At 40.7% G+C, this 118,337-nt stretch overlaps 5 protein-coding genes, 1 non-coding gene and 1 pseudogene across 6 annotated transcripts; 4 read left to right on the top strand and 3 right to left on the bottom strand.

Moving 5' to 3' along the window:
- Positions 1-2,557: 2,557 nt before the first annotated feature.
- LOC145876234 (uncharacterized) lies at positions 2,558-14,775 on the top strand. Its single transcript, XM_082972022.1, has 2 exons — positions 2,558-2,564; positions 12,022-14,775. The coding sequence occupies exons 1-2, from the start codon at positions 2,558-2,560 to the stop codon at positions 13,575-13,577; spliced, it is 1,563 nt and encodes a 520-aa protein (XP_082828148.1). The 3' UTR covers positions 13,578-14,775.
- Positions 14,776-34,750: 19,975 nt separating this feature from the next.
- LOC145876233 (uncharacterized) lies at positions 34,751-37,701 on the bottom strand. The gene is made up of 2 exons (XM_082972021.1): positions 37,689-37,701; positions 34,751-36,666 (listed from the first exon to the last, which is right to left on the bottom strand). The coding sequence occupies exons 1-2, from the start codon at positions 37,699-37,701 to the stop codon at positions 35,621-35,623; spliced, it is 1,059 nt and encodes a 352-aa protein (XP_082828147.1). The 3' UTR covers positions 34,751-35,620.
- Positions 37,702-54,587: 16,886 nt separating this feature from the next.
- LOC145876232 (uncharacterized) lies at positions 54,588-56,693 on the top strand. Its single transcript, XM_082972020.1, has 2 exons — positions 54,588-54,597; positions 55,789-56,693. Exons 1-2 carry the CDS (start codon positions 54,588-54,590, stop codon positions 56,505-56,507), a joined length of 729 nt encoding a protein of 242 aa, XP_082828146.1. The 3' UTR covers positions 56,508-56,693.
- Positions 56,694-65,781: 9,088 nt separating this feature from the next.
- On the top strand, positions 65,782-68,186 carry LOC145876231 (uncharacterized; annotated as a pseudogene).
- Positions 67,969-68,041, bottom strand: trnaa-ugc (transfer RNA alanine (anticodon UGC)). Its single transcript has one exon. It is a non-coding gene; the product is annotated as a tRNA-Phe (tRNA).
- Positions 68,187-78,167: 9,981 nt separating the features above from the next.
- LOC145876214 (uncharacterized) lies at positions 78,168-83,456 on the bottom strand. Its single transcript, XM_082972007.1, has 2 exons — positions 82,819-83,456; positions 78,168-79,763 (listed from the first exon to the last, which is right to left on the bottom strand). The coding sequence occupies exons 1-2, from the start codon at positions 82,919-82,921 to the stop codon at positions 78,625-78,627; spliced, it is 1,242 nt and encodes a 413-aa protein (XP_082828133.1). The 5' UTR covers positions 82,922-83,456; the 3' UTR covers positions 78,168-78,624.
- A 2,432-nt stretch (positions 83,457-85,888) lies between these two features.
- On the top strand, positions 85,889-116,317 carry LOC145876208 (uncharacterized). Its single transcript, XM_082971996.1, has 2 exons — positions 85,889-86,289; positions 114,487-116,317. Exons 1-2 carry the CDS (start codon positions 85,992-85,994, stop codon positions 116,043-116,045), a joined length of 1,857 nt encoding a protein of 618 aa, XP_082828122.1. The 5' UTR covers positions 85,889-85,991; the 3' UTR covers positions 116,046-116,317.
- Positions 116,318-118,337: the final 2,020 nt, after the last annotated feature.

Raw genomic sequence — 118,337 nt, 5'->3', positions numbered from 1 at the left:
TTATAGAGAACATAACAATACATGACATCTACAGTGGTGATGTTTCATTATAGAGAACATGACATGACAATACATGACATCTACAGTGGTGATGTTTCATTATAGAGAACATAACATAACAATACATGACATCTACAGTGGTGATGTTTCATTATAGAGAACATGACATAACAATACATGACATCTACAGTGGTTATGTTTCATTATAGAGAACATAACAATACATGACATCTACAGTGGTGATGTTTCATTATAGAGAACATAACATAACAATACATGACATCTACAGTGGTGATGTTTCATTATAGAGAACATAACAATACATGACATCTACAGTGGTGATGTTTCATTATAGAGAACATAACATGACAATACATGACATCTACAGTGGTGATGTTTCATTATAGAGAACATAACAATACATGACATCTACAGTGGTGATGTTTCATTATAGAGAACATAACATGACAATACATGACATCTACAGTGGTGATGTTTCATTATAGAGAACATAACAATACATGACATCTACAGTGGTGATGTTTCATTATAGAGAACATAACATGACAATACATGACATCTACAGTGGTGATGTTTCATTATAGAGAACATGACAATACATGACATCTACAGTGGTGATGTTTCATTATAGAGAACATAACATGACAATACATGACATCTACAGTGGTGATGTTTCATTATAGAGAACATGACAATACATGACATCTACAGTGGTGATGTTTCATTATAGAGAACATGACAATATATGACATCTACAGTGGTGATGTTTCATTATAGAGAACATGACATAACAATACATGACATCTACAGTGGTGATGTTTCATTATAGAGAACATGACAATACATGACATCTACAGTGGTGATGTTTCATTATAGAGAACATAACAATACATGACATCTACAGTGGTGATGTTTCATTATAGAGAACATAACAATACATGACATCTACAGTGGTGATGTTTCATTATAGAGAACATAACAATACATGACATCTACAGTGGTGATGTTTCATTATAGAGAACATAACATAACAATACATGACATCTACAGTGGTGATGTTTCATTATAGAGAACATGACAATACATGACATCTACAGTGGTGATGTGTCATTATAGAGAACATGACATGACAATACATGACATCTACAGTGGTGATGTTTCATTATAGAGAACATAACATAACAATACATGACATCTACAGTGGTGATGTTTCATTATAGAGAACATGACATAACAATACATGACATCTACAGTGGTGATGTTTCATTATAGAGAACATGACATAACAATACATGACATCTACAGTGGTGATGTTTCATTATAGAGAACATGACAATACATGACATCTACAGTGGTGATGTTTCATTATAGAGAACATAACATAACAATACATGACATCTACAGTGGTGATGTTTCATTATAGAGAACATAACATGACAATACATGACATCTACAGTGGTGATGTTTCATTATAGAGAACATAACAATACATGACATCTACAGTGGTGATGTTTCATTATAGAGAACATAACATAACAATACATGACATCTACAGTGGTGATGTTTCATTATAGAGAACATGACAATACATGACATCTACAGTGGTGATGTTTCATTATAGAGAACATAACATGACAATACATGACATCTACAGTGGTGATGTTTCATTATAGAGAACATGACAATACATGACATCTAAGTAGCTGAATATGATTATGGACTAACACTTTGAAGGACACAACTCGTGTTGTTCTGGTTAAACAGTGGGGATTTTTTTTACAATTAGGAAATAATATGTCATGTTTTACTCGTACCTCAGCCAGCATTGTGAATGGTTAGGAAATAATATGTCATGTTTTACTAGTACCTCAGCCAGCATTGTGAATGGTTAGGAAATAATATGTCATGTTTTACTCGTACCTCAGCCAGCATTGTGAATGGTTAGGAAATAATATGTCATGTTTTACTCGTACCTCAGCCAGCATTGTGAATGGTTAGGAAATAATATGTCATGTTTTACTCGTACCTCAGCCAGCATTGTGAATGGTTAGGAAATAATATGTCATGTTTTACTCGTACCTCAGCCAGCATTGTGAATGGTTAGGAAATAATATGTCATGTTTTACTCGTACCTCAGCCAGCATTGTGAATGGTTAGGAAATAATATGTCATGTTTTACTCGTACCTCAGCCAGCATTGTGAATGGTTAGGAAATAATATGTCATGTTTTACTCGTACCTCAGCCAGCATTGTGAATGGTTAGGAAATAATATGTCATGTTTTACTAGTACCTCAGCCAGCATTGTGAATGGTTAGGAAATAATATGTCATGTTTTACTCGTACCTCAGCCAGCATTGTGAATGGTTAGGAAATAATATGTCATGTTTTACTCGTACCTCAGCCAGCATTGTGAATGGTTAGGAAATAATATGTCATGTTTTACTAGTACCTCAGCTAGTATTGTGAATGGTGTCTGATGCAGTGACATACTAGACCATGGCAGTAAATATAATACTTTGGTGTTTTTAGTCAGGCATGAAAGGTCTGGGGTGGTTCTGTGGTTATAAGTTACTGACCTTGGAATACATTTCTGGCCATGCTGGCAGGGTCGGAATCAAACCCAATGTCCACCTGGTACACTGGCAGGGTCTGAATCAAACCCAATGTCCACCTGGTACACTGGCAGGGTCTGAATCAACCCAATGTCCACCTGGCACACTGGCAGGGTCTGAATCAAACCCAATGTCCACCTGGTACACTGACAGCGTCTGAATCAAACCCATTGTCCACCTGGTACATTGACAGGGTCAGCGCATGTGACAATTTGATTGCAGTTTTGTTTGTTCCAGTGCTCCAGTTGTCTTGATACATGTGGAGAGTCAACACCTTTAGTTGCTCCACCTTTTTGGTTTACTTCCTGTCTTTAAGTTTGGTGTGGGATTTTCTTTTGTTTGTCTCTTCTTGGGCAGATTTAGTGGGTCTCATGGTGGGTGTCTTTTAGGTCCCAGTTGTTGTTACTAGTCAACTTTCAGTGGACACCCCCATAGTGTCTTTCAGAGCCCCTCCTAAAAAACAAGTTATATTGTGGGTTGGATGTTGCATCATATTGTTGATATTTTAATCAATGGCATTTCCTTACAATGCTCATTAGTCTTTCAGTTGTTATTGTTTTTTATCCTCATATTTGTGTACTAAATATTTCTGATTATTTTCATAGTTTTTTCCTGTGAAGCCATTGTGTTGCATCCATGTCTGACATGTGCTGTATAAATAAAGCTTGATTTGATTTGAACATATTGTAAAACAAATTAACCCAATGACCGACCAATCAACAGACTCTTGGTCCACCTTAGTATCCCCCTTGTCCCTTTCCCAATGTCATGAACTAGACCAGGTACTGTTACAGCTGCTCTCTCCTCCTCAATGTCATGAACTAGACCAGGTACTGTTACAGCTGCTCTCTCCTCCTCAATGTCATGAACTAGACCAGGTACTGTGTTACAGCTGCTCTCTCCTCCTCAATGCCATGAACTAGACCAGGTACTGTTACAGCTGCTCTCTCCTCCTCAATGTCATGAACTAGACCAGGTACTGTTACAGCTGCTCTCTCCTCCTCAATGTCATGAACTAGACCAGGTACTGTTACAGCTGCTCTCTCCTCCTCAATGTCATGAACTAGACCAGGTACTGTTACAGCTGCTCTCTCCTCCTCAATGCCATGAACTAGACCAGGTACTGTGTTACAGCTGCTCTCTCCTCCTCAATGCCATGAACTAGACCAGGTACTGTTACAGCTGCTCTCTCCTTCTCAATGCCATGAACTAGACCATGTACTGTGTTACAGCTGCTCTCTCCTCCTCAATGTCATGAACTAGACCAGGTACTGTTACAGCTGCTCTCTCCTCCTCAATGTCATGAACTAGACCAGGTACTGTTACAGCTGCTCTCTCCTCCTCAATGCCATGAACTAGACCAGGTACTGTGTTACAGCTGCTCTCTCCTCCTCAATGCCATGAACTAGACCAGGTACTGTGTTACAGCTGCTCTCTCCTCCTCAATGCCATGAACTAGACCAGGTACTGTTACAGCTGCTCTCTCCTCCTCAATGTCATGAACTAGACCAGGTACTGTTACAGCTGCTCTCTCCTCCTCAATGTCATGAACTAGACCAGGTACTGTTACAGCTGCTCTCTCCTCCTCAATGTCATGAACTAGACCAGGTACTGTTACAGCTGCTCTCTCCTCCTCAATGCCATGAACTAGACCAGGTACTGTGTTACAGCTGCTCTCTCCTCCTCAATGTCATGAACTAGACCAGGTACTGTGTTACAGCTGCTCTCTCCTCCTCAATGCCATGAACTAGACCAGGTACTGTGTTACAGCTGCTCTCTCCTCCAAAGTGAAGGGGTCTGAATACTTAACGAATGCATTGTAAACCGCTGGCAGAGTTTTCTACCATTGGCAGTTTTGTACACAGTCATGTGATACGTGGTATAGAAAAGTCCAATCTTAGGAGAGTACATGGGAGGCACTATACAGTGTGTCTGCAGGCGGCTATCTGGTCAAAACAACTGATCCAGGTGCCCCTCTACCCTCTGGTGGGATGGATCATGTCTACAGAGAAACCTAGATTCAAATACTTAGATGTTTGTTTATTGGGTATATGTTGTGATATTGTTAGATATTACTTGTTAGATATTACTGCACCGTCTGAGATAGAAACACAAGCATTTCACTACACCCGCAATAATATCTGCTAAACATGTGTATGTGACCAATAAAATGTGATTTTGATTTGAAATAAACGTCCTATTTATCAAAGATGCTTTTGGCTGGAGTCAAAATGACTCCAAAGGATTTGAATTTGTTAAAAGTCCATATTGATACAGAAACACTAAACCATGATATAGATTTCTTAAGAACAAGTTGATTTACAAAGTCATGAAAATTTGGAAGAATTGAATAAACCACATTTTGGCTATGATAAAAGATATGCTGTTGGCGGGGCTCCCTGCCTGTGCCATTAAACCCCTACAACTCATCCAGAACGCCGCAGCCCGTCTGGTGTTCAACCTTCCCAAGTTCTCTCACGTCACCCCGCTCCTCCGCTCTCTCCACTGGCTTCCAGTTGAAGCTCGCATCCGCTACAAGACCATGGTGCTTGCCTACGGAGCTGTGAAGGGAACGACACCTCCATACCTTCAGGCTCTGATCAGGCCCTACACCCAAACAAGGGCACTGCGTTCATCCACCTCTGGCCTGCTCGCCTCCCTACCTCTGAGGAAGCACAGTTCCCGCTCAGCCCAGTCAAAACTGTTCGCTGCTCTGGCACCCCAATGGTGGAACAAGCTCCCTCACAACGCCAGGACAGCGGAGTCAATCACCACCTTCCGGAGACACCTGAAACCCCACCTCTTTAAGGAATACCTAGGATAGGATAAAGTAATCCTTCTAACCCCCCCCCCTTAAAAGATTTAGATGCACTATTGTAAAGTGGTTGTTCTACTGGATATTATAGGTGAATGCACCAATTTGTAAGTCGCTCTGGATAAGAGCGTCTGCTAAATGACTTAAATGTAAATGTAAATGTAATATGCCTCTGGGGTCAAAATGATCCATGTCAGAAGTATGGTTCAACGCAAATATGTAGTGGGTGTAAAGTTTGTTTTAAAATCTCACTCATTAAAAACGAATCAATCAACACATGCGTCTCTTTGAACGACTTAATATAATATTAAACTTTTATGAAATAAATGAAAAATAAACGTTTGGTTCCTCAACTGCGTTGCCCAGTCCAGTCAGCAGATGGCGATGTGCGTCTTTTAGGTTCAGGCGATGCTGCCAGTGTGACGTAGAATCTAGTGGACGGGACGCTCCTTCAACAACAACAGCTAGTCAGACACCTCGGTAGCTTTCTAGCAAACATAGCTACAACATTCACGCTCTTTACACTGGTTTGGTGTATATTTGTCGCTGTGTATTAAACACACTTCTGTCGTATGTACGTGTTGGCCCATTTAATTATATATTTACGTTGTTTGTCAGCTAGCTGGTTTGCTAAGTTAGCTTAGAACGAGGCTAGTCGCTAATGCTAACTAACTAACATCTCGACCATGAGTTCTCTAAGCTACTCTCCTGCTAAAGAAGAGGAGGTCTGCTGGGCGGAGAAAGAAACTCTCGTCAAAGAGGAGGAGGAAGAGAAAGATGTTACAATACAAAAACAAGAAGTAGAGGGTGAGGCTGTTAGCGTGAAAGAAGAAGAGAAAGACGTTTCAGTGAAAGAAGAAGAAGACGCGTTCAGAGTGAAAGACGAGGAGGATGTTACAGTAAAAGAAGGGGAGGAAGAGAAAGAGGAGGCAGTTTTTGGAGTGAAAGAGGAGGAGGGGGAGATGACTGTCACATTGGAGGAAGAAGAGGAGGTTGGAGATGTGTTTAACACCAGTAAGTACCGTCTCTGCAGTCGTTGAATCAATATGCAGTAAAGGGGTTCTACACTTTAATGTTGTTCTGTAGGAATGGCTGAAGCTACACTGTAACGTGTAGAACATCAAGAGTGTACCATCAACAAAACGTTAACAATTGATCAAATGCATCCAATGACGATGCCTGAAATACTGTAGTCCTCAATATCTCCTATTAGATTAGCCCAAGATGTTCTCTTAAAGGGGCAATCAGCAGTTGTTACATCCATTTGGGGACTTATACATTAATGATATGTACCCATCTGTTTCTTGAAGAATTCACTTATAAATGCCTCATGAGCTTAGTTCAACTGTCGAACCCCATCAGAACCCAAAATATAAGCTTTTTTTACTCCAATGTTTGTCAGTAAATATAAACAAACACTGTATATCCTCAAAACATGGTTAAAACTATAATGTTGATATCATGGATGGTTATATTTCTCCAGCCCCATCCCTCAGCTTTTTACCGAAACGGGCAGGGAGTACGCTTTGTTATTGTTTCTACTGCTGATTGCTGCCCCCGTTACTCCTCAAGGTCCAAGGACTGTATGTTATTTTCAGAGGTAGACTGGCTCTGGCAGCTAAAATAGTCAAATATTCCATCTAAATGTGAATCGATTCTCAATTGCGATACGTTTCTAGAAACAAATGGCTGTACTTTCATATCAATTCAGAATAATTTCACACAATACTTAAATATCACATCAAAATTATTTCACACAATACTTTCATATCACATCAAAATAGGTAACCAGTCGCGATGCCCCAAACAGTGAATGCATATAACATTTTCCTGGATTTTTTTGTTGTTATTCTGTCTCTCACTGTTCAAATAAACCTACCATTAAAATTATAGACTGATCATTTCTTTGTCAGTGGGCAAATGTACAAAATCAGCAGGGGATCAAATACTTTTTCCCCCCACTGTAACTCCCAATCACGGCCAGTTGTGACACAGCCTGGACTCGAACCAGGGTGTCTGTAGTGACGCCTCAAGCACTGAGATGCAGTGTCCGCTGCGCCACTCGGGAGCCCCAACATCATGTTCTAGTGCTGTCCCCAACTAAAATACATCTTGGTCAACCAAGAGTCATCTGTTCTTTCTACCAATCGATTGGTTGAAATGTTATGTATATTTTTCCATATATAGACACAACCCATGTGTTTTAATAAAATCAACTATATGTACTGAACTGGTCTGATGCTTTAAGCACACTGTTTGACCAAATAATTAAGACACACAAATGACTCGAGGGATGACTCGAACCTTTTCCATTTCGAGTGGCAATTTATCTGACCATTTCTACTGATCTGGTGCCAGTTAGGATTTTCATATGCACATTTTCATGGAAGATTTTAAAATCATTGTCTGTGATTAATCTACATTCTATCTAAATCTAAAAGAAAATTATACAAATCTAAAAGTAACTTTTATTGCCATTGCCAACTATGTAAAAATAGCCTACATAAAACCAACAAATAAAAACATTGCAGCCTGCAGGTAGAAAATATCCTGATTAAAAATAAATATCCTATAAATCACATTTGCTGCACATGGCCTGTCTACAATGAACTTAAAACATATCAACTATCAACTGGGTCCTCCTAAACTTGTGATAGCAAGCTTGCAACATTGTATAAAATATTCTGGGCCTTATTCCCTGCCAGTGAGTTCTGGACAGACACAGCTGTAGGCTATTTGTGCAAAGGATAAGAAGTAATCAGGTATTTTATGACATTTCCACTGGATCAGAGCATTACATTTTTCCCTTTTATGCTGAGTGGTTATCGAAAGGGTGAGAGCTGGAAATATATTTTTTAAATACTTTGAGGAACTATTCTCATTTGCAATTGATTTTGATTAGACTTTGTTTACTTGCTTTTTGATGTGAAGAAAAAAATACTTTGAGAAGCTCCAACTCATTAGTGGTGGTGCGTTAAGACAATCAGAAATACTATCAGACATTCCCAAATGGGCACATTTATAGACCTACATTTGCACACAGGCCAGGTAGACTAGTCCTACTTCTATATGGGTAACCAGGTAGACTAGTCCTACTTCTATATGTGTAACCAGGTAGACTAATCCTACTTCTATATGTGTAACCAGGTAGACTAGTCCTACTTCTATATGGGTAACCAGGTAGACTAGTCCTACTTCTATATGTGTAACCAGGTAGACTAGTCCTACTTCTATATGTGTAACCAGGTAGACTAGTCCTACTTCTATATGGGTAACCAGGTAGACTAGTCCTACTTCTATATGGGTAACCAGGTAGACTAGTCCTACTTCTCTATGTGTAACCAGGTAGACTAGTCCTACTTCTATATGTGTAACCAGGTAGACTATTCCTACTTCTATATGTGTAACCAGGTAGACTAGTCCTACTTCTATATGTGTAACCAGGTAGACTAGTCCTACTTCTATATGGGTAACCAGGTAGACTAGTCCTACTTCTATATGGGTAACCAGGTAGACTAGTCCTACTTCTATATGGGTAACCAGGTAGACTAGTCCTACTTCTATATGTGTAACCAGGTAGACTAGCCCTACTTCTATATGTGTAACCAGGTAGACTAGTCCTACTTCTATATGGGTAACCAGGTAGACTAGTCCTACTTCTATATGTGTAACCAGGTAGACTAGTCCTACTTCTATATGGGTAACCAGGTAGACTAGTCCTACTTCTATATGTGTAACCAGGTAGACTAGTCCTACTTCTAGATGGGTAACCAGGTAGACTAGTCCTACTTCTATATGTGTAACCAGGTAGACTAGTCCTACTTCTATATGTGTAACCAGGTAGACTAGTCCTACTTCTATATGGGTAACCAGGTAGACTAGTCCTACTTCTATATGTGTAACCAGGTAGACTAGTCCTACTTCTATATGTGTAACCAGGTAGACTAGTCCTACTTCTATATGTGTAACCAGGTAGACTAGTCCTACTTCTATATGTGTAACCAGGTAGACTAGTCCTACTTCTATATGGGTAATTAGGTAGACTAGTCCTACTTCTATATGTGTAACCAGGTAGACTAGTCCTACTTCTATATGGGTAATTAGGTAGACTAGTCCTACCTCTATATGTGTAACCAGGTAGACTAGTCCTACTTCTATATGAGAACCAGGTAGACTAGTCCTACTTCTATATGTGTAATTAGGTAGACTAGTCCTACTTCTATATGTGTAACCAGGTAGACTAGTCCTACTTCTATATGGGTAACCAGGTAGACTAGTCCTACTTCTATATGTGTAACCAGGTAGACTAGTCCTACTTCTATATGTGTAATTAGGTAGACTAGTCCTACTTCTATATGTGTAACCAGGTAGACTAGTCCTACTTCTATATGTGTAACCAGGTAGACTAGTCCTACTTCTATATGGGTAACCAGGTAGACTAGTCCTACTTCTATATGGGTAACCAGGTAGACTAGTCCTACTTCTATATGGGTAACCAGGTAGACTAGTCCTACTTCTATATGTGTAACCAGGTAGACTAGTCCTACTTCTATATGGGTAACCAGGTAGACTAGTCCTACTTCTATATGTGTAACCAGGTAGACTAGTCCTACTTCTAGATGGGTAACCAGGTAGACTAGTCCTACTTCTATATGTGTAACCAGGTAGACTAGTCCTACTTCTATATGTGTAACCAGGTAGACTAGTCCTACTTCTATATGGGTAACCAGGTAGACTAGTCCTACTTCTATATGTGTAACCAGGTAGACTAGTCCTACTTCTATATGTGTAACCAGGTAGACTAGTCCTACCTCTATATGTGTAACCAGGTAGACTAGTCCTACTTCTATATGAGAACCAGGTAGACTAGTCCTACTTCTATATGTGTAATTAGGTAGACTAGTCCTACTTCTATATGTGTAACCAGGTAGACTAGTCCTACTTCTATATGTGTAACCAGGTAGACTAGTCCTACTTCTATATGTGTAACCAGGTAGACTAGTCCTACTTCTATATGGGTAATTAGGTGTGCGTCCTTACTCAACATTGACAGGAGTGTTTCAAACAAAAGCCAATTAATAAATTGACAACAATCTTGCGGGGTCAGGTCTGGGTGGTCTGCCAGGGGCCGTTTCATTTAGTATCCGTTTGGGTCAGTTGAGGAATGATTGTATTTCCCCATAGTATGTTGTACCGAAGTTGACCGACTGAAAGGGAGTGTAACTTTATGACTATAATTACTGTTCCCTGAAGGAAAATAAATAAATCCTAAATCATTTCAGTTTGCTAAATCCAGTGGTTCTAACCAAGAGTCACCCAAATGGTCATTAATGTGGTTCTTCAATAATTACACATAATACTGTAGCTGTTTAGTTACAGTCACATGTTCAACTATCATCAGCTGATCCAGGAAATCATTTTCTGAATGACAAACATCATGACATGCAACAACAACCAAAGTGCTTCTTCATTCATTACTCTGGTAAAGACAGTTATGCCGTGCTCCACGTTGGATCCAACATCCCTAACAAATTGATGTTTATAATGTGTTATTGTCTGCTTGATTTACTGTAGGGTCTCGTTAGTCCGTTTGGAAACGGAGATACTTAGCTCATAATGTGTAGAGACCTGTTCCTTGATGGATAGGCTATTGTTCAACACACAGAGCTATTTTCCTTTATTCAGGACATTTAGAATGACAACACATTACAGAGTAGCCTAGTGGGATTATTCACAAAATTATCTGGTGATCAGGTTATGAAATGTCATGACAAATACATTTTAGTTTCCATGTTTCACCTGAAATATTAAATGATTTATAGTCCTAGGTCTATGTTATTGTTAGGGGAAGTTATGGGTCCTACAGTAGGTCTATGTTGTTGTTAGGTGAAGTTATGGGTCCTACAGTAGGTCTATGTTGTTGTTAGGTGAAGTTATGGGTCCTACAGTAGGTCTATGTTGTTGTTAGGTGAAGTTATGGGTCCTACAGTAGGTCTATGTTGTTGTTAGGTGAAGTTATAGGTCCTACAGTAGGTCTATGTTATTGTTAGGTGAAGTTATGGGTCCTACAGTAGGTCTATGTTGTTGTTAGGTGAAGTTATGGGCCAATTTGGCAAACAGTGTACAAACCCTCATTGTCAGGCTGATGGAAAAGCCAAAGAGCATTTTACTGGTTGAAGTGTTTTTTAAGTACAAAGCGAATGATTTGCGATGACGACACAAACATTATATTAAGCAGGAGATTCAAGCGAGCCTGACAATTATAATCCAAAGTAGTGTGAAATGAACTCATTAGCAACCTGGTAATGGAGGTTACTCCCCTGAGCAAACATCTTTTCTCACCAGCAAACATAAAAAAGGGCCTCCAATCTTAGATGTTACTACTAATGTGAAAACAAGACAAAATATGACTATTGTTGCTCATTTTAAGACAAATGTCAAGTAATCATTACATTCATTACAGATGTCAATTGTTGTTCAACATCATGGCTACGCTGTTGGCATCACCTTTTACAGTGGATTTCTGCTGTTGTGGGCCTTTAACCATCTGTATGACTTTGTCATTCACACAGGAGAGAGACGTGACTATCGTGGATCCTCTGGGGAGCCTCAACAACCTCATGATGCTGACGAGGCAGAGAAGAGTCTCTCCATATCAGAACTCCTCAAGAAACACCAGCAGAGACCCACAGGGAAGATAATTAACCTCTCTGACTGTGGGAAGAGATTCACCTCATCAAGCATTAAAATTCATCGGAGAAGCCACACAGTAGAGAAAGCTTATTGCTGTACTCAATGTGGGAAGAGTTTTGATACATCTAGCCATCTTATTGTACACCAAAGAACACACACAGGAGAGAAATCTTATAGCTGTGATGAATGTGGGAAGAGTTTTACTCATCGAAGCAGCCTGATATCACACCAGAGAATACACACAGGAGAGAAACTTTCTAGCTGTGATGAATGTGGGAAGAGTTTTACTCATCGAAGCAGCCTGATATCACACCAGAGAATACACACAGGAGAGAAACTTTCTAGCTGTGATGAATGTGGGAAGAGTTTTACTCGTTCAACCAGCCTGAAATTACACCAGAGAACACACACAGGAGAGAAATCTTTTAGCTGTGATCAATGTGGGAAGAGTTTTACTCAGCTAGGCAACCTGATAACACACCAGAGAACACACACAGGAGAGAAACCATACAGCTGTGATGAATGTGGGAAGAGTTTTACTCAATCAACCAGCCTGAAATTCCACCAGAGAACATGCACAGGAGAGAAACCTTTTAGCTGTGATCAATGTGGGAAGAGTTTTACTCATCGAAGCAGCCTGATATCACACCAGAGAATACACACAGGAGAGAAACCGTATATCTGTGATGAGTGTGGGAAGAGTTTTACTTGCTTGCGCAATCTGACTCTTCACCAGAGAACACACACAGGAGAGAAACCCTATAGCTGTAATCGATGTGGGAAGTTTTTTTTAAAATCTAACCATCTGACGATACACCAAAGAAGACACACAGGAGAGAAACCCTATAGCTGTACTCGATGTGGGAAGTTTTTTTTTAAATCTAACCATCTGACGATACACCAAAGAAGACACACAGGAGAGAAACCCTATAGCTGTACTCAATGTGGGAAGAGTTTTGTTCAATCTGGAGAACTGAAGATGCACCAGAGAAGACACACAGGAGAGAAACCTTATAGCTGTACTCGTTGTGGCAAGAGTTTTGTTCAATCTGGAGAACTGAAGATGCACCAGAGAAGACACACAGGAGAGAAACCTTATAGCTGTACTCGATGTGGCAAGAGTTTTGTTCAATCTGGCGAACTGAAGATACACCAGAGAACACACACAGGAGAGAAACCTTATAGCTGTGATCAATGTGGGAAGCGTTTTGGTCAATCTGGCCAGCTGACATCACACCAGAGAACACACACAGGAGAGAAATCTTATAGCTGTGATCAATGTGGGACAAGATTTGCTTGGCTAACCAGCCTAGTTTCACACCAAAGAACACACACGGGAGAAAAACCTTATAGCTGTGATCAATGTAACAAGAGATACTCCGATAAAAGACATCTGATCAAACATCAGAAAATACATGAAGGAGTTGTTTCATGATATCAATGAATTAATGTCACAATGTAGAATGTTTTAACATTGTAGAAGGAGTATTTTAATGATGTCACAATGTAGAACCCTAAACGTTTGTCCCCTGTTCTATTGATTTCAACATGATATGGATATTAGCCTCAGGGGGAAAATCCAGGCTCTGAAATGGAAGAGTTACTATTTATGTGATTTAACAAAAAGTGACTAACAAAAAAAGAGTTGTGTTACACTTACCACGTTGGTGACGCACTTCAATCAAAATGTATCTGGCTGTTTTCTACAAATTGTCCTCTAACCAGGGATGTACACATTATTCCCAGATTCTGTGTGGTTTTTGAGCTGTTAGTTTTAACAGGACGTGCAACCTCATCACCCTCCTCTCGCACAAATGATTTCAACATGATATCGATGAGTTATGACAAATAAGTGTTGTGTTCCTTTGTTTAGCGACCCCTAAATTTAAATGCATCACTCCAAAATGTAGCTGACTGTCTTCTGCAGGTTGTCCTCTAACCAGTGAGGTAAAATATATCTCCATTTCCATGTGTTTTTTGTTTTGTTGTGTTAGTTTCAAGAGCAGATTCAACCTGATTTCCCCCCAAATGGATATAAGATTTGTGTTTTGCGTTTAGGCAGTGCGTTGCCATGGATCAGAATTTATTTTGACTGCACGTTTTTCCGTATTGGAGATGAGTTTTGTTTGGGCTCGTTCCAAGGGGACGAGAGTTCTAGAAGCTAGTGAGTTTTAGGAAGAGGAGAGTTCTAGAAGCTAGTGAGTTTTAGGAAGAGGAGAGTTCTAGAAGCTAGTGGGATTTAGGAAGACGAGAGTTCTAGAAGCTAGTGAGTTTTAGGAAGACGAGAGTTCTAGAAGCTAGTGGGATTTAGGAAGACGAGAGTTCTAGAAGCTAGTGGGATTTAGGATTCTATAGAAAGAAAAAGGAGAAACAAATAATCCTATTGTATATTATTATTTAGAAATAAGTGTTTTTTTCTTGTTTTTAATTGTTGACATCCTGTAGACACCATGTTTATATTGGTGAAGGTGAAGCATTGTAGTTGATTATAATGTGAAATGGAAGTTGTTTTCTGTTGGTGGTGAGCAAACTTTTCCAACAAAAATATAGGATATATTTGTTGTCTTAAGGTGTTACAGGCTTTGGTTTTTCCATTTATGTTTTGAGGTTGGACTTTAGTACGTCTAGCTCGTTAGCCCGTATAGCTCGTTAGCACGTCTAGCTCGTTAGCCCGTCTAGCTCGTTAGCACGTAGGACGCACTGATTGGTGTCACCTCGTTAGTCAGTATGTGTTACACCTGTGCTGGCTTGTCCATCTCGTTAGTGGGAAGGTGTTTCACCTGAGCTGGTCCAGGTTCTATTTAAGAGTGTCTGGCCCAGTGCTCCAGTTGTCTTGATACATGTGGAGAGTCAACACCTTTAGTTGTTCCACCTTTTTGGTTTGCTTCCTGTCTTTAAGTTCGATGTGGATATGTCTTTTGTTTGCCTCTTCTTGGGCAGATTTAGTGGGTCTCATGGTGGGTGTCTTTTAGGTCCCAGTTGTTGTTACTAGTCAACTTTTAGTGGACACCCCCATAGTGTCTTTCAGAGCCCCTCCTAAAAAACAAGCTTATATTTTGGGTTGGATGTTGCATCCAATTAATATTTTAATCAATGGATTTTCCTTAGAATGCTAATCTGTCTTTCAGTTGTTAATCTTATGTTTGTTGTGGTAAATATTTCTGTTTATTTTCATTGTTTAATTTTTTTTCCTGTGAAGCATCCATGTCTGAAATGTGCTGTATAAATAAAGCTTGATTTGATTTGAACATATTGCAAAACTAATGAACCCAATGACTGACCAATCAACAAACTATTGGTCCACCTTAGTATTAAAAACTGTATCAATCCCACTTTTCCAGCCTGCTGAAGGCGTGGTGGAGTGGTAAACACCACCCCCGGCTCTACCAGGGGCTTGAGGTGGTCTCCCACAGCTCTGCTTATGTCATGTTCTGTGGCCTTGCTGTTCCATTTCTGACTGCCCCTGCAACACAGAAACACATTTAGTCATATTATATAAAACACTCAAAGTAATGGATATGGAGCATCTATGGCCTCAGTTACACCTGGCACCTACATGTGACTTCTGTCATCTGATCACTCCAAGCTGCATTAGGTTCAGATCTACCAGGATGGGCCTTTGACAAAGTCAGGCCACTGAATATGCATCAGCAATGTAAAGAGATGGGGTGAATGAGTGGGGAAAGGTACATTCTACACAAATGATCTTCATAATATCAAAGAACAAATGTGTGTCTGAGGGGAAATTAACTTCATACAGCCAAAAGGGGTGAGAAATTACACCAATATCAGTTAACAATTTGCACTAATGTAAATAAACATGGATGATGGAACATATTCCCTTTTGCTGACGTGATGAACCGCTGAGGGGACATAAATATTTACCATCTAAACCATGTGTGACCTCTCACCTCTCTGGCTGTAGAAGTGTTCTTCCTAACCAGTCCCTCAACAGCTCTCTGACTGAGCTCCACCCTCACTGGGTCTTCAGAGGAGAGGAAGGCTGAGGAGGGATGGAAGGATGAATGGATCAGTCAGTCAATAAAGTGTAGAGCTGCTGTCTGACAAAATCACTATTTTAGTAGTTCATTAAAGTAAATAAGGCTTTATGACTGCTGAATACCAACTATCAATCACTTAGATCATGTATTTTCAGGTAGAGATACATCCTTGGGACGTCCCTAGCCCGTTGAAGTTGACATTTAAAATGGTTAAGGTAGGGGTTAAGGTTAGGGTTTAGGGTAGGGATGTCCCAAGGATCCCAGATAGCATTGACCATCGTGCATTATTCTGTCTCTTTTACATAGCAGGTGTAAAATAAACACAGACAAGACAAGTAGGCACGCAGTGCATTATGGTCATTGTAGTTTAAAAATAGCATCTAATTATGTAGGGTGACCATACGTCCTCTTTTTCCCGGACATGTCCTCTTTTTGGACCTAAAAAAATGCGTCCGGCCGGGATTTCTAAATCGCCTAAAATGTCCGGGATTCGGCTTTTGCTTCCTACAGTCTCCATTCATTGTGTGCGTTTTGGGGGTTTTGCATTGCTTTGACCTTTTTCAAGTGCTCGTACTAAGACCGAAACAATTGTTAACGCTGTGATAGCACCACATTCTGTCGACATAGCTCAGAAAGCACTAGAAGACATACCTTACTGTGGTGTTTCTACTGATGGGAGCAATCACGGTGCTGTGGAAATATTCCCTCTGCTTATTCAGTATTTTGATTGGAAGAATGGTGGCGTGCAAAGTAAATTAGTCGAAGTTAAAAACACTCCAAATGAGACAGCTGATACGATCGCGCAATACATCAAAGAAACACTGGAAAATAATGGGATTTTTTCCAAATATATTGCATTTACAGTAGGGTGACCATACGTCCTCTTTTTCCCGGACATGTCCTCTTTTTGGAAAACTAAAATTTGGTCACCCTAAATTATGCCAATCTGTATGTGGGGTTGTTAGAGAAGAATGTGATTGTCAGCCCTAACAATCCAATCTAGCACCTAACCAGGCTCTGAAAAAGGCTTCATTGATGACGTGATCCATCTATTCCAGGGGACAGCAGAGGAACTTCATCGATTCCACTCCTTCATCAATACAAGCAGTAAACATCTGAAATTCACCCTCACCTTTGATGCGCATGGAACAAGTTACCCGATGGTTGGACAATACTTTTCTCGTTAATCATCTTAAATACTTAAACTGGAAATCAACCAATCCTCCATTGTTAACGCAGTGGAAAGGTCAAATGCTTTATTATCTACACATGTAAAGTGGGTGAGACGGAGAGAAATAAAATGGTTAGGTTATGGTAAAGTTTATAAAAGATCAAATAAAATATTTTTCCCAAAAATTGTTTTAAGTCCCAATGCAAAGTTACACCTCACTGTTCTATTTTTGGAGTTATTACATAAAACCAATAAGAATTCAGAAGAATGCCAAAAGCAGGTGTGATGTAATATGGAAGACCGGTCTATTCCCTGTGATGTAAACAACAACTGACAGAACTTCAAATGTACAACTTCAAATTAAACCAATCGTTTAAACCAACGTTTTGGAAATACATAACGCTATCTAACCAAATATCAAAGAATGTTAGCTATATGCAGTTATCTTAGCCAGCCAGCTAACATTAGCTATTTAGCCAACTAGTTATGGTCAGCGAGCTGGAGCCCAACTACAAGAGACCAGTTAGAACCCGATTAACAAAACCCAACTAAAACATAACTGCAGATCAAAAGAGCAGAGACATACAGAATGATGGCTGGGAAAATCCTCAACATCCAAAATAGATAGATTCCAGAAGTCAGTCAGCTAGTGCGCTAGCAGTAAGCCAAGGTGGAAAAAGTGACAAAACTCCCGTAGTCGACTTCACAGAGAACATGCTGAAAAGTAGTGATGGGGAAACAAAGCTTCCTGAAGCATTGACGCTTTTCAGCCTGTTGTGTCAACAAAAAAAACAAAAAAACGAGCAAGCAGGTTGATATCCCACGGCAAGAGGCACCAGAGCTACTGTGCTAACGGGTTCCCTCTAGATAACACAACCACACAGTTCATGAAAAGCATGAGGTGTGACTAACGTTTGCAAGCTTGAGCTAGATATCAACCTAGTGTGACCTTCCTGGTCCCTCAAGTCAGGGAGTCAACACAGGAAGGAGCAATGGATGGACAGTTCATTTATTTCCAAAGCTGAAATGATGGGACACACACAGTATGGATGAATGATCAGTAGTGATGGGATATAAATAGCACTCCCACAGCAATTCTCCATAAATCTGCCCTATAATATACTAACAAAAAACAATCAAGATGTCTGTCAAAGTTATTATGATCATATAGTGGATTTAACAGTTCCTAATAATTCCTAATTTACTATAATAAAATAAATACATAGTTTCCATGTGTAATCTCATATTCACAACATCAGAATAAACTGTCATCCATTTTAGTATCAAAATATATCAAATTAACCTGAAATATTACTCAACGTCCCCCTCTGGTGGTGAAGAAGTATAATCCACCTAAACTAACAGAACCGGGCTGATAAACTGGCTGGTGTTCATGAGTTTATAAAACACATACTTTATACATGTCATAAATTACCTGCATTGATGAGACACACAGTGTGGATGAATGATCAGTAGTCGACAGGATATAAATAGCACTCCTAAAGAAGATGCAGTGTGGATGAATGATCAGAATATAAATAGCACTCCTATAGAAGATGCAGTGTGGATGAATGATCAGGATATAAATAGCACTCCTAAAGAAGATGCAGTGTGGATGAATGATCAGTAGTCGACAGGATATAAATAGCACTCCTAAAGAAGATGCAGTGAGGATGAATGATCAGGATATAAATAGCACTCCTAAAGAAGATGCAGTGTGGATGAATGATCAGGATATAAATAGCACTCCTAAAGAAGATGCAGTGTGGATGAATGATCAGTAGTCGACAGGATATAAATAGCACTCCTAAAGAAGATGCAGTGTGGATGAATGATCAGGATATAAATAGCACTCCTAAAGAAGATGCAGTGTGGATGAATGATCAGGATATAAATAGCACTCCTATAGAAGATGCAGTGTGGATGAATGATCAGGATATAAATAGCACTCCTAAAGAAGATGCAGTGTGGATGAATGATCAGGATATAAATAGCACTCCTAAAGAAGATGCAGTGAGGATGAATGATCAGGATATAAATAGCACTCCTAAAGAAGATGCAGTGTGGATGAATGATCAGGATATAAATAGCACTCCTAAAGAAGATGTAGTGTGGATGAATGATCAGGATATAAATAGCACTCCTAAAGAAGATGCAGTGTGGATGAATGATCAGTAGTCGACAGGATATAAATAGCACTCCTAAAGAAGATGCAGTGTGGATGAATGATCAGGATATAAATAGCACTCCTAAAGAAGATGCATTTTCCAGTTTGCTACCAACTTGATAGAGGGAACTTTAGCATAAAACCCACATGGAAAACTGAGATTCGGCAAATAACATATAAAGAGAGGCCAAACCAACAACAGAAGTTACTAAAACATAAATTGCTAATTTATGATTTAAAAAGTGGATGGTTTATGATCTAATGTCAACTTCATACATTTCTATCCCAGGACCACTCAATTTTCAAATTCTCCATAAATCTGCTTTGGATTACCCAGAATCCCATACCTTTATCACTGACTGTAATGTAAAGACACAAGCAGCAGTCTAAGGTCCTGCATCTCAGTGCTAGAGGCATCACTACAGACCCTGGTTCAAAACTAGGCTGTATCATAACAGGCCGTGACAGGGAGTCCCATAGGGCAACGCACAGTGGCCCAGCATCGTCTGGGTTAGGGTTTGGCAGGGGTTTGGCAGGGGTAGGTCGGTCATTGTAAATAAGAATTTGTTCTTAGCTGGCTTGCCTGGTTAAATAATGGTTAAATACATTTTTTAAATGTAACTTCATTACACCGTTACACTGGCATACAAACTCGGTAGCATAGAGTTGATAATACATATGACGTTGGGAAATAGTGCATTGTGGGTAGTTTAGAAGATTTCCCGAAATAAGTTAATACATTTGTAATAATGCAAAAACATAGCTGTTTGTACTTATAGGTAACCATATCGTGACTACAACTAGCTTACTAGGTCTTTAACCACACTGTGTTGTTACGCTGGTGAGTAAAAACTCATGCTTCCTACACTTTAACTTTTTGTCTGACAATAAAATAAACATTTTACTCAACTGCGTTACCCACTCCAGTCAGCAGATGGCGGTCTGGGAATTTAAGGTAATGCTGTTGGTGTGACGTATAATCTAGTGGACGGAAAGCTTCTTTCAACAGTAGCAACAGTTAGTCAGACACCACGGTAGCTCGCTAGACAAAATAGCTTTAGTGTATATTAGCCACTGCGTTTTAAACCCACTTCTGTCGTCTAGTTAGTTATCCGATTTAATTTCATATTTACGGTGTTTTTGTTATTGGTCAGCTAGCGGGCTGGTTAAGTTAGCATTAGCCTAGCTAGCTAACATCTCCGACCATGCGGTCACTAAGCTACTCTCCTCCTGCTAAAGAAGAGGTCTGCTGGACGGAGAAAGAAGCTCTCGTCAAAGAGGAGGAGGAAGAGGAGGCTGTTTCAATACAAAAACAAGTAGAGGGTGAGGCTGTTACCGTGAAAGAAGAAGAGAAAGACGTTTCAGTAAAAGAAGAGGAAGACGCCTTCAGAGTGATGGAGGAGGATGTTACAGTAAAAGAAGAGGAGGATGCAGTTTTTGGAGTGAAAGAGGAGGAGGGGGAGATGACTGTCACATCGAAAAAGGAAGAAGAGGAGGAAACTGTATATCTGGGCCCGGTTTCCCAAAGGCATGTTAAGGCATCCAATGGTTCTAACGATGAACGGGCCCTGATTAACACTAGTAAGTACTGTCTTAAATACAGAGGCACAAACTCTGCAGTTGTTTAACTGATGTGTGGTGTTAAAGGGGAAATCTGCAATTGTTACATCCATATTGTGACTTTTTAATGATTTTTTTATAGCCATGTATTCTTGAAGAATATAACACGTCTCATGAGCTTAGTTCAACTGTTGTACCCCATCAGAACCCCAAATAAGCTTTTTTTACTCCAATGTCTAGAAACAATGTAAATCAACACTGTATAGCCTCAACATGGTTAAAACTATAATGTTGATATCATGGATGGTCAGTCCTTGCATCCATAGGTCTGTCTGTAGTTACATTTCTCCAACCCCATCATCATCTTATTACCAAAACAGTGGTGGAATTACAGATTTGTTATTGTTTGAACTGCAGATTGCTGGGTTGTGTGGGTTTTTAAACAGCAACAAAATGGCTGCCCAGAGGCTTGGTTTGGTAAACAGCTGAGGGATGGGGGAAGGAGAAGTGTAACCACTCTCAAATTCATAGAGAAAGCTATTGTAGCAACCGTAACCCAACACCTAGCGACCTCGTCAAGAAGTTCAGACATCTTGGCGTAACAGTTATAAGGTGTTGTCTTGACAGTCGCTGGATCCAGGATTGAGTTCAGCTCAGGACTACTCCCTGAATGGACTACACTATAAATACAAAGACTGGCCATCCATGATGTCATAATGATAGTTTAACCAGGTTTCTAGGCTATATAGTATATTCTAGAATTCATCCATGAGGTCATAATGATAGTTTAACCAGGTTTCTAGGCTATATAGTATATTCTAGAATTCATCCATGATGTCATAATGATAGTTTAACCAGGTTTCTAGGATATATAGTATATTCTAGAATTCATCCATGATGTCATAATGATAGTTTAACCAGGTTTCTAGGCTATATAGTATATTCTAGAATTCATCCATGATGTCATAATGATAGTTTAACCAGGTTTCTAGGCTATATAGTATATTCTAGAATTCATCCATGATGTCATAATGATAGTTTAACCAGGTTTCTAGGCTATATAGTATATTCTAGAATTCATCCATGATGTCATAATGATAGTTTAACCATTACATTTACATTACATTTAAGTCATTTAGCAGACGCTCTTATCCAGAGCGACTTACAAAATGGTGCATTCACCTTATGATATCCAGTGGAACAACCACTTTACAATAGTGCATCTAAATCTTTTAAGGGGGGGGGGGGGTTAGAAGGATTACTTTATCCTATCCTAGGTATTCCTTAAAGAGGTGGGGTTTCAGGTGTCTCCGGAAGGTGGTGATTGACTCCGCTGTCCTGGCGTCGTGAGGGAGCTTGTTCCACCATTGGGGTGCCAGAGAAGCGAACAGTTTTGACTGGGCTGAGCGGGAACTGTGCTTCCTCAGAGGTAGGGGGGCCAGCAGGCCAGTGGTGGATGAACGCAGTGCCCTTGTTTGGGTGTAGGGCCTGATCAGAGCCTGAAGGTATGGAGGTGCCGTTCCCTTCACAGCTCCGTAGGCAATCACCATGGTCTTGTAGCGGATGCGAGCTTCAACTGGAAGCCAGTGGAGAGAGCGGAGGAGCGGGGTGACGTGAGAGAACTTGGGAAGGTTGAACACCAGACGGGCTGCGGCGTTCTGGATGAGTTGTAGGGGTTTAATGGCACAGGCAGGGAGCCCAGCCAACAGCGAGTTGCAGTAATCCAGACGGGAGATGACAAGTGCCTGGATTAGGACCTGCGCCGCTTCCTGTGTGAGGCAGGGTCGTACTCTGCGAATGTTGTAGAGCATGAACCTACAGGATCGGGTCACCGCCTTGATGTTAGTGGAGAACGACAGGGTGTTGTCCAGGATCACGCCAAGGTTCTTAGCACTCTGGGAGGAGGACACAAGGGAGTTGTCAACCGTGATGGCGAGATCATGGAACGGGCAGTCCTTCCCCGGGAGGAAGAGCAGCTCCGTCTTGCCGAGGTTCAGCTTGAGCTGGTGATCCGTCATCCACACTGATATGTCTGACAGACATGCAGAGATGCGATTCGCCGCCTGGTTATCAGAAGGGGGAAAGGAGAAGATTAATTGTGTGTCGTCTGCATAGCAATGATAGGAGAGACCATGTGAGGATATGACAGAGCCAAGTGACTTGGTGTATAGCGAGAATAGGAGAGGGCCTAGAACAGAGCCCTGGGGGACACCAGTGGTGAGAGCGCATGGTGCGGAGACAGATTCTCGCCACGCCACCTGGTAGGAGCGACCTGTCAGGTAGGACGCAATCCAAGCGTGGGCCGCGCCGGAGATGCCCAACTCGGAGAGGGTGGAGAGGAGGATCTGATGGTTCACAGTATCAAAGGCAGCAGATAGGTCTAGAAGGATGAGAGCAGAGGAGAGAGAGTTAGCTTTAGCAGTGCGGAGAGCCTCCGTGACACAGAGAAGAGCAGTCTCAGTTGAATGCCTAGTCTTGAAACCTGACTGATTAGGATCAAGAAGGTCATTCTGAGAGAGATAGCAGGAGAGCTGGCCAAGGACGGCACGTTCAAGAGTTTTGGAGAGAAAAGAAAGAAGGGATACTGGTCTGTAGTTGTTGACATCGGAGGGATCGAGTGTAGGTTTTTTCAGAAGGGGTGCAACTCTCGCTCTCTTGAAGACGGAAGGGACGTAGCCAGCGGTCAAGGATGAGTTGATGAGCGAGGTGAGGAAGGGGAGAAGGTCTCCGGAAATGGTCTGGAGAAGAGAGGAGGGGATAGGGTCAAGTGGGCAGGTTGTTGGGCGGCCGGCCGTCACAAGACGCGAGATTTCATCTGGAGAGAGAGGGGAGAAAGAGGTCAAAGCACAGGGTAGGGCAGTGTGAGCAGGACCAGCGGTGTCGTTTGACTTAGCAAACGAGGATCGGATATCGTCAACCTTCTTTTCAAAATGGTTGACGAAGTCATCCGCAGAGAGGGAGGAGGGGGGGGGAGGGGGAGGAGGATTCAGGAGGGAGGAGAAGGTAGCAAAGAGCTTCCTAGGGTTAGAGGCAGATGCTTGGAATTTAGAGTGGTAGAAAGTGGCTTTAGCAGCAGAGACAGAAGAGGAGAATGTAGAGAGGAGTGAGTGAAAGGATGCCAGGTCCGCAGGGAGGCGAGTTTTCCTCCATTTCCGCTCGGCTGCCCGGAGCCTTGTTCTGTGAGCTCGTAGTGAGTCGTCGAGCCACGGAGCAGGAGGGGAGGACCGAGCCGGCCTGGAGGATAGGGGACAGAGGAAATCAAAGGATGCAGAGAGGGAGGAGAGGAGGGTTGAGGAGGCAGAATCAGGAGATAGGTTGGAGAAGGTTTGAGCAGAGGGAAGAGATGATAGGATGGAAGAGGAGAGAGTAGCGGGAGAGAGAGAGCGAAGGTTGGGACGGCGCAATACCATCCGAGTAGGGGCAGAGTGAGAAGTGTTGGATGAGAGCAAGAGGGAAAAGGATACAAGGTAGTGGTCGGAGATTTGGAGGGGAGTTGCAATGAGATTAGTGGAAGAACAGCATCTAGTAAAGATGAGGTCAAGCGTATTGCCTGCCTTGTGAGTAGGGGGGGAGGTGAGAGGGTGAGGTCAAAAGAGGAGAGGAGTGGAAAGAAGGAGGCAGAGAGGAATGAGTCAAAGGTAGACGTGGGGAGGTTAAAGTCACCCAGAACTGTGAGAGGTGAGCCATCCTCAGGAAAGGAACTTATCAAGGCGTAACCAGGTTTCTAGGCTATATAGTATATTCTAGAATTCATCCATGATGTCATAATGATAGTTTAACCAGGTTTCTAGAATATATAGTATATTCTAGAATTCATCCATTATGTCATAATGATTGTTTAACCAGGTTTCTAGGCTATATAGTATATTCTAGAATTCATCCATGATGTCATAATGATAGTTTAACCAGGTTACTAGGCTATATAGTATATTCTAGAATTCATCCATGATGTCATAATGATTGTTTAACCAGGTTTCTAGGCTATATAGTATATTCTAGAATTCATCCATGATGTCATATTGATAGTTTAACCAGGTTTCTAGGCTATATAGTATATTATAGAATTACCACTGTAGATTTCCTGTGCGGGTCAAATTATTACAGCTGTTGATAAGTCATTGTATAATATTCAGCCAATTTTTTTCATGTCATTACATTAAAGGCGAAACATACCTAGATTCAATAACATTCATGCATTGGTTTGAAACCTTTGTTTTAAACCCTTCTCAAATTTAGAGCCTTGGCGGGTTTGTAAAAAAACGGTTTGTCAAAAAACACTTATTTATTTAAATGTAACCTTTATTTAACTAGGCAAGTCAGTTAAGAACAAATTCTTATTTCCAATGATGGCCTACCCCGGACGACGCTGGGCCAATTGTGCACCACCCTATGGGACTCCCAATCACGGCCGGTTGTGATACAGCCTGTAGTGACGCCTCTAGCACTGAGATGCAGTGTCTTAGACCGCTGTGCCACTCGGGAGCCCCAAAATCATGTTCTAGTGCTGTCCTCACCTAAAATACATCTTGGTCAACCAAGAGTCATCTGTTCTTTCTACCAATCGCTCCATGTGTTTTAATAAAATCAACTATATGTACGTAACTTGTCTGATGCTTTAAATAAGCCCCTTTCAAAAAATGTAGAACTAAGAACAGATATAGCCCTTGGTTCACTCCATACCTGACTGCCCTCGACCAGCACAAAAACATCCTGTGGCGTACTGCACTAGCATTGAATACTGCCCGCGATATGCAACTTTTCAGGGAAGTCAGGAACCAATTCACAGTCAGTTAGGAAAGCAAAGGCTAGCTTTTTCAAACAGACATTTTTATCCTGTCGCTCTAACTCCAAAAAGTTTTGGGACACTGTAAGGTCCATGGAGAATAAGAGCACCTCCTCCCAGCTGCCCACTGCACTGAGGCTAGGAAACACTCACCACCGATAACTCCACAATAATTGAGAATTTCAATTAGCATTTCCCGACGGCTGGCCATGCTTTCCTCCTGGCTACCACAACCCCGGCCAACAGCTCCCCACCCCCCGCAGCTACTTGCCCAAGCCTCCCCATCTTCTCCTTCACCCAAATCCAGATAGCTGATGTTCTGAAAGAGCTGCAAAACCTGGACCCCTACAAATCAGCTGGGCTTGACAACCTGGACCCCTACAAATCAGCTGGGCTAGACAACCTGGACCCCTACAAATCAGCTGGTCTAGACAACCTGGACCCTCTCTTTCTAAAATTATCCGCTGCCATTGTGGCAACCCCTATTACTAGTCTGTTCAACCTCACTTTCGTATCGTCCGAGATTCCTAAAGATTGGAACACTTCCGCGGTCATCCCCCTCTTCAAAGGGGGTGACACTCTAGACCCAAACTGTTACAGACCTATATCCATCATGCCCTGCCTTTCTAAAGTCATCAACATCCAAGTTAACAAACAGATCACTGACCATTTCGAATCTCACCGTACCTTCTCCGCTGTGCAATCCGGTTTCCGAGCTGGACACGGGTGCACCTCAGCCACACTCAAGGTACTAAACGATATCATAACCGCCATCGATAAAAGACAGTACTGTACTGCCCTCTTCTCCGACCTGGCCAAGGCTTTCGACTCTGTCAATCACTGTATTCTTATCGGCAGACTCAACAGCCTTGGTTTCTCAAATGACTGACTCGCCTGGTTCACCAACTACTTCTTAGATAGAATTCAATGTGTCAAATCGGAGGGCCTGTTGTCCGGACCTCTGGCAGTCTCTGTGGGGGTACCACAGGGTTCAATTCTCGGACCGGCTCTTTTCTCTGTATACATCAACGATGTTGCTCTTGCTGCGGGTGATTCCTTGATCCACCTCTACTCAGATGACACCATTCTGTATACATCTGGCCCTTCTTTGGACACTGTGTTAACCTCTCTAGGGTAGGGGGCAGTATTTTCATGGCCAGATAAAAAACGTACCCGATTTAAACTGGTTACTACTCTTTTCCAGAAACGAGAATATGCATATAATTGGTAGATTTGGATAGAAAACACTCTAAAGTTTATAAAACTGTTTGAATGGTGTCTGTGAGTATAACAGAACTCATATGGCAGGCCAAAACATGAGAAGATTTCATACAGGAAGTGCCCTCTCTGACCATTTCTTGTGTTTCTGTGGCATCTCTGTCGAAAATACAGGATCTCTGCTGTAATGTGACAATTTCTAAGGCTCCCATAGGCTCTCTGAAGGTGCCAGAAAGTGGAATGAGATCTCTGCTGTCTCTGGGCTAGGTACAGGAGCGCTGTTTGTGAGGGGTCAGGCTGGTGGCTCAGAGAAGGGAGATGCGCGGCCCCGAGATGTGGCCATGTTTTTCTTTCAGCCTTTGACCGAAAACAACGACGCCCGGTTGGAATATTATCGCTATTTTACGAGAAAAATAGCATAAAAATTGATTTTAAACAGCGTTTGACATGCTTCGAAGTACAGTAATGGAATATTTTGAATTTTTTTTGTCACGACATACATCATATGAATCACATAAAGTCATATGTTTGAGAAATTGAAGTATTAGCATTTTTAAGGTTTTTCGTATTTCGCGCCACTCGATTCCACTGGCTGTTGACTAGGTGGGACGATTCGTCCCACATACCCGAGAGAGGTTAACCTGTCTAGGCGAGGTCAACAGCCAGTGGAATCGCGTGGCGATACTTACATTTCTCAAACATATGACTATTTTACACCATTTTAAAGACAAGGCTCGTTAATCTAACCACATTGTCCGATTTCAAAAAGGCTTTACAGCGAAAGCAAAACATTAGATTGTCAGGAGAGTACCGAGCCAGAAATAAATCAGACACCCATTTTTCAAGCTAGCATATAATGTCACAAAAACCAAAACCACAGCTAAATGCAGCACTAACCTTTGATGATCTTCATCAGATGACACTCCTAGGACATTATGTTATACAATACATGCATGTTTTGTTCAATCAAGTTCATATTTATATCAAAAACCAGCTTTTTACATTAGCATGTGACTTTCAGAACTAGCATACCCACCGAAAACTACCGGTGAATTTACTAAATTACTCACGATAAACGTTCACAAAAAACATAACAATTATTTAAAGATTTATAGATACAGAACTCCTTTATGCAATCGCGGTGTCCGCTTTTCGGTGAAAGCACATTTTGCAATATTCTGAGTAGATAGCCCGGCCATCACAGGCTAGCTATTTTGACACCTACCAATTTTGGCACTCACCAAACTGAGATTTACTATAAGAAAAATTGGATTACCTTTGCTGTTCTTCGTCAGAATGCACTCCCAGGACTTGTACTTTACACCCAATGTTGTTTTGGTTCCAAATAATCCATAGTTATATCCAAATAGCGGCGTTTTGTTCTTGAGATCAAGACACTATCCGAAGGGTGATGCGCTGGCGCGTATCGTGACAAAAGATTTCAAAATATTCCATTACCGCACTTCGAAGCATGTCAAACACTGTTTAAAATCAATTTTTATGCGATTTTTCTCGTAAAATAGCGATAATATTCCGACCGGGAGACATTGTTTTCGTTCAAAGACTGACAGAAGAAATGGTGTCTTCATGTGCACGCGAACACCCGTGTCATTGTTCTCAGATCGACCACTATCCAAATGCGCTACTGTTTTTAGCCCAGGGACTACAGAGTCATCATTCAACATTCTGGCGCCTTCTGAGAGCCTATGGGAGCCTTAGAAAATGTCACGTTACAGCAGAGATCCTCTGTTTTCGATAAAGAGGCTATAGAAGGCCAAGAAATGGTCAGAGGGCACTTCCTGTATCGAATCTTCTCAGGTTTTGGCCTGCCATATGAGTTCTGTTATACTCTCAGACACCATTCAAACAGTTTTAGAAACTTTAGGGTGTTTTCTATCCAAAGCTAACAATTATATGCATATTCTAGTTTCTGGGCAGGAGTAATAACCAGATTAAATCGGGTAACATTTTTATCCGGCCGTGAAAATACTGCCCCCTATCCATAACAGATTAACAAACCTCCAAATGAGCTTCAATGCCATTCAATGCAATACCAAACTCCTTCTGTGGCCACCAACTGCTCTTAATTGCTAGTAAAATTAAATGCATGCTCTTCAACCAATCTTCTCTGCACCTGCCGCCTGACTAGCATCACTACTCTGGACGATTCTGACTTAGGTATTTGTTGTTGTCCACATATTCTAAGTGTCTGGTAAACTCTCCTTCCAGACTCATATTAAGCATCTCCAATCCAAAATTAAATCTAGAATTGGCTTCCTATTTCGCAAACAAAGCCTCCTTCACTCACACTGCCAAACATACCCTCGTAAAACTGACTATCTTATAAATCCTTGACTTCGGCGATGTCATTTTCAAAATAGCCTCCAACACTCTACTCAGCAAACTGGATGCAGTCTATCACAGTGCCATCCGTTTTGTCACCAATCCCCATATAGCACCCACCACTGCGAACTGTATGCTCTCGTCGGCTGGCCCTCGCTACATATTCGTCGCCAAACCCACTGGCTCCAGGTCATCTACAAGTCTTTGCTAGGCCGCCTTAACTCAGCTCACTGGTCACCATAGCAACACCCACCCATAGCACGCGCTCCAGGAGGTATATCTCACTGGTCATCCCCAAAGCCAACACCTACTTTGGCCGCATTTCCTTCCAGTTCTCTGCTGCCAATGACTGGAACGAATTGCAAAAATCGCTGAAGTTGGAGACATATATCTCCCTCACTAACTTTAAGCATCAGCTATCTGAGCAGCTTACCGATCGCTGCAGCTGTACACAGCCCATCTGTAAATAGCCCATCCAACTGCCTACCTCATCCCCATGTTTTTATTTACTTTTTTGCTCTTTTGCACACCAGTATTTCTACTTGCACATCATCATCTGCACATCTATCTCTCCAGTGTTAATTTGCTAAATTGTAATTATTTCGCTACTATGGCCTATTTATTGCCTTACCTCCGTACTCCATTTGCACACATTCTATGTAGATTTTTCTATTGTGTTATTGACTGTACGTTTGTTTTCCCCACGTGTAACTCTGTTGTTTTTTTGTCGCACTGCTTTGCTTTATCTTGGCCAGGTCACAGTTGTAAATGAGAACTTGTTCTCAACTGGCCTACCTGGTTAAATAAATAAATAAAATCTTAACTTTATTGACAACACCCAAATGGATACTGTCATTAACGCAGTTCTTCAATAATTACACATAATTCTTAATGCTTTAGCAAGCATTATATTAAACAGGACATTCAAATATCCTTACAATTATAATCCAAAGTAGTGTGAAATGAACTCATCATCAACCTGGAAATGGAGGTTACTCCCCTGAATTTCCCCCATTCACATTCAGAATACATTGTGAAAAACTAAAATCTTTGCTCACCATTTTTGCTCCAGGCGGATATAGTACATCCATAACTATCGGTTTCCTCATTAGCAGGGAGGAGTTTCTGCAATCAAATTGCCCTCGTGCCGCAATTTTAGCAAACACAGAAAGGGGCCTATATTGGAGACCAAAAGTCGTCTGGCACACTGCTTAGAGTTTCAACAACATGAATAACTTATTTCTAGCCTACAATCATCGATGTTACTACTAATGTGAAAATAAGACAAAATATGAATGTTCTTGCTCATTTTAAGACAATTGTTAAATCATGTTAACATTCATTACAGATATCAATTGTTGTATAACATCATGGCTACACTGTTGGCATCACCTTTTACAGTGGATTTCTGCTGTTGTGGGCCTTTAAATCATCTGTCTGACTTTGTTGTTCACACAGGAGAGATACCTCACTATCTTGGATCCTCTGGGGAGTCTCAACAACCTCATGATGCTGACGAGGCAGAGAAGAGTCTCTCCAGATCAGAACACCTCAAGAAACACCTGCAGAGATCCACAGGGAAGAGAACTCACTGCTGCTCTGACTGTGGGAAGAGATTCACCTCATCAGGCATTAAAATTCATCAGATAATTCACACAGGGGAGAAACCTTATAGCTGTACTCAATGTGGGAAGAGTTTTGTTCAATCTGGCCAGCTGACATTACACCAAAGAACACACACAGGAGAGAAATCTTATATCTGTGATCAGTGTGGGAAGCGTTTTGGTCGATCTGGAGGTTTGACAGTGCACCAGAGAACACACACAGGAGAGAAACCTTATAGCTGTGATCAATGTGGGAAGAGTTTTAGTAGGTCTGGCTCTCTGACAGTGCACCAGAGAATACACACAGGAGAGAAACCTTTTAGCTGTAATCAATGTGGGAAGAGTTTTGGTCGATCTGGAGAGCTGACAGTACACAAGAGAACACAGACAGGAGAGAAATCTTATAGCTGTGACCAGAGATAATCTGATAAAAGACCTCTGATCAAATATCAGAAAATACATGAAGGAGTTGTTAAATGATATCAATATATTTTAATGATGTCACAATGTAGAACCCTAAACGTTTGTCCCCTGTTCTATTGATTTCAACATGATATGGATATTAGCCTCAGGGGGAAAATCCAGGCTCCGAATTGGAGGATTACTATTTATGTGATTTAACAAAAAGTGACTAACAAAAAAAGAGCTGTGTTACATTTACAGCATTGGTGACCCACTTGAATCAAAATGTAGCTAGCTGTTTTCTACAAATTGTCCTCTAACCAGGGATGTACACATTATTCCCAGATTCCGTGTGGTTTTGGAGCTGTTAGTTTTAACAGGACGTGCAACTTCATCTCCCTCCTCTCGCGCAATTGATTTCAACATGATATCGATGAGTTATGACATCGATGAGTTATGACAAGTAAGTGTTCCTTTGTTTAGCGACCCCTAAATTTAAATGTATCATTCCAAAATGTAGCTGACTGTCTTCTGCAGGTTGTCCTCTAACCAGTGAGGTAAAAGATATCTCCCATTTCCATGTGTTTTTTTAGTTGTGTTAGTTTCAACATCACGTACAACCTGATTTCCCCCCTAATGGATATCAGTGATTTATTGCTACTTGTCAAAACAACAGCGTTTCTGGTGCTTGTGCAGTTTATAAGGTGCTTGTTTAAAAAAATTACAAGTAATATGATTATTGTGGCAGATGTTTGTGTATATAGCACATGTTATGTTTAGGTTTTCAATTCATCCCAAACTGTTTCTGCATATTGGTTATTGATTTGGACACGTTAAAACTGTGTTTTGACATTGGGGCTATTTCATATTTACATTTCATGTAACATTTAGTAATCATAATTATTTGTGCAACCAACTGACAATTTTTTGGTACAATTATATTGACATTGTTGCCCTGCTTTTAGAATATCAGGGTTCATTCTCAGATGTGCCAACCCAAATGTACTGGAGCATGACATTGGGGACTGGGCCCCGATCCAACAACATGCCTATCTAGTGAACCCTGAGAAGAGAGAGAAGCTCTGCAGTGAGGTGGAAAGTTACTACGGATATTGCAGGAGTTTCCTCTTGAAATCAGACATGTCCGTGGTGAGGACAACTTGGTTGCTGATTGTCTCAAGGGTGGGCAGTCAAAAAGATTTGTGTTTTGCGTTTAGCCAGTGTGTTACCATGGATCACATATTATTTTGACACGTTTTTCCGTGTTGGAGATGAGTTTTATCTCTTATTCTTTTCTGTATGTTTTTGAAACTGCACTGTTGGTTAGGGGCTCGTAAGTCAGCATTTCACTGTTAGGTCTGTTGTATTCGGCGCAGTACAATTTGATTTGAGTTTTGTGATGATTTTTGTTTGGGCTCGTTCCAAGGGGACGAGAGTTCTAGAAGCTAGTGAGTTTTAGGAAGACGAGAGTTCTAGGAAGACGAGAGTTCTAGAAGCTAGTGAGTTTTAGGAAGACGAGTGTTCTAGAAGCTAGTGAGTTTTAGGAAGACGAGTGTTCTAGAAGCTAGTGAGTTTTAGGAAGACGAGAGTTCTAGAAGCTAGTGAGTTTTAGGATTCTATAGACAGAAAAAGGAGAAAAAAATAGTACTATTGTATATTATTATTTAGAAATACGTGTTTTTTTCTTGTTTTTAATTGTTGAAAGCCAGTAGACACCATGTTTATATTGGTGAAGGTGAAGCATTGTAGTTGATTATGTGAAATGGAAGTTGTTTTCTTTTGGTGGTGAGCAAACTTTTCTCAGATACTGTTGCCCTCTTACATTCTGCATAGAAATTATCCCCAGCATCCTATCTGAATGTTTGGCTGTTCCTTTTCAGTTGAAAGATGGTGCAACAACAATAGAAACCAGAAAACGTATGTTTGTTTCCTTGTATTTTCTTCTACCAGATCTATTGTGTTATATTCTCCTACATTCAATTCACATTTCCACAAACTTCAGAGTGTTTCCTCTCAAATGAAACCAAGAAAATGCATATCCTTGCTACTGGGACTGAGCTACAGACAGTTAGATTTGGGTATGTCTTTAGGCGGAAATTAAGAGAAGTGGGGGGGTAGCCCTAACGGGTTTAAGACTCATTTCCACAGTCACACAATGCTATTCCCAAACATACCTAATCAATTAGTTGTTTTTCAACAATATTTTAACCTGCAGGAATATTTCCACATTTCTATCTAATGGTTAGTTCCTAGGATAATGCAACTCATACATTTACATCTTTCAATACTTCTAAAATGGTGTCCAGGTTTAAAAAAATTACAGGTGCACCATACTATACCATAAATGGTCTTAACTAGTAAACACAGATTCTAGTTTTCATCCAGTTCATAGATAGCTGACAGCCTCAGAGCCTACTGACTGGGCCCTGTTTACACCTCCACACAGGAATACACACTCTTTTCTAAAAACTCCACTTTGCCTGTTTCGCTCACCTCTTTCTTAAAACTACATTTGAGATGTGGTATCCACTCGGCTGGCTGCCTCTCAGAACAAAGGTGGGTCCATTTGCCCCGTTCCCGCAGTGTGGTCTCCCTGAGATCCCTCGTGCATCATTTACCCAGGTCACCAGGAGCGGTCACCAAGTCAAGATTCACATCCCCAAATGTGGTTGTTATTTTCTTTAATATCAATTGAGGAGAGACAAACTTATCACAAGTCAGAGTTATTCTTAAACTAAATCTTTATTCACTTATAAGGGAGCAGGTCAATATAACGTACACATATAAAGTGAATCAATTGAGTGCCCTACAATAATGATGGCTGGTGGACCCAGGGGACAAAAGTACAAAGGTCTTTTATAGCCCTTTCAACCTACATGACCAACAACAGATGTATAGAACGGGTCACAAGGTTAAGATTTGTATGAAAGATACTTATAATTCTCAGCAGACAGTATCTGCTGTAAAAACAGTACTCTTTGTGTAGAGACCAGGGTCTGGCCCTGAGGTCATCTCTCCCTGGTACCATATAGAACAGAAACATTAACTCATGCTCTGGAATGCAGTCTCTAGGTTTTATCACCCAAAAGACATTGTAAATCTCCTGTCAGTGTTTTCTCCCAGAGGCCCATCCTCAGTAGAACACAGACACAATAGTTATAAGAACCCTCTATTCTGTTGCATAAAACAACCATTTGATGCAATAAAAGTATTATAACATAATCATGTAGTTTTGCTCACAGTGTCCACTGGAAGTTGACTAGTAACAAGAACTGGGACCTAAAAGACACCCACCATGAGACCCACTAAATCTGCCCAAGAAGAGACAAACAAAAGAAAAACCCACAAGGTGGAGCAACTAAAGGTGTTGACTGGAGCACTCAATTTATTAGGATTGTTAATAAAACGTATTATAGACGTCCATGTGTATAAGCTGCAAGTACATTGAAATTAAATAGTTTTCTTTTCAACTAAAAACAAACTTATATTGTACGTCGGGCATAGTCTTAGTTTCAATTACATTTTGCTAGGTGGGATATCCCCAATGTCACAGTTTTAACGTGTCCAAATCAATAGTCCAAATGCAGAAACAGTTTGTGATAAATTGAAAACGATATCGATGAGTGATGACAAATAAGTGTTGTGTTCCTTTGTTTTTTAGTTATGTTAGTTTCAACATCACGTACAACCTGATTTCCCCCCTAATCGTTATCATTGATTTATTGCTACTTGTCAAAACAACAGCGTTTTTGGCACAACTAAAAAAAACACATGGAAATGGGAGATATATTTTTCCTCACTGATTAGAGGACAACCTGCAGAAGACAGTCAGCTACATTTTGGAGTGATGCATTTAAATGTAGGGGTCACTAAACAAAGGAACACAACACTTATTTGTCATAACTCATCGATATCATGCTAAAATCATCAACCTGGTAAAATGAACAGCTCAAAAAGCACACGGAATCTGGGAATAATGTGTACATCCCAGGTTAGAGGACAATTTGTAGAAAACAGCTAGCTACATTTTGAAGTGATGCATTTTGATTCAAGTGGGTCACCAACATGGTAAGTACTCTTTCAATTCAGAGCCTGGATTTTTCCCAAGGCTAATATCCATATCACGCTGAAATCAATTGAATGGGGCAAACGTTTAGGGTTCTAAATTGTGAAATTCCAAAAAATACTCCTACTACAATGTTAAAAACATTGACATTTTTTCATTGATATCATGAAACAATTCCTTCATGTATTTTCTGATGTTTGATCAGAGATCTTTTATCAGAGTATCTCTTCCAACATAGATCACAGCTATAAAGTTTCTCTCCTGTGTGTGTTCTCTGGTGTCGAGTCAGAGAGCCAGATGTAGTAAAACTCTTCCCACATTGATTACAGCAAGGTTTCTCTCCTGTGTGTGTTCTCTGGTGTATTGATAGATAGCCAGATGTAGAAAAACTCTTCCCACATTGATTACAGCAAGGTTTCTCTCCTGTGTGTGTTCTCTGGTGTATTGATAGATAGCCAGATGTAGAAAAACTCTTCCCACATTGATTACAGCAAGGTTTCTCTCCTGTGTGTGTTCTCTGGTGTATTGATAGATAGCTAGATGTAGTAAAACTCTTCCCACATTGATTACAGCAAGGATTCTCTCCTGTGTGTGTTCTCTGGTGTTCAGTCAGAGAGCCAGATGTAGTAAAACTCTTACCACATTGACCACAGATAAAAGGTTTCTCTCCAGTGTGTGTTCTCTGGTGTGATATCAGGTTGCTTGACTGAGTAAAACTCTTCCCACATTGACCACAGCTATAAGGTTTCTCTCCTGTGTGTGTTCTCTGGTGTGATATCAGGTTGCTTGACTGAGTAAAACTCTTCCCACATTGACCACAGCTATAAGATTTCTCTCCTGTGTGTGTTCTTTGGTGTACAATAAGATTGCTAGATGAATTATAACTCTTCCCACATTGATCACAGCTATAAGATTTCTCTCCTGTGTGTGTTCTTTGGTGTACAATAAGATGGCTAGATTTACCAAAACTCTTCCCACATTGATCACAGCCGTAAGGTTTCTCTCCTGTGTGTGTTCTCTGATGAATTTGAATGCCTGTTGATGAGGTGAATCTCTTCCCACAGTCAGAGTAGCGGTGAGTTCTCTTCCCTGTGGGTCTCTGCAGGTGTTTCTTGAGGTGTTCTGATCTGGAGAGACTCTTCTCTGCCTCTTCAGCATCAAGAGGTTGTTGAGGCTCCCCAGAGGATCCACGATAGTCACGTCTCTCTCCTGTGTGAACAACAAAGTCAGACAGATGATTAAAGGCCCACAACAGCAGAAATCCACTGTAAAAGGTGATGCCAACAGCGTTGCCATGATGTTGTACAACAATTGACGTCTGTAATGAATGTTAAAATTACTTGACAATTGTCTTAAAATGAGCAAGAACAGTCATATTTGTCTTGTTTTCACATTAGTAGTAACATCGATGATTGTAGGCTAGAGATAAGTTATTCATGTTGTTGAAACTCTTAAGCAGTGTGCCAGATGACTAATTGGTCTCCAATGTAGGGCCCTTTCTGTGTTTCCTAAAATTGTGGCATGAGGGCGATGCACATGCAATTTGATTGTAGAAACTCCTCCCTGCTAATGAGGAAACCGATAGTTATGGATGTACTATATCTGATTAGAGCAAAGATTTTAGTTTTTCACAATGTATTCTGAATGTGAATGGGGGAGACTCAGGGGAGTAACCTCCATTTCCAGGTTGCTAATGAGTTCATTTCACACTACTTTGGATTAGAATTGTAAGGCTCGCTTGAATGTCCTGCTTAATATAATGTTTGCTACAGTATTAAGAACAGCGTTATCCATTTGGGTGTTGTTAACCTGTTGGGGATAGGGGGCAGTATTTGCACGGCCGGATAAAAAACGTACCCAATTTAATCTGATTATTACTCCTGCCCAGAAACTAGAACATGCATATAATTATTAGCTTTGGATAGAAAACACTCCAAAGTTTCTAAAACTGTTTGAATGGTGTCTGTGAGTATAACAGAACTCATTTGGCAGGCCAAAACCTGAGAAGATTTCAAACAGGAAGCGCTCTCTCTGACCATTTCATGGCCTTCTTTGATCATCTCTAACCAAAACAGGGGATCTCTGGCATGACGTGACATTTTCTAACGCTCCCATAGGCTCTCAGAAGGCGCCAGAAATTTGAATCTTGGCTTTGGAGCCCCAGGCTGAAACACATTAGCGCCTTCAGTAAGTGGTCGATCTGAGAACAATGAGAATGGAGGGGCGTGCACGGGCCAACTCCATTTTTACTTTCTCTCTCTTTGAGCGTATACAGGGTTTCCCGGTCAGAATATTATCGCTTTTTTACGAGAAAAATCGCATAAAAATTGATTTTAAACAGCGGTTGACATGCTTCGAAGTACGGTAATGGAATATTTAGAATTTTTTTGTCACGAAACGCGTCGGGCGCGTGACCCTTATTTACCTTTCAGATAGTGTCTTGAACGCACGAACAAAACGCCGCTATTTGGATATAACTATGGATTATTTTGAACCAAACCAACATTTGTTATTGAAGAAGAAGTCCTGGGAGTGCATTCTGACGAAGAACAGCAAAGGTAATAACATTTTTCTTATAGTAAATCTGACTTTGGTGAGTGCTAAACTTGCTGGGTGTCAAAATAGCTAGCCTGTGATGGCCGGGCTATGTACTCAGAATATTGCAAAATGTGCTTTCACCGAAAAGCTATTTTAAAATCGGACATAGCGAGTGCATAGAGGAGTTCTGTATCTATAATTATTAAAATAATTATGTTTTTTGTGAACGTTTATCGTGAGTAATTTAGTAAATTCACCGGAAGTTTGCGGGGGTTATGCTAGTTCTGAACGTCACATGCTAATGTAAAAAGCTGGTTTTTGATATATAAATATGAACTTGATTGAACAAAACATGCATGTATTGTATAACATAATGTCCTAGGGGTGTCATCTGATGAAGATCATCAAAGGTTAGTGCTGCATTTAGCTGTGGTTTGGGTTTATGTGACATTATATGCTAGCTTGAAAAATGGGTGTCTGATTATTTCTGGCTGGGTACTCTGCTGACATAATCTAATGTTAGTCCATAGAGGTTAACTGACTTGTATAGTTAAATAAAGGTTACATTTAAATACATTTAAAAAATAGAGTTTCATGACAAACCATTTTTTACAAATCCGGCAAGGCACCAATTTTGAGAAGGGTTTAAAACAAAGGTTTCAAACCAATTCATGAATGTAATTGAATCTAGGTATGTCTTGCCTTTAATGTAATGACATGAAAAACGATTGGCTGAATATTATACAAACGACTTATCAACAGCTCTAATAATTTGCCTCCAAAGGAAATCTACACTGGCAGTTATATAATATACTATATAGCCTAGAAACCTGGTTAAACTATCATTATGACATCATGGATGAATTCCAGAATATACTATATAGCCTAGAAACCTGGTTAAACTATCATTATGACCTCATGGATGAATTCTAGAATATACTATATAGCCTAGAAACCTGGTTAAACTATCATTATGACATCATGGATGAATTCTAGAATATACTATATAGCCTAGAAACCTGGTTAAACTATCATTGTGACATCATGGATGAATTCTAGAATATACTATATAGCCTAGAAACCTGGTTAAACTATCATTATGACATCATGGATGAATTCCAGAATATACTATATAGCCTAGAAACCTGGTTAAACTATCATTATGACATCATGGATGAATTCTAGAATATACTATATATCCTAGAAACCTGGTTAAACTATCATTATGACATCCTGGATGAATAAATTTGAGTGGTTACACTCCTCCTTCCCCCATCCCTCAGCTGTTTACCAAACCAAGCCTCTGGGCAGCCATTTTGTTACTGTTGAAATAACTCACACAACCCTGCAATTTGCAGTTCATACAACAACAAATCTGTCATTCCACCACTGTTTTGGTTATAAGATGATTATGGGGTTGGAGAAATGTAACTACTTTCAAATTCATAGACTGACCTATGGATGCAAGGACTGACCATCCATGATATCAACATTATAGTTTTAACTATGTTGAGGCTATACAGTGTTGGTTTACATTTCTAAACATTGGAGTAAAAAAAGTTTCTTTGGGGGTTCTGATGGGGTACAACAGTTGAACTAAGCTCATGAGGCATGTGTTATATTCTTCAACAATCAATGGCTATAAATTAATAATTTAAAAGTCACAATATGGATGTAGCTATTGCATATTTCCGCTTTAACACCACACATCAGTTCAACAACTGCAGAGTTTGTGCCTCTGTTTTTAAGACAGTACTTACTAGTGTTAATCAGGGAACGGTTTCTCAAAACCATCTTATGGCTAAGTTCACCGTTAGAACCATTGGACGCCTTAAGATGCGTTTGGGAAACCGGGCCCAGATGTCCAGTTTCCTCCTCTATCGATGTAACAGTCATCTCCCCCTCTTCCTCTTTCACTCCATAAACTGCATCCTCCTCTTCTTTTACTGTAACATCCTCCTCCTCTTTCACTCTGAATGCGTCTTTTTCTTCTTTCACAGTAACGGCCTCACCCTCTACTTCTTGTTTTACTGTGATATTCTCTTCTTTAGCAGGAGAGTAGCTCAGTGACCGCATGGTCGGAGATGTTAGCTAGCTAGGCTAATGCTAACTTAACCAGCCCGCTAGCTGAATAATAACAACAACACCGTAAATATGAAATTAAATCGGATAACTAACTAGACCACAGAAGTGGGTTTTTAAACACAGTGGCTAATATACACTAACGGTCTAAAGATCTTTATCGGTTCGGCTATTTTGTCTAGCAAGCTACCGTGGAGTCTGACGAACTGTTGCTTCTGTTGAAAGAAGAGTTCCGTCCACTAGATTATACGTCACACCAACAGCATTACCTTAAATTCCCAGACCGCCATCTGCTGACTGGAGTGGGTAACGCAGTTGAGTAAAATGTTTATTTTGTCAGACAAAAAGTTAAAGGGTAGGAATAAGGAACATCGCTGGTCCTAAAATATTCATTAGCCCCCCCCCCCCCCCTAAATAAATCAATATTAGTCAATATATTTTTTCTGTGACTTTTTTTTTTTTCGTCAACCGTTCCATCGCATCTTAAACTTCTAGTCCCTGGGCAGGTTATTAAAAACAATTACAACATAGACAATCATTGAACAGTGAGCACACACAGAGCAACATAGGACAAGCAAGACATAGCATAAAGACAGAGCAACATAGGACAAGCAAGATGTAGCATACAGACAGAGCAACATAGGACAAGCAAGATGTAGCATACACAGAGCAACATAGGACAAGCAAGATGTAGCATACAGACAGAGTAACATAGATGTAGCATACAGACAGAGCAACATAGAACAAAAAGCAACAAGACAAAATCTATAAAAGCAACAAAGTGTTTCCACACCTCACAAGCTCCAGACAACATGGAAAGTGGTAATACACAGCTAGGGATTATGTTCACAAGTCTGATTGACCTTTAGCCATGTCTTCATGCAATTTGTGAAAGTGTGATATGTGGTGCAGTTATGTGTGTCTGATGGCAGTGTATTCCAGACATGGGACGCTCTCACAGAGAAAGCAGATTTACTAAAGGTGCTTTTCCTTAAGGGAACTATACAGTCACCTCTCATGGCAGACCTTGTGGATCTGCTGCCATATGTTTGGGTTTTCTGTTTAACAAAAATACTGAGTGGAGGGGGAGCCAGGCCATTTAAGATCTTGAATACAAGACATGCGTCGGTGTATTGCACAAGATCTTCCCAACTCAGGAGCTCATGCTTTCTGAGGATGTAACAGGTATGATTTCATCCATCTCAAGGCATCGGGGGAAAAGTTGAACTTGGACAATTTTGTGATGAGAATCTCATGGTTAACAGTATCGAAAGCCTTCCTTAGGTCCAGAAACACAGCCCCGACAACGCCCCCTTTGTCCATCTTGGACTTGACATTTTCCAGAAGCAAGCAGTTAAAGCAGAAGAAAGCAGTTATGTTATAAATACAAGTTCAATCTGTACTTCAATGCACATCTGTTGTGCATTATAAAAACAGAGGAAGAAAGAGGAGGTGGTGAGAGAGGTGTAAAAGACAGAAAGGGAAAGAGGTAAGCACATAGGAGCAGGGAAGGCAGCACATGATTAATGAATCACAGTGCTACATAAATATTCTCTCAGTTCATCACAATTACATAATAGTGTCTCTAGTCGACCCAAAGGTTCTTAAAAGCAGGTGAGGTGGTGATGATGGGACTGGGGGTTGGCATCCTCTCACATCAAAACATACCTACAGACGAGAGAGAGAGCATGTTTAAACCTTGTGTTTTTATATTTTATTCTAACATTGTTAGTCATCAATCAGGAGGTGAAATGTAAAACTGACCTTGGATCATTAACTCTGGGACTACTGCATCTCTATCTGTATTTCAATGTAAAGCATCTCTTTAATAATACTTCCTGTATAATATAAACTGACCTGGGATCATTAACTCTGGGACTACTGCATCTATCTGTATTTCAATGTAAAGCATCTCTTTAATAATACTTCCTGTATAATATAAACTGACCTGGGATCATTAACTCTGGGACTACTGCATCTCTATCTGTAATTCAATGTAAAGCATCTCTTTAATAATACTTCCTGTATAATATAAACTGACCTGGGATCATTAACTCTGGGACTACTGCATCTCTGTCCGTATTTCAATGTAAAGCATCTCTTTAATAATACTTCCTGTTGACCTGACCAAGTGACCTCTCACCTCTGATCATGCTGTGCCCTCTATGTAGCCAGTTCAGATGCAGGAGGAGTTCACCGACACAGCTGATATAACCTAGAGGATTTAGGGAGAAGAGGAGAGAGGGATGAAGTGAAGGAGAGAGACTGTTATTGAGAAAATAAGGTAGTTAAAGCGACAGTGTTCAACAGGAATCTGTGTGTGGCCTCACCTGGTGTCCACACCACACTAAGTGGTTGCAGAGTACTTTATGCTGAAAAACATGAATGGACACATGAGGACAAACAATATAGTGTAGTTATAGAAATAATGAAGTGTCTTACTATTCTCCATGGTTGGCCCTCTTGCCTATTCTTTGAAGGTGGAAGGAGCCACAGTTTTACACCTGAACCTGCTTACTGCACAACACAATCCATCAATCAGATTGATACATGTGTGTGTAGGTGTGGGTTATAGGGTGTCTAATTGTTCTACATTTTTTCAATATGGGTGATTTAAAATAGCCTGTTTTGTTTTTGCACAGACATCACACCCTTACCTAAACAGCACCCTCGCCTGAGAAGTAGAAATCAAAGGGAGAGAAACTGTGAATTGAATAACTGCAGTTGACATAGCTCAGTAAATGGAAGAATACTCTTATTGCAATGTGAATGGCTCTTAAAAGAGCCTTTGGTTGTGCATAGTGACGTCTATGGTGTTGTCAGGGAACAGCACCCTCTTTGAAGAAGTAGGAGGTGAAGATCTCCTGCACACGGATTGCCTCTCTTGCTGCGTTGTTGGACCCCATCCTTGAAACATCCTGCAGAGCAGCAGAGTCCTCCTCTGGCACACGGCGGCGAGCTGCAGATCCCCTCCTGGTCCTTGGTCACCCAACCTTGCAGTGTCCTACACGTTAACTGTAGGCAATCATTTTGAAGGAATCTCCAGTTACAAGGTATCTGTAGGAATATGGAAGACAATGTAATTACTAGACTGTTACATCACCAGGTCATTGTGGATTACTAAAGTATAATATCCCTGATAACAAATCATGATAACATTGGATTGATAAATGCATGAGCACACATATGTACATGTGTAGCATGTGACAATAACAGGATCATATCAAGGACAGCATCACAAATGAATACATAAATACCACTTGAAGCTTGATGATGAGTTGATCATTTGAATCAGCTGTGCAGTGTGAAGTCAAAAACCAAAATGTGCCCCTCTTTGAGTCCCCAGGACTGAGAACCACTGCTCTTCATTGGGACCTCTTCATATGTAGACTGGCTTTCATAGAGCTCTTTATCTGAGGACAGAAAACCTCACAAGAAACAGACTTCATTATAGTCAGATTACACCACACTGAATATTTTGTTACTATTATCTCCGTCCTCACTTCTAGGGACAGGAACTACACAAAAGTACCTGCCCTATCCAGAATAGCCTCCTCTCTCACTGACAGTTGGGGCTGCTATCCTTTCACCCTCCTCCATGGCTGTTCTACATTTGGAGTTTGTTTTTTACAGTGATAAATAGATAGCTGGTCAGATGTGAAGGAGGAGGTTGATCATCAGGAGTCAGATGTGAAGGAGGAGGTTGATCATCACGAGACAGATGTGAAGGAGGAGGTTGATCATCAGGAGTCAGATGTGAAGGAGGAGGTTGATCATCAGGAATCAGATGTGAAGGAGGAGGTTGATCATCAGGACTCAGATGTGAAGGAGGAGGTTGATCATCAGGAGTCAGATGTGAAGGAGGAGGTTGATCATCAGGACTCAGATGTGAAGGAGGAGGTTGATCATCAGGAGTCAGATGTGAAGGAGGAGGTTGATCATCAGGAGTCAGATGTGAAGGAGGAGGTTGATCATCAGGACTCAGATGTGAAGGAGGAGGTTGATCATCAGGAGTCAGATGTGAAAGGGGAGGTTGATCATCAGGAGTCAGATGTGAAGGAGGAGGTTGATCATCAGGAGTCAGATGTGAAGGAGGAGGTTGATCATCAGGAGTCAGATGTGAAGGAGGAGGTTGATCATCAGGAGTCAGATGTGAAGGAGGAGGTTGATCATCAGGAGTCAGATGTGAAGGAGGAGGTTGATCATCAGGAGTCAGATGTGAAGGAGGAGGTTGATCATCAGGACTCAGATGTGAAGGAGGAGGTTGATCATCAGGAGTCTGATGTGAAGGAGGAGGTTGATCATCAGGACTCAGATGTGAAGGAGGAGGTTGATCATCAGGAGTCAGATGTGAAGGAGGAGGTTGATCATCAGGACTCAGATGTGAAGGAGGAGGTTGATCATCAGGAGTCTGATGTGAAGGGGGAGGTTGATCATCAGGAGTCAGATGTGAAGGAGGAGGTTGATCATCAGGACTCAGATGTGAAGGAGGAGGTTGATCATCAGGACTCAGATGTGAAGGAGGAGGTTGATCATCAGGAGTCAGATGTGAAGGAGGAGGTTGATCATCAGGAGTCAGATGTGAAGGAGGAGGTTGATCATCAGGAGTCAGATGTGAAGGAGGAGGTTGATCATCAGTGAACCTCTAGGATTGTGGCTGGGCTGGTGTTTACACTTCCAGCTTGGTCATATATTTTGATACATTGAATGTTGATATTGTGAAACTATGTTATATATTTGTACGTCCGGTTTCAGGAAGTGATGTCACTAAGTACTGCCCCTATATATACAGTGCATTCAGAAAGTATTCAGACCCCTTCACTTTTTACACATTTTGTTACGTTATTCTAAAATAGATTAAATCAATATTTTCCCTTCAATCTACACACAATACCCCAGAATGACATCACAATACCCCATAATGACAAAGCAAAAACAGTTTTTTATAAATGTTTCAAATGTAACAAAAACAACAACTGAAATATCACATTTACATACAGTACCATTCAAGGGTTTGGACACACCTACTCATTCAAGGGTTTTTATTTTTACTATTCTGTACATTGTAGAGTATTAGTGAAGACATCAAAACTATGAAGTAACACATATGGAATCATGTAGTAACCAAAAAAGGGTTAATCAAATCAAAATATATTTTATATTTGAGATTCTTCAAAGCAGTCACCCTTTGCCTTGATGACAGCTTTGCACACTCTTGACATTCTCTCAACCAGCTTCATGAGGTGGTCACCTGGAATTCATTTCAATTAACAGGTGTGCCTTGTTAAATGTTAATTGTGGAATTTCTTTCCATCTTAATGCATTTGAGCCAATCAGTTGTGTTGTGACAAGGTATGGGTTGCTCTCATGAGGACCGCCACAGGAAAGGAAGACCCAGAGTTCCCTCTGCTGCAGAAGATACGTTCATTAGAGTTAACTGCACCTCAGATTGCAGCCCAAATAAATGCTTCACAGAGTTCAAGTAACAGACACATCTCAACATCAACTGTTCAGAGACTTCATGAATAAGGCCTTCATGGTTGAATTGCTGCATGCAACAAACACTGTTTACAAAAGCTTTGTTATTAAAGAACAAGAAAGCCAGCACACTGTTTACAAAACAAAAAAAATCTTTCAAAAACAAGGACATTTCTAAGTGACCCCAAACTTTTGAACGGTAGTATACATCTACATGATGTATTGTTACACCATGTAGGAGCAGTATAGACCTAGTCTGTTCATTATATACATCTACATGATGTATTGTTACACCATGTAGGAGCAGTATAGACCTAGTCTGTTCATTATATACATCTACATGATGTATTGTTACACCACGTAGGAGCAGTATAGACCTAGTCTGTTCATTATATACATCTACATGATGTATTGTTACACCATGTAGGAGCAGTATAGACCTAGTCTGTTCATTATATACATCTACATGATGTATTGTTACACCACGTAGGAGCAGTATAGACCTAGTCTGTTCATTATATACATCTACATGATGTATTGTTACACCATGTAGGAGCAGTATAGACCTAGTCTGTTCATTATATACATCTACATGATGTATTGTTACACCATGTAGGAGCAGTATAGACCTAGTCTGTTCATTATATACATCTACATGATGTATTGTTACACCATGTAGGAGCAGTATAGACCTAGTCTGTTCATTATATACATCTACATGATGTATTGTTACACCATGTAGGAGCAGTATAGACCTAGTCTGTTCATTATATACATCTACATGATGTATTGTTACACCACGTAGGAGCAGTATAGACCTAGTCTGTTCATTATATACATCTACATGATGTATTGTTACACCATGTAGGAGCAGTATAGACCTAGTCTGTTCATTATATACATCTACATGATGTATTGTTACACCATGTAGGAGCAGTATAGACCTAGTCTGTTCATTATATACATCTACATGATGTATTGTTCCACCATGTAGGAGCAGTATAGACCTAGTCTGTTCATTATATACATCTACATGATGTATTGTTACACCGTGTAGGAGCAGTATAGACCTAGTCTGTTCATTATATACATCTACATGATGTATTGTTACACCATGTAGGAGCAGTATAGACCTCGTCTGTTCATTGTATACATCTACATGATGTATTGTTACACCATGTAGGAGCAGTATAGACCTAGTCTGTTCATTATATACATCTACATGATGTATTGTTACACCATGTAGGAGCAGTATAGACCTAGTCTGTTCATTATATACATCTACATGATGTATTGTTACACCATGTAGCAGCAGTATAGACCTAGTCTGTTCATTATATACATCTACATGATGTATTGTTACACCATGTAGGAGCAGTATAGACCTAGTCTGTTCATTATATACATCTACATGATGTATTGTTACACCATGTAGGAGCAGTATAGACCTAGTCTGTTCATTATATACATCTACATGATGTATTGTTACACCATGTAGGAGCAGTATAGACCTAGTCTGTTCATTATATACATCTACATGATGTATTGTTACACCATGTAGGAGCAGTATAGACCTAGTCTGTTCATTATATACATCTACATGATGTATTGTTACACCATGTAGCAGCAGTATAGACCTAGTCTGTTCATTATATACATCTACATGATGTATTGTTACACCATGTAGGAGCAGTATAGACCTAGTCTGTTCATTATATACATCTACATGATGTATTGTTACACCATGTAGGATCAGTATAGACCTAGTCTGTTCATTATATACATCTACATGATGTATTGTTACACCATGTAGCAGCAGTATAGACCTAGTCTGTTCATTATATACATCTACATGATGTATTGTTACACCATGTAGGAGCAGTATAGACCTAGTCTGTTCATTATATACATCTACATGATGTATTGTTACACCATGTAGCAGCAGTATAGACCTAGTCTGTTCATTATATACATCTACATGATGTATTGTTACACCACGTAGGAGCAGTATAGACCTAGTCTGTTCATTATATACATCTACATGATGTATTGTTACACCATATAGGAGCAGTATAGACCTAGTCTGTTCATTATATACAGCTACATGATGTATTGTTACACCATGTAGGAGCAGTATAGACCTAGTCTGTTCATTATATACATCTACATGATGTATTGTTACACCATGTAGGAGCAGTATAGACCTAGTCTGTTCATTATATACATCTACATGATGTATTGTTAGTCCATGTAGGAGCAGTATAGACCTAGTCTGTTCATTATATATATCTACATGATGTATTGTTAGTCCATGTAGGAGCAGTATAGACCTAGTCTGTTCATTATATACATCTACATGATGTATTGTTACACCATGTAGGAGCAGTATAGACCTAGTCTGTTCATTATATACATCTACATGATGTATTGTTACACCATGTAGCAGCAGTATAGACCTAGTCTGTTCATTATATACATCTACATGATGTATTGTTACACCATGTAGGAGCAGTATAGACCTAGTCTGTTCATTATATACATCTACATGATGTATTGTTACACCACGTAGGAGCAGTATAGACCTAGTCTGTTCATTATATACATCTACATGATGTATTGTTACACCATGTAGGAGCAGTATAGACCTAGTCTGTTCATTATATACATCTACATGATGTATTGTTACACCATGTAGGAGCAGTATAGACCTAGTCTGTTCATTATATACATCTACATGATGTATTGTTACACCATGTAGGAGCAGTATAGACCTAGTCTGTTCATTATATACATCTACATGATGTATTGTTAGTCCATGTAGGAGCAGTATAGACCTAGTCTGTTCATTATATACATCTACATGATGTATTGTTACACCATGTAGGAGCAGTATAGACCTAGTCTGTTCATTATATACATCTACATGATGTATTGTTACACCATGTAGGAGCAGTATAGACCTAGTCTGTTCATTATATACATCTACATGATGTATTGTTACACCATGTAGGAGCAGTATAGACCTAGTCTGTTCATTATATACATCTACATGATGTATTGTTACACCATGTATAGACCTAGTCTGTTCATTATATACATCTACATGATGTATTGTTACACCATGTATAGACCTAGTCTGTTCATTATATACATCTACATGATGTATTGTTACACCATGTAGGAGCAGTATAGACCTAGTCTGTTCATTATATACATCTACATGATGTATTGTTACACCATGTAGGAGCAGTATAGACCTAGTCTGTTCATTATATACATCTACATGATGTATTGTTACACCATGTAGGAGCAGTATAGACCTAGTCTGTTCATTATATACATCTACATGATGTATTGTTAGTCCATGTAGGAGCAGTATAGACCTAGTCTGTTCATTATATACATCTACATGATGTATTGTTACACCATGTAGGAGCAGTATAGACCTAGTCTGTTCATTATATACATCTACATGATGTATTGTTACACCATGTAGGAGCAGTATAGACCTAGTCTGTTCATTATATACATCTACATGATGTATTGTTACACCATGTAGGAGCAGTATAGACCTAGTCTGTTCATTATATACATCTACATGATGTATTGTTACACCATGTATAGACCTAGTCTGTTCATTATATACATCTACATGATGTATTGTTACACCATGTATAGACCTAGTCTGTTCATTATATACATCTACATGATGTATTGTTACACCATATAGGAGCAGTATAGACCTAGTCTGTTCATTATATACATCTACATGATGTATTGTTACACCATGTAGGAGCAGTATAGACCTAGTCGGTTCATTATATATATCTACATGATGTATTGTTACACCATGTAGGAGCAGTATAGACCTAGTCTGTTCATTATATACATCTACATGATGTATTGTTACACCATGTAGGAGCAGTATAGACCTAGTCTGTTCATTATATACATCTACATGATGTATTGTTACACCATGTAGCAGCAGTATAGACCTAGTCTGTTCATTATATACATCTACATGATGTATTGTTACACCATGTAGCAGCAGTATAGACCTAGTCTGTTCATTATATACATCTACATGATGATGTATTGTTACACCATGTAGCAGCAGTATAGACCTAGTCTGTTCATTATATACATCTACATGATGTATTGTTACACCATGTATAGACCTAGTCTGTTCATTATATACATCTACATGATGTATTGTTACACCATATAGGAGCAGTATAGACCTAGTCTGTTCATTATATACATCTACATGATGTATTGTTACACCATGTAGGAGCAGTATAGACCTAGTCGGTTCATTATATATATCTACATGATGTATTGTTACACCATGTAGGAGCAGTATAGACCTAGTCTGTTCATTATATACATCTACATGATGTATTGTTACACCATGTAGGAGCAGTATAGACCTAGTCTGTTCATTATATACATCTACATGATGTATTGTTACACCATGTAGCAGCAGTATAGACCTAGTCTGTTCATTATATACATCTACATGATGTATTGTTACACCATGTAGCAGCAGTATAGACCTAGTCTGTTCATTATATACATCTACATGATGATGTATTGTTACACCATGTAGCAGCAGTATAGACCTAGTCTGTTCATTATATACATCTACATGATGTATTGTTACACCATGTAGGAGCAGTATAGACCTAGTCTGTTCATTATATACATCTACATGATGTATTGTTACACCATGTAGGAGCAGTATAGACCTAGTCTGTTCATTATATACATCTACATGATGTATTGTTAGTCCATGTAGGAGCAGTATAGACCTAGTCTGTTCATTATATACATCTACATGATGTATTGTTACACCATGTAGCAGCAGTATAGACCTAGTCTGTTCATTATATACATCTACATGATGTATTGTTACACCATGTAGGAGCAGTATAGACCTAGTCTGTTCATTATATACATCTACATGATGTATTGTTACACCACGTAGGAGCAGTATAGACCTAGTCTGTTCATTATATACATCTACATGATGTATTGTTACACCATGTAGGAGCAGTATAGACCTAGTCTGTTCATTATATACATCTACATGATGTATTGTTACACCATGTAGCAGCAGTATAGACCTAGTCTGTTCATTATATACATCTACATGATGTATTGTTACACCATGTAGGAGCAGTATAGACCTAGTCTGTTCATTATATACATCTAGATTATGTATTGTTACACCATGTAGGAGCAGTATAGACCTAGTCTGTTCATTATATACATCTACATGATGTATTGTTACACCATGTAGGAGCAGTATAGACCTAGTCTGTTCATTATATATATCTACATGATGTATTGTTACACCATGTAGGAGCAGTATAGACCTAGTCTGTTCATTATATACATCTACATGATGTATTGTTACACCATGTAGGAGCAGTATAGACCTAGTCTGTTCATTATATACATCTACATGATGTATTGTTACACCATGTAGGAGCAGTATAGACCTAGTCTGTTCATTATATACATCTACATGATGTATTGTTACACCATGTAGCAGCAGTATAGACCTAGTCTGTTCATTATATACATCTACATGATGTATTGTTCCACCATGTAGGAGCAGTATAGACCTAGTCTGTTCATTATATACATCTACATGATGTATTGTTAGTCCATGTAGGAGCAGTATAGACCTAGTCTGTTCATTATATACATCTACATGATGTATTGTTACACCATGTAGGAGCAGTATAGACCTAGTCTGTTCATTATATACATCTACATGATGTATTGTTACACCATGTAGCAGCAGTATAGACCTAGTCTGTTCATTATATACATCTACATGATGTATTGTTACACCACGTAGGAGCAGTATAGACCTAGTCTGTTCATTATATACATCTACATGATGTATTGTTACACCATGTAGGAGTAGTATAGACCTAGTCTGTTCATTATATACATCTACATGATGTATTGTTACACCATGTAGGAGCAGTATAGACCTAGTCTGTTCATTATATACATCTACATGATGTATTGTTACACCATGTAGGAGCAGTATAGACCTAGTCTGTTCATTATATACATCTACATGATGTATTGTTACACCATGTAGGAGCAGTATAGACCTAGTCTGTTCATTATATACATCTACATGATGTATTGTTACACCATGTAGGAGCAGTATAGACCTAGGTCTGTTCATTATATATATCTACATGATGTATTGTTACACCACGTAGGAGCAGTATAGACCTAGTCTGTTCATTATATATATCTACATGATGTATTGTTACACCATGTAGGAGCAGTATAGACCTAGTCTGTTCATTATATACATCTGCATGATGTATTGTTACACCTTGTAGGAGCAGTATAGACCTAGAATGTTAATTATATACATCTACATGATGTATTGTTACACCAAAAAATAAAGGGAAATTATATTATTTTATACTAATACAATTGCTCAGAGAAAGAGATTTAGTTTAACATGTAATTCTCAAAATGTAGGGGTCTGAATTATTGCCACCCATGTTTTCAATACTCCAGCACCCTCCCCTTGGGAGGATAACGACACTGAAATGTTTTATGAGATTAGAGAACACATTGGGTGGGACCTTAGACCATTCCTCCATACAGAATCTCTCCATGTCCTTGATTTATTTAGTCTGTCTTATGGACTGCCCTGTTCAATTCAAACCACAGGTTTTCAATGGAGTTCAAGTCCGAAGACTGAGATGGCCATTAAAAATGTTGATTTTGTGCCCAATTAACCATTTCTTTGTGGATGTTGATGTGTCTTGCTGGAAGATCCTCTTATGGCCAAGTTTCAGCCTCCTAGCAGAGAGGTAACCAGGTTTTGGGCTAAAATATCCTAGTAGTGGGTAAAGTTAATTTATTTATTTCATACAGTAATTTTAGCTCATCTTTATCAAGGGTATCAATAACTAGGTGCTTATTTTGATATCTAGTTATTTGACTGAATCAGAAATACAGATGTGGAGTAGATGTAGAGTTTGTTTTAAATTCTCATAAAAAAATCTGAACTAATCAAACAACACTTGTTGCTCTTTGTACGTGTTGATATAATATTCATATTTAATGGAGAGAACAAAACGTTTCCCTAAACTGCTTTATAATATTATAATTCAATGAAGAATAAAAATAGTTTTCCCTCCTCAACTGCGTTTCCTCCCTCCAGACAGCAGATGGCGATATGTGTCTTTCAGGCGATGTTTCTAGTGTGACGTATAATCTAGTGGACGGAACGCTTCTTCAACAACTGCAGCCACCTCGGTAGCTCGCTAGGCGACAAAGTCTGAACATTCAAGCTGTTTGGACAATTTCGTGGTTTAATTGCCACTGTGATTTAAACATACTTATGTGTAAACAACTAGCTACCCCATTTAATTTAATATTTACGTTGTAAGTCAACTCTCTGGCTGGTTAAGTTAGCATTAGCCTAGCTAGCTAACATCCCCGACCATGCGCTCACTAAGTTACTCTCCTCCTGCTAAAGAAGAGGTCTGTTGGACGGAGAAAGAAGCTCTGGGGCTGAACGTTGTCGTGAAAGAGGAAGAGGAGGATGTCACATTACAAAGACAAGTAGAAAGACAAGTAGAAGGTGAGGCTGTTACCGTGAAAGAAGAAGAGAAAGACGCTTTCAGAGTGAAAGACGAGGATGCCGTTTTTGGAGTGGAGGATGAAGTGAAAGAAGATGAAGACGTTTTTGGAATGAAGGATGAAGAGGGGGAGATTACTGTCACATTAGAGGAGGACGAAGAAGAGAAGACTGGAGATCTGATTAACACCAGTAAATACAATGAGTACTATCTAATAAAACAGGGACACAAACTCTACAGATGTTGAACTAATGTTTGATTTTTAAAAGGGCATTCTACACTCAAATATGTTTTTGTACTGTATGAATTGTTCACTTTTCCTGTCGAAAAGTGATATACAGTAAAGTATAAACACACTAATGGGAAACAAATAAATGTTTTGAGCAAAATAGTGTTTTTTTAACAACTGCAAACTAGAAGGAGTGAGTGATGTCATAGTAAGGCCTTCAAGGAGTTGGCTTTATGGGAAGTCGTGATGTCATCCAATAGGAGACTGATCTTCATGTGAATATTCATTATTCTTTTTAAAATCCTTCCTGTTCTGTCAAGTTGGTTGTTGATCATTGCTAGAAAGCCGTTTTCAAGTCTTGCATTGACTTTCAAGATGATTTAAGTCCAAACTGTAACTAGGCCACTCAGGAACATTCAATGTCATCTTGGTAAGCTCCTCCAGTGTAGATTTGGCCTTGTGGTTTAGGTTATTGTCCTGTTAGGACGTTTTTTTTGTATTCAGATCTCTGAAATGCTCTCTACCTACGTAACATTTAGTGTCTCCTTATGTTACGCTGGCAAAACAGTTTTTATGGGCACAGAAATCCTAAATCATTTCAGTTTACTAAATCCAATGGTTCTAACCGAGAGTCACCTTAACTTTATTGACAACACCCAAATAGATACTGTCATTAATGTCGTTCTTCAATAATTACACATAATACTTAATACTGTAGCTGTTTAGTTACAGTCACATGTTCAACTATCATCAGCTGATCCAGGAAATCATTTTCTGAATGACAGTCACATGACAAACATCAGGACATGCAACAACAACCAAAGTGCTTCTTCATTCATTACTCTGGTAAAGACAGTTATGCCGTTCTCCATGTTGGATCCAACATCCCTAACAAATTTATGTTTATAAAGTGTTATTGTCTGCTTGATTTACAGTAGGGTCTTGTTAGTCTGTTTGGACACAGAGATACTTAGCTCATAATGTGTAGAGAACTGTTCCTTGATGGATAGGCTATTGTACAACACACAGAGCTATTTTCCTTTATTCAGGACATTTAGAATGACAACACATTACAGAGTAGCCTAGTGGGATTATTCACAAAATTATCTGGTGATCAGGTTATGAAATGTCATGACAAAGACATGTATAGTTTCCTAGGTCTCACCTGAAATATGTTGTTAGGTGATAGTCTATGGGTCCGACAGTAGGTCTATGTTGTTGTTAGGTGAAGTTATGGGTCCTACAGTAGGTCTGTGTTATTGTTAGGTGAAGTTATGGGTCTTACAGTTGGTCTATGTTGTTGTTAGGTGAAGTTATGGGCCAATTTGTTAAACACTTAGTGTACAAACCCTCATTGCCAGGCTGATGGCAAAGCTAGCCAAAGAGCATTTTACTGGTTGAAGTGTTTTTTTAAAGTATAAAGCAGTTGATTTGCGACAATAACACAATCGTATTAAGCAGGTGATTCAAGCGAGCCTTACAATTATAATCCATATGTAGTGTGAAATGCACTCATAAGCAACCTGTAAAGGGAGGCTGTTTTTGCATGTCAGCCTATGAGAACTCCCCTGAGTTTTCCCCCACGGTGGTGAATTAGTGAATAGACACAGAGCTTAATGTGAGTTTCCTTGAGAAGCACTTATGAACTTGCACTGATGGTGCGCTGTAATATTCAGAATGCATTGTGAAAACGAAAATCTTCGGTCACCATTTTTTGCTCCAGGCAGATATACTACATCCATAACTAGTGGTTTCCTCATTACCAGATATACTACATCCATAACTAGTGGTTTCCTCATTACCAGATATACTACATCCATAACTAGTGGTTTCCTCATTACCAGATATACTACATCCATAACTAGTGGTTTCCTCATTACCAGATATACTACATCCATAACTAGTGGTTTCCTCATTACCAGATATACTACATCCATAACTAGTGGTTTCCTCATTACCAGATATACTACATCCATAACTAGTGGTTTCCTCATTACCAGATATACTACATCCATAACTAGTGGTTTCCTCATTAGCAGGGAAGTGTTTCTGCAATCATTTTTGTGTGCGCATTGACCTCGTGTCGCAATTTTAGCAAACACAGAAAGGGGCCAATATTGGAGACCAAAAGTCATCTGGCACACTGCTTAGGGTTTCAACAACTTTAAAAACTTTTCTAGTTTCTACTAATGTGAAAACAAGACAAAATATGATTGTTGCTAAGTTGACTGTCTTAATTGTCAAATATTTGAACAGACGTCAATTGTTGTACAACTTCATGGGTATGCTCTGGGCATCACCTTTTACCTCAAATAAACAGTGGATTTCTGCTGTTGTGGACCTTTAACCATCTGCCTGACTTTGTTCTCACAGGAGAGAGACGGGACTATTGGGATCCTGGGGATCCTCAACAACATCATGATGCTGACGAGGCAGAGAAGAGTCTCTCCAGATCAGAACTCCTCAAGAAACACCAGCGAGTTCACACAGGAGAGAAATCTCACTGCTGCTCTGACTGTGGGAAAAGATTCAACTCTTCACTAGGCCTTAAAATACATCAAAGAACACACACTGGAGAGAAACCTTTTGGCTGTGATCAATGTGGGAAGGGTTTTACTCAGCTAAACAGCCTGATAGTACACCAGCGGACACACACAGGAGAGAAACCTTATGGCTGTAATCAATGTGGGAAGAGTTTTACGACATCTAGCTATCTAACTATACACAAGAGAACACACACAGGAGAGAAACCATATAGCTGTAATCAATGTGGGAAGAGTTTTACTCAGCTAAACAGCCTGATAGTACACCAGCGGACACACACAGGAGAGAAACCTTATGTCTGTGATCAATGTGTAAAGAGTTTTAGTACGTTTGGCTGTCTGACGGCACACCAGAGGGCACACACAGGAGAGAAACCTTATAGCTGTGATCAGTGTGGGAAGAGTTTTACTACATCTAGCTGTCTAACTAAACACCAGAGAACACACACAGGACAGAAACCTTATAGCTGTGATCAGTGTGGGAAGAGATACTCTGATAAAAGATCTCTGATCAAACATCAGAAACTACATGAAGGAGTTGTTTCATGATATCAGTGAAATAATGTCACAATGTAGAATGTTTTAACATTGTAGTAGGAGTATTTTAATAACGTCAGAATGTAGAACCCTAAACGTTTGTTGTTCAATTGATTTTAGCCTCAGGGGGAAAAATCCAGGCTCTGAAATGGAAGAGTTACTATTTATGTGATTTAACAAAAAGTGACTAACAAAAAAAGAGTTGTTACACTTACCACGTTGGTGACCCACTGGAATCACAATGCAACACTTCAAAATGTAGCTAGCTGTTTTCTACAAATTGTACTCTAACCAGGGATGTACACATTATTCCCATATTCCATGTGGTTTTTGAGCTGTTAGTTTTAACAGGACGTGCAACCTCATCTCCCTCCTCTCGCACAATTGATTTCAACATGATATCGATGAGTGATGACAAATAAGTGTTGTGTTCCTTTGTTCAGCGACCCCTAAATGTAAATGCATCACTGTTGCCCTGCTTTTAGAATATCAGGGTTAATTCTCAGATGTGCCAACCCAAGTGTACTAGAGCATGACATTGGGGACTGGGCCCCGATCCAACAACATGCCTATCTAGTGAACACTGAAAAGAGAGAGAAGCTCTGCAATGAGGTGGAAAGTTACTATGGATATTGCAGGAGTTTCCTCTTGAAATCAGACATGTCTGTGGTGAGGACAACTTGGTTGCTGATTGTCTCAAGGGTGGGCAGTTAAAAAGTTTTGTGTTTTGCGTTTAGCCAGTCCGTTGCCATGGATCACAATTTATTTTGACTGCACGTTTTTCCGTATTGGAGATGAGTTTTGTTTGGGCTCGTTCCAAGGGGATGAGAGTTCTAGAAGCTAGTGAGTTTTAGAAAGACGAGAGTTCTAGAAGCTAGTGAGTTTTAGGAAGAGGAGAGTTCTAGAAGCTAGTGGGATTTAGGAAGAGGAGAGTTCTAGAAGCTAGTGAGTTTTAGGAAGACGAGAGTTCTAGAAGCTAGTGGGATTTAGGAAGACGAGTGTTCTAGAAGCTAGTGAGTTTTAGGAAGACGAGTGTTCTAGAAGCTAGTGGGATTTAGGATTCTATAGAAAGAAAAAGGAGAAAAAAATAATACTATTGTATATTATTATTTAGGAATACGTGTTTTTTTCTTGTTTTTACTTGTTGACATCCAGTAGACACCATGTTTATATTGTAGAAGGGAAGCATTTTTGTTGATTTTAATATGAAATGTAAGTTGTTTTCTGTTGGTGGTGAGCAAACTTGTCCATCAAAAATATAGGATATATTTTTTGTCTTAAGGTGGAAGGTGTTACAGGCTTTGGTTTTTCCATTTATGTTTTGAGGTTGGACTTTAAGACGTCTAGCTCGTTAGCACGTCTAGCTCGTTAGCACGTACAGCTCGTTAGCACGTCTAGCTCGTTAGCACGTCTAGCTCGTTAGCACGTCTAGCTCGTTAGCCCGTCTAGCTCGTTAGCCCGTCTAGCTCGTTAGCACGTACAGCTCGTTAGCACGTCTAGCTCGTTAGCACGTCTAGCTCGTTAGCCCGTCTAGCTCGTTAGCACGTACAGCTCGTTAGCACGTACAGCTCGTTAGCACGTAGGACGCACTGATTGGTGTCACCTCGTTAGTCAGTATGTGTTACACCTGTGCTGGCTTGTCCATCTCGTTATGGTTGAATATAACATCCAATTGTTAATATTGTAATCAATTAATTTTCCTTAGAATGCTCATTAGTCTTTCAGTTGTTATTCTTCATTTTTTTTTATCCTCTTATGTTTATGGTAAATATTGCTGTTTATTTTCATTGTTTTTTTGTTTTCTTTTCCCTGTGAAGCCATTGTGTTTCATCCATGTCTGAAATGTGCTGTATAAATAAAGCTTGATTTGAACATATAAAACTAATGAACCCAATGACTGACAATCAGCAGACTTTTGCAAAACTAATGAACAAATATGTGCAAAAGCATCACGTATCTTGGTCCATCTTAGTATGAAAAACAGTATAAATTCAGTATATCTTCCACTATGTCAAAATAGTGCTGGTATGTAAGTTTAGTATCACTTTTCAACCAACCCAGTGCATTTATAGAAAATGAAAAATGTTGAAATCAACAATATGTTAAAGGATTCAACTACTGGAAACTGAAACAAACAATTGGATCAAACAGATCAATCCTACTGGACATTGGGTTTGATTCAGACCCTGCCAGCATGGCCAGAGATGTAACTTATAACCACAGAACCACCCCAGACCTTTCATGACTAAAAACACCTAAGTATTAGATTTACTGCCATGGTCTAGTATGTCACTGCATCAGACACCAGTCACAATGCTGGCTGAGGTACTAGTAAAACATGACATATTATTTCCTAACCATTCACAATGCTGGCTGAGGTACTAGTAAAACATGACATATTATTTCCTAACCGTTCACAATGCTGGCTGAGGTACGAGTAAAACATGACATATTATTTCCTAACCGTTCACAATGCTGGCTGAGGTACTAGTAAAACATGACATATTATTTCCTAACCATTCACAATGCTGGCTGAGGTACTAGTAAAACATGACATATTATTTCCTAATTGTCAAAAAATCCCCACTCCTTAATCAACTGGTCTCTCTCTGTTTAACCAGAATAACGTGAGTTGTGACCTTCAAGCTGTTAGACTGTTAGTCCATAATCAACTAGTCTCTCACTGAGACAGCTTTGATGGCCCAATAAATGTTTCTGCCAGCCAATGTGATAATTCCAGTACAATACATCTGTAAAGGGTGTTGAGCTTGTTAAAGAAGAGATAGAGAGGTAACCATACACATTGCACATGGACCGTAAGAAATCCTGAAGGTATTGAAATGCCTGGGCTCGCAGGGGATATGTTAATTCATAACCCATCATTTATACCTGTTAATTCATAACCCATCATTTATACCTGTTAATTCATAACCCATCATTTATACCTGTTAATTCATAACCCATCATTTATGCCTGTTAGTTCATAACCCATCATTTATACCTGTTAATTCATAACCCATCATTTATACCTGTTAGTTCATAACCCATCATTTATACCTGTTAATTCATAACCAATCATTTATACCTGTTAATTCATAACCCATCATTTATACCTGTTAATTCATAACCCATCATTTATACCTGTTAATTCATAACCCATCATTTATGCCTGTTAGTTCATAACCCATCATTTATACCTGTTAATTCATATCCCATCATTTATACCTGTTAGTTCATAACCCATCATTTATACCTGTTAATTCATAACCCATCATTTATACCTGTTAGTTCATAACCCATCATTTATACCTGTTAATTCATAACCAATCATTTATACCTGTTAATTCATAACCCATCATTTATACCTGTTAATTCATAACCCATCATTTATACCTGTTAGTTCATAACCCATCATTTATACCTGTTAATTCATAATCCATCATTTATGCCTGTTAATTCATAACCCATCATTTATACCTGTTAATTCATAACCCATCATTTATACCTGTTAATTCATATCCCATCATTTATACCTGTTAATTCATAACCCATCATTTATACCTGTTAGTTCATAACCCATCATTTATACCTGTTAGTTCATAACCCATCATTTATACCTGTTAATTCATAACCCATCATTTATACCTGTTAGTTCATAACCCATCATTTATACCTGTTAGTTCATAACCCATCATTTATACCTGTTAATTCATAACCCATCATTTATACCTGTTAGTTCATAACCCATCATTTATACCTGTTAATTCATAACCCATCATTTATACCTGTTAATTCATAACCCATCATTTATACCTGTTAGTTCATAACCCATCATTTATACCTGTTAGTTCATAACCCATCATTTATACCTGTTAATTCATAACCCATCATTTATACCTGTTAATTCATAACCCATCATTTATACCTGTTAGTTCATAACCCATCATTTATACCTGTTAATTTATAACCCATCATTTAAACCTGTTTGTTCATAACCCATCATTTATACCTGTTAATTCATAACCCATCATTTATACCTTTTGCTTGAAAGGGGCGGAGCTCCCTGACCTTACTTGGCAGGAACTAATGGGGATTCATAATAAACCCCAGGAAGAGTAGCTGCTAACTTGGCAGGAACACTGGAGCTCTGTCAGAGTGACCATCGGGTTCTTGTTCACCTCCTTGACCAAGGCCCTTCTCCCCCGATTGCTCAGTTTGGCCAGGCAGCCAGCTCTAGGAAGAGTCTTGGTGGTTCCAAACTTCTTCCATTTAAGAATGATGGAGGCCACTGTGTTCTTGGGGACCTTCAATGCTGCAGACATTTTTTGCTACCTTTCCCCAGATCTGTGCCTCGACACTATCCTGTCTCAGAGCTCTATGGATAATTCCTTTGACCTCATGGCTTGGCTTTTGCTCTGACATGCACTGTAAACTGTGGGACCTTATATAGACAGGTGTGTGCCTTTCCAAATCATGTCTAATCAATTGAATTTACCACAAGTCGACTCCAATCAAGTTGTAGAAACATCTCAAGGATGATCAATGGAATCAGGATGCATCTGAGCTCAATTTTGAGTCTCATTGCAAAGGGTCTGAATACTTAAGTTAATCAATTTGCAAAAATGTCAAACTGTTTTTGGTTTGTCATTATGGGGTATTTTGTGTAGATTGATGAGGGGGGAAAATTATACAATTTTAGAATAAGGCTGTAACGTAACAAAATGTTGAAAAAGTGAAGGGGTCGGAATACTTAACGAATGCTCTGTATATCACTGGCAGGACTTTCTACCTCTGGCAGAGTTTTCTACCGCTGGCAGTTTTGTACACAGTCATGTGATACGTGGTATAGAAAAGTCCAATCTTAGGAGAGTACATGGAGAGTACACGCACTATACAGTGTGTCTGCAGGTGTCTATCTGTCAAAACCACTGATACAGGAGCCCCTCCACCCTCTGGTGGGATGGATCATGTCTACAGAGAAACCTAGATTCAAATACTTAGATATGTGTGTATTGGGTCTATGTTGTGAAATAGTTAGATATTACTTGATAGATATTACTGCACTGTCGCAGCTAGAAACACAAGCATTTCGCTACACCCACAATAATATCTGCTACACATGTGTATGTGACCAATAAAATGTGATTTGATTTGAAATAAACGTCCTATTTAACAAAGGTGCTTTTGGCTGGGGTCAAAATGACTCCAAAGGATTTGAATTTGTTAAAAGTCCATATTGATACAGAAACACTAAACCATGATATAGATTTATTAAGAACAAGTTGATTGACAAAGTCATTAAAAATTGGAATAATTGAATGAACCACATTTTGGCTATGATAAAAGATATGCCTCTGGGGTCAAAATGATCCATGTCAGAAGTATGGTTCAATGAAAATATGTAGTGGGTGTAAAGTTTGTATTAAATTCTAACTCATTAAAAACGAATCAATCAACACATGCTTCTCTTTGAACGACTTAATATAATATGAAACTTTTCTGAAATAAATGAAAAATAAACGTTTGGTTCCTCAACTGCGTTGCCCAGTCCAGTCAGCAGATGGCGATGTGCGTCTTTTAGGTTCAGGCGATGCTGCCAGTGTGACGTATAATCTAGTGGACGGGACGCTCCTTCAACAACAACAGCTAGTCAGACACCTCGGTAGCTTTCTAGCAAACATAGCTACAACATTCACGCTCTTTACACTGGTTTGGTGTATATTAGTCGCTGTGTATTAAACACACTTCTGTTGTATGTACTTGTTGGCCCATTTAATTATATATTTACGTTGTTTGTCAGCTAGCTGGTTTGCTAAGTTAGCTTAGAACTAGGCTAGTCGCTAATGCTAGCTAGCTAACATCCCCGACCATGAGTTCACTAAGCTTCTCTCCTCCTGTTAAAGAAGAGGAGGTCTGCTGGATGGAGAAAGAAACTCTAGTGAAAGAGGAGGAGGAAGAGAAAGATGTTACAATACAAAAACAAGTAGAGGGTGAAGCTGTTAGCGTGAAAGGAGAAGAGAAAGACGTTTCAGTTAAAGAAGAGGAAGACGCGTTCAGAGTGAAAGAGGAGGAGGATGTTACAGTAAAAGAAGAGGAGGAAGAGAAAGAGGAGGTTGCAGTTTATGGAGTGAAAGAGGAGGAGGGGGAGATGACTGTCACATTGGAGGAAGAAGAGGATGTTGGAGATCTGTTTAACACCAGTAAGTACCGTCTCTGCAGTCGTTGAACCAATATGCAGTAAAGGGGTTCTACACTTTAATGTTGTTCTGTAGGAATGGCTGAAGCTACACTGTAACGTGTAGAACATCAAGAGTGGACCATCAACAAAACGTTAACAATTGATCAAATGCATCCAATGACAATGCCTGAAATACTGTAGTCCTCAATATCTCCTATTAGATTAGCCCAATATGTTCTCTTAAAGGGGCAATCAGCAGTTGTTACATCCATTTAGGGACTTATACATTAATGATATGTACCCATCTGTTTCTTGAAGAAATCACTTATAAATGCCTCATGAGCTTAGTTCAACTGTCGTACCCCATCAGAACCCAAAATATAAGCTTTTATTTACTCCAATGTTTGTCAGTAAATATAAACAAACACTGTATATCCTCAAAACATGGTTAAAACTATAATGTTGATATCATGGATGGTTACATTTCTCCAGCTCCATCCCTCAGCTTTTTACCGAAACGGGCAGGGAGTAAGCTTTGTTATTGTTTCTACTGCTGATTGCTGCCCCCGTTACTCCTCAAGGTCCAAGGACTGAATGTTATTTTCAGAGGTAGACTGGCTCTGGCAGCTAAAATAGTCAAATAATCCATCTAAATGTGAATCGATTCTCAATTGCGATACGTTTCTAGAAACATAAATCGCTGTACTTTCATATCAATTCAGAATAATTTCACACAATACTTAAATATCACATCAATTATTTGAAATAATACTTTCATATCACATCAATTATTTCAAATACTTTCACATCAAAATTATTTCAAATAATACTTTCATATCACATCAAAATTATTTAAAATACTTTCACATCAAAATAATTTCACACAATACTTTCATATCACATCAAAATAGGTAACCAGTCGCGATGCCCCAAACATTGAATGGAAGTCAATTTATAACATTTTTGACATGTGTTTTTCTGGATTTTTTTGTTATTCTGTCTCTCACTGTTCAAATAAACCTACCATTAAAATTATAGACTGATCATTTCTTTGTCAGTGGGCAAATGTACAAAATCAGCAGGGGATCAAATACTTTTTTCCCTCACTGTAACTCCCAATCACGGCCAGTTGTGACACAGCCTGGACTCGAACCAGGGTGTCTGTAGTGACGCCTCAAGCACTGAGATACAGTGTTTTAGACCGCTGCGCCACTCGGGAGCCCCAACATCATGTTCTAGTGCTGTCCCCAACATCATGTTCTAGTGCTGTCCCCAACATCATGTTCTAGTGCTGTCCCCAACATCATGTTCTAGTGCTGTCCCCACCTAAAATACATCTTGGTCAACCAAGAGTTGTCTGTTCTTTCTACCAATCGATTGGTTGAAATGTTATGTATATTTTTCCATATATAGACACAACCCATGTGTTTTAATAAAATCAACTATATGTACTGAACTGGTCTGATGCTTTAAGCACACTGTTTGACCAAATAATTAAGACACACAAATGACTCGAGGGATGACTCGAACCTTTTCCATTTCGAGTGGCAATTTATCTGACCATTTCTACTGATCTGGTGCCAGTTAGGATTTTCATATGCACATTTTCATGGAAGATTTTAAAATCATTGTCTGTGATTAATCTACATTCTATCTAAATCTAAAAGAAAATTATACAAATCTAAAAGGAATTTTTATTGCCAACTATGTAAAAATAGCCTACATAAAGCCAACAAATAAAAACATTGCAGCCTGCAGGTAATAAATATCCTATAAATCACTTTGGCTGCACATGGCCTGTCTACAACGAACTTAAAACATATCAACTATCAACTGGGTCCTCCTAAACTTGTGATAGCAAGCTTGCAACATTGTATAAAATATTCTGGGCCCTCAGAGTTTCCCGGCCAGTGAGTTTGGGACAGACACAGCTGTAGGCTATTTGTTCAAAGGATAAGAAGTAATCAGGTATTTTATGACATTTCCACTGGATCAGAGCATTACATTTGTCCCTTTAATGCTGAGCGGTTATCGAAAGGGTGAGAGCTGGAAATATATTTTTTAAATACTTTGAGGAACTATTCTCATTTGCAATTGATTTTGATTAGACTTTGTTTACTTGCTTTTTGATGTGAAGAAAAAAATTACTGTTATTGTTTGTTAAACACTTAGTGTACAAACCCTCATTGTCAGGCTGATGGAAAAGCTAGCCAAGGAGCATTTTACTGGTTGAAGTGTTTTTTAAGTATAAAGCAGTTGATTTGCGACAATAACACAAACATATTAAGCAGGAGATTCAAGCGAGCCTTACAATTATAATCCAAAAGTAATGTGAAATGCACTCATAAGCAACCTGCAAATGGAGGCTATTTTTGCTGTCAGCCTATGAGAACTCCCCTGAGTTTTCCCCCACAGTGCTGAATTAGTAAATAGACACAGAGCTTAATGTGAGTTTCCTTGAGTAGCACTCCTGATCTTGTGCTAAAATCTTTGCTCACCATTTTTGCTCCATGCAGATATACTACATCCATAACTAGTGGTTTCCTCATTACCAGATATACTACATCCGTAACTAGTGGTTTCCTTATTACCAGATATACTACATCCATAACTAGTGGTTTCCTCATTACCAGATATACTACATCCATAACTAGTGGTTTCCTCATTACCAGATATACTACATCCATAACTAGTGGTTTCCTCATTACCAGATATACTACATCCATAACTAGTGGTTTCCTCATTACCAGATATACTACATCCATAACTAGTGGTTTCCTCATTAGCAGATATACTACATCCATAACTAGTGGTTTACTCATTACCAGATATACTACATCCATAACTAGCCGTTTCCTCATTAGCAGGGATGAGTTTCTGCAACCAAATTGTGTGCTTTGCCCTCGTGCCGCAATTTTAGCAAACACAGAAAGGGGCCTATATTGGAGACCAAAGTCGTCTGGCACATTGCTTAGGGTTTCAACAACTTTAATAATTTCTTTCTAGCCTACAATCATCGGTTTTACTACTAATGTGAAAACAAGACTAAAGATGACTATTCTTGCTCATTTTAAGACAATTGTTAAATCATTTTAACATTCATTACAGATGTCAGTTGTTGTACATCATGGCTACACTGTTGGCATCACCTTATACAGTGGATTACTGCTGTTGTGGGCCTTTAATCATCTGTCTAACTTTGTTGTTCACACAGGAGAGAGACGGGACTATCGTGGATCCTCTGGGGAGCCTCAACAACCTCATGATGCTGACGAGGCAGAGAAGAGTCTCTCCACATCAGAACACCTCAAGAAACACCAGCAGAGACCCACAGGGAAGAAAACTCACTGCTGCTCTGACTGTGGGAAGAGATTCACCTCCTCATCAGGCATTAAAATTCATCAGAGAATCCACACAGGAGAGAAACCTTATAGCTGTACTCAATGTGGGAAGAGTTTTGTTTCATCTACTGGTCTGACAGTACACCAGAGAATCCACACAGGAGAGAAACCTTATAGCTGTACTCAATGTGGGAAGAGTTTTGTTTCATCTACTGGTCTGACAGTACACCAGAGAACACACACAGGAGAGAAGTCTTTTAGCTGTGATCAATGTGGGAAGAGTGTTACTACGTATAGAAATCTTACTCTACACCAGAGAATCCACACAGGAGAGAAACCGTATAGCTGTACTCAATGTGGGAAGAGTTTTACTCAGCTAAGAAACCTGATATCACACCAGAGAACACACACAGGAGAGAAAGCGTATAGCTGTGATCAATGTGGGATTATTTTTGCTAGATCTAGCAGTCTGATTCGACACCAAAGAATACACACAGGAGAGAAACTTTATAGCTGTACTCAATGTGGGAAGAGTTTAAGTCATTCAAGCAGCCTGATATCACACCAGAGAACACACACAGGAGAGAAACCATATAGCTGTACTCAATGTGGGAAGAGTTTTAGTCATTCAACCAGCCTGATAGCACACCAGAGAACACACACATGAGAGAACTCATAGCTGTAATCAATGTTGGAAGAGTTTTGTTTCATCTACTGGTCTGACAGTACACCAGAGAACACACACAGGAGAGAAAAAGTATAGCTCTAATCGATGTGGGAAGAGTTTTACTAAGTCAAACAGCCTGGTACAACACAGAGAACACACACAGGAGAGAAATCTCAAAGCAGATCTCAGATCAAATATCAGAAAATACATACATGAAGGAGTTGTTTCATGATATCAATGAATTAATGGCACAATGTAGAATGTTAACATTGTTGTAGGAGATTTTAATAATTTCACAATGTAGAAGCATAAATGTTTGCCCCTTTATCAATTGATTTCAACAGGATTTGGATATTAGCCTCAGAGGAAAATCCAGGCTCTGAATTGAACGTTTTTTTTTGTGTGTTTAGTTGTGTTACACTTACCACGTTGGTGACCCACTTGAATCAAAATGCAACACTTCAAAATGTAGCTAGCTGTTTTCTACAAATTCTCCTCTAACCAGGGATGTACACATGTTACGGATACAGGTATCCTGTGTGTGTATCCAGTATGTGTGTTTCTTTTCTTTCTTTCTCCCCTCCCAGGTGACAATCATCACTCCCCAATCAGTCATCAATCAGTCCCCAATCAGAAGACACCTGCTCCCCTTTCCTCACCCAATCACAGCCCCTTTCCCTTGGTTTAAAAACCCCAGTCTCTAGCTCATTATCACTCTGTGTTCAATCTCTCTCTGTGAGATCAATCTTTGTGTCATTCTTTCAATCTCTCTTTGTATGCTCTCTCTCCCATCTCTTTTGTTTTTCTTTCACCCCACATGTCCCATTTGTCCGGTACCTGTGAGTATTGTTTTGTTTGACTTGTTTGTTTGGTGGGAAAAGGGGGTAAGAAGACCAGTCGCCCAACATTACCCGTAGGAAAACAGTGTCTAAATACACTAGTTAGAACTGGGCGGACCACCCCCTGTATTTTTGTTTAGTTAGCTAGCTGTTGTTGAAATAGGCTAGTCTAGCTTAGGGGTGGTTTTGGATTATTGTTTCTTTGCTTGGGTCCCGCTCAGCCCCTTTTCTCGCCCCCCTTACCGTGTGTTTAAACAATAAACCTTTAGTGTTTGACGGTAGATTTCAGTTGTCTATGGTTTTTGTTCTCACTGTTACTTTTCACTATTATAATTTGCATGATTTATTTACATTTACGTCATTTAGCAGACGCTCTTATCCAGAGCGACTTACAGTAGTGAATGCATACATTTCATACATTATTTTTATTTATTTTCTCCCCCCGTGCTGACCCCCGTGGGAATCGAACCCACAACCCTGGTGTTTTCAACACCATGCTCTACCAACTGAGCCACAGGGTCTCAGTTCCATCTCCCCTAGACTGCAGGGCCAAAGGGATTCGTAACAACACATTATTCCTAGATTCCGTGTGGTTTTTGAGCTGTTAGTTTTAACAGGACGTGCAACCTCATCTCCCTTCTGTCACACAAATGATTTTAGCATGATATCGATCGAGTTATGACAAATGTGTTGTGTTCCTTTGTTTACCGACCCCTAAATTTAACTGCATCACTCCAAAATGTAGCTGACTGTCTTCTGCAGGTTGTCCTCTAACCAGTGAGGTGAAAGATATCTCCATTTCCATGTGTTTTTTGTTTTGTTGTGTTAGTTTCAGGAGCAGATTCAACCTGATTTCCCCCCAAATGGATATAAGATTTGTGTTTTGTGTTTAGCTAGTGCGTTGCTATGGATCTTTATTTATTTTGACTGCACGTTTTTCCGTATTGGAGATGAGTTTTGTTTGGGCTCGTTCCAAGGGGACGAGAGTTCTAGAAGCTAGTGGGATTTAGAAAGAGGAGAGTTCTAGAAGCTAGTGAGTTTTAGGAAGACGAGTGTTCTAGAAGCTAGTGAGTTTTAGGAAGACGAGTGTTCTAGAAGCTAGTGAGTTTTAGGAAGACGAGAGTTCTAGAAGCTAGAAGGTGTTTCACCTGAGCTGGTCCAGGTTCTATTTAAGAGTATCTGGTCCAGTGCTCCAGTTGTCTTGATACATGTGGAGAGTCAACACCTTTAGTTGTTCCACCTTTTTGGTTTGCTTCCTGTCTTTAAGTTTGGTGTGGGTTTTTCTTTTGTTTTCCTCTTCTTGGGAAGATTTAGTGGTTCTCATGGTGGGTGTCTTTTAGGTCCCAGTTGTTGTTACTAGTCAACTTCCAGTGGACACCCCCATAGTGTCTATCAGAGCCCCTCCTAAAAAACAAGTTATATTGTGGGTTGGATGTTGCATCCAATTAATATTTTAATCCATGGATTTTCCTTAGAATGCTAATTCGTCTTTCAGTTGTTAATCTTATGTTTGTTGTGGTAAATATTTCTGTTTATTTTCATTGTTTTATTTTTTTCCTGTGAAGCATCCATGTCTGAAATGTGCTGTATAAATAAAGCTTGATTTGAACATATTGCAAAAGAAATTAACCCAATGACTGACAATCAACAGACTCTTGCTAAACCTTATTATGAAAAACAGTATAAATTCAGTATATCTCCCACTATGTCAAAATAGTGCTGGTATGTACGTTTAGTATCACTTTTCAACCAACCCAGTGCATTTGTTGAAGATAAATGTTTAATTCAACAATACGTCAAAGGATTCAATTACTGCAAACCGAAACAAACAAATGGATCAACCAGATCAATCCCACTTTTCCAGCCTGCTGAAGGCGTGGTGGAGTGGTAAACACCACCCCCGGCTCTACCAGGGGCTTGAGGTGGTCTCCCACAGCTCTGCTTATGTCATGTTCTGTGGCCTTGCTGTTCCATTTATTGACTGCCCCTGCAACACAGAAACACATTTCGTCATATTATATAAAACACTCAAAGTAATGGATATGGAGCATCTATGGCCTCAGTTACACCTGGCACCTAAATGTGACTTCTGATCACTCCAAGCTGCATTAGGTTCAGATCTACCAGGATGAGCCTTTGACGCAGTCAGGCCACTGAATATGCATAAGCAATGTAAAGAGATGGGGTGAATGAGTGGGGAAAAGTACATTTGACACAAATGACCTTCATAATATCAAAGAACAAATGTGTGTCTGAGGGGAAATGAACTTTCATACAGCCAAAAGGGGTGAGAAATTACACCAATATCAGTGGACAATTTGCACTAATGTAAATAAACATAGATGATGGAACATATTCCCTTTAGCTGATGTGATGAACCACTAAGGGGACATAAATATTTACCATGTAAACCATGTGTGACCTCTCACCTCTCTGGCTGTAGAAGTGTTCTTCCTAACCAGTCCCTCAACAGCACTCTGACTGAGCTCCACCCTCACTGGGTCTTCAGAGGAGAGGAAGGCTGAGGAGGGATGGAAGGATGAATGGATCAGTCAGTCAATAAAGTGTAGAGCTGCTGTCTATGCTGTCTGACAAAATCACAATTTTAGTAGTTCGTTAAAGTAAATAACGCTTTATGACTGCTGAATACCAACTATCAATCACTTAGATCATGTATTTTCAGGTAGAGATACATCCTTGGGACGTCCCTAGCCCATTGAAGTTGACATTTAAAATGGTTAAGGTAGAGGTTAAGGTTAGGGTTTAGGATAGGGATGTCCCAAGGATCCCAGATAGCATTGACCATTGTGCATTCTTCTGTCTCTTTTACATAGCAGGTGATGAGTTCTGACTTCTGAACTTGAAAATATTAAATATCCTTATTATGTGAAATTGAATGAAACAATAATGTATGTTGATGCTAATATGATGTACAATATTCCATGATGTTTCTATATGATAACAATAGAGTAATATATTTAATATGATGTACAATATTCCATGATGTTTCTATATGATAACAATACAGTAATATATTTAATATGATGTACAATATTCCATGATGTTTCTATATGATAACAATACAGTAATATATTTAATATGATGTACAATATTCCATTATGTTTCTATATGATAACAATAGAGTAAAATATTGAATATGACATATACTATTTTTTAACAGTTTCACTAATTCATTTTAATTAACTTAATCATTATGATTCAACATCAGTTCACCGTCTCACCTCATACTGTATTGGAGCAGCAGCAGCTGACTGCCCAGTTCAACATCAGTTCACCGTCTCACCTCATACTGTATTGGAGCAGCAGCAGCTGACTGCCCAGTTCAACATCAGTTCACCGTCTCACCTCATACTGTATTGGAGCAGCAGCAGCTGACTGCCCAGTTCAACATCAGTTCACCGTCTCACCTCATACTGTATTGGAGCAGCAGCAGCTGACTGCCCAGTTCAACATCAGTTCACGTCTCACCTCATACTGTATTGGAGCAGCAGCAGCTGACTGCCCAGTTCAACATCAGTTCACCGTCTCACCTCATACTGTATTGGAGCAGCAGCAGCTGACTGCCCGGTTCAACGTCAGTTCACCGTCTCACCTCATACTGTATTGGAGCAGCAGCAGCTGACTTGATCGTTGATGCTATTCATCATGTTTGAATCTGAGAGTAAATAGAGCCGACTACACTCTAAAAATGAAGGGTTCAACTGGAGTTGTTCTCAGATCCCCTAAGAACCGTAGGGTTCTTGGTCAATGAAAAACAGCCCCAAAAGGTTCTTCAAAGAACTTGTTAGAAGGTGGGTTCATCGAGGAACCTCCGTTGTTGCTGGACTTCTTCCGGGAACTTCGCAATTACAACTGAAAACGATGGTGACAAGTTTGGATGCGACAACAGTTAAAAAGGTTACGTTGGGTTGATGTTTGGCTCTGAATATGTCTCGAAATAATTTATTATAATAATATAACATAGTAATAATGAATAACGAAGACAATGATGGTTTTCTGTGAATATCTTCCATAACGTTACTATAGTTAATGAACGTAAATATTAGAAAGCCGGGTTTGACCGTCGGCGTTGTATGAGCTACAGTACAGTACCGTTAGCTAGCTAGCTAACGTTATGTCCTAACTAGGCACAACTAGGTTTGGATTATTTCCTCAACTATATTCTTTCCCATATATTGTATATCGTTTCCATAAAGACAACATGGCTTTACACTCATTAACGTAAGTTTCCAATCTAGAGCAGTTCTCATTTTTGTGATAATGAACTAGCTAACGTTAGCTTCGTTAACTAACTAACTAAGGACGGTGACCTGTCCAGACGAGATGTTACAACGAACTGAATCGTCAATGGAGGTCTTCCTCTTTATATAGCCTGCTACAGCATGCAATACTATTAACTCACAAGGGGGCAGAACGTTACATGTACAATACTATCCCATTTTGGAAACGTTACATGGACAATACTATCCCATTTTGGAAACGTTACATGTCCGCCCCCTTGTGGAGGGAAATTAATATCTTGATGGTAGCTGTAGATGGGATTCAAATGCATAATGGTATTAATAAAGTGTCTAGACTACCTCTTTTGTATAAATGCCCTTCAGAATCCAAACACAGTATTGCCACGCAGCAAAATGTTGCGTATAATCTTTCAAGTCAGCCTGATAAAATATTGAACAATTTGTGTACAAAGATATCTTGAAATGTGATATTAGGGCTGTATGGCAGTACTGTTACTGTATGGCAGTACTGTATTGGCTAGTGCTTTCTCCAATATGTTCTTCTATTTTGCATTACATTGTATCTTTCAATATTTACTTAATATATATATATTTGTTTTTTTGAAAGACTATTCTTTGACACATTTTCTCTTCCTTTGAAACTCTTATAGGACAGAACATGGACACAATGCAATTGGGATCAAGAAGAAGGTACAGATATGTTGTAGGACAGCTGCATTTGAAGTGTACATTTAACCTACATAGCAGTCAATACAAACTGACATCTATTAGCATACAAATGTGTGCAAATGATCTTTTCAGATCTTCTCAGAAATGAATTACGTCCATGGAATGGATATAGACAATAAGAGAATTCAAGGACTATCAGAGGTAGAGAGGCGAGGCAGGGGTGAGGACATCATCCTGCTATTCTGACAGTCCCTGAAGGACAATACAGAAGAGGTATCTGCTCTTATTCCTTCACTTTCTCTAATGAATTTTGTAATAAAATTAGCAAGTGTAGTAAGATCATTGCTTTACTTTACTAGGACTGGAGACCACAGCAGCGATTCTGCTCTTGCCCTACCTCTTCAATGAGGACCCGAGTGGCCTTTATGTCCGTGACAAGGTATGCCTATGCACCAATCATCTGTTTCTTCATAAACATAGGTGTGCATGCTTATATAAAACTACAGCTGAACATTTGTTATGTTCTTTGTTAATTGTTTGTGTATTAATCTTTTCTTACTTTTTTTGACACAGATTTCACCGCTCTTCACTCCTTTACTGCACATCGGTGGAAATCCATTTCACCATGAGAGTGAAATCCCGCTGGCCTTTGATGGGGAGAACATCCACGCCCTCGAGGACGTCCCCATGGGACTTGGGGCTCTGCTACGACTGGATTTTTATTTTCTGTAACATTTCCCCAAAATGTCAGAAAAACTATTATGTTGTGAAGTTACTGTGTTCTGGGGATCAGAGAAGTTGGGGTGAAGTTAACAGGGCCGGTCATAAAGATGGAAAACTTCCTAACATAACTAAGTGGATTCGATATACACACTAAAGCTGAAAAATCTGTATTTAGCATCAAGTCTACAATATTGTTAGTTTCCCTGTGATTCATTTTTAATGTTTTTATTGTACATCATTATTTATATATTGTAAATGTCATGAAAAGCACTATACAAAGTAAATGTATTATTTATTATGGTCTGACATGTCTGCAGAAATGTTGCAATTTCTTAACCTGTTATGGTGTAGGGGGCAGTATTTTCACGGCCGGATAAAAAACGTACCTGATTTAATCTGGTTACTACTCCTGCCCAGAAACTAGAATATGCATATAATTAGTAGATATGGATAGAAAACACTCTAAAGTTTCTAAAACAGTTTGAATGGTGTCTGTGAGTATAACAGAACTCATATGGCAGGCCAAAACCTGAGAAGATTCCATACAGGAAGTGCCCTGTCTGACAATTTGTTTTCCTTTTGTTGCATCTCTATCGAAAACACAGCGTCTGTGCTGTAACGTGACATTTAAGGCTTCCATTGGCTCTCAGAAGGCGCCAGAAAGTGGAATGAAGTGTCTGCTGTCTCTGGGCGAAGAACAGCAGGAGATTTTGTTAGTGGTCAGCCTGGGAACATTGACACTGGAGATGCGGGTTCATGAGAATTCTCAATTTTTTTCTTTCAGCCTTTGAATGAATACAACGTCGCCCGGTTGGAATATTATCGCTATTTTATGAGAAAAATAGCATAAAAATTGATTTTAAACAGCGTTTGACATGCTTCGAAGTACGGTAATAGAATATTTAGAATTTTTTTGTCACGAAATGCGTTCGCGCGTAACCCTTCGGATAGTGACCTGAACGCACAAACAAAACAGAGCTATTTCAATATAACTATGGATTATTTGGAACCAAAACAGCATTTGTTGTTGAAGTAGAAGTCCTGGGAGTGCATTCTGACGAAGAACAGCAAAGGTAATCCAATTTTTCTAATAGTAAATCTGAGTTTAGTGAGCACCAAACTTGGTGGGTGTCAAATTAGCTAGCCTGTGATGGCCGAGCTATCTTCTCAGAATATTGCAAAATGTGCTTTCGCCGAAAAGCTATTTTAAAATGTGACACCGCGATAAAATAAAGGAGTTTTGTATCTATAATTCTTAAAATAATTGTTCTGTATCTATAATTCTTAAAATAATTGTTATGTATTTAGTGAATTTTTATTGTGAGTAATTTAGTAAATTCACCAGAAGTTTGCGGTGGGTATGCTAGTTCTGAACATCACATGCTAATGTAAAAAGCTGTTTTTTGATATAAATATGAACTTGATTGAACAAAACATGCATGTATTGTATAACATAATGTCCTAGGAGTGTCATCTGATGAAGATCATCAAAGGTTAGTGCTCTGCATTTAGCTGTGGTTTTGGTTTTTGTGACATTATATGCTAGCTTTGAAAATGGCTGTGTGATTATTTTTGGCAGGGTACTCTCCTGACATAATCTAATGTTTTGCTTTCGCTGTAAAGCCTTTTTGAAATCGTACAGTGTGGTTAGATTAACGAGAGTCTTGTCTTTAAAATTGTGTAAAATAGTCATATGTTTGAGAAATTGAAGTTATAGCATTTTTGAGGTATTTGTATTTCGCGCCACGCTCTATCATTGGATATTGGTGAGGCGTTCCGCTAACGTCTGTCCTTAAGAAGTTTTAATGTGTTTTGTAAATATTAATTCACATTTTGTGGTGGCACTAAATAAACAATGAATTATTTAAATCAATATTGTCAATATTGTTGTTATTAAAATATGTTTTTTATAATGCAGGGAGGGTGGACCGAGAGTTAAAAAAATGAACCCCAAAATGTTCTTTGAGGAACTTATAGGGGTTCCCCCACAGTTTCAATGTTGAATTTGAAGAACCCCTAAACTCCAGGAACCTTTACGGGACGCTTCTTCAACATCAACAGCTAGTCAGACACCTTGGTTCACTCTAACTTTATGGAAAAAGGTTTATTCAATAAATCTAGCAACTCCTCTCATACTGGGAAGAACCCTACGCCTTAAGGGCAGTTTATTTCAATTAAGGTACCCGGACGTTTTATAGTTTCATCCTTAGGGCAACTTACCCTAAAGTGGACACACTCCCATCAGTTTCTGAGACAATTGCCCAGACTTTGTAGACTGTTTAATAATGCTTAAACCTCATCTTTATCAAATGATCCATTAAAGATTCCAACTCAAAACCTACGTTCATCTACATATGGGTTGTTTAAATTGTATCTAATTATATTCCCAGTATTACTTCATCAAATCTCTAGTAATCATTATACACACATACAATTCATCATATTTTCATATATTCACAGAATCCATATAAAACATAAGAAATTCAGGTAGTCACGACAACCATTCAATTTGCTTTTTCAGGGACTCTCCATAGCAACGAAGCATCTCTCCAAACATCCTCCCAGCAGAACCAAAAATAAACTTTAGTTTCCCGGACAATGACCATGGGATCCTCAACGGTTCTCTAACCTCCCAGAGACCACGGCAAAATCAAGCCTCGCAGGAACTATAGACCTTCCGCTGCTTCCTAAAATATCATTCCCCTCTCAATACCACCCCGTGATATTCTATGATGGCAGTGAAGGAACGGAACCACAAGATAACGTTAGTTGGTAGAGCATGGTGTTTGCAACGCCAGCATGGTGTGTGCAACGCCAGGGTTGTGTGTTCGATTCCCACGGGGGCCAGTACAAAAAAATTACAAATGTATGAAATGTATGCGTTCACTACTCTAAGTTGCTCTGGGTAAGAACATCTGCTAAATGACTAAAATGTAAAATGTCAATCATCTGATTAACCATATTTCTATATGAAGAACTATAGATCTCTGTGAGGAACTACAGATCTGTTACTATCCAAACATCAGATTAAGACTCAGTCACACAACTCTCATATCACAGTCATACAATGCTATTCTCAAACAAACCTAATCAATGAGTTGTTTTTCAACAATATTTTAACCTGCAGTAATATTTTCACATTTCTATCTCATGCTCATCTATACTCGGCTCGCTGCCTCTCAGATCAAAGGTGGGTCCATTTGTTCTGTTCCCGAAGTGTGGTCTCCCTGAGATCCCAAGTTAGAGGGATCCCTGGAGCACCATTTACCCAGGTCACCAGGAGCGGTCACCAAGTCAAGATTCACATCCCCATCGCCAAATGTGGTTGTTAATTTCTTTAAAATCAAATGAGACCAACTTATCACACAAGTCAGAGTTATTCTAAAACTAAATCTTTATTCACTTATTAATTAGGGAGCAGGTCAATACAACATACACATATAAAGTTAATCAATTGAGTGTTCTACAATAATGATGGCTGGTCGACGAATCACCCCCAGATGAAAGTACAAAGGTCTTTTATAGCCAAGATACACCCCTTTCAACCTACACAAACAACAGATGTATAGAACGGGTCACAAGGTTAAGATTTGTATGAAAAATACTTACAATTCTCAGCAGACAGTATCTGCTGTAAAAACAGTACTCTTTGTGTAGAGACCAGGGTCTGGCCCTGGGGTCATCTCTCCCTGGTACCATATAGAACAGAAACATTAACTTATGCTCTGGAATGCAGTCTCTTTAGGTTTTATCACCCAAAAGACATTGTAAATCTCCTGTCAGTGTTTTGCGCTCAGTGTCCACTGAAAGTTGACTAGTAACAACAACTGGGACCTAAAAGACACCCACCATGAGACCCACTAAATCTGCCCAAGAAGAGACAAACAAAAGAAAAACCCACACCAAACTTAAAGACAGGAAGCAAACCAAAACGGTGGAGCAACTAAAGGTGTTGACTCTCCACATGTATCAAGACAACTGGAGCACTGGGCCAGACACTCTTAAATAGAACCTGGACCAGCTCAGGTGAAACACCTTCCCACTAACGAGATGGACAAGCCAGCACAGGTGTAACACATACTGACTAACGAGGTGACACCAATCAGTGTGTCCTACGTGCTAACGAGCTAGACGGGCTAACGAGCTAGACGTGATAACAAGCTAAAGTCCAACCACAAAACATAAATGGAAAAACCAAAGCCTGTAGCACCTTCCCCCTTATGACAACAAATATATCCTATATTTTTGTTGGACAAGTTTGCTCACCACCAACAGAAAACAACTTGCTGTCAACAATTAAAAACAAGAAAAAAAACGTATTTCTAAATAATAATATACAATCATATAATTTTTCTCCTTTTTCTTTCTATAGAATCCTAAAACTCACTAGCTTCTAGAACTCTCGTCTTCCTAAAACTCACTAGCTTCTAGAACTCTCGTCCCCTTGGAACAAGCCCAAACAAAAATCAAATTGTATTAGTCATGTCTGATTTCAAGAGCAAACTCCTGCAATATCTCGATAGGCATGTTGTTGGATCGGGGCCCAGTCCCCAATGTCATGCTCCAGTACATTTGGGTTGGCATATCTGAGAATGAACCCTGATATTCTAAAAGCAGGATAATGATGGTTGTATCAATAATTATGATGTCTAAATGTTACATGAATTGTAAATATGAAATATGAAAAGCAAATGTACACCCCTTTGTTAATATGTATTGGCAATAATTAACTTAAGGGTGAGGCATGGAATAATAAAACACGTATCTTTTGTCAGGCTGAATGTTTGAAATATGAGGTGATTTGAGACCTGCTTCTTCAGAAGTGGAATAAAGACATATAACACTTGGATGTTGTAAATAAATACTGGAGTGATGTAAGATTGTTACATTTTTTTTTATTATAGACCAATTTATTACACTGCGTCCTTATGTATAGGCTGCAAGTACCTTGAAATTAAGTTGTTTTCAAGTCATTGAAAGAACAACCCGAAAATACATCTTTTCAACTTTCACTTTGAACTACAAGCGAACATATATATAGTCTTATTTTCAACGTCTTTTGAATGACATTTTGCTAAATGAGAATAGCGCAATGTCAAAACACAGTTTTAACGTGTCCAAATCAATAACCAATATGCAGAAACAGTTTGGGATATATTGAAAACCTAAACATTTTGAAGTGTTGCATTTTGATTCAAGTGGGTGACCAACGTGGTAAGTGTAACACAGCTCTATTTTTGTTAGTCACTTTTTGTTACATCTCATAAATAGTAACTCTTTCAATTCAGAGCCTGGATTTTACTTTCCACTGAGGCTAATATCAACTGAACATTTAGGGTTCTACATTCATTCCTTAAAATACTGCTACTACAATGTTAAAACATTCTATATTGTGACGTTACTAAAATACTTCCACAATATTAAAAACATTTTACATTATTTCATTGATATCATGAAACAACTCCATGTATTTTCTGATGTTTAGTCAGAGATTTTTTATTAGAGTATCTCTTCCCACATTGATTACAGCTATGAGATTTCTCTCCTGTGTGTGTTCTCTGGTGTATAGTTAGATAGCTAGCTGTAGTAAAACTCTTCCTACATTGATCACAGCTATAAGGTATCTCTCCTGTGTGTGTTCTCTTGTGTTTTGTCAGACAGCCAGATGTACCGAAACTCTTTCCACATTGGTCACAGCTATAAGCTTTCTCTCCTGTGTGTCTTCTCTGGTGTGATATTAGGTTGTTTAGCCAAGTAAAACGCTTCCCACACTGACTACAGCTATAAAGTTTCTCTCCTGTGTGTGTTCTCTGGTGTATAGTTAGATTGCTAGATGTAGAAAAACTCTTCCCACATTGGTCACAGATATAAGGTTTCTCTCCTGTGTGTGTTCTCTGGTGTATAGTTAGATAGCTAGATGTAGTAAAACTCTTCCCACATTGATCACAGCTATAAGGTTTCTCTCCTGTGTGTGTCCGCTGGTGTACTATCAGGCTGTTTAGCTGAGTAAAACTCTTCCCACATTGATCACAGCTATAAGGTTTCTCTCCTGTGTGTCCCCGCTGGTGTACTATCAGGCTGTATTGCCGAGAAAAACTCTTCCCACATTGATCACAGCTATAAGATTTCTCTCCTGTGTGTGTTCTCTGGTGTTCAGTCAGAGAGCCAGATATACAGAAACTCTTTCCACATTGACTACAGCTATAAGGTTTCTCTCCTGTGTGTGTTCTCTGGTGTTTTGTCAGACAGCCAGATGCACCGAAACTCTTTCCACATTGATCACAGCTATATGGTTTCTCTCCTGTGTGTATTCTCTGATGTATAGTGAGATAGCTAGATCTGGTAAATCTCTTCCCACATTGATCACAGCTGTAAGGTTTCTCTCCAGTGTGAATTCTTTGATGTATTTTAAGGTCTGATGAAGTGTTGAATCTCTTCCCACAGTCAGAGCAGCAGTGAGTTCTCTTCCCTGTGGGTCTCTGCTGGTGTTTCTTTAGGAGTTCTGATCTGGAGAGACTTTTCTCTGCCTCTTCAGCATCATGATGTTGTTGAGGCTCCCAGGAGGATCCCCGATAGTCACGTCTCTCTCCTGTGTGAATGACAAAGTCAGACAGACGGTTAAAGGCCCACAACAGCAGAAATCAAATCAAATGTATTTATATAGCCCTTCTTACATCAGCTGATGTCACAAAGTGCTGTATAGAAACCCAGCCTAAAACCCCAAACAGCGAGCAATGCAGGTGTAGAAGCACGGTGGCTAGGAAAAACTCCCTAGAAAGGCCAAAACCTAGGAAGAAACCTAGAGAGGAACCAGGCTATGAGGGGTGGCCAGTCCTCTTCTGGCTGTGCCGGGTGGAGATTATAACAGAATATGGCCAAGATGTTAAATTGTTCATAAATGACCAGCATGGTCAAATAACAATAATCACAGTAGTTGTCGAGGGTGCAACAGGTCAGGACCCCAGGAGTAAATGTCAGTTGGCTTTTCATAGCTGATCATTGAGAGTATATCTACCGCTCCTGCTGTCTCTAGAGAGTTGAAAACAGCAGGTCTGCAGGTCTGAGACTGTTTATTTGAGGTGATGCCCAGAGCATACCCGTGAAGTTGTACAACAATTCATATCTGTTAAATTATTTGACAATTAAGACAGTCAAGTTAGCAACAAGTCATATTTAGTCTTGTTTTCACATTAGTAGTAACTACAAATAAGTTATTAAAGTTGTTGTAACTCTAAGCAGTGTGCCAGATGACTTTTGGTCTCCAATATAGGTCCTTTCAGCACGAGGGCAATGCGCACACAATTTGATTACAGAAACTCCTCCCTGCTAATGAGGAAACCACTAGTTATGGATGTAGTATATCTGGTAATGAGGAAACCACTAGTTATGGATGTAGTATATCTGGTAATGAGGAAACCACTAGTTATGGATGTAGTATATCTGGTAATGAGGAAACCACTAGTTATGGATGTAGTATATCTGGTAACGAGGAAACCACTAGTTATGGATGTAGTATATCTGGAAATTGAGGAAACCACTAGTTATGGATGTAGTATATCTGGTAATGAGGAAACCACTAGTTATGGATGTAGTATATCTGGAAATTGAGGAAACCACTAGTTATGGATGTAGTATATCTGGTAATGAGGAAACCACTAGTTATGGATGTAGAATATCTGCATGGAGCAAAAATAGTGAACAAAGATTTTAGTTTTTCACAAAGCATTCTGAATATTAGAGCGCAAGATCAGGAGTGCTACTCAAGGAAACTCACATTAAGCTCTGTGTCTATTCACTAATTCACCACCGTGGGGGAAACTCAGGGGAGTTCTCATAGGCTGACAGCAAATATAGCCTCCATTTACAGGTTGATTATGAGTGCATTTCACACTACTTTTGGATTATAACTGTAAGACTCGCTTGAATCACCTGCTTAATATGTTTGTGTTATTGTCGCAAATCAACTGCTTTATACTTAAAAAAAACACTTCAACTAGTAAAATGCTCTTTGGCTAGCTTTGCCATCAAGCTGACAATAAGGGTTTGTACACCAAGTGTTTAACAAATTGGCCCATAGCTTCACCTAACAACAACATAGACCTGCTGTAGGACCCATAACATCACCTAATAACAACATAGACCTACTGTAGGACCCATAACTTCACCTAACAACAACATAGACCTACTGTTGGACCCATAACTTCACCTAACAACAACATAGACCTACTGTAGGACCCATAACATCACCTAACAACAACATAGACCTACTGTAGGACCCATAACTTCACCTAACAACAACATAGACCTAAGACTATATATTAAATATTTCAAGTGAAACATGGAAACTAAAATGTCTGTCGTGACATTTCATAACCTGATCACCAGATAATTTTGTGAATAATCCCACTAGGCTACTCTGTAATGTGTTGTCATTCTAAATGTCCTGAATAAAGGAAAATAGCTCTGTGTGTTGTACAATAGCCTATCCATCAAGGAACAGTTCTCTACACATTATGAGCGAAGTATCTCTGTATCCAAACAGACTAACGAGACCCTACTGTAAATCAACCAGACAATAACACATTATAAACATCAATTTGTTAGGGATGTTGGATCCAACGTGGAGCACGGCATAACTGTCTTTACCAGAGTAATGAATGAAGAAGCACTTTGGTTGTTGTTACATGTCGTGATGTTTGTCATGTGACTGTCATTCAGAAAATGATTTCCTGGATCAGCTGATGATAGTTGAACATGTGACTGTAACTAAACAGCTACAGTATTAAGTATTATGTGTAATTGTTGAAGAACCGCGTTAATGACAGTATCCATAAGGGTGTTGTCAATAAAGTTAAGTTGTTTTCATTTATTATTATATCACTTTTCAACGGGAAAAGTTTTTTACAAAATCACTGGAGGGCGTCATGGACAATTCATACAGTACAAAAACATATTCAAGTGTAGAATGCTCTTTTAAAAATCACACATTAGTTCAACAACTGCAGAGTTTGTGTCCCTGTTTTATAAGATAGTACTCACTGTATTTACTGGTGTTAATCAGATCAATGTCCCTGTTTTATTAGATAGTACTCACTGTATTTACTGGTGTTAATCAGATCAATGTCCCTGTTTTATTAGATAGTACTCACTGTATTTACTGGTGTTAATCAGATCAATGTCCCTGTTTTATTAGATAGTACTCACTGTATTTACTGGTGTTAATCAGATCAATGTCCCTGTTTTATTAGATAGTACTCACTGTATTTACTGGTGTTAATCAGATCAATGTCCCTGTTATATTAGATAGTACTCACTGTATTTACTGGTGTTAATCAGATCAATGTTCCTGTTTTATTAGATAGTACTCACTGTATTTACTGGTGTTAATCAGATCAATGTTCCTGTTTTATTAGATAGTACTCACTGTATTTACTGGTGTTAATCAGATCAATGTCCCTGTTTTATTAGATAGTACTCACTGTATTTACTGGTGTTAATCAGATCAATGTCCCTGTTTCATTAGATAGTACTCACTGTATTTACTGGTGTTAATCAGATCAATGTCCCTGTTTTATAAGATAGTACTCACTGTATTTACTGGTGTTAATCAGATCAATGCCCCTGTTTTATTAGATAGTACTCACTGTATTTACTGGTGATAATCAGATCTCCAGTCTTCTCTTCTTCGTCCTCCTCTAATGTGACAGTAATCTCACCCCTCTTCATCCTCCACTCCAAAAACTGCATCTTCCTCCTTTTCTTTCACAGTAACATCCTCCTCCTCTTTCACTCTGAAGGCGTCTTCCTCTTCTTTCACTGTAACGTCTTTCTCTTCTTTTTTCACGGTAACAGCCTCACCCTCTACTTGTTTTTGTATTGAAACAGCCTCCTCTTCCTCCTCTTCTTTCACTGTAACGTCTTTCTCTTCTTTTTTCACGGTAACAGCCTCACCCTCTACTTGTTTTTGTATTGTAACAGCCTCCTCTTCCTCCTCCTCTTTCACGAGAGCTTCTTTCTCCGTCCAGCAGACCTCCTCTTCTTTAACAGGAGGAGAGTAGCTTAGTGAACTCATGGTCGGGGATGTTAGCTAGCTAGGCTAGTGCTAACTTAACCAGCCAGCTAGTTGACTTACAACGTAAATATTACATTAAATGGGTAGCTAGTTGTTTCCACATAAGTATGTTTAAATCATAGTGACAAATAAACCACGAAATTGTCTAAAGAACTTGAATGTTCCGACTTTGTCGGCTAGCGAGCTACCGAGGTGGCTGCAGTTGTTGAAGAAGCGTTCCGTCCACTAGATTATACGTCACACTAGAAACATCGCCTGAAAGACACATATCGCCATCTGCTGTCTGGAGGAAGGAAACGCAGTTGAGGAGGGAAAACTATTTTTATTCTTCATTGAATTATAATATTATAAAGCAGTTTAGGGAAACGTTTTTTTTCTCTCCATTAAATATTAATATTATATCAACACGTACAAAGAGCAACAAGTGTTGTTTGATTAGTTCATTTTTTTATGAGAATTTAAAACAAACTCTACATCTACTCCACATCTGTATTTCTGATTCAGTCAAATAACTAGATATCAAAATAAGCACCTAGTTATTGATACCCTTGATAAAGATGAGCTAAAATGACTGTATAAAATAAATAAACTTTACCCACAACCAGGATATTTTAGCCGAAAATCATTTCACATTCAAATATGTCATTTTAAATGTCATTTTAAATGGCTCAATTCAATCCAGCTGGGCCTTTTTAACACAGACAGTTGTTCCTGCTGTAGATGTTATGCCTTTGTACAGATCTAGGATCAGTTCTCCTCCACAATGCATATTCAGTACCGGTCAATTGTTTGGACACACCTCCAAATTCAATGTTTTTTCTTTATTTTAACTATTGTCTACATTGTAGAATAATAGTGGAGACATCAAAACTATGAAATAACTCATATGGAATCATGTAGTAACCAAAAAAAGTGTTAAACAAATCAAAATATATTCTATATTTTATATTCTCCAAGTTTATCATTTTAAAAGGCTAATTGATCATTAGAAAACCCTTTTGCAATTATGTTAGCACAGCTGAAAACTTTTGTTCTGATTAATGAAGCAATAAAACTGGCCTTCTTTAGACTAGTTGAGTATCTGGAGCATCAGCATTTGTGAGTTCGATTACAGGCTCAAAATGGCCAGAAACAAATCATTTTCTTCTGAAAATTGTTAGTCTATTCTATTTCTGAGAAATGAAGGCTATTCCAATGCGAAAAATTGCCAAGAAACTGAAGATCTCGTACAATGCTGTGTACTACTCCCTACACAGAACAGCGCAAACTGGCTCTAACCAGAATGGAAGGAGGCCCCAGTGCACAACTGAGCAAGAGGACAAGTACATTAGTGTCTAATTTGAGAAACAGACGCCTCAGAAGTTTTCAACTAGGTGCTTAATCAAATTGTACCTGCAAAACACCAGTCTAAACGTCAACAGTGAAGAGGCGACTCCGGGATGTTGGCCTTCTAGGCAGAGTTGCAAAGAAAAATCCATATCTCAGACCGTTTTAAAAAAAAAGCAAAAGATTAAGATGGGAAAACTAACACAGACATTGGGAAGAGGAAGATTGGAAAAAAGTGTTATGGACAGACGAATCTAAGTTTGAGGTGTTCGGATCACAAACAAGAACATTCGTGAGTTCCAGAAAAAATGAAAAGATGCTGGAGGAGTGCTTGACACCATCTGTCAAGCATGGTGGAGGCAATGTGATGGTCTGGGGGTGCTTTGGTGGTGGTAAAGTGGGAGATTTATACAGGGTAAAAGGGATCTTGAAGAAGGAAGGCTATCACTCCATTTTGCAAAGCCATGCCATACCCTGTGGACGGCGCTTAATTGGAGCCAACTTCCTCCTACACCAGGACAATGACCCAAAGCACAGCTCCATTTAGGGAAGAAGCATTCAGCTGGTATTCTGTCTATAATGGAGTGGTCAGCACAGTCACCGGATCTCAACCCTATTGAGCTGTTGTGGGGGCAGCTTGACCGTATGATACGTAAGAAGTGCCCATCAATCCAATCCAATTTATGGGAGGTGCTTCAGGAAACATGGGTTAGGGTTTGGCAGGGGTTTGGCCGTCATTGTAAATAAGAATTTGTCCTTAGCTGGCTTGCCTGTTTAAATAAAGGTTAAATACATTTTTTTTTAAATGTAACTTCATTACACCGTTACACTGGCATACAAACTCGGTAGCATAGAGTTGATAATACATATGACGTTGGGAAATAGTGCATTGTGGGTAGTTTAGAAGATTTCCCGAAATAAGTTAATCAATTTGTAATAATGCAAAAACATAACTGTTTGTACTTATAGGTAACCATATCGTGACTACAACTAGGCTACTAAGTCTTTAACCACACTGTGTTGTTACACTGGCGAGTAAAAACTCATGCTTCCTACACTTTAACTTTTTGTCTGACAATAAAATAATCATTTTACTCAACTGCGTTACCCACTCCAGTCAGCAGATGGCGGTGTGGGAATTTAAGGTAATGCTGTTGGTGTGACGTATAATGTAGTGGACGGAACGCTTCTTTCAACAGCAACAACAGTTAGTCAGACACCACGGTAGCTTGCTAGACAAAATAGCCGAACAATAAAGCTCTTTAGATGCTTTAGTGTATGTTAGCCACTGTGTTTAAAACCCACTACTGTCGTCTAGTTAGTTATCCGATTTAATTTCATATTTACGGTGTTGTTGTTATTATTCAGCTAGCGGGCTGGTTAAGTTAGCATTAGCCTAGCTAGCTAACATCTCCGACCATGCGTTCACTAAGCTACTCTCCTCCTGCTAAAGAAGATGAGGTCTGCTGGACGGAGAAAGAAGCTCTCGTCAAAGAGGAGGAGGAAGAGGAGGCTGTTTCAATACAAAACCAAGTAGAGGGTGAGGCTGTTACCGTGAAAGAAGAAGAGAAAGACATTACAGTGAAAGAAGAGGAAGACGTGTTAAGAGTGAAGGAGGAGGAAGATGCAGTTTTTGGAGTGAAGAAGGAAGGAGAGATTACTGTCACATTGAAAGATGAAGATGAAGAGGAGGAGATAGGAGATCTGATTAACACCAGTAAGTACCGCCTTCAATTAGTTTTTAACTTTGGATATTCGGAGTTGGCTCGTCAATACCTCTTCAACGGAGGGCCCTGGGATGATGACTGATATGTCTAGAATCAGACGACGTAGAGACAAGCTACCCCTTGTTTTCTCCGTTCCGTTTCCAAAAAGTGACTTAACATATATATTTGAGGAGGGTCTATCTGCTGACCGCAGACTGGGGGGCCACGGCATGTAGTGTTTTTAATGTAGTGATGTTTTACTACACACCGTGACCCCCAATAGACCCATGTGAGAGTTGGGTTGGCTACACCAAACATTATGGATATACTGACAAGATGTCTCTCCGTCCTGACAAGGGGAGTCGTTGTCCACAAAGCTGCACTGTGGGTTGTCTATCTCCCACCTATCCTGTCTTTGGATTGGTGGATACATCTTATTATTGTAATCTATTGTTTATATTCTATGAGGGTTGTTGTCGTCAACCGCCTGTATTCAATGGAGAGAGATGCTAAGCTACTAGCATGAATATGCATAGCAATCTGGAGACAACTCCTATAGTGTTTTTATCAAAGTTGTCGGTATGTCACGTGTCCACGTAACAACTTAATCATTACGAAACTTCTGTTAGATCAAGTAAACCTCACGTAGCAAATAAGCCATTCATTTTGTTGTTGACCAAATTCAACACTTTCCACATTGGGTTGATAATTGTTTCCACTTGGATACAACCTACTGTAACCTACTGGCATGACCTAGAGAGATACAACCTACTGTAACCTACTGGCATGACCTAGAGAGTTACAACCTACTGTAACCTACTGGCATGACCTAGAGAGATACAACCTACTGGCATGACCTAGAGAGATACAACCTACTGTAACCTACTGGCATGACCTAGAGAGATACAACCTACTGGAGCCTACTGGCATGACCTAGAGAGTTACAACCTACTGGCATGACCTAGAGAGATACAACCTACTGTAACCTACTGGCATGACCTAGAGAGATACAACCTACTGGAGCCTACTGGCATGACCTAGAGAGTTACAACCTACTGGCATGACCTAGAGAGTTACAACCTACTGTAACCTACTGGCATGACCGAGAGAGTTACAACCTACTGTAACCTACTGGCATGACCTAGAGAGTTACAACCTACTGTAGCCTACTGGCATGACCTAGAGAGGTACAACCTACTGTAACCTACTGGCATGACCTAGAGAGTTACAACCTACTGTAACCTACTGGCATGACCTAGAGAGATACAACCTACTGGCATGACCTAGAGAGTTACAACCTACTGTAACCTACTGGCATGACCTAGAGAGATACAACCTACTGTAACCTACTGGCATGACCTAGAGAGTTACAACCTACTGTATCCTACTGGCATGACCTAGAGAGATACAACCTACTGGCATGACCTAGAGAGATACAACCTACTGTAACCTACTGGCATGACCTAGAGAGATACAACCTACTGTAACCTACTCGCATGACCTAGAGAGATACAATCTACTGGCATGACCTAGAGAGGTACAACCTACTGTAACCTACTGGCATGACCTAGAGAGATACAACCTACTGTAACCTACTGGCAAGACCTAGGGACTTACAACCTACTGTAGCCTACTGGCATGACCTAGAGAGATACAACCTACTGTAGCCTACTGGCATGACCTAGAGAGATACAACCTACTGTAGCCTACTGGCATGACCTACAGAGATACAACCTACTGTAACCTACTGGCATGACCTAGAGAGATACAACCTACTGGCATGACCTAGAGAGTTACAACCTACTGTAACCTACTGGCATGACCTAGAGAGTTACAACCTACTGTAACCTACTGGCATGACCTAGAGAGATACAACTTACTGTAGCCTACTGGCATGCCCTAGAGAGATACAAACTACTGGCATGACCTACAGAGATACAACCTACTGTAGCCTATTGGCATGACCTAGAGAGTTACAACCTACTGTAACCTACTGGCATGACCTAGAGAGTTACAACCTACTGTAGCCTACTGGCATGACCTAGAGAGATACAACCTACTGTAGCCTACTGGCATGACCTAGAGAGATACAACCTACTGGCATGACCTAGAGAGATACAACCGACTGGCATGACCTAGACAGTTACAACGTACTGTAGCCTACTGGCATGACCTAGAGAGATATAACCTACTGTAACCTACTGGCATGACCTAGAGAGTTACAACCTACTGTAACATACTGGCATGACCTAGAGAGATACAACCTACTGTAACCTACTGGCATGACCTAGAGAGTTACAACCTACTGTAACCTACTGGCATGACCTAGAGAGTTACAACCTACTGTAACCTACTGGCATGACCTAGAGAGATACAACCTACTGTAACCTACTGGCATGACCTAGAGAGTTACAACCTACTGTAACCTACTGGCATGACCTAGAGAGATACAACCTACTGTAGCCTACTGGCATGACCTAGAGAGATACAACCTACTGTAACCCACTGGCATGACCTAAAGAGGTACAACCTACTGTAACCTACTGGCATGACCTAGAGAGATACAACCTACTGGCATGACCTAGAGAGTTACAACCTACTGTAACCTACTGGCATGACCTAGAGAGTTACAACCTACTGTATCCTACTGGCATGACCTAGATAGATACAACCTACTGGCATGACCTAGAGAGATACAACCTACTGGAGCCTACTGGCATGACCTAGAGAGTTACAACCTACTGGCATGACCTAGAGAGGTACAACCTACTGTAACCTACTGGCATGACCTTGCGAGATACAACCTACTGTAACCTACTGGCATGACCTAGAGAGATACAACCTACTGTAACCTACTGGCATGACCTAGAGAGTTACAACCTACTGTAACCTACTGGCATGACCTAGAGAGATACAACCTACTGTAGCCTACTGGCATGATCTAGAGAGATACAACCTACTGTAACCTACTGGCATGGCCTAGAGAGTTACAACCTACTGTAGCCTACTGGCATGACCTAGAGAGTTACAACCTACTGTAGCCTACTGGCATGGCCTAGAGAGTTACAACCTACTGTAGCCTACTGGCATGACCTAGAGAGATACAACCTACTGTAGCCTACTGGCATGACCTAGAGAGATACAACCTACTGGCATGACCTAGAGAGTTACAACCTACTGGCATGACCTAGAGAGATACAACCTACTGTAACCTACTGGCATGACCTAGAGAGTTACAACCTGCTGTAACCTACTGGCATGACCTAGAGAGATACAACCTACTGGCATGACCTAGAGAGTTATAACCTACTGTAGCCTACTGGCATGACCTAGAGAGATACAACCTACTGTAGCCTACTGGCATGACCTAGAGAGATACAACCTACTGTAACCTACTGGCATGACCTAGAGAGTTACAACCTGCTGTAACCTACTGGCATGACCTAGAGAGATACAACCTACTGGCATGACCTAGAGAGTTACAACCTACTGTAACCTACTGGCATGACCTAGAGAGATACAACCTACTGTAACCTACTGGCATGACCTAGAGAGTTACAACCTACTGTATCCTACTGGCATGACCTAGAGAGATACAACCTACTGTAACCTACTGGCATGACCTAGAGAGATACAACCTACTGTAACCTACTGGCAAGACCTAGGGACTTACAACCTACTGTAGCCTACTGGCTTGACCTAGAGAGATACAACCTACTGTAGCCTACTGGCATGACCTAGAGAGATACAACCTACTGTAGCCTACTGGCATGACCTACAGAGATACAACCTACTGTAACCTACTGGCATGACCTAGAGAGAGACAACCTACTGGCATGACCTAGAGAGTTACAACCTACTGTAACCTACTGGCATGACCTAGAGAGTTACAACCTACTGTAACCTACTGGCATGACCTAGAGAGATACAACTTACTGTAGCCTACTGGCATGCCCTAGAGAGATACAACCTACTGTAGCCTACTGGCATGACCTAGAGAGATACAACCTACTGTAGCCTACTGGCATGATCTAGAGAGATACAACCTACTGTAACCTACTGACATGACCTAGAGAGATACAACCTACTGGCATGACCTAGAGAGATACAACCTACTGGCATGACCCCCAGAGATACAACCTACTGTAGCCTATTGGCATGACCTAGAGAGTTACAACCTACTGTAACCTACTGGCATGACCTAGAGAGTTACAACCTACTGTAGCCTACTGGCATGACCTAGAGAGATACAACCTACTGTAGCCTACTGGCATGACCTAGAGAGATACAACCTACTGGCATGACCTAGAGAGATACAACCTACTGGCATGACCTAGACAGTTACAACCTACTGTAACCTACTGGCATGATCTAGAGAGGTACAACCTACTGTAACCTACTGGCATGATCTAGAGAGGTACAACCTACTGTAACCTACTGGCATGACCTAGAGAGTTACAACCTACTGTAGCCTACTGGCATGACCTAGAGAGATATAACCTACTGTAACCTACTGGCATGACCTAGAGAGGTACAACCTACTGTAACATACTGGCATGACCTAGAGAGATACAACCTACTGTAACCTACTGGCATGACCTAGAGAGTTACAACCTACTGGCATGACCTAGAGAGTTACAACCTACTGTAACCTACTGGCATGACCTAGAGAGATACAACCTACTGTAACCTACTGGCATGACCTAGAGAGTTACAACCTACTGTAACCTACTGGCATGACCTAGAGAGATACAACCTACTGTAGCCTACTGGCATGACCTAGAGAGATACAACCTACTGTAACCCACTGGCATGACCTAAAGAGGTACAACCTACTGTAACCTACTGGCATGACCTAGAGAGATACAACCTACTGGCATGACCTAGAGAGTTACAACCTACTGTAACCTACTGGCATGACCTAGAGAGTTACAACCTACTGTATCCTACTGGCATGACCTAGATAGATACAACCTACTGGCATGACCTAGAGAGATACAACCTACTGGAGCCTACTGGCATGACCTAGAGAGTTACAACCTACTGGCATGACCTAGAGAGGTACAACCTACTGTAACCTACTGGCATGACCTTGCGAGATACAACCTACTGTAACCTACTGGCATGACCTAGAGAGATACAACCTACTGTAACCTACTGGCATGACCTAGAGAGTTACAACCTACTGTAACCTACTGGCATGACCTAGAGAGATACACCCTACTGTAGCCTACTGGCATGATCTAGAGAGATACAACCTACTGTAACCTACTGGCATGGCCTAGAGAGTTACAACCTACTGTAGCCTACTGGCATGACCTAGAGAGTTACAACCTACTGTAACCTACTGGCATGGCCTAGAGAGTTACAACCTACTGTAGCCTACTGGCATGACCTAGAGAGATACAACCTACTGTAGCCTACTGGCATGACCTAGAGAGATACAACCTACTGGCATGACCTAGAGAGTTACAACCTACTGGCATGACCTAGAGAGATACAACCTACTGTAACCTACTGGCATGACCTAGAGAGTTACAACCTGCTGTAACCTACTGGCATGACCTAGAGAGATACAACCTACTGGCATGACCTAGAGAGTTATAACCTACTGTAGCCTACTGGCATGACCTAGAGAGATACAACCTACTATAGCCTACTGGCATGACCTAGAGAGTTACAACCTACTGTAGCCTACTGGCATGGCCTAGAGAGTTACAACCTACTGTAGTCTACTGGCATGGCCTAGAGAGATACAACCTACTGTAGCCTACTGGCATGACCTAGAGAGATACAACCTACTGGCATGACCTAGAGAGTTACAACCTACTGGCATGACCTAGAGAGATACAACCTACTGTAACCTACTGGCATGACCTAGAGAGTTACAACCTGCTGTAACCTACTGGCATGACCTAGAGAGATACAACCTACTGGCATGACCTAGAGAGTTACAACCTACTGTACCCTACTGGCATGACCTAGAGAGATACAACCTACTGTAGCCTACTGGCATGACCTAGAGAATTACAACCTACTGTAGCCTACTGGCATGGCCTAGAGAGTTACAACCTACTGTAGCCTACTGGCATGGCCTAGAGAGATACAACCTACTGTAGCCTACTGGCATGACCTAGAGAGATACAACCTACTTTAACCTACTGGCATGACCTAGAGAGTTACAACCTGCTGTAACCTACTGGCATGACCTAGAGAGATACAACCTACTGGCATGACCTAGAGAGTTACAACCTACTGTAGCCTACTGGCATGACCTAGAGAGATACAACCTACTGTAGCCTACTGGCATGACCTAGAGAGTTACAACCTACTGTAGCCTACTGGCATGGCCTAGAGAGTTACAACCTACTGTAGCCTACTGGCATGGCCTAGAGAGATACAACCTACTGTAGCCTACTGGCATGACCTAGAGAGATACAACCTACTGGCATGACCTAGAGAGTTACAACCTACTGGCATGACCTAGAGAGATACAACCTACTGTAACCTACTGGCATGACCTAGAGAGTTACAACCTGCTGTAACCTACTGGCATGACCTAGAGAGATACAACCTACTGGCATGACCTAGAGAGTTATAACCTACTGTAGCCTACTGGCATGACCTAGAGAGATACAACCTACTGTAGCCTACTGGCATGACCTAGAGAGTTACAACCTACTGTAGCCTACTGGCATGGCCTAGAGAGTTACAACCTACTGTAGCCTACTGGCATGGCCTAGAGAGTTACAACCTACTGGCATGACCTAGAGAGATACAACCTACTGTAACCTACTGGCATGACCTAGAGAGTTACAACCTGCTGTAACCTACTGGCATGACCTAGAGAGATACAACCTACTGGCATGACCTAGAGAGTTACAACCTACTGTAGCCTACTGGCATGACCTAGAGAGATACAACCTACTGTAGCCTACTGGCATGACCTAGAGAGATACAACCTACTGGCATGACCTAGAGAGATACAACCTACTGGCATGACCTAGAGAGTTACAACCTACTGTAGCCTACTGGCATGACCTAGAGAGATATAACCTACTGTAACCTACTGGCATGACCTAGAGAGGTACAACCTACTGTAACATACTGGCATGACCTAGAGAGATACAACCTACTGTAACCTACTGGCATGACCTAGAGAGTTACAACCTACTGTAACCTACTGGCATGACCTAGAGAGTTACAACCTACTGTAACCTACTGGCATGACCTAGAGAGTTACAACCTACTGTAACCTACTGGCATGACCTAGAGAGATACAACCTACTGTAACCTACTGGCATGACCTAGAGAGTTACAACCTACTGTAACCTACTGGCATGACCTAGAGAGATACAACCTACTGTAGCCTACTGGCATGACCTAGAGAGATACAACCTACTGTAACCCACTGGCATGACCTAAAGAGGTACAACCTACTGTAACCTACTGGCATGACCTAGAGAGATACAACCTACTGGCATGACCTAGAGAGTTACAACCTACTGTAACCTACTGGCATGACCTAGAGAGTTACAACCTACTGTATCCTACTGGCATGACCTAGATAGATACAACCTACTGGCATGACCTAGAGAGATACAACCTACTGGAGCCTACTGGCATGACCTAGAGAGTTACAACCTACTGGCATGACCTAGAGAGGTACAACCTACTGTAACCTACTGGCATGACCTTGCGAGATACAACCTACTGTAACCTACTGGCATGACCTAGAGAGATACAACCTACTGTAACCTACTGGCATGACCTAGAGAGTTACAACCTACTGTAAACTACTGGCATGACCTAGAGAGATACAACCTACTGTAGCCTACTGGCATGATCTAGAGAGATACAACCTACTGTAACCTACTGGCATGGCCTAGAGAGTTACAACCTACTGTAGCCTACTGGCATGACCTAGAGAGTTACAACCTACTGTAGCCTACTGGCATGGCCTAGAGAGTTACAACCTACTGTAGCCTACTGGCATGACCTAGAGAGATACAACCTACTGTAGCCTACTGGCATGACCTAGAGAGATACAACCTACTGGCATGACCTAGAGAGTTACAACCTACTGGCATGACGTAGAGAGATACAACCTACTGTAACCTACTGGCATGACCTAGAGAGTTACAACCTGCTGTAACCTACTGGCATGACCTAGAGAGATACAACCTACTGGCATGACCTAGAGAGTTATAACCTACTGTAGCCTACTGGCATGACCTAGAGAGATACAACCTACTGTAGCCTACTGGCATGACCTAGAGAGATACAACCTACTGTAACCTACTGGCATGACCTAGAGAGTTACAACCTGCTGTAACCTACTGGCATGACCTAGAGAGATACAACCTACTGGCATGACCTAGAGAGTTATAACCTACTGTAGCCTACTGGCATGACCTAGAGAGATACAACCTACTGTAGCCTACTGGCATGACCTAGAGAGTTACAACCTACTGTAACCTACTGGCATGACCTAGAGAGTTACAACCTACTGTAACCTACTGGCATGACCTAGAGAGATACAACCTACTGGCATGACCTAGAGAGTTACAACCTACTGTAACCTACTGGCATGACCTAGAGAGATACAACCTACTGTAACCTACTGGCATGACCTAGAGAGTTACAACCTACTGTATCCTACTGGCATGACCTAGAGAGATACAACCTACTGGCATGACCTAGAGAGATACAACCTACTGTAACCTACTGGCATGACCTAGAGAGATACAACCTACTGTAACCTACTCGCATGACCTAGAGAGATACAATCTACTGGCATGACCTAGAGAGGTACAACCTACTGTAACCTACTGGCATGACCTAGAGAGATACAACCTACTGTAACCTACTGGCAAGACCTAGGGACTTACAACCTACTGTAGCCTACTGGCTTGACCTAGAGAGATACAACCTACTGTAGCCTACTGGCATGACCTAGAGAGATACAACCTACTGTAGCCTACTGGCATGACCTACAGAGATACAACCTACTGTAACCTACTGGCATGACCTAGAGAGATACAACCTACTGGCATGACCTAGAGAGTTACAACCTACTGTAGCCTACTGGCATGACCTAGAGAGATACAACCTACTGTAGCCTACTGGCATGACCTACAGAGATACAACCTACTGTAACCTACTGGCATGACCTAGAGAGATACAACCTACTGGCATGACCTAGAGAGTTACAACCTACTGTAACCTACTGGCATGACCTAGAGAGTTACAACCTACTGTAACCTACTGGCATGACCTAGAGAGATACAACTTACTGTAGCCTACTGGCATGCCCTAGAGAGATACAACCTACTGTAGCCTACTGGCATGACCTAGAGAGATACAACCTACTGTAGCCTACTGGCATGATCTAGAGAGATACAACCTACTGTAACCTACTGGCATGACCTAGAGAGATACAACCTACTGGCATGACCTAGAGAGATACAACCTACTGGCATGACCCCCAGAGATACAACCTACTGTAGCCTATTGGCATGACCTAGAGAGTTACAACCTACTGTAACCTACTGGCATGACCTAGAGAGTTACAACCTACTGTAGCCTACTGGCATGACCTAGAGAGATACAACCTACTGTAGCCTACTGGCATGACCTAGAGAGATACAACGTACTGGCATGACCTAGAGAGATACAACCTACTGGCATGACCTAGACAGTTACAACCTACTGTAACCTACTGGCATGATCTAGAGAGGTACAACCTACTGTAACCTACTGGCATGATCTAGAGAGGTACAACCTACTGTAACCTACTGGCATGACCTAGAGAGTTACAACCTACTGTAGCCTACTGGCATGACATAGAGAGATATAACCTACTGTAACCTACTGGCATGACCTAGAGAGGTACAACCTACTGTAACATACTGGCATGACCTAGAGAGATACAACCTACTGTAACCTACTGGCATGACCTAGAGAGTTACAACCTACTGGCATGACCTAGAGAGTTACAACCTACTGTAACCTACTGGCATGACCTAGAGAGATACAACCTACTGTAACCTACTGGCATGACCTAGAGAGTTACAACCTACTGTAACCTACTGGCATGACCTAGAGAGATACAACCTACTGTAGCCTACTGGCATGACCTAGAGAGATACAACCTACTGTAACCCACTGGCATGACCTAAAGAGGTACAACCTACTGTAACCTACTGGCATGACCTAGAGAGATACAACCTACTGGCATGACCTAGAGAGTTACAACCTACTGTAACCTACTGGCATGACCTAGAGAGTTACAACCTACTGTATCCTACTGGCATGACCTAGATAGATACAACCTACTGGCATGACCTAGAGAGATACAACCTACTGGAGCCTACTGGCATGACCTAGAGAGTTACAACCTACTGGCATGACCTAGAGAGGTACAACCTACTGTAACCTACTGGCATGACCTTGCGAGATACAACCTACTGTAACCTACTGGCATGACCTAGAGAGATACAACCTACTGTAACCTACTGGCATGACCTAGAGAGTTACAACCTACTGTAACCTACTGGCATGACCTAGAGAGATACAACCTACTGTAGCCTACTGGCATGATCTAGAGAGATACAACCTACTGTAACCTACTGGCATGGCCTAGAGAGTTACAACCTACTGTAGCCTACTGGCATGACCTAGAGAGTTACAACCTACTGTAGCCTACTGGCATGGCCTAGAGAGTTACAACCTACTGTAGCCTACTGGCATGACCTAGAGAGATACAACCTACTGTAGCCTACTGGCATGACCTAGAGAGATACAACCTACTGGCATGACCTAGAGAGTTACAACCTACTGGCATGACCTAGAGAGATACAACCTACTGTAACCTACTGGCATGACCTAGAGAGTTACAACCTGCTGTAACCTACTGGCATGACCTAGAGAGATACAACCTACTGGCATGACCTAGAGAGTTATAACCTACTGTAGCCTACTGGCATGACCTAGAGAGATACAACCTACTGTAGCCTACTGGCATGACCTAGAGAGTTACAACCTACTGTAGCCTACTGGCATGGCCTAGAGAGTTACAACCTACTGTAGTCTACTGGCATGGCCTAGAGAGATACAACCTACTGTAGCCTACTGGCATGACCTAGAGAGATACAACCTACTGGCATGACCTAGAGAGTTACAACCTACTGGCATGACCTAGAGAGATACAACCTACTGTAACCTACTGGCATGACCTAGAGAGTTACAACCTGCTGTAACCTACTGGCATGACCTAGAGAGATACAACCTACTGGCATGACCTAGAGAGTTACAACCTACTGTAGCCTACTGGCATGACCTAGAGAGATACAACCTACTGTAGCCTACTGGCATGACCTAGAGAATTACAACCTACTGTAGCCTACTGGCATGGCCTAAAGAGTTACAACCTACTGTAGCCTACTGGCATGGCCTAGAGAGATACAACCTACTGTAGCCTACTGGCATGACCTAGAGAGATACAACCTACTGTAACCTACTGGCATGACCTAGAGAGTTACAACCTGCTGTAACCTACTGGCATGACCTAGAGAGATACAACCTACTGGCATGACCTAGAGAGTTACAACCTACTGTAGCCTACTGGCATGACCTAGAGAGATACAACCTACTGTAGCCTACTGGCATGACCTAGAGAGATACAACCTACTGGCATGACCTAGAGAGATACAACCGACTGGCATGACCTAGACAGTTACAACGTACTGTAGCCTACTGGCATGACCTAGAGAGATATAACCTACTGTAACCTACTGGCATGACCTAGAGAGGTACAACCTACTGTAACATACTGGCATGACCTAGAGAGATACAACCTACTGTAACCTACTGGCATGACCTAGAGAGTTACAACCTACTGTAACCTACTGGCATGACCTAGAGAGTTACAACCTACTGTAACCTACTGGCATGACCTAGAGAGATACAACCTACTGTAACCTACTGGCATGACCTAGAGAGTTACAACCTACTGTAACCTACTGGCATGACCTAGAGAGATACAACCTACTGTAGCCTACTGGCATGACCTAGAGAGATACAACCTACTGTAACCCACTGGCATGACCTAAAGAGGTACAACCTACTGTAACCTACTGGCATGACCTAGAGAGATACAACCTACTGGCATGACCTAGAGAGTTACAACCTACTGTAACCTACTGGCATGACCTAGAGAGTTACAACCTACTGTATCCTACTGGCATGACCTAGATAGATACAACCTACTGGCATGACCTAGAGAGATACAACCTACTGGAGCCTACTGGCATGACCTAGAGAGTTACAACCTACTGGCATGACCTAGAGAGGTACAACCTACTGTAACCTACTGGCATGACCTTGCGAGATACAACCTACTGTAACCTACTGGCATGACCTAGAGAGATACAACCTACTGTAACCTACTGGCATGACCTAGAGAGTTACAACCTACTGTAACCTACTGGCATGACCTAGAGAGATACAACCTACTGTAGCCTACTGGCATGATCTAGAGAGATACAACCTACTGTAACCTACTGGCATGGCCTAGAGAGATACAACCTACTGTAACCTACTGGCATGGCCTAGAGAGTTACAACCTACTGTAGCCTACTGGCATGACCTAGAGAGTTACAACCTACTGTAGCCTACTGGCATGGCCTAGAGAGTTACAACCTACTGTAGCCTACTGGCATGACCTAGAGAGATACAACCTACTGTAGCCTACTGGCATGACCTAGAGAGCTACAACCTACTGGCATGACCTAGAGAGTTACAACCTACTGGCATGACCTAGAGAGATACAACCTACTGTAACCTACTGGCATGACCTAGAGAGTTACAACCTGCTGTAACCTACTGGCATGACCTAGAGAGATACAACCTACTGGCATGACCTAGAGAGTTATAACCTACTGTAGCCTACTGGCATGACCTAGAGAGATACAACCTACTGTAGCCTACTGGCATGACCTAGAGAGATACAACCTACTGTAACCTACTGGCATGACCTAGAGAGATACAACCTACTGGCATGACCTAGAGAGTTATAACCTACTGTAGCCTACTGGCATGACCTAGAGAGATACAACCTACTGTAGCCTACTGGCATGACCTAGAGAGTTACAACCTACTGTAACCTACTGGCATGACCTAGAGAGTTACAACCTACTGTAATCTACTGGCATGACCTAGAGAGATACAACCTACTGGCATGACCTAGAGAGTTACAACCTACTGTAACCTACTGGCATGACCTAGAGAGATACAACCTACTGTAACCTACTGGCATGACCTAGAGAGTTACAACCTACTGTATCCTACTGGCATGACCTAGAGAGATACAACCTACTGGCATGACCTAGAGAGATACAACCTACTGTAACCTACTGGCATGACCTAGAGAGATACAACCTACTGTAACCTACTCGCATGACCTAGAGAGATACAATCTACTGGCATGACCTAGAGAGGTACAACCTACTGTAACCTACTGGCATGACCTAGAGAGATACAACCTACTGTAACCTACTGGCAAGACCTAGGGACTTACAACCTACTGTAGCCTACTGGCTTGACCTAGAGAGATACAACCTACTGTAGCCTACTGGCATGACCTAGAGAGATACAACCTACTGTAATCTACTGGCATGACCTAGAGAGATACAACCTACTGGCATGACCTAGAGAGTTACAACCTACTGTAACCTACTGGCATGACCTAGAGAGATACAACCTACTGTAACCTACTGGCATGACCTAGAGAGTTACAACCTACTGTATCCTACTGGCATGACCTAGAGAGATACAACCTACTGGCATGACCTAGAGAGATACAACCTACTGTAACCTACTGGCATGACCTAGAGAGATACAACCTACTGTAACCTACTCGCATGACCTAGAGAGATACAATCTACTGGCATGACCTAGAGAGGTACAACCTACTGTAACCTACTGGCATGACCTAGAGAGATACAACCTACTGTAACCTACTGGCAAGACCTAGGGACTTACAACCTACTGTAGCCTACTGGCTTGACCTAGAGAGATACAACCTACTGTAGCCTACTGGCATGACCTAGAGAGATACAACCTACTGTAGCCTACTGGCATGACCTGCAGAGATACAACCTACTGTAACCTACTGGCATGACCTAGAGAGATACAACCTACTGGCATGACCTAGAGAGTTACAACCTACTGTAACCTACTGGCATGACCTAGAGAGTTACAACCTACTGTAACCTACTGGCATGACCTAGAGAGATACAACTTACTGTAGCCTACTGGCATGCCCTAGAGAGATACAACCTACTGTAGCCTACTGGCATGACCTAGAGAGATACAACCTACTGTAGCCTACTGGCATGATCTAGAGAGATACAACCTACTGTAACCTACTGGCATGACCTAGAGAGATACAACCTACTGGCATGACCTAGAGAGATACAACCTACTGGCATGACCTAGAGAGTCACAACCTACTGTAGCCTACTGGCATGACCTAGAGAGTTACAACCTACTGTAACCTACTGGCATGACCTAGAGAGTTACAACCTACTGTAATCTACTGGCATGACCTAGAGAGATACAACCTACTGGCATGACCTAGAGAGTTACAACCTACTGTAACCTACTGGCATGACCTAGAGAGATACAACCTACTGTAACCTACTGGCATGACCTAGAGAGTTACAACCTACTGTATCCTACTGGCATGACCTAGAGAGATACAACCTACTGGCATGACCTAGAGAGATACAACCTACTGTAACCTACTGGCATGACCTAGAGAGATACAACCTACTGTAACCTACTCGCATGACCTAGAGAGATACAATCTACTGGCATGACCTAGAGAGGTACAACCTACTGTAACCTACTGGCATGACCTAGAGAGATACAACCTACTGTAACCTACTGGCAAGACCTAGGGACTTACAACCTACTGTAGCCTACTGGCTTGACCTAGAGAGATACAACCTACTGTAGCCTACTGGCATGACCTAGAGAGATACAACCTACTGTAATCTACTGGCATGACCTAGAGAGATACAACCTACTGGCATGACCTAGAGAGTTACAACCTACTGTAACCTACTGGCATGACCTAGAGAGATACAACCTACTGTAACCTACTGGCATGACCTAGAGAGTTACAACCTACTGTATCCTACTGGCATGACCTAGAGAGATACAACCTACTGGCATGACCTAGAGAGATACAACCTACTGTAACCTACTGGCATGACCTAGAGAGATACAACCTACTGTAACCTACTCGCATGACCTAGAGAGATACAATCTACTGGCATGACCTAGAGAGGTACAACCTACTGTAACCTACTGGCATGACCTAGAGAGATACAACCTACTGTAACCTACTGGCAAGACCTAGGGACTTACAACCTACTGTAGCCTACTGGCTTGACCTAGAGAGATACAACCTACTGTAGCCTACTGGCATGACCTAGAGAGATACAACCTACTGTAGCCTACTGGCATGACCTGCAGAGATACAACCTACTGTAACCTACTGGCATGACCTAGAGAGATACAACCTACTGGCATGACCTAGAGAGTTACAACCTACTGTAACCTACTGGCATGACCTAGAGAGTTACAACCTACTGTAACCTACTGGCATGACCTAGAGAGATACAACTTACTGTAGCCTACTGGCATGCCCTAGAGAGATACAACCTACTGTAGCCTACTGGCATGACCTAGAGAGATACAACCTACTGTAGCCTACTGGCATGATCTAGAGAGATACAACCTACTGTAACCTACTGGCATGACCTAGAGAGATACAACCTACTGGCATGACCTAGAGAGATACAACCTACTGGCATGACCTAGAGAGTCACAACCTACTGTAGCCTACTGGCATGACCTAGAGAGATACAACCTACTGTAGCCTACTGGCATGACCTAGAGAATTACAACCTACTGTAGCCTACTGGCATGGCCTAGAGAGTTACAACCTACTGTAGCCTACTGGCATGGCCTAGAGAGATACAACCTACTGTAGCCTACTGGCATGACCTAGAGAGATACAACCTACTGTAACCTACTGGCATGACCTAGAGAGTTACAACCTGCTGGCATGACCTAGAGAGTTATAACCTACTGTAGCCTACTGGCATGACCTAGAGAGATACAACCTACTGTAGCCTACTGGCATGACCTAGAGAGATACAACCTACTGGCATGACCTAGAGAGTTACAACCTACTGTATCCTACTGGCATGACCTAGAGAGATACAACCTACTGGCATGACCTAGAGAGATACAACCTACTGTAACCTACTGGCATGACCTAGAGAGATACAACCTACTGTAACCTACTCGCATGACCTAGAGAGATACAATCTACTGGCATGACCTAGAGAGGTACAACCTACTGTAACCTACTGGCATGACCTAGAGAGATACAACCTACTGTAACCTACTGGCAAGACCTAGGGACTTACAACCTACTGTAGCCTACTGGCTTGACCTAGAGAGATACAACCTACTGTAGCCTACTGGCATGACCTAGAGAGATACAACCTACTGTAGCCTACTGGCATGACCTACAGAGATACAACCTACTGTAACCTACTGGCATGACCTAGAGAGATACAACCTACTGGCATGACCTAGAGAGTTACAACCTACTGTAACCTACTGGCATGACCTAGAGAGTTACAACCTACTGTAACCTACTGGCATGACCTAGAGAGATACAACTTACTGTACCCTACTGGCATGCCCTAGAGAGATACAACCTACTGTAGCCTACTGGCATGACCTAGAGAGATACAACCTACTGTAGCCTACTGGCATGATCTAGAGAGATACAACCTACTGTAACCTACTGGCATGACCTAGAGAGATACAACCTACTGGCATGACCTAGAGAGATACAACCTACTGGCATGACCCCCAGAGATACAACCTACTGTAGCCTATTGGCATGACCTAGAGAGTTACAACCTACTGTAACCTACTGGCATGACCTAGAGAGTTACAACCTACTGTAGCCTACTGGCATGACCTAGAGAGATACAACCTACTGTAGCCTACTGGCATGACCTAGAGAGATACAACCTACTGGCATGACCTAGAGAGATACAACCTACTGGCATGACCTAGACAGTTACAACCTACTGTAACCTACTGGCATGATCTAGAGAGGTACTACCTACTGTAACCTACTGGCATGATCTAGAGAGGTACAACCTACTGTAACCTACTGGCATGACCTAGAGAGTTACAACCTACTGTAGCCTACTGGCATGACCTAGAGAGATATAACCTACTGTAACCTACTGGCATGACCTAGAGAGGTACAACCTACTGTAACATACTGGCATGACCTAGAGAGATACAACCTACTGTAACCTACTGGCATGACCTAGAGAGTTACAACCTACTGGCATGACCTAGAGAGTTACAACCTACTGTAACCTACTGGCATGACCTAGAGAGATACAACCTACTGTAACCTACTGGCATGACCTAGAGAGTTACAATCTACTGTAACCTACTGGCATGACCTAGAGAGATACAACCTACTGTAGCCTACTGGCATGACCTAGAGAGATGCAACCTACTGTAACCCACTGGCATGACCTAAAGAGGTACAACCTACTGTAACCTACTGGCATGACCTAGAGAGATACAACCTACTGGCATGACCTAGAGAGTTACAACCTACTGTAACCTACTGGCATGACCTAGAGAGTTACAACCTACTGTATCCTACTGGCATGACCTAGATAGATACAACCTACTGGCATGACCTAGAGAGATACAACCTACTGGAGCCTACTGGCATGACCTAGAGAGTTACAACCTACTGGCATGACCTAGAGAGGTACAACCTACTGTAACCTACTGGCATGACCTTGCGAGATACAACCTACTGTAACCTACTGGCATGACCTAGAGAGATACAACCTACTGTAACCTACTGGCATGACCTAGAGAGTTACAACCTACTGTAACCTACTGGCATGACCTAGAGAGATACAACCTACTGTAGCCTACTGGCATGATCTAGAGAGATACAACCTACTGTGACCTACTGGCATGGCCTAGAGAGTTACAACCTACTGTAGCCTACTGGCATGACCTAGAGAGTTACAACCTACTGTAGCCTACTGGCATGGCCTAGAGAGTTACAACTTACTGTAGCCTACTGGCATGACCTAGAGAGATACAACCTACTGTAGCCTACTGGCATGACCTAGAGAGATACAACCTACTGGCATGACCTAGAGAGTTACAACCTACTGGCATGACCTAGAGAGATACAACCTACTTTAACCTACTGGCATGACCTAGAGAGTTACAACCTGCTGTAACCTACTGGCATGACCTAGAGAGATACAACCTACTGGCATGACCTAGAGAGTTATAACCTACTGTAGCCTACTGGCATGACCTAGAGAGATACAACCTACTGTAGCCTACTGGCATGACCTAGAGAGTTACAACCTACTGTAGCCTACTGGCATGGCCTAGAGAGTTACAACCTACTGTAGTCTACTGGCATGGCCTAGAGAGATACAACCTACTGTAGCCTACTGGCATGACCTAGAGAGATATAACCTACTGGCATGACCTAGAGAGTTACAACCTACTGGCATGACCTAGAGAGATACAACCTACTGTAACCTACTGGCATGACCTAGAGAGTTACAACCTGCTGTAACCTACTGGCATGACCTAGAGAGATACAACCTACTGGCATGACCTAGAGAGTTACAACCTACTGTAGCCTACTGGCATGACCTAGAGAGATACAACCTACTGTAGCCTACTGGCATGACCTAGAGAATTACAACCTACTGTAGCCTACTGGCATGGCCTAGAGAGTTACAACCTACTGTAGCCTACTGGCATGGCCTAGAGAGATACAACCTACTGTAGCCTACTGGCATGACCTAGAGAGATACAACCTACTGTAACCTACTGGCATGACCTAGAGAGTTACAACCTGCTGTAACCTACTGGCATGACCTAGAGAGATACAACCTACTGGCATGACCTAGAGAGTTACAACCTACTGTAGCCTACTGGCATGACCTAGAGAGATACAACCTACTGTAGCCTACTGGCATGACCTAGAGAGATACAACCTACTGGCATGACCTAGAGAGATACAACCGACTGGCATGACCTAGACAGTTACAACGTACTGTAGCCTACTGGCATGACCTAGAGAGATATAACCTACTGTAACCTACTGGCATGACCTAGAGAGGTACAACCTACTGTAACATACTGGCATGACCTAGAGAGATACAACCTACTGTAACCTACTGGCATGACCTAGAGAGTTACAACCTACTGTAACCTACTGGCATGACCTAGAGAGTTACAACCTACTGTAACCTACTGGCATGACCTAGAGAGATACAACCTACTGTAACCTACTGGCATGACCTAGAGAGTTACAACCTACTGTAACCTACTGGCATGACCTAGAGAGATACAACCTACTGTAGCCTACTGGCATGACCTAGAGAGATACAACCTACTGTAACCCACTGGCATGACCTAAAGAGGTACAACCTACTGTAACCTACTGGCATGACCTAGAGAGATACAACCTACTGGCATGACCTAGAGAGTTACAACCTACTGTAACCTACTGGCATGACCTAGAGAGTTACAACCTACTGTATCCTACTGGCATGACCTAGATAGATACAACCTACTGGCATGACCTAGAGAGATACAACCTACTGGAGCCTACTGGCATGACCTAGAGAGTTACAACCTACTGGCATGACCTAGAGAGGTACAACCTACTGTAACCTACTGGCATGACCTTGCGAGATACAACCTACTGTAACCTACTGGCATGACCTAGAGAGATACAACCTACTGTAACCTACTGGCATGACCTAGAGAGTTACAACCTACTGTAACCTACTGGCATGACCTAGAGAGATACAACCTACTGTAGCCTACTGGCATGATCTAGAGAGATACAACCTACTGTAACCTACTGGCATGGCCTAGAGAGTTACAACCTACTGTAGCCTACTGGCATGACCTAGAGAGTTACAACCTACTGTAGCCTACTGGCATGGCCTAGAGAGTTACAACCTACTGTAGCCTACTGGCATGACCTAGAGAGATACAACCTACTGTAGCCTACTGGCATGACCTAGAGAGCTACAACCTACTGGCATGACCTAGAGAGTTACAACCTACTGGCATGACCTAGAGAGATACAACCTACTGTAACCTACTGGCATGACCTAGAGAGTTACAACCTGCTGTAACCTACTGGCATGACCTAGAGAGATACAACCTACTGGCATGACCTAGAGAGTTATAACCTACTGTAGCCTACTGGCATGACCTAGAGAGATACAACCTACTGTAGCCTACTGGCATGACCTAGAGAGATACAACCTACTGTAACCTACTGGCATGACCTAGAGAGTTACAACCTGCTGTAACCTACTGGCATGACCTAGAGAGATACAACCTACTGGCATGACCTAGAGAGTTATAACCTACTGTAGCCTACTGGCATGACCTAGAGAGATACAACCTACTGTAGCCTACTGGCATGACCTAGAGAGTTACAACCTACTGTAATCTACTGGCATGACCTAGAGAGATACAACCTACTGGCATGACCTAGAGAGATACAACCTACTGTAACCTACTGGCATGACCTAGAGAGATACAACCTACTGTAACCTACTCGCATGACCTAGAGAGATACAATCTACTGGCATGACCTAGAGAGGTACAACCTACTGTAACCTACTGGCATGACCTAGAGAGATACAACCTACTGTAACCTACTGGCAAGACCTAGGGACTTACAACCTACTGTAGCCTACTGGCTTGACCTAGAGAGATACAACCTACTGTAGCCTACTGGCATGACCTAGAGAGATACAACCTACTGTAGCCTACTGGCATGACCTGCAGAGATACAACCTACTGTAACCTACTGGCATGACCTAGAGAGATACAACCTACTGGCATGACCTAGAGAGTTACAACCTACTGTAACCTACTGGCATGACCTAGAGAGTTACAACCTACTGTAACCTACTGGCATGACCTAGAGAGATACAACTTACTGTAGCCTACTGGCATGCCCTAGAGAGATACAACCTACTGTAGCCTACTGGCATGACCTAGAGAGATACAACCTACTGTAGCCTACTGGCATGATCTAGAGAGATACAACCTACTGTAACCTACTGGCATGACCTAGAGAGATACAACCTACTGGCATGACCTAGAGAGATACAACCTACTGGCATGACCCCCAGAGATACAACCTACTGTAGCCTATTGGCATGACCTAGAGAGTTACAACCTACTGTAACCTACTGGCATGACCTAGAGAGTTACAACCTACTGTAGCCTACTGGCATGACCTAGAGAGATACAACCTACTGTAGCCTACTGGCATGACCTAGAGAGATACAACCTACTGGCATGACCTAGAGAGATACAACCTACTGGCATGACCTAGACAGTTACAACCTACTGTAACCTACTGGCATGATCTAGAGAGGTACAACCTACTGTAACCTACTGGCATGATCTAGAGAGGTACAACCTACTGTAACCTACTGGCATGACCTAGAGAGTTACAACCTACTGTAGCCTACTGGCATGACCTAGAGAGATATAACCTACTGTAACCTACTGGCATGACCTAGAGAGGTACAACCTACTGTAACATACTGGCATGACCTAGAGAGATACAACCTACTGTAACCTACTGGCATGACCTAGAGAGTTACAACCTACTGGCATGACCTAGAGAGTTACAACCTACTGTAACCTACTGGCATGACCTAGAGAGATACCACCTACTGTAACCTACTGGCATGACCTAGAGAGTTACAACCTACTGTAACCTACTGGCATGACCTAGAGAGATACAACCTACTGTAGCCTACTGGCATGACCTAGAGAGATACAACCTACTGTAACCCACTGGCATGACCTAAAGAGGTACAACCTACTGTAACCTACTGGCATGACCTAGAGAGATACAACCTACTGGCATGACCTAGAGAGTTACAACCTACTGTAGCCTACTGGCATGACCTAGAGAGATATAACCTACTGTAACCTACTGGCATGACCTAGAGAGTTACAACCTACTGTACCCTACTGGCATGACCTAGAGAGATACAACCTACTGTAGCCTACTGGCATGATCTAGAGAGATACAACCTACTGTAGCCTACTGGCATGACCTAGAGAGTTACAACCTACTGTAGCCTACTGGCATGGCCTAGAGAGTTACAACCTACTGTAGCCTACTGGCATGACCTAGAGAGATACAACCTACTGTAGCCTACTGGCATGACCTAGAGAGATACAACCTACTGGCATGACCTAGAGAGTTACAACCTACTGGCATGACCTAGAGAGATACAACCTACTGTAACCTACTGGCATGACCTAGAGAGTTACAACCTGCTGTAACCTACTGGCATGACCTAGAGAGATACAACCTACTGGCATGACCTAGAGAGTTATAACCTACTGTAGCCTACTGGCATGACCTAGAGAGATACAACCTACTGTAGCCTACTGGCATGACCTAGAGAGTTACAACCTACTGTAGCCTACTGGCATGGCCTAGAGAGTTACAACCTACTGTAGTCTACTGGCATGGCCTAGAGAGATACAACCTACTGTAGCCTACTGGCATGACCTAGAGAGATACAACCTACTGGCATGACCTAGAGAGTTACAACCTACTGGCATGACCTAGAGAGATACAACCTACTGTAACCTACTGGCATGACCTAGAGAGTTACAACCTGCTGTAACCTACTGGCATGACCTAGAGAGATACAACCTACTGGCATGACCTAGAGAGTTACAACCTACTGTAGCCTACTGGCATGACCTAGAGAGATACAACCTACTGTAGCCTACTGGCATGACCTTGAGAATTACAACCTACTGTAGCCTACTGGCATGGCCTAGAGAGTTACAACCTACTGTAGCCTACTGGCATGGCCTAGAGAGATACAACCTACTGTAGCCTACTGGCATGACCTAGAGAGAGACAACCTACTGTAACCTACTGGCATGACCTAGAGAGTTACAACCTGCTGTAACCTACTGGCATGACCTAGAGAGATACAACCTACTGGCATGACCTAGAGAGTTACAACCTACTGTAGCCTACTGGCATGACCTAGAGAGATACAACCTACTGTAGCCTACTGGCATGACCTAGAGAGTTACAACCTACTGTAGCCTACTGGCATGGCCTAGAGAGTTACAACCTACTGTAGCCTACTGGCATGGCCTAGAGAGATACAACCTACTGTAGCCTACTGGCATGACCTAGAGAGATACAACCTACTGGCATGACCTAGAGAGTTACAACCTACTGGCATGACCTAGAGAGATACAACCTACTGTAACCTACTGGCATGACCTAGAGAGTTACAACCTGCTGTAACCTACTGGCATGACCTAGAGAGATACAACCTACTGGCATGACCTAGAGAGTTACAACCTACTGTAGCCTACTGGCATGACCTAGAGAGATACAACCTACTGTAGCCTACTGGCATGACCTAGAGAGTTACAACCTACTGTAGCCTACTGGCATGGCCTAGAGAGTTACAACCTACTGTAGCCTACTGGCATGGCCTAGAGAGTTACAACCTACTGGCATGACCTAGAGAGATACAACCTACTGTAACCTACTGGCATGACCTAGAGAGTTACAACCTGCTGTAACCTACTGGCATGACCTAGAGAGATACAACCTACTGGCATGACCTAGAGAGTTACAACCTACTGTAGCCTACTGGCATGACCTAGAGAGATACAACCTACTGTAGCCTACTGGCATGACCTAGATATATTTATATTTATATATATATGTATATATATATATATATATATATATATATGCATACAAGCATTTCTAAACTTTTTTTCTCACTTTTATGGGGTATTGTGATGTCTTTATGAGATATTGTCTGAAAATTGATAATTGAAAAAAAAAATCTATTTTATAATAAAAATGTGTAAAAAGGGAAGGAATGCATGTATGTTGTATGTTCTAGGGCAGATTTAAAAAAAAAAATTAGTATTTTCTTTCTACCAATTGATTGGTTTGAAATGTTATGACGTGTATTTGTTCATATAGACACACCCCATGTGTTTAATAAAATCAACTGTATGTGCAGAACTTGAACTGAACTGATGCTTCAAGCGTTTGATTAAATAATTAACACACACAAATGACTTGCGGAAGCCAGAGGTCAATATAACCAGTAGAAAATAACCAATTCCCCATCTGCTGCTGGCCTTCGTTAATTCTGACGTTATGCTCCTGAAGTTTCCGGTAAAATAGGCCAACTTTTTCCATTTCCGTTTGAGTGCCAATTTATCTTACCATTTCCACCGATCTGCGTGCCAGTTATGAACGAGTTACAACACCTGTTTGGCTCCGCCACTTCCTGGGTCGGTGAAGTGAGGTATTAAATTTAAGGATTAAATGATTTGAGGAATATATCCGAGTCTCACGCTCATCACCTGTGGAATGCGGGTCTTCCAGCGAGGTGTGGATTTAATAGTATGTTGTACCTAGTTTCCCTCCTTCAGGGAACAGTAGTTATAGTCATAACGTGTGGCTTTAACAGTATGTTGTACCTAGTTTCCCTCCTTCAGCGAACAGTAGTTATAGTCATAATGTTAAGCTTGTCATATGATGAACTTTAACTTAACCTCTATGGGCTAGGTGGGACACTAGCGTGCCACCCGTGGTGCACTCCATCAACAGCAGGTGCATTTCAAGAGCGGCAAATTTGAATCCGAATAAATGTCAAAATTCAAATTTTTCAAACATACAACTATTTTACACCCTTTGAAAGATAAACATCTCCTTAATCTAACCACGTTTTACGATTTCAAAAAGGTTTTACGGCGAAAGCATAAATTTAGAGTATGTTAGGACAGTACATTTACAAGAGTTGTGTGTAATGTTTTGTCAATTCAAAGACAGGGTCACCAAAACCATAAAACCAGCTAAAATGATGCACTAACCTTTTACAATCTCCATCAGATGACACTCCTAGGACATTATGTTAGACAATGCATGCATTTTTAGTTCTATCAAGTTCATATTTATATCCAAAAACAGCGTTTTACTATGGCATTGATGTTGAGGAAATCGTTTCCCTCCAATAACCGGCAGTCAAGTCAGCGTCACAAATTAAATAATTAAAATTAGAAAACATTGGTAAAATATTATATTGTCATTTAAAGAATTATAGATTTACATCTCTTGAACGCAATCAACTTGCCAGATTTAAAAATAACCTTACTGGGAAATCACACTTTGCAATAATCTGAGCACTGCGCCCAGAAAAATACGCGTTGCGATACAGACTAGACGTCATGTTGGGGAGATCTAAAATCGAAAATACTATGTAAATAATCCATTACCTTTGATTCTCTTCATCAGATGTCACTTCCAGGTATCACAGGTCCATAACGAATGTAGTTTTGTTCAAAAAAGCTCATCATTTATGTCCAAAAATCTCCGTCTTGTTAGCACATGATCTAAGCCAGCCGGACTTCTCGTCATGAACGAGGGGAAAAAATATATTTCCGTTCGTTCAAACATGTCAAACGTTGTATAGCATAAATCATTAGGGCCTTTTTTAACCAGAACATGAATAATATTCAAGGTGGACGAATGCATACTCTTTTATAACGTATTGGAACGAGGGTACCCAACATGAACTCGCGCGCCAGGTGTCTAATGGGACATCATCGTTCCATGGCTCTTGTTCGGTCAGATCTCCCTCCAGAAGACTCAAAACACTTTGTAAAGGCTGGTGACATCTAGTGGAAGCAATAGGAAGTGCCAAAATATTCCTCAGCCCCTGTGTTTTTCAATGGGATAGGTTTAAAGGTAATACAACACATCAGGTATCCACTTCCTGTCGGAAAATGTCTCAGGGTTTTGCCTGCCAAATGAGTTCTGTTATACTCACAGACACCATTCAAACAGTTTTAGAAAATTTAGGGTGTTTTCTATCCATATGTAATAAGTATATGCATATTCTAGTTACTGGGTAGGAGTGGTAACCAGATTAAATCGGGTATGTTTTTTTATCCAGCCGTGTCAATACTGCCCCCTAGCCCTAACAGGTTAAATACTGGATCTTGCTGTCGGACAGATTTTTGTATTCAGATCTCTGAAATGCTTTCTAACTACGTAACATTTATTGTCTCCTTATATCACGCTGTAAAAAAAGTTTTCATGGGCACAGAAATCCTAAATCATTTCAGTTTACTAAATCCAATGGTTCTAACCGAGAGTCACCTTAACTTTATTGACAACACCCAAATGGTTACTGTCATTAATGCGGTTCTTAAATAATTACGCATAATACTTAATACTGTAGCTGTTTAGTTACAGTCACATGTTCAACTATCATCAGCTGATCCAGGAAATCATTTTCTGAATGACAGTCACATGTAGTTCTTCATTCATTACACCGGTAAAGACAGTTATGCCGTGCTCCACGTTGGATCCAACATCCCAAACAAATTGATGTTTATAAAGTGTTATTGTCTGGTTGATTTACTGTAGGGTCTCGTTAGTCAGTTTGGAAACAGAGATACTTAGCTCATAATGTGTAGAGAACTGTTCCTTGATGGATAGGCTATTGTACAACACACAGAGCTATTTTCCTTTATTCAGGACATTTAGAATGACAACTCATTACAGAGTAGCCTAGTGGGATTATTCACAAAATTATCTGGTGATCAGGTTATGAAATGTCATGACAGACATTTTAGTCTCCTTGTTTCACCTAAAATATTAAATGATTTATAGTCCTAGGTCTATGTTGTTGTTAGGTGAAGTTATGGGTCCTACAGTAGGTCTATGTTATTGTTAGGTGAGATTATAGACCATTTTGGCATACACTTAGTGGACAAAACCTCATTGTCAGGCTGATGTCAGGCTGATGGAAAACTAGCCAATGATCATTTTACTGGTTGAAGGCGTTTTTAAATATAAAGTAGTACATTTTCGACAATAACACAAACATTATATTAAATCAGGACATTCAAACGAGCCTTACAATTATAATCCAAAGTAGTGTCAAATGATAATAATAATAATCATAATCAACCTGGAAATGGAGGCTATTTTTGCTGTCAGCCTATGAGAACTCCCCTGAGTTTCCCCCACGGTGGTGAATTAGTGAATAGACACAGAGCTTAATGTGAGTTTCCTTGAGTAGCACTCCTGATCTAGTGCTGTAATATTCAGAATACATTGTGAAAACTAATCTTTGCTCACCATTTTTTAAATATATATACTTTTTTCACCCCTTTTTTCTCCCCAATTGGTACTTACAGTCTTGTCTCATCGCTGCAACTCCCATACGGACTCTGGAGAGGCGAATGTCGAGAACCAAGCGTCCTCCGAAACACAACCCAAGCTAGCCGCGCTGCTACTTGACACAATGCCCATCCAACCCGGAAGCCAGCAGCACCAATGTGTCGGAGGAAACACCGTACACCTGGCGACCTGGTCAGTGTGCACTGCGCCCGGCCCGCCACATGAGTCGCTAGTGCGCGATGAGACAAGGATATCCCTGCCGGCCAAACCCTCCCCTAACCCGGACGACGGTGGGCCAATTGTGCGTCGCCCCATGGGCCTCCCGGTCGCGGCCGGCTGCAACAGAGCTTGGACTCGAACCCAGAATCTCTAATGGCACAGCTTAGGCCACTTGCTCACCATTTTTGCTCCAGGCAGATATACTACATCCATAACTAGCGGTTTCTGCATTAGCAGGGAGGTGTTTCTGCAATCAAATTGTGTGTGCATCGCCCTTGTCGCAATTTTAGCAAACACAGAAAGGTGCCTATATTTGAGAACAAAAGTCGCCTGGCACACTGCTTAGGAGTTCAACACCTTTTACTTATTTCTAGTTACTACTAATGTGAAAACAAGACTAAATATGACTATTGTTGCTCACTTGACTGTCTTAAGACAATTGTCAAGTAATTTTAACATTCATTACAGACGTCAATTGTTGTACAGTATCATGGCTACGCTGTTGGCATCACCTTTTTCAGTGGATTTCTGCTGTTGTGAGCCTTTAACCATCTGTCTGACTTTGTTGTTCACACAGGAGAGAGACGTGACTATCATGGATCCTCTGGGGAGTCTCAACATCATGATGCTGACGAGTCAGAGAAGAGTCTGTCCAGATTCTATCACCTCAAGAAACACCAGCAGAGACCCACAGGGAAGAAATCTATCTGCTGCTCTGACTGTGGAAAACATTGCAAATCTTCATCAGAACTTAAAATACACCAGCGAACACACACAGGAGAGAAATCTCACCACTGTTTTGATTGTGGGAAGAGTTACTCAAGTTTAAAAGCACTAAAAGTACACCTGAGAATTCACACTGGAGAGAAACCGTACAGCTGTGATCAATGTGTTAAGAGTTTTACTCAGTCAAGCAACCTGTTATCACACCAGAGAACACACACAGGAGAGAAACCTTATAGCTGTGATCAATGTGTTAAGAGTTTTACTCAGTCAAGCAACCTGTTATCACACCAGAGAACACACACAGGAGAGAAACCTTATAGCTGTGATCAATGTGGGAAGACTTATATTTCATCTTGCCATCTGAGTAGACACCAGCGAGTACACACAGGAGAGAAACCTTATAGCTGTAATCAATGTGGGAAGAGTTTTACTCGGCCAGACAGCCTGATAATACACCAGAGAACACACACAGGAGAGAAACCTTATAGCTGTGATCAATGTGGGAAGACTTATATTTCATCTTGCCATCTGACTAAACACCAGCGAGTACACACAGGAGAGAAACCTTATAGCTGTAATCAATGTGGGAAGAGTTTTTCTACGTCTAGCTATCTCACTATACACCAGAGAACACACACAGGAGAGAAACCATATAGCTGTACTCAATGTGGGAAGAGTTTTTCTACGTCTAGCTATCTCACTATACACCAGAAAACACACACAGGAGAGAAATCTTTCCACTGTTCAGATTGTGGAAAAATATTCTCAACTTCACACAATATGAAGAAGCACCAGAAAACACACACAGGAGAGAAACCTTATAGCTGTAATCAATGTGGGAATAGTTTTACTCGGTCAGACGGCCTGATATTACACCAGAGAACACACACAGGAGAGAAACCTTATAGCTGTACTCAATGTGGGAAGAGTTTTTCTACGTCTAGCTATCTCACTATACACCAGAGAACACACACAGGAGAGAAACCATATAGCTGTACTCAATGTGGGAAGAGTTTTTCTACGTCTAGCCATCTCACTAAACACCAGAGAACTCATACAGGAGAGAAACCATATAGCTGTACTCAATGTGGGAAGAGTTTTTCTACGTCTAGCTATCTCACTATACACCAGAGAACACACACAGGAGAGAAACCTTATAGCTGTACTCAATGTGGGAAGAGTTTTTCTACGTCTAGCTATCTCACTATACACCAGAGAACACACACAGGAGAGAAACAATATAGCTGTAGTCAATGTGGGACAAGATTTTCTTGGCTAACCAGCCTAGTATCACATCAGAGAACACACACAGGAGAGAAATCTCCTAGCTGTGATCAATGTGGGAAGAGATACTCTGATAACAGATCTCTGATTAAACATCAGAAAATACATGAAGGAGTTGTTTCATGATATCAATGAAATTATGTCACAATGTAGAATGTTTTAACATTGTAGTAGAAGTATTTTAATGATGTCACAATGTAGAACCCTAAATATTTGCCTAAATATTATATTATATTTGTTCTATTGATTTTAGTTTCAGGGGGAAAATCCAGACTCTGAAATGGAAGAGTACTATTTATGTGATTTAACAAAAAGTGACTAACAAAAAAAGAGCTGTGTTACACTTACCACGTTGGTGACGCACTTGAATCAAAATGCAACACTTCAAAATGTAGATAGCTGCTTTCTACAAATTGTCCTCTAACCAGGGATGTACACATTATTCCCAGATTCCGTGTGGTTTTTGAGCTGTTAGTTTTAACGGGACGTGCAACCTCATCTCCCTCCTGTCACACAAATGATTTTAACATGATATCGATGAGTTATGACAAATAAGTGTTGTGTTCCTTTGTTTAGGGACCCCTAAATTTAAATGCATCACTCCAAAATGTAGCTGACTGTCTTCTGCAGGTTGTCCTCTAATCAGTGAGGTAAAATATATCTCCATTTCCATGTGTTTTTTTAGTTGTGTTAGTTTCAACAGCACGTACAACCTGATTTCCCCCCTAATCGATATCAGTGATTTATTGCTACTTGTGCAGTTTATAAGGTGCTTGTTTAAGTAATATGATTATTGTGGCAGATGTTTGTGTATATAGCACATGTTATGTTTAGGTTTTCAATATATCCCAACTGTTTCTGCTTATTGGTTATTGATTAGGACACGTTAAAACTGTGTTTTGACATTGGGGATATCCCACCTAGCAACATGTCATTGATAAGACGTTGAAAATATGACTATGCAAACAAATATTTCATATTTACATTTCATGATCAGATTTAGTAATCGATTTATTGATGATATTTATTCATGCAACCAACTGACAATTTTTGGTACAATTATATTGACATTCTTGCCCTGCTTTTAAAATATCAGGGTTCATTCTCAGATGTGCCAACCCAAATGTACTAGAACATGACATTGGGGACTGGGCCCCGATCCAACAACATGCCTATCTAGTGAACACTGAAAAGAGAGAGAAGCTCTGCAGTGAGGTGGAAAGTTACTATGGATATTGCAGGAGTTTCCTCTTGAAATCAGACATGTCTGTGGTGAGGACAACTTGGTTGCTGATTGTCTCAAGGGTGGGCAGTTAAAAAGTTTTGTGTTTAGACAATGCGTTACCATGGATCACAATGTATTTTGACTGCACGTTTTTCCGTATTGGAGATGAGTTTTGTTTGGGCTCGTTCCAAGGAGACGAGAGTTCTAGAAGCTAGTGGGTTTTAGGAAGACTAGAGTTCTAGAAGCTAGTGAGTTTTAGGAAGAGGAGAGTTCTAGAAGCTAGTGAGTTTTAGGAAGAGGAGAGTTCTAGAAGCTAGTGAGTTTTAGGAAGACGAGAGTTCTAGAAGCTAGTGGGATTTAGGATTCTATAGAAAGAAAAAGGAGAAACAAATAATCCTATTGTATATTATTATTTAGAAATACGTGTTTTTTTCTTGTTTTTAATTGTTGACATCCAGTAGACACCATGTTTATATTGTAGAAGGTGAAGCATTGTAGTTGATTATAATGTGAAATGGAAGTTGTTTTCTGTTGGTGGTGAGCAAACTATAGGATATATTTGTTGTCTTAAGGGGGAAGGTGTTACAGGCTTTGGTTTTTCCATTTATGTTTTGAGGTTGGAATTTAGCACGTCTAGCTCGTTAGCACGTCTAGCTCGTTAGCACGTCTAGCTCCGTCAGCACGTCTAGCTCGTTAGCACGTCTAGCTCGTTAGCCCGTCTAGCCCGTTAGCACGTCTAGCTCGTTAGCACGTAGGACGCACTGATTGGTGTCACCTCGTTAGTCAGTATGTGTTACACCTGTGCTGGCTTGTCCATCTCGTTAGTGGGAAGGTGTTTCACCTGAGCTGGTCCAGGTTCTATTTAAGAGTGTCTGGCCCAGTGCTCCAGTTGTCTTGATACATGTGGAGAGTCAACACCTTTAGTTGTTCCACCTTTTTGGTTTGCTTCCTGTCTTTAAGTTTGGTGTGGGTTTTTCTTTTGTTTTCCTCTTCTTGGGCAGATTTAGTGGGTCTCATGGTGGGTGTCTTTTAGGTCCCAGTTGTTGTTACTAGTCAACTTCCAGTGGACACCCCCATAGTGTCTTTCAGAGCCCCTCCTAAAAAACAAGTTATATTTTGGGTTGGATATAGCATCATATTGTTGATATTTTAATCAATGGCATTTCCTTACAATGCTCATTAGTCTTTCAGTT

Source organism: Salmo salar, unplaced genomic scaffold (genome assembly GCF_965601325.2).
Source record: "Salmo salar unplaced genomic scaffold, fSalSal1 ptg000519l, whole genome shotgun sequence".
Classification (NCBI taxonomy): Eukaryota; Metazoa; Chordata; class Actinopteri; order Salmoniformes; family Salmonidae; genus Salmo; species Salmo salar.
This window is presented reverse-complemented; position numbering and strand designations above follow the sequence as displayed.

Coding starts and splice junctions, on each gene's coding strand:
- LOC145876214 (XM_082972007.1), bottom strand. CDS start 82,921: ATGCAGTTTTTGGAGTGGAGGATGAAGAGGGGTGAGATTACTGTCACA. Junction 79,764..82,818: donor GATTATCACCAGTAAATACA/GTGAGTACTATC, acceptor TCATTCACACAG/GAGAGAGACGTGACTATCGG.
- LOC145876208 (XM_082971996.1), top strand. CDS start 85,992: ATGCGTTCACTAAGCTACTCTCCTCCTGCTAAAGAAGATGAGGTCTGC. Junction 86,290..114,486: donor AGGAGATCTGATTAACACCA/GTAAGTACCGCC, acceptor TTGTTCACACAG/GAGAGAGACGTGACTATCAT.